The following is a 144,179-nucleotide window of genomic DNA, read 5'->3' as shown; positions in this document are numbered from 1 at the left end:
CAGAGCACAATAATTTATGCAATAGCTCACCTTTAATGCCAGCAGCTCACAACTTTCATACCAGGAGCTCACAAAGTAGAATTTTTGCTCACAAGACTCTGCAGCTTAGAGGGAACATTGGTTGTGAATGTTTGTTGGCGGGGGGGAGGAATCCCTTCAAACTCCTTCCCTTCTCCAAGGACCACAAGTGCATCAGAGAACATGGAAGTGGGGGGGGGGGCGAGGGAGAGTACAAAATAGCAATAGAAGTATGGACACCAGATGCACTGCCAAATGTTCTGTTACACCGAAACAGCTGAATCAAGAATTCAAAACATAGTGGGGTCGGGGTAGGAAAGAAACAGTGCTTGGAGGGTTAGGTGGATTGTTTGCTTCTGTAGCAAGAAGCGGCTGCCAGTGTTTGTTTCCGCATTCCTCCATAGGCACTCATTGACTAACTTGCCCCCTTAATGGCTCCTGCTGTTCTCGCTCTAGACTTTTGTCAAACTAAAGAACAATCGCGTAACTTTATGAGGAGGGCCGTCTTTTAACATGAGGCAAGTCTAGGCAGCAACCGACAGAGACATGTCACTACGGTGGTGGTTCCTGTTGGTTGCTACTGTTCTTTCTGCCCTGTATAACCAGGGAGGGGAGGGGAGGGTCTTCCAGAAGTTCTAAAAATAAGGTACTATACAATAATATTTGGGGGGGAACGACCCAGACAATTAAATGAATTTTGAACTTGCAAAAAATGTAGTTGTGAGTTGATAGGTTTAAGCCCTCTGTTGCTCTCCATAGCATTTGAACCTCTATTTTCTCTTGTTACATTGTGCAAAGTCATTGCATTTGTTGGTGGATAGCATGAGGACTTTGTATCTGACACACAAATGGGAGTTTTGTGCTCCCAAATGCAGACCAGCCTTTTCTTGCTCGTGACACTTGGGGGAGGGAAAGGAGGAGGAGAGATTGGATTTGTACCCACCCTTCACTACCTGAAGGAATCTCAGAGCAATTTACAGTCTCCTTTCCCTTCTCACAAGAGCCCCGTGGCGCAGAGTGTTAAAGCTGCAGTACTGCAGTCTTAAGCTCTGCTCACGATCTGAGTTCAATCCCCAGCAGAAGCTGGGTTTTCAGATAGCTGGCTCGAGGTTGACTCAGCCTTCCATCCTTCCGAGGTTGGTAAAATGAGTACCCAGCTTGCTGGGGGGGAAGTGTAGATGACTGGGGAAGGCAATGGCAAACCACCCCATAAAAAGTCTGCTGTGAAAACATTGTGAGAGCAACGCAGAGTTGGAGACGACTGATGCTTGCATAGGGAACCTTTCATTTTCCTTCCCTCCTCACATCAGACAGCCTGTGAGGTAGGTGGGGCTGAGAGAGCTCTGAGAGAAACTGGTCTTGAGAGGTATGACTGACCTAAGGTCACCCCAGCAGGTGCACGTGGAGGAGTGCGGAATCAAACCTGGTTCACCTAGATAAGAGCTTGTGCACTTAACCACTACACCAAACTGGCTCTCTCAAACTGGTTCAGCATCCCCCATTGATGTTTTTGCATCCTCAAGCCATTCACAGAACCACTGTTGACTCTATTGCCATGTTAAATTTAAGGACAGAAGCTTTTTTTAAAGAGGAACATGTTGAACAGTGCACTGTTATTTTCCAAATCAATGTCTTGCTAATTTTTTGCACTTCTGGATTTCCCCATTTCATCACATCAGTGGTGTGTAGTTCAGGTTGCCATTTCATCACATCAGTGGTGTGTAGTTAAGGTTGGAAGGTATCTAGACATTTTGGGGGTGGATCCTGGGGAGAGTGGGGTTCGGGAAGAGGAGGGCTTTCCCTCTCAGTATAGTGCCACAGAGTCCATCCTCTGAGGCAGCCATTTTCTTCAGCGGAACTGATCTTGGTCATCTGGAGATCAATTGTTATAGTGTGGGAGATATCCAGGTGATACCTGGATGATGGCAATCCTATGTATAGTCCTGTTCTTTCTACACACTGCTCTGCCTTTTTAATGTGTTAATAGCAGGGCTTTTTTGATCAGGAACACACAGGAATACAGTTCCAACTGGCTTGGCCAGGGTTCTGGCTCGAAAAAGGTCTCTGGCAGAGGAAGGACACTAGGCAGCCACTCGCTCTCAGACTGCACACTCCGTCCTCTCTGCTGTCTCCATCTTCCAACAGGCTTGTGAAGAGAGCGAGAGATGCAGAGCCATCCATGAGCATCCCCTCCCAGGAGAAGCTGGGCCTGCCACTGACTACTCCGCCACCCATGGCTCTCTCTGGCCATGTTGAGAGGAGCAAAACAAGATCTCTCACTGGGCTGCGTGAGAACACACATCCATGAAATTCAGCTGATGGCACTGTACTGTTCAGTGTCAATATGTGGAAAGTAACCTACTGAACGGGTGATGCGACTTCTGGTAACATCAGGAGTGTGTGGCTTAGTATGCAAATGAGTTCCTGCTGGGCTTTTTCTACACCCCCTCCCAGTTAATAGTGCTACCTTCTGGCTCTTGACCACATGCCATTAACACTAGTGCAGACAGTTAAGAGCACTGGTGTGCTTCTGGATGCCTCATCAATGGAGGCCCAGATCACTAACATTGCCAGGCTAGTGTTTTTCCAACTACGCCAGATCAGACAACAGGCTTCCTACCTGTCTTGCCCTGACCTAGCTACAGTAATCCACAATGGTCACCTCTAGGCTTGATTACTGTAATTCACTCTATGCAGGGCTACCCTTGAGACTGATCCAGAAGTTACAACTGGTCCAGGATGCAGTGGCCCAGATCTTTACAGGGACACTGTTAACAACACATGTTCAACCTGAGCTTCACCAACTGCACTGGCTCCAGATTGAATACCAGGTTAGGTTAAAGGTTCTGGTCTTGAACTTTAAGGCCCAAATGTACCATGTACAGCGACCCATGTACCTGTGGGATCATCTCTCCTGGTATGTTCCCTAGAGATCATTGTGCTCAGGAAGCAGGCCCCGGACTAGAGGTTCTGCCGCTCCAGGCAGACCCCTGTATCGCGCCCCCCCCCCTCCGCTCCCTTAAGACAGTTCATTTTCTGTGGCGCAGTGACATCATCATGCATGGCAGCAAGTGGGGAGAGAGAGCAAGAGGCGGCACTGCTTTCCCCCTGTGCTGCCAGGCCACTTTCAAACTGAAAGCAGCAGCCGCGCTCTTCAGTGTTTTAGCGGTGTCTGACCACTTTCGGCTTGAGGCTAAGGAAGCCTCCAAAGAGTGCAGTGGCCGAGCGGTGCCTTCCGGGAAAGGGGGCACCTACCCTATCTATTCCCACGCACTGGCCCTATCAGGAAGTCCCTGGCCCAAAGAGTGTCTAGCTATCCTCAACCAGAGTCAGGGCTTTCTCAGCCCTGGCTCTGACTTTGTGGATCGCTCTGCCAAATGACGTCAGGGCCCTATGGGACTTCTTACAATTCCATAGGGCCTTCAAGGCAGAGATGTTCCACTAAGTATATAGTTGAGCACAGCAATGGTTTAAACAGTACTCAGTTTATTAATTGCCTTCTCACTCTTCCTCCCCCTGCTAATGGGGGTCAGGAAATTTTTGTACTGTGGCACCATATTGGTTTTATGATTTTTTAATTATTGCAGTATATTACTAGACTGTTTTAATATGTTCCTTTGTTTCAAACTGTTGTACACTGCTCTAAGCCCACCTTGCAGGGAGGCTTAGAATAGAAAATGAATGAACGAAATTAAGAAATGAATGAAATTAATGAATAATGGCTATGACTGGGCATCTGCAGGAAAAAAGAGTGCCTCCTCATACATAACCAAGCCCATGCTCTTGTGTTTATAGCAAGTGGAATCTAAATCAATACAACCAAATTAAAAAACATTTCAGCATCATCTCTAAAAACCAAATTACACAGCAAGTCAGAGAACTTTGATCAGAATCTCCTGGGTTTGTTGGTTTTTAACCAATGGGGAACTACAGCTATGGGGAAAGGAGGGATGCTTTAGGGGAACCATCCTGGGATAAAGTGTTTTGAGGGGGAAAGCCCTTCTCCTACATCACAGCCCCAACGTTCATTGCTTTTCCCACAGTTGTTTTTGCAGCAAAAGAACAAAGGAAATCCAGGTTACAAATTTCTCACAAAAGAACATGGAGCCATTTTATCCAGTACAATGGTAACAGAGGCAGGCTAGGTCTGCTTTGTGTACCTGATAATGTCTGAAGGGTAGTTAAAAAAAAAAAACACTCAGTCCCATGCTGTGGAGAGACCAATAACTTGCTTGGACTCCAAGGCACCTATTTCATAGCAGAGCAAGCCCTACCATTAAGGAGGGTGAGGTAGCCTGCCCAAGCAGCCATTGACAGGCACCTCTTTAGTCTATTGTTACACTTTTACCGCAAGGGAGGTCACTATTTGGATTTGGAAGTCTGCCTCAGGCATGAAAATGTCAGGCTGCCTGAACTGCAGAGCGCTTATGAGGTAAACTAAAAGAAGAGTGAGGTGTGTGTGAGCAATATAGTTTAAGCAGTTACACAATACAGGCTTGTAACATGCCCTTGTTAAAATGCTAATGAGCGAAGGAGATCTATGATATCAGAAGATCTTTAACTGTTCTCTGGGAATCAAGAGGGAGGCTAAGCTCGAGGGCTCCTGCTTCCTACATTCTCCAAACATTACAGATACGCCAACGTTTGGTTTGAGAGAGATGTGCGATGCTCGACTTCTGCCATCTGCTTACAAAATACATCTTTCTCTTGGTTCTACAATCCATTTATCCTCAATATAAATGCCTGAATATAGAACCAGTTGGTGTAGTGGTTGAGTGCGCGGACTCTTATCTAGGAGAACCGGGTTTGATTCCCCACTCCTCCACTTGCACCTGCTGGAATGGCCTCGAGTCAGCCATAGCTCTGGCAGAGGTTGTCCTTAAAAGGGCCACTGCTGTGAAAATCCTCTCAGCCCCACCCACCTCACAGAGTATCTGTTGTGAGGGAGGAAGGTAAAGGACATTGTGAGCCGCTTTGAGATTCGGAGTGGAGGGCGGGATATAAATCCAATATCGTCATCATAATGAACATTTAACCAATGTATGCAACACTCAAGTTTCCAAAGTCAAAGAGTATGTATAATGCATAAAACATAGGTACAATTCTGAATATCTGTGCACGACCTTTTAGAAAGCAGGGTTGTTGGTTTACTCATAACACTAAACTTACTAAAAAGTACATTTACTCCAGGCTCTGTGACATTTGTCCTATGAGGAAGGATCAGCTATATGACAGGGGGAACAGGACGACAACTGCTCTCGAGTCACACGAAAGAGGATCAGTCCTGTGTTGACTCCCAAAACCGGGGGTCATTTTGTATAAAAAGAGGTGCCGAGCTCATTATCACAACTCATTTGCATATGCTTCACACCCCTGACATCAACTGGAAGCTCAGCTGAGTAGCTACCCTAAAATGCTTCTTGAATTATAATTATCATAATAAAACCTTCCTCCCATCATAGTTTTTACATCTCTTATGTGACCACAGTGGCATGATTTCCACCTGTCTGTTTTATAAGTTTTGGTTATTTTCCCATTTTCTGGGGGCAAAAATATTAGAAAGTTTGTCAGAGTTTAGCAAAATTCTCACTGGGGGTTTGAACAATGCAGTCCAGGAGCAAGTATTTGGGGTGGGGTGGGGTAAGAAAGAAAGAGCACAATAAAATTTAGATGTTCTGGACCCCTGCTCCTGTGAGCTCCTGCCCAAATGAGGCCTGTCCATAACCAACATTTAAAGCCCAATTTTTCTGAGCAGGAGTTGCTATGGCTGCAGCAGCTCTCCACACATACATTTACTTGAGAACAGCCCCTCCCCCCCAACTCATTGTGACTAACTTCTGACTACTGGGGAGGGACGGTGGCTCAGTGGTAGAGCATCTGCTTGGGAAGCAGAAGGTCCCAGGTTCAATCCCCGGCATCTCCAAAAAAGGGTCCAGGCAAATAGGTGTGAAAAACCTCAGCTTGAGACCCTGGAGAGCCGCTGCCAGTCTGAGAAGACAATACTGACTTTGATGGACCAAGTGTCTGATTCAGTATAAGGCAGCTTCATATGTTCATATGTACACAGGTATAGGACTGAACTTCACAGTTCAAAGCTTTAGTAACACTTGTCCAGTAACCAGGGTTAATGCGTGGTGGGATTCCCCTCCCCACTCCAGAGTAATTTGTGTGTTGTTAAATTTGGAACCTGGACCAGCAAGGCAGGATGTGTGTTTGTGTGACATGCTAGGGTTGCCAGCCTCCAGGTGGGGCCTGGACATCGCCCACTTTTACAACTGATCTCCAGCTGGCAGAGATCAGCTCCCCTGGAGAAAATGGCTGTTCTGAAGGAGGGAATCTATGGCATTGTACCATGCTGAGGCCCCTCCCCTCCCCAAACCCCACCCTCTCTCAGATCCACCCCCAAAGTCTCCACGTGTTTTCCAACACAGACTTGGCAACCCTAGACATGCCACATGTTGATGAAATATTCACTTATGGGTCACTGTGTTGATAGGGTTGCCAGCTCTTGGTTGGGAAATACCTGGAGATTTTGGGGATTGTGGGGTTGGGGAGAGGAGGAACCTCAACAGGGTATAATGCCATACAGTCCACCTTCCAAAGCAGCCATTTTCTCCAGGGAAACTGATCTCTGTAATCTTGTAATACCAGGAGATCTGCAGGTACCTCCTGAACCTTATGTATTGCTGAGCACACAAAATACCACAATGAATCATGTCTTGCCATCCACGGCTTGGTAATACCACAGAATTAAAATTATACATGATACGGGCTAAGAGAATTCAAACAGCCATCATGTATAGAAAGATAAGTACTGAGCCACTAAGTCTGTAATAGTAGCTGCCTGTTTATACAAAGCACAAGGACTTAGATTCATGCCTTTGTGGAGATTAGTATGTGGCTGATATCGCGCTCCTGACTTGTTTATTACAGCCTTTAATCATTTGACACAGAGAAAAGCTTAATTTTTATTGCCCCTTTCATCCGAGATATCAGAGCTTCACTTGTTGCCAGCGTTCAGCGCCATTCCCTCAGGACCACACTGCAGATGCTTAGACAGAGGTTGCTGTTCCGGAACCGACTTCAAATTACATATAAAAGCACCTGACAATTCTGCTTTTTTGGCAAAGGGATACATCCAGTTCTCAAGGGAGAATAGCAAGACTAATTAATTGGCTTAGCCTGTTACAATTCCAGTCCCCACCCCCTCCCCACAAACCCTTGTTCCTTCAAAGGTAGTTAAAACCTTTCTTTACTCAACCTCCTTTTGGTGATTAGGGTTTTAAATCTTTTTTACTACCCGTCCATAGATAAGGTTGGTATTCCTAGACAGTATGCATTGTTTGTTTTGTTTCGTTTCTGAACATCATCTTTACTACTTCTTTTACTGGGCAGGCTGCGCAAAAACATTCTAAATAGATAATACGTTGGGTGTATATTTTTAAACAAAGGGAGATAATTCTTTCTAAATATAATTAAGCTTCTGCATAAGTTCATTTTGGGGCCATTACACCAAAAATATAAATGACTTGGCAGCAAGCTCCGTTTGCATTCTAGTCCACAAATATCACCAATATGTCATGTCTGGCAATCTCTTATTTTTAGCTTTGTAAATTAATCCTGAGGGAAAATATAAACAAAATATAAATAATTTAATCATGAGGATATTGATGACGAAGAGTAGTTGTGACAATTTAAAGTGTTACACTGCAACCCTATGCAAAGTTACTCCGGTCTAAGCCCATTCATATCAATGGGTTTAGACTAGAGTACCTCTGCATAGGATTGCACTGCCAAGCATTTTTTTTTGTGTTCTGAGCTCTCATGATCTGATGCCAAAAATGTTCATTAATGTTTAACATGTCACAAAGCTCTTTTAAACATTTTGGCAGAATCAGATAAACACAGATACTTCTATGGAGCAGAAATATAACATTGCATTCCACTTTCCTGCAAAAGTGTGTATGTGTGTATGGTAGGATGTATTCTTCCTACTTTTTCATCACAACAGGTCGGGGGGGGGGCGCATTCTGAGTTTCAACTGGATGGGCTGGGAGGAAGGTAAGTAAGGCACACTCTACTGACAGAAGTACCACAGAATCCAAGCCATTGATGATCTGCCCAAGACTAACCCCAACCCAATCAGCTTCATGGCTGCAGAAGGATTTGAACATAGCCTGCTGCAAACCATGTCTAACACTGTGCTGGACCGTGGGCTTTGCCAGACTCCAGGTGGAGCTTGGGTATCTCCTAGGTGGAACCTGGGGATCCACCAGAATTACAGCTCTTCTCCAGACTACAGAGATCACTTCCTCTGGAGAAAATTGATGCTCTGGTGGGTGGATTCTATAGCATTGTACCTCACTGAGGTTCCTGTCTTCCCCAGGCTCCAACCCAAATCTCCAGGTGTTTCCTCAGCTGCGGCTGGCAATCCTGCCCTCCATCCTCCACTGGTAGCCAGGGGTGACCTGGCAACCCTAGATCTCCCAGAATTACAATTTATTCTAGACTACAGAGATTGGTTCCCTTGGAGAAATTGGCTGCTTTGAAGGTTGGACTCCATAGCATTATACTCTGCTGAGGTCTCTCCCCTTGCTAGTGTTGCCAGCCTCTAAGTGGGGCCTGAAGATCTCTCACTTTTACAACTGATCTCCAGCTGGCAGAGATCAGCTTTCCTGAAGAAAATGGCTGCTTTGGAGGGTGGACTCTGTGGCATAGTATCATGCTTTTTTAATAGCAGGAACTTATTTGCATATTAGGCCACACACACCTGATGTAGCCAATCAGAGCCCTGAAAGCTCCAGGAGGATTGGCTACATCAGGGGTGTGTGGCCTAATATGCAAAGGAGTTCCTGCTACAAAAAAAACCCTGCTGAGGCCCCTCTCTCAGATCCACCCCCAAAGTCTCTGGGTATTTACCAACACAGACATGGCAACCCTACCTTGCCAAACCCCAGCCTCCTCAGAATCTCCCCCAAAATATCCAGGAATTTCCCAACCCAGAGCTGGCAACCTTAACTTTAGATAAAATAAGCAGAAGTTTAGTGCAAATCCTAATTTGGTTTAGTGAGGGGATACGTACCACTCTTCCAGCCCTCCATGCCACACCAGTCTTTTAGTAGGTCACCTATTCACAGCAAATTCTAGTGATGTGTATTGTTATGGAACCCTTTAGGAAATACCTAAACAGAGCAGATATCAGCATTTGACCAGGTGTTCTTATGTAAAAAACAATTCCCTGAAGCAAAACTCTAAATATGCAAACTGCACAACAGAAAAACTGGCAGTTTGGCCATATTCCCATCAATAGTGCCTTTGTTTTTGTGACAAATACTTAATACTTTAATACCTCTGTTCTGTTCTCAAACATATTCTAAAGCAAGATGAAGGAAACAGACCCCCCTCTTTAAGAGAGACACATAAACCCTACTCCTGAAAAAAAAAAGGGAAATATTTTTTCATATCAATATTTCCATCTTGCTTGTGTCCGTATTAGAGGACATGAATAGTGTTTCTATAGGAAGCTGGTCAAAGACAAACTCTCAGATATCTTCAGAGAATATAATACTCCTTAGGGAGAAAGAAATTAGGAACATGCTGATAGTGTAGTGGTACATGCTGTGAACTGTATAAGCTCCATTTAAAATTAGGCCTCAGAAAGCTAATATTACCTTTTCTTCAGAAGTAACCCTCCCTCATACACCACACATGTGTAAAGCCTCCCTCATACACCACACATGAGAGCCAGTTTGGTGTAGCGGTTAAGTGTGTAGACTCTTATCTGGGAGAACCAGGTTAGATTCCCCACTCCTCCACTTACAGCTGCTGGGATGGCCTTGAGTTAGCCATAGCTATCACAGGAAGTTGTCCTTGAAAGGGCAGCTGCTGTGAGAGTCCTTTCAGCCCCACTCACCTCACAGGGTGTCTGTTGTGGGGGGAGAAGACGTAGGAGATTGTAAACCGCTCTGAGTCTCTGATTCAGAGAGAAGGGCAGGGTATAAATCTGCAGTCGTCTTCTTCTTAAGTGTCATCCAAGTCACAGCCTTCTTATGGTGACCTCAGTAAGGGGGGCTTTCAAGGCAAATTAAAAGCAGAGGTGGTTTGCCGTTCCCTTCCTTTGCAGAACCTTCCTTGGTGGTCTCCCTTCCAAGTACTGACCCTGCTTAGCTTTCAAAATCTGATGAGACTGGGTTATGCCATAATTCCTCCCTTCCCTCGTATGTAATACAGTGATAACAAAACCAGATTACCTTCTTCAGCAATTATTATTGTTGGGATCCTGAGTAGTTTAGTGGTTACAGGCGCTGGACTGAGCCCTGAGACTTCCAAATCCTTGCTTAGTTATGAAGCTTGCAGGGTGACGTAGGAACAGCTCTTTCAGTTTAACCTGCCTCACAGGGTTCTTGTGAGGAGAAAACTAGAAGGCCTCCCAAAACCTGGAATCAGCTCTGCCCCTCACTCTCACGTTCTTGCTAACAGCGGCACTGCACACCCAACCACTTTTCTTGGCACCCAGGGTCAGACCCATCACAGGAACAGAGCCATATTTCCCATCAGTAATGTAAAAACTGAGAGTCTCTCTCTCCCTCCCTCTCTTCCCTCCCTCCTGTGTGTGTGAGATTATGAGGTAAAACATTCATTTTAAAACCCCAGGCAGAAAAAAAAAACCATGCCATAACTATATTATGTATCTAATTAATATGTATAAGGATCTTTGCTCTCTTAATAATGGCCTTCACCAGTCCTTTGAGTCTTAAGTCTAGCTTTTCTAGAGATGCCCTTGGTATGGGTGTGTGCTTAATTATTGGATGCTGTCCACTCTGTGGTAAATTGGCTGTTCTAACACAGTTGATCTTGGCTTTGGTTTTGAAGTTTTATTGGCAGCTCTCTGGTTTGTTGTCATTTTGGGTGGTTCTGTTATTATTGACATTTTATAGCCCTTTTTGGCTGATTTTCTGTAAACTGCTTAGGAGCCCCTGTTGGGAGAAAGGCAGTGCATAAATATTTCAAATCCAACGGCTGTGTGTGTTCAGTTAACAACCTGGGGATAAAGTGTTTTATACCAGCAAATTCCTAGCAGTTGCAAAAGAGGAGGGGGTGTAGAACACTTGGCCTGGAGTGGACCAAAGGCTTAGTGAGTGAAATTCCTTGATCAGCATTTTTAGAAGGAGGAAAAGGAAGAGAAAGTTTTTCTATCATACTTTTCTCTACCCTAAAGAGTAGCTTACAATTGCCTTCCTTTCCTCTCCTCACAACTGTCACCTTGTGAGGTAGGTGGGAGTTCTGAGAGAGTTCTGAGAGAACTTTGACTGGCCCATGGTTACCCAACAGGCTTCATGTGGAAGAATGGGGAATCAAACCTGGTATGCCAGATCAAAGTCTGCTGCTCTAGTTTTAACCAGTCCTCCACAATGTCTCTCACTATTTGACTCTCTAACACCACAAAAGCTAAGAGAAGTTCTCTTTGAGGAGAAGCAGTCTTTCATTCCTTGTCTCAGGGCCCTGTAAATGCCCTTGGCTGTCTCAGTGACACATTCCCACACAGTCTCACACAAATAATTCGGAATTTGCACCTCTTCTTCCTGCAACCTTTTGTTACTTGGAAGATTAATCTCTGTGTCTCTCACAACTAACCTTTGGCATTGTCTATTATTTTTTGTTCATGTCCTGGCAGACATTTCTGTTGAGAAAAAAAAGAGCAGTGAGACCACAGTCTGATCATGACACATAGTTTCAAGAAAGTAAGATTATTATTCTGCCCAAACATTTGAAATAAATGTCAGGGTCCTGTCTCATAGACTAAAAGGTTGTATCTACATTGGGACATAAAAATGCAATCCTGCTATGGCAACAGCAGCAAGTGGGGTATGAACAGGTGCTTCACTTGCAGCCACCCCATTGTTCCCTCTTGGAACTGGATCAAAGAGGGTTTATTTTTGATCCCGTTTAAAGGAGGAAACCCACAAGGTCATGCTCAAAATGACCTCAAAATGACCTTATATGGGCATTCTCCTTGAACCTTCCTGCTCTCCATGTGGAGGAAAAATCTCCCTGTGGAAGCAGCTTTATTTAAAGTAGAATACTAGCCACTTCCACTATCTCCTGTTCCCTCATATTCATCAAGGCCACCATTATTAGCCACAGTTATTTTAAATTGGAAGCTCAGAAGTATTTCTGTTGCCCTTTGTAGATGGGTAAGAAAGATCTATTAAATTGAGTTGTGAGAGGACACCACCTGTACTCATTAACCAAAGAAACTGTCTACAAGGTTCAGGCAAAACTCACAACAGAGAAAAACAAGTCACTTGAACAGGGGCCTAGCAAACTCCTGAGTTTTGACTGGCTGACAAAAATAACAGTCTACCTGGGCTGGGATCACACACACTAGATAATGATGATGATGATGGTATTGGATTCTTATCCCACCCTCCACTCTGAATCTCAGTCTCAGAGCAGCTCACATTCGCCTTGATCTTCCTCCCCCACAACAGACACCCTGTAAGGTGGGTGGGGCTGAGAGGGCTCTCACAGCAGCTGCCCTTTCAAGGACAACCTCTGCCAGAGCTACGGCTGACCCAAGGCCATTCCAGCAGGTGCAAGTGGAGGAGTGGGGAATCAAACTCGGTTCTCGCAGATAAGAGTCCATGCACTTAACCACTACACCAAACTGGCTCTCACTTTCACTTTTAATGCACTTTCAATCCACTTTCCAACTGGATTTTACTAACTGACAAAATCCAATTGGAAAGTGGATTGAAAGTGCATTATTTAGTGCGTGTAATCCCATCCCTGCCCTGGTGTTGCAAACTACTGCAAAGGTGCCATAAAGGAATAGTTAAAAGATTAAAGTCAGATCAGGGAACCAATCATAGAGCCCTTGTTTCTCCCTGCATCCCCCAGTGAACATTATTCTGTAGGAGGAGATCTCAGGAGAGTCACTCATAGAAAAGCCTCTACTGAAAATGAAATTAAAAGTTGCCTGCAAGGCTTATCTTGGAAAAGCACAGAAAGACCCTTTTCCTTAAATGTCTCTGGATAGTTAAAAACTGATCTTATCCTGTTCCCTTCATGATGTGGAAAAAAACATCTGGCAATGGCAACTGGTTAGAACAGAAAGAATCAGGAAAAATTACTGCTTGGTAACTCTGGTGGAAATTAATTAAAAACCTCCTCGTTTAATCAGCTTGGATTTAACCCCCATTTTAGCATTCTTGTTTATGGGGAGTAAACAATCTCCGGTTTGCACAGGAACATTGTAAGTCGAAATGCCCTCAAAACGAGGTTGGGGAATTAGTTAGGTGGGCACCTGGCTCACTAGGAATCTTTTTACCTATTTATACCAGGCTCAACCATCCAGAGGGTAATTGCACAATAAAAGGACTCTAATTTAATAAAAACTAATTGTAATTTATTTAGAATAATAGTTCTTCCACACAAGATAAAAATACAAAACAATCACACATTCACACAGGTCTAAGAAACACAGATAGATTGATAGGGGAACATATAAGGGTAAACAGACAGGGTAATATTTACCTCTCACAGACTTCAAGGAAGGCTCCGGTGGCGACAGTTGAGGGAATGGGGGAGGACCCGAAACTGATCAGGAATCAGGGATGGATCTATGCAGCGGAAGGTGGGTTGCTGATAGAAGCACACCTGTGGGTAGCTAGTCCACAGGTTATAAGGCCTCACCTGAGCCCTTAGGGGATGGGAGGCAACGGGGAGGAGGAATATGAGGCTCTGTGATGACCATGAAGGCTGGACATTAGCAGAGCCAATGGCGAGTCCCTTGGTGACACCCAATTGGGTGTTTGCTTTGACCAATGAACTTCACCTTCGTCCTGGGCAACCTGGAAACTTCCAGGTTGCGACAGGGCCTGAGGTGGCTCCAAGGGTGTCAGTATGGAAATGGCTAGGTACTTGGGATTAAGTGGGCTTATCTGGGAAGGTGACAATAGGGAATCAAATATTGACCTAGGTATCCCCGGTGAAGACAAAAGACTTGGTTGTGACAGGAGATGTTCTTCCTCTTTTCTCATCTTCTGGGCAAGAGTTATTGTTTAGGGTATTGCTAGGTAATCAGGACTAACAGTTGAGCTATTAATCCATTCATGGGGCAAATGGGTTGCTTGCGGGCTAAGGGTGACTCAGGGTGTGTACGTGAGCTTCTCACTATGAAGGAATGAAGTCCAGCCTGGCAGGAAGATGGCTACAAGTGGTGTTAGCGAGACACAGTGGATTCCATGCTCAACGCTTCAACACCGGTCGCCTGGATAGCTCCGTGGCGGCGCAGCTTCTTCCCTACCATGGCGGACTCACGCAGTGATGGGGAAATGCCCATGCACGTTGGCAAGCACTCTATACCGGTTTAGAATGCCTGCACACTTAGGCTGTTTACAACATGAGTCCCTTTTAGTCCCTGGATGGTTTTGCTCACACCCTCTGGCCAAAGGTGTGTGGGCTCACTTCTCCAGGCGCCCTGGCAACCATGCTGGTGACTATGATATTGGGGAAAGAGGGGTCTTTTCCTCACAACATGTATTCAGATGGCATGCAAGCGGATCACTTGCTGAAGGCCTTTAAAAAAAAATTTGGTGAGGGCGCATGTCATGCAGTGAATAAGAGAGCACAATTGGTAATTTGCAGGCTAATTTGAAATATGAAATGATAAAATACTTTAAATAGCTTTCAACTGTTAGGTTTACATTTCCCTCAGCAATAGCTATAATGAACTGCCAGTGGTAGACAACATTATTTTAATTGATTAATGAATAAATAATTAGTAATGCCCTGGCTAGGACAGCTCAGGCAAGCCTGATCTTGTCAGACCTCAGAAGGCCTGGTTAGTTCTTGAATGGGGGGGGGGGGGGAAGGAAGTCCAGGGTTGTTTCTCAGAGGCAGACAATGGCAAACCACCTCTGTTCTTGCCTTGGCTTGGAAACCACAGGGGGTCACCATAAATCAGCTGTGAATGGACAGCAAAAAAAAAAATTAATAGATTAAAAACCAAATTAGTGCACTACAAATCAACTGACTGACAGACCAGATTGTGGGAGGGACTTGTGGTTCTGACTTAAAATAATTTAAAAAAACAACAACAACCCTAAAATCAACAGTAAAAGGGAAACAAACAAGAGAGTTCATTTACAACCAATTCAGGCCCAAGTAACACTAGGAGAGAAGCAACATAAATCAAGATGCAGTTACAAAGAAACAAAATCTCTCTCTCTCTCTCTCTCCCCCTCTCTCTCTCATGCATTGAGTGTAATTTATCTCATTAATGATTTATTATTTATTAACGTGCGTAGAATATTTCTATGCCACTTCTTCATAGTCCTGCTTAAGGCAGGTTATGATTATAACAATGTAACAACATAAAAACAAGCTATCAAAACCAAACAGCATTAAAAGTATTGATAAACACTATGCAGGCATCTAGTGATTTGGTTTGGGATATGGACATCTTGTCTCGGAACTTGAAATGAGAGAGGAGTCACAGATTTTGTTTTTGAACATGACAGGTTATTTATTTAAAATTGTCACATCCTGCCTTCTAATGAAAATGCTCCACAGCTGTGAAATCATGCAGTTCTATAATTTCCTGAGAAAATTAATCAGATTTAATTTTTGCATTCCCTTGCATTTGTACATAAATGGTTTGAGGGCAAATTGGTGGCATTGTAATACTCTCTCTGCCCTAAAAGTAAGTCTTAAAGTTTGAGGATCAGTTTTACTTAGGAGGGGACTGCTGTGGTATTTCAGCAGCCTCTTTACAGCAGTTTGCAATAGGAGTCAGTAGAGACAGACTGGTTTTAGTGGCAGTTCATGTTCTACAATCTTGAGAGTCTTGAGAGTCCCTTGGTCTGCAAGAAGATCAAATCAGTCAGTCCTAAGGGAAATCAACCCTGACTGTTCCCTGGAAGGTCAGATGCTGAAGCTGAAGCTCAAATACTTTGGCCACCAAATGAGAAGGGAGCACTCCTTGGAGAAGATCCTGATGCTAGGAAAGATAGAAGGCAAAAGAAGAAGGGGACGGCAAAAGATGAGATGGCTGGACAGCATTACTGATGGAACAAACATGAATTTGAGCAGACTTCGGAGAATGGTGGAAGACAGGAGGGCCTGGTGTGACTTTGTCCATGGGATTGCAAAGAGTTGGACTCTACTGTGCGATAGAACAACAACAAAATGTTCTACAATCCCTTGTACTACTCAGGAGTGTGCTAAATCCTTATCAAGCTGGTTGTAGACAGAGTGTAACATAGTCTTAAATTTTGCCTGGATCTTGCTGGGTTGGATTATAAACAGCACAAACAGAATGGAACTTACCTCTCTTCCGGTGCAGGTTGTTATGCTCCCCAAAATTCCTGTTCTGGGGAGGGGGGAGAGAAGTTACAGATTGTGCGGGGTGCAATATGAATGTTTTAAGTAAAAGGGAGTATTGGCGGAAATCCCTTCTTCAGCACAAATAGTAATGCAATTTTTGCAAGCAGAAAGGAATTGTGATCCAGTCCATGATATCTAAGAACAGAAGTGTCCGTATTCTGCTCATACAACACGTTAGGAACCATGGATGGTAGAACTGTGGTTTAAATTTACCAAAGCTTAAACATTCCTTTGGCATTCTATATAGGGTTGCCAGTTCCAAGTTAGGAAATATCTGTAGTTTGGGGAGGACAAGTTGAGGAGGGAGGGTTTGGGGAGGGCTGGGACTGCCATGGTGTATAATGGCATAGAGTCCACCATCCAAAGTAGCCATTTTTTCCCTAGGTGAAGATCTCTGTGACCTGGAGTTCAGTTGTAATCCCGAGACCCCAGCCACTACCTGAAAGTTGGTGACCTTAGTTCTATGCTAGGGCTTTACCTCCAAAGCATGTAAAGTACTACATTTAGTTGATATGCAACTTCTACCAGTTTCTTTTCCTCCCACTTCTCTCTTTCTTACTTACCTGGAAAAATACTGAAGACCAGACTCTGAATCTGCAGAATGTCAAGAATACAATTTAATTCAGGGCACTTCTTCATAACTTTGCATTATCCAGATAATGCATTTTTCTTAGAGCATACCTTTATCTTTTTCCAGTTAAGATAATTTAAAATTTTAATAAACTGCTGATAAAAAAATGTGTGCTCCCCATGCAACTGGTGCTGGGAAGAAGGATTTGAATTGAAGCCCTGGGCATCTCATATTTTTTAAAAGTAGGTATTACAATGCCTGGAGGCTTCAGGAGCAGAGGATAAAGTGCTACAAGCAAATACATATAATAACTATTCTAAAACAGAGAAGCATAATTGCTCCTGTTTGTTAAATGGCTTCCTTGCAACAAACACAGCAGAACATTTGGGGATAATCAGAGGGGTGGAAATGCCCAGTCCTGGAAGAGAGACACTAATCTTTCTCTCTCTCTCTCTAGTTTGGTGTAGTGAGATCCAGTTTGGTGTAGTGGTTAAGTATGCGGACTCTTATCTGGGAGAACCAGGTTTGATTCCCCACTCCTCCACTTGCACCTACTGGAATGGCCTTGGATCAGTCATAGCTATCCCAGAGTTGTCCTTGAAAGGGCAGCTTCTGGGAGAGCTCTCTCAGTCCCACCTACCTCACAAGGTGTTTGTTGGGGGTGGGGAAGGGAAAGGAGATTTTGACTGCTCTGAGACTCCAGTATCATCATCATGGCTTTTTTTGAGCAGGAATGCAGTTCTGACTGGCTGGGCATCATAGGGTGTGGTCTAAAATGCAAATAAGTTCCTGCTGTGTGGAATAATGGTGATGTCAGGAGGTGTAGCCTAATATGTAAATGAGTTGCTGCTGTGCTTTTTCTACAAAAAAGCCCTAATCATCATCATCATCATCATCATCATCATCATCATCATCATCATCATCTTATTCTTTTCTCGCAGACATGCACATGTACACACAAACACTAAATTGAAGGCTCTTCACTGCTCTAAACACCCTTCTTTCATCCCACAAGGCCAAGTTCAAGGCCAGCTTCATAGTCCCCCTTGCACCCTGATAGCAGTTTTTGGGCAGAACGAGGATGCAAACTTCAGTCACATAAGCTGATGAAAGAGCTAACATGCTGGGGAGGGAGAGAGAGACCCACCAAAAGAGAGCAAGCAATGTTAGCTACATGGCTGGAGGGAGGAGAGAGTTCTATAAGCTTCCAAGTGGAGCTGGATACAGCCTGAGAATAGCATTCTGGAGAGACAAGAAGAAAAAGACACTTAGCAGAGGGGGAAAAAGCAGAGACCAGTGTTCCTATCTGAGTCACTGTTTACATGCTGCCCTCTGCAGGAGCCTTTTCTCTTCTTTCTTGTACACTAGACAAGAAACAGCAACATTGGTCGGTGAGGAATCAACATGTACAAGACAGATCCCATTGCCTCCTCCCAACTTGCTGCCCTTTGCCAGTTTGGTCCCTGGGTGGTGAACCAACTCTGCTCTTTCTATATCATCAGTACATTGTAGTTGTAACTTGGCCCCATCAGTGGCTACTTAAATCCACACATTGGGGCCACATTGATGGAAGATTTTCCTCCAAACTCGGAGGACACCCCAGGTTTTCAGAAAAAGATGAAACCTTAAAAAGGGTGGGGGCCTGGGGAGTATTCCATGCACCCAAGCATACAACAAGTTGTTTGTACACTGCAGACAACTGTCTCCTGAGAACAGTCTCCTTCTCTTTCACCCACTGAGGGGGTCTCTCCAGAGGTGTACATGTGGCTGGGTGTGGCAGAATTATAGAAGAGACAGGGCAGTTCCAGGTGTCGTTTTATAAAAAAAAAAAAAAGGTGGCAGAGCTCATTAGCATAACTCATTAGTATATGCCACCTACCCCCCCAGCCAAAAGCAACCCGATGCAAGAAAGGAGAGCCCCGGGTGAGCAAACCCTGCTTGGGGGCTCCCTGAGTTTAAGGAAAACTACAAAAGGCCAGCAAGCCACCCACTGCCCAAAATCACATAAGAAGTGGAGAAAGGGTGGCGTGGGCTTCTCCAGGGGTTAATGAGGGCTGCTGGGGGTGTGGCAAAGCCCCTGCTGGCTGCCCGCTCTCCTAATCCAGGGATTGTTATGCAGCTGCACCTACTATTCAATGGACAAGGTAATTGAGGAGGAGAGGAAACCCTCAGAAAGGTTCAGGAGCTGAGCTCCTGCTAAATCTGAGGCCTGGGCAGTTCTATCCCGTTCTGAATTAGGTTATAGCTGTTTGGTTCTATTCCCCATAAGGCTCTTCATCTCTCTCAAGCCTAGCCTGTTCTGTCAGTACACTCTGCTCTAGAAGAATTGTTGACTTCTTTTCATTTCGCCCTTGAAGTCATATCTGTGTGTCTCCATGGTTCCCCCTTGACACTAAGAGCACCACTGATAATATACAGATTAGTATTATTTGAAGCGATGGAGCTTCTTGCCCTCATAGTATTGTTTTGATTAAGTCAAGGCTCATGCCTTATTGCAGGACAGGGGTTGGATTTTGTCAGTTATGTCAGATGCTCATCACAGACCTGACTGACATTAGATCCTATGAATGGATAAAGTTATGTGTGATTTTGTTTTTGTTTCTTGTTTTTTTCTGGGCAAACACCTCATGGGTCTTTGGCGGAAGCAACCAAGATGCCTTTTCATACATAGCACTTTAATAAGGGTATTTGCTTAATGTGATTAATTCTGTATGCTGCATACTAGAATATGATTAAAAGTTTCTGCAATATGGTTTTAATGTTAATAAATGGTTTTAACTTTGGAACAAGTTTCTCTCCCAAATTATGGGGTCATAGCCAGTCATCCCCCTGCTCACTGAACCTGATGGGGATGAGAGTTCTACTCCAAAAATTCCCTAACACTGGGCAAAGAAGAGAGGAAGCCTTCTTCTCCCATCCCACTGAAAATAGTGCTAAGGCAGCCACACTGGAGATGGGTGAGTATCTCTGATGCTCCAAAAACTGTCACTAAGAAGGCAGCATTGGAGGTGGATGAAAACCACCTCTGCCCCATTCACTGTCCCATCCACTGCTAAGGCAGTAATGCTGGAGGCGGATGGATAGGTCAGGAGAAAGGGGAGTCTCCACCGCTTCCTATTGTGTCTCCTCCATTGCTGGATTCAGGGAGGGTGTCGGGGAGGGGACAGCTGAACAAGATACCCCTACAAATCTCTTGGTGGGGGAGGGGAAGGGAGCAGTGAGCTGACTGGCAAGAGCCTGACAGGTTGGTGGTGGTTCCAGGTGGGTAGCAGTGTTGGTCTGAAGCAAGAGAACGAAGTTAGAGTCCAATGATCCCTTAAGACCAAAAAAGTTTTATTCAGGGTGTGAACTTTTGTGTGCATGCACACTTTCTCAGACAAACTGGAATGAAACTTGTCAGTCCACACATATAAGACAAAGGTTGAACAGCCAATTAGCAGATGCAAACAGGAATAACAAGCTAAGTTTATAAGGTCATAATTGTTTAGACTTAATTCAGGGGGAAATAGTTAATCAAATAAAGATGCCAGAATGGTGATAGGTGCGCTAATGTATCCGTCTCCATTTTTGTTTAATTAATTAATTAATTTTAAAATTAATTAATTAATTAATGTTTGTTTAACCCGTGTTTGAGAGAAGACCAGTGAAGCATGACAACACTCTAAATGTATTATTATTTACAATGGAAACCTAATGACACACTCTCACAAGCTAGGACACATCAGTCTCCAATTCTAACATATATATGTTCTTGGAATGCTGCCACCCCTCCTCGAGCCGAACCCTAACAGGTGATAGTGTGACGGAAGGGTCAGATGATTGTTTTTAGCACTCCATAATTAAGATGGATACATTTACACATCTATTGCCAATTATGACATCTTTACTTGATTCACTGTTTCCCCCTGGAATTAAATCTAAACAAGTATGACCTGATAAACTTAGCTTGTTATTCTGTGTGCATCTGTTAAAACATTTCATTATATATGCTTGTATGCTAATTTGTTGTTCAGCCTCTGCTATGTATGTACCTACCCATCCATCCTAGTAAGTTTCATTCCAGTTTGTCTGAGGAAGTGTGCATGCACACAAAAGTTCACACCTTGAACTTTATTGGTCTTAAAGGTGCCACTGGAGTCTAACGTTGGTGGTGGGATGATGGAATCCCTTATAACTTCGCCAGGCTTTCTGAAGGAGAATCTGTCACAGCAAGGTTACAAAAGAAAGCTGAAGACTGGGGGGCAGGGAGGTTTGGCTGGTGGGGAAAAGAGAGAAGGAAGCCTGAAAAGGGTAGAGACTATGGGATCTGTCAAGGGGGCAAATAATGGAGCGGGGGGGGACACAGGGGAAAATTAGATGCCTCCCACAAGTTATTGCTGGTCCCCTGCTTGTATATGTCTATATTCTGCAAGCATATAAGGGCTGCCCTTAGAAACTTCTCTTTTTCCAGTCCAAGAGACGTGTAAGAAAGGAAGTTCAAGCATTCCAGTAAGCCTGTGGATATTTTTTTCCATGGTAAACCGGTTGCTGACTGTGCATTTTAAGTGGGCAACACGTATGTTTAGAATTGCATGTGAAGTTCCCAGTCCAGCATTGGAAACCACAAGCCAGCATCGAATGTATTTATTTATTAAAACATTTATTCTCCACCTTTCCCTCATGGTTCAAGGCAGCTTACAATAGTTAAAAAAAATTAAAGTATTTCCAGAATAAAATAGCAAACCTTAAATTTTCCCCTCCCCTCCTAGGATGCAGTGGTCCAAAAAGCAGCATCCTTTTGCAGGTGGGGTTCTGAAGCCAGGAGATGATGCATTCAGACTCCTGTTAATGAATGATGCAGACTCCCTGAATGACGCATTTGTTGAAATCCACACGCCCGTTGCCATTTTTCAGTAGAACTTAAGCATAACATTTCCGTTGACTTCTTGATGAAAAGTCACTTTTAGAAACTGAAGGATCTGGATTTGAATACATTTTTGCATGGAGAAATCTGCTAAATGTTACACTTTACCATCTGAATGTGTTCCTCATATTGCATTGGGGGACAGATGAGGGCAAAGTGAGAATAAGGGAGATAAAATAGCATGATTTCCAAAACATCAAGTTTATTTTGTCATCCTAGTTTCTTGACATCCCGAAACTATCCCTATTTTTATGTCTGCAAGTCTTCAGGAAGGCAAGGTAGTCTTGTGGCCACATGAAAATCTGGAGGCTGCAGGCAATGACAACTCCTGAGTGATAAAAACTGCAAGCTATAAACTCTGCAATATACAATTAGTTTTTCACAGGCATCACGGGGATTCCTGGGCTAATTGGACTACACTGTTGGATACCAGGGTAAGATTCAGAAGAGACTATTCAACTGAAAATGTGCAGGGCAAGGAGATCAACCAGCATTTTAAAACCAGTGTTGATGGTGACACTGGGTACAACTAACCATCACTTTAATTATCCAATGACCAAAAGGTTACCACCAGCAGCAACCTGAAAAATCCACATTAATGTTGTATTTAGAATCTTGCTGTGACCACTGCTAGACCTGCTTACACGAGTGTGCTCTTGAGCTCACCAAATGCAATGCCTCAATCCATGCCATTTCAACAGGCAGGGTTACACCCTGTTTTACTGCTGTCTTGAGTCTTCACTTCCCCATTTGGAGCCATTCATTTTTACACACCAATTTTGTGACTAGAACATAGGATGCTTCAGGGACTATTATTTTATGAAGCAGCAACTTGCCTGTTATTTTGCTGCAGGGAAGAAGGCAGAGGGGTTTTTTTGGCTTTGTTTTAAATTCGGCCAAGGTAAACTGTCGTTTAATAATCTTTCAGACAAAAGAAGCCCCGTCTGGATCAGGGTCTGGCTGTTAAATAAATACTTTATTTGATGTTGTTCTCCTCCTAACCATTTCTCTCTCCCACTCTGAAGACAAATGTTTTAATCTCTTGAGTCTACAAAGGCTTGACTTCATGACAATTAAAGACAAAGAATGCACATGCACACAAGCCTTCATTTCTGAAGCCTAGCCACAAATATGAACAGCGATTTCAGCAATAGGGTGTATTTCATTCCTGAAAGAGCATATTAATTACTTGATGTGTTTCCCCCAGAATTTCATGTGTGTTAAAAAATATTCATCTCAAGGGTAGAAAATTCACTCACTCTGCATTTGGTCAGGGAGCGTCTAAAGCACACAGTGCAAACTCCACCCCCGCCCCCACTCCCGAGGGATTAGAAAAATAAATAGCTAGTACAGAAAGGCCCGGATTTCATCTCCTCTTTTCTGTAATTAGCTACACAAACAACTGCCATCGCTTAAATAATTTAAAAATGCTCCCACAAGAGTTCTTTTCACTTAATACACAGAGGCTCCTGCTATATTCAGATCTTACACTACAACAGAAGCCATGATGTTATGATAGGATCAGTTTCTAAAACAGGATGCTTTCATTTCAGTTTCTGAAATGTCACTTCAGTCCAAGTCTTGACAGCATTCATTCTTAACAGTGCAAGATGGGTAGCTGTCTTAGTCCGTCTGTAGCGGTAGACAAGAGCAAGAATTCAGTAGCACCTTCAGATACCTTTACCTGAAGAAGTGAAAAGTGACTCACAAAAGCTCATACCCTGCCACGAATTTTGTTAGTCATTAAGGTGCTATATAAGATAAGATAAGATAAATTTATTTTTATATCCCGCCCTCCCCCGCCAATGGCGGGCTCAGGGCGGCTCACAGACACGGAACACCGTGATATAAGTAAAATACAATATAAAACAAACAATTTAAAAATACAATTCAGTTACAAATTCAATCACATAGTTAATTAGATGGATAAAACGGTGCTATAAAGTGCAATAGATTGCGATCATGTACAGGATGGCGGGATGGCTACAGATCCGTTTAACCAGGTTCTGTCCCAAAGGCAAGCTGAAACAGAGAGGTTTTGCAAGCCCTGCGGAACTGGTTCAGGTTTCTATAAACCTGTATATATAAACCTTTATATCTATATAAAGGTTTCTATAAACCATTATTAAAAATAGAAATCAGCCCTGCAAACAGGATAGATCAAGATGATACTAGCAACTGTGAGGTCTGTATTCCACAATCTGACAGAAAGTCTGGTTAGAGGTTTGGAGAAACAGAGGAGAAACAAACCTAGCCAGTCCTTAATATAGCTGCCAGCCAGCAAGTGGGATCTTCCCCATTTACTCCATCAAAGATTATTGTAGAAATAAACATCTTTTAATAAATAGGTGGGGTTGCCAGGTCACCCCTGGCCATTGGAGGGGATGGGTGTCAAGTCGCCTTCCAGTTATCTCTGTTCCTGTGTTGTTTCTGGGCCTCTTTGATGTAGATTGAGGAATGTGTGAGTAGCAATGCTTAGTCTGTTGCAGAACCAAAACTTAACCCGCTTGGCCTCCTAGGAGATGGGAATTATCTTGGTACCAAGGTCTTTGCTCACTCCCCTGGATGTTTAGTTGAGAGCTTTGCAGTGAATGTGTGTGTGTGTGACCCGTAGCCACTAAATCTGAACTAAATTTAAGAGCTCTAAATTCAGGCGCGCTTTTAACGACCATTGCAAGAGTATATATTCTGAACCTGTGCCTTTGTGTAGTACTTTCGACAGCGCTTGGCAACAAGTCAGTGTCCGTGTATCCAGGTCCTTACAATAAATGCTTATCTAAGTAAATGGAGAGTCATCTTTATTGAAGGAATATTGGGAACTTGACATAGGGGGGAGTAGGATTGACAGATCCAGGTTGGGGAACTCCTGAGACTTAGGTAACCTTCCCAAGCTATAGCTAGAATCCAGGTTTCTGACGTAATGAGTAACCATTGACAAAAAACAGCCGCAAGCCTGTCACCAAACACATATGTTTGTCCAGTCTTGTTGTCTTAGCCCCACATTGGGGATACTTCTTAAAGAGAGCCTTCTGAGAGATCTTAAGGCCACTGGCACTAGAAATCTCTCTCAAAAAGGTGAAGAATGGCCCTTACTTTGATCTTGTGCCAGTGGAGTTCTTCTTCTGCCACACTTTATTCACCAGATTTTTTTCCTAATGCAAGATGGGATGGGAGAGATTTTATCTAATGCCCCCCACTTTGCTGCACCCCCCTCAGTATTTAGTCTGCCACAACAAACAAACAAACACTTGCAGTGCCAGAGAATCTATCAGAATATCTCATTATATATCCTAAACCCACTTTCATCAAGTATGGCGATATATCCACAGTATTCCAATGTATTTCTCTTTTAGGATAGTGTATCAGAATAATGCTTTTGTATTGGCATACTCAAACTAGGGATATTGGCTGTTTCTCTCATTACATATATTTATTTATTTATATTTCGATTTATATCCCGCCCTTCCCACCTATCTTCCACTATATTTTAATATTTTTTCCTAATGGCAAACTAGAATGATGTATATATTTATGTTACATGTTAAAAGGTAAATTAGTTGGACAGGAAAATCTTCTGGGAAAGAAATGCCTTCTTTTTGACCCAGGTTTATTAGCAATAGAATAATTAACAGGCATTCTCACATTCTGACATGTTACTGTTTTATGGTTTCCCACGCTAATTCAACCCAGATCAAAGGTTTTCTGAATTTGTTAATTTTACTATTCTGCTATTGGTTTTTAACTTTGTACCACTTTGCATTCCAAACCCCACCAGCTATATGTAGCTCTGCTTACTGTACCTCATTCCTCGTCTGAAGAGGTGTGCATGGAAACAAAAGCTTATGTTCTGAATAAAACTAAGTTGGTCTTAAAGGTGCAATCCACTCCTATTTTGTTCTATCAGAATGTCAGTAAGTACAGCTGCTCGTGAGGCGATTTTCACTATTAAAAATAATAAAACATGGACATTTTAAACAAAATAACAACAAAAAGGGGCCAATATCAAACACCTCTCACAGCAGAAATAAATACACGTATCAGAAGGACTTCTGATAAAACTGACAGAGGAAGTGTGTGTGTGTGTGGGGGGGGCGCATTTCTACACAAACCAGCAAAGCAAAAGTTCCTGAGGGAAAAGGAAGGTTTTTGCCTGGGGCTTGCAGACAAGCAAATGTCTGGGAATCCAGTTCCACAGGCCAAAAGCCATGAGAATGAGAGCCCTATTGATTATGGTCACCCGCCTAATGAAAGAGATAGACTGAGAAGCTGATCTCAACTGATCAGCACACTTGTGTGGGACATAACCCCTTCAAAAGACAGACAGAAGAATTGTGTTAGTGGATCACCACCTCAGATTGTGTGCCTTTCCACCCGCCCGCCCTCCCCACTATTTATTTATTTGTTTTATTCCATTTATATCCCGCCCTCCATGCCGAGGCGGGCTCAGGGCGGCTTATATAGACATGCATATGCATGAGTAGACATAATGGTGTGACTTTAACCATAAAAACATAGAATAGTATAAAAACATAAAATACATAGTTAACATTTCAGTGCTAAGATCTTAAATTTCAGATTTATAATTCTCTGTAAAGCAGATCTTAGGTTGTCCTCTCCGCTGCTGCTGTACAGTAGATTGCAAGAGGTGGTCCGTATGTTGCCTAAAGACTGTAGTGGCCAGCAGTCTAGTTTACAAATGCCTGGTGGAAGAGTGCCATCTTACAGGCTCCGCGGAATTGTATGAGCTCTTGCAGGGCCCTAACTTCTTCTGACAACTCATTCCACCAGCGTGGAGCCACTACAGAGAAGGCTCTAGTTGTCATGAGCCTGGCCTCCTTAGGGCCGGGGATTGTAAGTAGATTTTGTGATCCAGACCGAAGTGCTGTCTGGGGAACATGAGGGAAAGGCGATCCCTAAGGTATGCAGGCCCCTGGCCATATAGGGCTTTAAAGGTGAGAACCAGAACCTTGAATCGAACCCGGTATGCGATAGGCAACCAGTGCAGCGCTTTCAGCACAGGCTGAATGTGCTCCCGTAAAGGAAGATCCATTAACAACCTAGCTGCTGCATTCTGCACTAGTTGAAGCTTCCGGGTTTGAGAAAAGGGCAGCCCCATGTAGAGAGCATTGCAGTAACCCAATCTTGAGGTGACCGTGGCGTGGATCACTGTCTCCAAGTCGTCGCATTTGAGGCAGGGGACCAGCTGCCTTATCAGCCGTAGATGACAGAAAGCTGACCTGGCAGTGGCTGCCACCTGGGCCTCCATGTTTAAAGAGGGATCCAGGAGCACCCCTAAGCTTTTGACCTTGGGCGCCAGTGTAAGTAGTGCCCTGTCAAAGGTCGGTAATGAGACCTCGGTTCCTAGATCGCCATGACTTAGGTACAGGACCTCTGTCTTCAACGGATTCAACTTCAGTCAACTCAGCCTGAGCCACCCTGCCACAGCTTGGAGCGCCATGGGCAGATCTTCTAGAGAGGAGTTGGACTGGCCGCCCATCAATAGATAAAGCTATCGATAGGTAAATAAATAAATCTATTGTCTGTGCTTTGAAAAGTTCAGATGCAGTAAGAGAGACCTGATCAGCCAGTAGCAGCAAGGGAGGCATTACTTGGTTATTACTATTTATTGAGTATCAATGTATAATAATATTAATCCAGTAGTAATTTGGGTCGATAATGCAAAAGGAACAAAGAATAAGGCACGCATGCACATGCACACACTTTCTATCCAGTCTTATGAAGCTAGAGCATCTATGCCATTAATGAACAAAAGGAGCCAGATTTTCTTCCCCAGAAGCTGCCATTCCATAATGATTCACATTTTATTAATTTAAATTAGTTCCAGTACTTTGATTAGCCATTTGCTTACTGCAGATATAACTGCTGTTTGCTAATGGCTGGCCCGCTTTAAGCTGCCAATAGCAAATTCCAAACTAATTATTTCATACTATCTTGGCAGGACTCTTCTACAATCTAAACTTATATTAACACCTATTATTTCTTCAACCCCTCTCACGAGAGAAGTCCAACTAGGCCTGGCCTTGATCACAAAGCTACCAAACATTATGTAAAACTGGTATGATCAACCATACACTACCAGCATATACATCCATCATATATTTTGTATGGCTGGGATAAGAGCATTTTGCTTGCACCTCCCTTAATGAAATAAGGATTCTTAATCAGGGCAAATACCCTAACCTGTAAGTCATGTCAACAAGAGGAATTCCCATATCTCTTTCCCATAATGTTTTAAAGAGATCTTTTATCTAGGTTTTGATAACATTTGCAGGTTAAAAATCCCCAGGCTTCCTTGAGAGGCAAAACAGATTAAAAGGGTGGGAGGAGCCAGTTTTAAGAGAAAAGGAACGTAGCCAATTAAAATAGTGTGTGTTGGAGCACACAGTCCTTTTTTATTCATTCTTACACTCAGAAGGAACTCTGGTGTGTAGGCCTGTCAGGGCCAGTTAAGCCCACTCCTTCTTCCCTTGTTTGTCTGTTCCCGTGAATGTGGGGAGGGGATAATGCGTCCCAACATGCCTTGCTTTGTTGACAGCTCTGTGAAGAGAATTCATGTGGGAACATTTTAAAATTATTGTTGAGTTCAGTATCTTGCAAAACAGTGTGTGCTTTTACACTTGTTTCAGGTAATAAAAAAATGGTTGGCAAGTCTTGGACTCCCTGTGAACTGAAGTAAGTACAGACAAATATAAAATGTTTTGTGCTGGCTCACTGGGCAGAGGCATTCTCTGAAGATGATGTTCTTTCTGTCAGATGTGCAAAGGCTGTTTTGATCTGAAAGTACTGGGAATGAAACTGATCTAACCAAAAGTTTTTTTTTGCTTAAATCAATATAAGAACATTTGAAAGAAGGTGAATATTTCATAATTTAGGAGGAAAACATGTTTATAGAATATCATTTTTCTCTATGATTTATGTCTGGTGGACATGTTTTAGTGTTGTTGAGCTGAGCTTGGCAACCACCAGGATTGGGGTTGGGGGGGCGGGGGGGGCAGGGACACTGTTGATGTCATTATGGCACTTCTAGGTACAACCCAGAAGTAAAAACAGGTAGCTCTAGGAATTACTAGAAACTCTTAAAATTAATAGGGATGCCAGCCTCCAGACTGGACCTGGGCATTTCCAGGAATTATAGCTCATTTTAAGACTATATAGATAAGTTCCCCTGGGGAAAACAGCTGCTTTGGAGAGTAGACTCCATGGCATTGTACCTCATTGAGGTCCCTGACCTCCTAAGGCTCCATTCCCAAATCTCCAGGAATTCAACTTCAGTCTTTGAAGAGCCCTCCCCTCCCAGCAAGCCAAGGACCCCTTTCCCTCAGTTCTTTCACTGCCATGAAGTGAGGACACTTTCAACTTCTCCATGTTTCAATCAATGTTCCCTCACCCCAGCCCCAATATATGGTAGCTTTTTTTGGGCATTGTAGAAAACTGCAGTGAGAAGGGAAAAATGGGGAAAAGATCAACCACTGCATGTATCTTGACATTTGGGTAACCATAGGAACTGACCCAGTATAAATAAATACAAACCTACTAAGCTGCCAGTGCCTTATACAGGTCCGTCTACCCAAGAACTGCCCACTCTAATTGGCAGCAGATTTCTGAGGTTTGGAGACCTCTTCTATATTATTAACATATTGGGCATTTTAAAACTATGACTCTTTATAACCCATCTAACTCTATGAATAAAGGAGGACTAGTGAAAGTCCTACGGCCCCGACTGTGAGGAAAGCAGAGAAGCTAGGTTTTTTAAAAAAAAGTTCAGGGTGTAGGAAGCTATTTAACAAGCTACTGGTAATAACTAAACTAAATTCAATCATATGTGTAACAAACAATGGCCATTTTGGATTCTTTTGAGTTAAAGGCCCAAGAGGAGGCACAGTAGTGGTTGCCAAAGCACATTGCTGGCAAGCTTGAGTTCTCCTTCACAGCTGCAGCAGAATGTGGCTTTATATTTATTAAAGGGAATAACATGCACTCATGAGGACAATAATTATAGTATTTCCCATTCACCAAAATCTGCTGAAAACAGGGTCTTGTCAGCTGCGGTCCTCTTAAACTTGTGTTTATGCATTCATCCCTCTTGCAAGGAATAATTGTGTGAGCAGCGTAACCTCCCTTCTCCCCTTCACGAATGGAAATTCATCCTTTGGCTGTGCTGAGGTGTGTCGAAAGAAAAGCCTCAGTTGGACGAGAGCTGGGAAAGGACATATTTCCCTCCCAATATGCACTGAGGAATATATTTACAATGCCTTTGTCCGAATGGAGCTGGTACTCAAGGCAGGTTAATGGGGGAGAGGGGAATAGCATCATTAATACAACAATATAGTTCATCAACAGTGTCCCTTAGTTAGTGTGAGCTAGCTGATGGTTTTTTAGCCATCGGCCTACACATTTTTCTCTTAGCTCAGGAAGGATGGCCCCAGAGCCAATGAATTTTTGCAGCAGCCAAATTCCTAGCTCACTTTAATGCCAGCAGCTCACAAAGTAGAGTTTTTGCTCACAAGACACAACAGCTTAGAGGGAACGTTGTTCATCAATACAATCAAGAAAAATAAGCCAGGTTATTTCTGTACTGAACATAAAGGGAAAAGTCAGTAGATCTAAAGTCCAAGGATCAATTCTCAACCAGGCCCAAAAGGTCTCAAATAATTTGGTTTATCAGCCTCTGAGAATGGCCAGCAAGGTGAAAGCTTTTGGGAGGCTGCTCCAAAGGAGAGGAGTGGCAGTTGAAAATGTCTGTGTGCAAACAACAGTTGCTCACACACTCTAGCTGAGTTGAAAAGACGACTAATGGGGGAAAGGAGCTGCTGTATACAGGGGAAAATAGTCCTTTAAGTCCCAGGTGATGGTTTTAAAAGCACCTTTCACAGGTATGACAGCCAGTGAAGTAGTAGTTTTCAAGTTATCTTCAATGACTGAGCCTCAAGGTTATGCATGCATGCCAGGTCTGCAAGAAAGACGCTTCCCAAACCACATGCAGCCGAAAGAAAGCGCTTTACCAACCTGCACCTCCGACTGGAGAGCAGGTTCCAACAGAGCTCTTAAACCCTTTATGGAGTCTTTCAAGGAAAGCTGGGCTCTGTCAACAGTAGCCTTCCCAATCAGCAACGCCACTGTTCTGCCTAGATTCTTATTTCATTTTGTTCTTCAGCAGCCATTGCCACAGCAATAGTCTATGGCAGAGACAGCAGCATCGGCTTATTGTACGATATAATTGTCTGTCATCAGCATATTGACAGAACCCAACTACAAAACTATGATCTCATTAAGGGTCTTAGATGGATATCTGAGCCAGTTTGAGAAACTGGATATCCAGACTGGCTATGAGAGCCAATTTGGTGTAGTGGTTAAGTACACAGACGCTTACCTGGGAGAACTGGGTTTGATTCCCCACTCCTCCACTTGCAACTGCTGGAATGGCCCTGAGTTGGCCATAGCTCTCGTAGGAGTTGTCCTTGAAAAGGCAGCTGCTGTAAGAGCTCTCTCAGCCCCACCTACCTCACAGGGAGTCTGTTGTGTGTGTGTGGGGGGGGGGGAGGGGAAGGTAAAGGAGATTGTGACTGCTCTGAGATTCAGAGCATAGGGCGGAATATAAATCCAATATCTTCATCTTCTTCTTAAATAGGATGGGGGAGAACACCAAAGACTGAGAGACACTCCTCACTAAATTTTCTATGTTTCCGATGTTTTATCTCCCATGTTTACCTTCTGTGCTCGGTCAGTTAGAAAGCAAAACACCTTTTGTCCCTTCTCCAAGGACTACCCCTATTTTATAGTCTCATTTCCAAATCTTCATTCTAACAAATAAAGCAATAGCTGAGTTTATGTATCAGAAGAGAAGGGGAACTTAGAAAGTCCCCCCCCCCCCACAAGGGTGCAGCCAAGGCAACTTAGGCAACTAAAATTGACTGATGAGATATTTAGCTTTACAAAGATGATATGATGAAGAGACCTTACTAGAAAAGATATGATGCCTAAGACTATTTATGATGCATTTATTCCAGAAAGGGGAAGCAGCACTGCTGGAAATTTGAAAAAAAAAAGATTAAATTAATTCAGTGAAAACTTGTTTATCTAGTTTCTTGGGGACCTTTTTCGTGGCCATGAAGCTGTGCATGATATATTTGCAGATTTTTATATGCATCAGTTTAACAATTTCTCTTTTTTTGAATCATGACTAGAACTTATATGTTCTAAAAGCCATTTTTAGATATCACACTTGCTTTTTAAAGGGACAGGGCATGTCATATGCAAAAACTCATGTTTAATCCATAACAAAATGGTGCCTTGAAAGCCCCTAAGCATTTAGGACAGGAAAGATTAGTAAGAATGTGGGCCTGTATCTAATGTTTTAAAGGCAGGCTCTTCCTGGGGAGACTTGTCTTAGAAGTAATATGTGCGAAAAGGATCTAGGGGTCTTAGTGGACCATATGCTGAACATGAGTCAACAGTGTAATGGGGTGGCTAAAAAGGCAAATGCAATTTTGGGCTGTATCAACAGAAGTATAGTGTCCAGATCACGTGAAGTGATGGTTTCGCTTTGCTCTGCTCTGGCAAGACCTCACCTTAAGTATTGTGTTCAGTTTGGGGAACATTTTAAGAAGGATATAAACAAACTGGAACGGGTTCAGAAGAGGGCGATGAAGATGGTGAGGGGTCTGGAGACCAAGTCCTATGAAGAAAGGTTGAAGGAGATGGGCATGTTTAGCTTGGAGATGAGGCGGCTGAGAGGTGATATGATCACCATCTTAAAGTACTTGGAGGGCTGTCATATAGACGATGGTGCGGAATTGTTTTCTGTGGCCCCAGAAGGTAGGACCAGAACCAATGGGCTAAAATTAAATCAAGAGTTTCCGGTTCAACATTAGGAAGAACTTCCCGACAGAGCGATTCCTCAGTGGAACAGGCTTCCTCAGGAGATGGCTGGCTCTCCTTCCTTGGAGGTTTTTAAACAGAGGCTAGATGGCCATCTGACAGCAATGAGGATCCTGTGAATTTAGGGGGAGCTATTTGTGAGTTTCCTGCATTGTGCAGGGGGTTGGACTAGATGACCCTGGAGGTCCCTTCCAACTCCATAATTCTATGATTCCTGAAGCACAGCTTTTTCCAGAGCTGCTGAAGCAATGAAAGCTTGTTGGAAGGTAGATGGCTAGTTTCTCGATAGTCCATTTCTTTCAAGGCTGAGAACATTTACTCCTGTATTCTTCCCTCTCTTATTGGGCCACTGCCATTGTAGTGGATCACAATGTGCATTAAAAAAAACAAGCAGACAAAATTGACTTATGTGAAAAGTGCTACATAGAACCAGCTTTTTAGGTGCAGACATTTTTGTTCATCTGCCAGAGCGGCTTAGTGGCTGGACCTACCCAGAGATGACTACTGTCTCACTCTCTCTGCCATGTTCATACCTTAGATAGGAACAGGTGTAGAATTCTAGCAGGAGCTCCTTTGCATATTAGGCCACATACTCCTGATGTAGCCAATCCTCCAAGAGCTTACAAAAAAAGAGCCTTGTAAGTTCTTGGGAGGATTGGCTATATCAGGGGTGTGTGACCTAATATGCAAAGGAGCTCCTGCTAGAATTCCATCCCTGGATAAGAAACACAAAAACAGCATTCCTGTAAAATGAGGTGACTATGCAATCGATACGGTGCCCTCCTCCCTACTGTGGACAGCAATTCAGACTCCTGCCCCAGCTACCAAGATGAGGACTAGCTTTATTAACATCCTTGTTAATTAGTATTCTTCCCAGATCAACACACAGGGATCATCCGCAATGGTGTCTGGATGATACAGGCCCTCCCAAAGTGCACAGTACACACAACTGAAATAGCTCAGTAGGGTGAGAAAATCCAAGCCAAGTCCTTTAAAGATATGGACGCTCAAAACAAGTTGCCCTCTCTTCCCATTTGGTTTCAGTCTTCTTTGCACTGTGGATGGCTTTGTTCTCAAGTCAAATCTCTTAAAACAGACTGAGGAATTTTACATTGTTCTGTATTGTCATAGTAGCTTGCATAATCTTTGGTTGAGCCAGAAATATGTTCTTCTCCCTTATAGACTCATCCATTTTTTAACAATAAAACCCATTACTGGGGCAGGAAAATGGTTGCACACAGCACTACATAAACCCTCCAAGCAAAATACAGCCCCTTCTTCAGTGAGAATTTGACATCTATTTTGCTGGAACAGAATGGATTGAATTCTGTGGTGGTTTAACATGAAGCCAATTTCAATGTGTTATGGGGGAAAATGGCAGTGCAACAACTAGATATAAAAGTGGAAGAGCAATAAATAAAAGGCAATAAAAACAAGTCGTTCAGCATTATGCCGCTGTTTTCTAGCCATTCTGATTAAAATAAAAAGAGTTGCTTTAGCAAAGGAAGGTTATAAAAGTGCTGTAGAGGTTCTGAAATAGTATAAAACGGGAGGGGGGGCAGCATTGGGCATCTAATTTTCCATTGTGTTCACCCTCCTCCACTATTTCCTCTTTCCCTCCCCTGATTGTCCCTATAGTCTCTCCCCAACCAATCTACCTTTAGCTGGCCTTGGCAACTTTTTTTTAGCTGCCTCATCTTCAACTCTTCCTTTTTTCCGCACGGTGGCAGCCTCTTCCTAGGAAAAGTGTAAGGTGCAAAAAGATGATGAGTAGCTTCCGGGTCATAGCTCTCCTCCACGATGGGGCAAACAGAGGATCAGGACCTTTTCTAGAGCTGTTTTGGCCTCCTAGTACACTCCTGCCCCCCCGCCCCCGTTTTACTTTATAGAAACATCTTAGCAGTGTTCTTATGGTTTTCTAGCAATCCCCAACATAACCACTGATTGCTCAGTGGCCATTTCTTCCTTTAAACTATTTGGGGGAATTTTAATTCCCCAAGTGAGAGAGTAGATACACACACACTGTCTCACACACACACACTCTCACTCTCTTCATACAAAGAGACTTCAGACTTGTCTACAAGCCTGGGCCTTCCTTCAGGCTTGTACAGAAATGTCACATCTGTCTCTTATCCCATTTTGAGGATATAGTGATCATAAAATCTATGACCCAGTTCAGAATTAAACCTTATATGCATCAATATTGTTGAATTAGATGAACTGACTACTCTGGAGAGAACTTGTCTAGCTTCCTAACTGGTACCATTCCATACACTTGTCTTTTAAAATCACAGATTCTTACAAATTCTCAGGTCAGAGTAAGGTAGTGCTACCACAAGAAAAAACTATTTTAAGTAGGTGCACACACCAGTGTGTAATATGAACTAGCTAAGGCTTCCCACACAATGAAGGGAAAAAACCCTCCAGTCTCTCTCTCTCTCTCAACATGTTATACTTGGCTGCTTTTCCCTGGAGCCTGGATGCATAGGGGTGGGGGGGGAGGGAGGGAGAAGATGCATACATTGAACAGGAAAATAATGGTTTAAAATCTATACTTGAGGTTCACTAAGTGTTGCATCACTAGTTTTGCACAGCAAAGACAATTTAAAGAAAGGCAGGACAGTTCCACTAATTTACAGCAACACCATTCAATTGAGCACATTTAATGTTAATGCCATTTATTGTTCTTATTTAAAATAGCATGAGACAAAGGAAGACAGTGTCACATGATGCTGTTGAGCCAGAATGTATTTTTGATGAAGAACGCAGTGCTGGTTGTGATTAATACCCATGTCTGTTAGTTACGGCAAGAACTCTCAAATGTTGTCTTATCTCAATGGCGCCTTTTTGCCATTGTGGAAAACAAGATGTACACTCCTTGCTATTGGTTCTTTTTGTCAGAGCCCATGAGAAGGGCAAGAAACACACAAAAATGAAAAGAGGAAAAAGCACACAGGAACTGTATCCATGTTCCTCATCTCCCTTCAAAGTTAGCAAACTGAAGCAAGTTATGTTGTAGAAGGGAGTGCTGTTTGGTTAGGCGAACCCCTCAATTATCATCATCCTGAATGTCCTAATATTCTACTGATTCTTATGAAATGCTCTTTTGAATTTACAAGAGCTCAGTATGCAAATGAACAGTCTTCTCTTCTCCCTACTTCCCAATTTCCACTTACCCACCAATCTGCTTATTAAGTCAAGGCCTCAGTGAAATAGATTTGAGAGTGCAGGAGACCAATGTCAACCCTTCCTTTAGCAGGAAGAAAGCCACACTTCTGCTTAACTTGGTTTTTCACTGTGCCACTTTACAGGTGGCAACTGAAGTGGATCTTTCCTCCTTCTCCCATTTCTGATCATGCTGCTGTCCCCTCGCTGTATAGCCGGCAAGCCCTACATCAACAAAAGTATTGGGGCACACAAAAAAAAATCCTTCAGGATGATAGCTCTCATTCAAAGGCAATGCTAAGAGTTTATGGTATTATGATTTTCTGTTTCCCCTTTAAACTTGAAAAATAATTCGTTATGGAATTACATTTCCAGTACATGGGCTGTCTGGCTGCAGCCAACCACACTATGATGCAAGTTATTACCTGCTAGTACTCAGCTCAAAGTACTCACACTGTTACTTCCCATCTGAGGGGAAGAGAAAAGAGGACACTGAAATTAGTATGCAGAATTCAAAGGATAATAAAACTAGGATCACTTTTCTGAGGAAGGGCATCAAAAAAATCTGTTCAAGAACGTTTCTGAGAAACCACGATCACAGCAATTTTTACCATATTTTATATAACAAATAAGTTGACAATATTTCTGATGAGTCAGCTTATCAGGGACAACTGCCAGAGTGTAGATTTACAGTCCCATAAGAGATACCCAGTGTACTGTGGATCAGTCTAGCATCCCGTCTCACACAGCAGCCAGCCAGTTCACCTAAAAATAAACAAATAAAAAGAAACAGGGTACGGGGGACACAGGTCTTCCCTAATGCCACCTCTTGGAACTGGTACTCAGAATAAAACATGTAGCGCCACTCTCCCACCCTGGAGTTGGCATGGCTTACTCAGAGTTCACCTTGGGGTAAAGAGCTCAGTGGTTTATGTCATGCTTCTGGCTACACCCAGGCATTAATACCTGTAACAGTGGATATGAAAGATGCTCAGTCCAGATCCTACTCAGCTGTCAGTTCTCAAAACTTCCCTGCCCCTGCTGGATGGGACTCCTCTCCACCCGCAAGCCCCCCACTTATATCATTCTGAAGGCTGCAATCCCCCATCCATCTACCACACGAATCAAAATGAGACTTACCTCCCCTGTAAACATACACAGGATCTGGCATGCTTAAGACCGAACCGTTTACAAGCCCTTCCTCCAGCTGCAAATGCTTACAAATTTAAATCAAGCCACAAGATATTCCATTTATTTATTTGACAAGCAGCAGTATCATGTTCTTTTTACATTTTAATGTAGATACAATTATTATGTTATCTGGCATATTACAATATTTAGTCTGTTTTAACTTTGTCTTTTAAGATACATTAAAAAACATCAACTGCAAACGTGAGGGGGGGGGGAGGGAGATGGAGAGGGGGAAGCATGGTACCCAACCAAAATTTCCACCTTTCAGCAAGACTTCACTCACTCTCTTTTAGTAAAGTTTTAAGAAATGTCATAATGACATGAGCTTGGAATATCTATAGGCTTTTTTCTTGTTTTCTCATCTGACGCTCATGACGTGGCACTGGTGATGTTGTAAACAGCAGAAAAAACAGGGGCTGCCAAGTGACCAATTATGGAGGCACAACAGGCCTGCTTTTTTCCCCCACAGGACACACCAAGCAGTGACAGCAATGATCTCCGCACAACCATACCTGCAGGGTATTAACCTCATGCTACATAGCTGTATTCGTCTGCTGAGGCCTGGCTCCGTTCAATGTACTGTTTGTCTATCAGAACTTCAATACACTTCTTAATCATGCTGATACTTGGGTTAAACCTAGCTCTTGATTGGCTAATTACCTGTGCAAAAGGAAAGAAAAAGGACGCATTATATCAAACAACATCTGGTTAAAAGGAAAGTTTCAAAGCCTTCAGAAGCAAAGCCTGCGCCAGATAGTGGACATTCCTGTTTTCAGAAGATGTTTGCTTGTTTCCTCTGAAACAAGGGCCAGTTTGGATCATGTTTCCGCCCCTCTATATGTAAGCTGTCCCGTATGAATGGAAGCATGACCCAGATGGCAAAATGGTACAGCTGAAGCAATTTCTGTGGTGTGGGCTGCTGGGAAACGTACTGCTGTGGTATTTGTAGACACTGTTAGCTGCTTTTTCCACATGTCACCTGGTTCACACTTGTGTATCTCTGTGCAAGCTCCTTCTGCTAACAAGTCTAGACCTGCTTGCAAACCAAGTCCGCATGACTAAGCTACACTACGTTGTTATAGCATCTGCTTCTTTGGGAGAGCTGCCAAAAATCCAAGCAATTCCCCCCCCTCCCCCCGATGCTCTAGAGAATCCTTTTCATGTGATAAGGTGTTCATTTGCTGGGCTATGAAGGATGGAAACCCAGCACTTTGTATCAAACTGTACACCTAATAGCCGCGTTTCTGAAACTAGAAACCCATCTACTACAGTGTGTATTCAAGAGACACCAGCCAGGCCAAGTTATAGCTGAACAAACAAATAAATGCTTTAGAGAAATTGTGCACAGTTCTGTGTAAAGCACCAGAATGCTCACATGCTTACCTCCTGAATAAGAGCATTGTGCCGCAGCAGTTTCCGTGCTTTCATGATACGGACTATAGCAGCTTGAAGGTACATTTTCCTATCTTCATCTACGGCGCTTCTGGTTTGCTCCATTTCCTGAAGTGTATGAACAACAAGAAATTGACAAGTAGCCCAATAAAGTGTAATTCTTAAGTGAGTGAGTTGGGCTGCTTGCATTGGATTGTGCCTTCAAGCTCATTCATTCTGAAGGTGGATGGTGGGTCATGCTGGAGTAGCCGATCAATGTTTGGGAAGCCACTGCTGAGCAATCCTGAGTTTTCTACTGCATTTTAGCTTGCCCATCATTGCAGGAACTCAGGACAGGGTACCAGGTTCCCTTTTCCTCAGTTTCGTTCTCACAACCAGCCAAATCAGAGTGGTTGAGAATGAATAGTTCATAATCATTCAATGAGACTTGCGCCTGCTTGGTTTGGTAACAGTCATCACCCTGTGGCATGGCATGCCTGAGAAGGGCAGGAAGGCTCCCGCATTCCAGACCTTTTGCCAACTATTCAGAACAGAATTGTTCAGGGGAGGGGCATTTTATAAAGGGAACAGGGCTCAATTGTAAACACATCACACGTTTAGTGCTTTTGCTCTGTTTGGATGATAGCTCCATTCCAAACTGCCACAATCCAAATCCTATCACATTGCTTATTAGATGTACTTTCCTATTGAGCGCACTGATTTATATTATGCAATCCACCCTAAGTCTCGGTGAGAAAGGTGGACAATAAAAGAAAAATAAAAGGCTGACTGAGGATCAATGTTCCCTCTAAGCTGCAGAGTCTTGTGAGCAAAAATTCAACTTTGTGAGCTGCTGGCATTAAAGTTGTGAGCTACTGCATAAATTAGTGCGCTCTGGGGTCATCCTTCCTGAGCTAAGACAAAAAGGTGTGAGCTGGAGGGTAAAAATCTGTGAGCTAGCTCATCCTTACTCAGCTTAGTAGAACACTGCTGGGGATTTGAACCATGTATCCAAGCTTTAGGTTTTTTATTTTTTTTGGGGGGGGGGGGGAGAAAATATGGGTAAGGTCAAGACTAATATAGTAAACAGTTATACAAATTAAGAATAATATGAACAAAAATACATTTCTTTCTCTCATACGGAACAAGAAGGAGAATAAAAAGCACACTTGCAGGAGGCTCAGCATACAAGAGAATGCGATCCAAAAGAATGCAAGATCCAGTGGTGTCACTGTCAGAATGCTGACCAGGCCTTGGCATACCCAAGTGGATATCCCCATTTGCCATGGAGCTTACAGGGTGACCCCTGGGCCAGTCATTCTCTCTCAGCATAACACAGCTCACAGGTTTGTTATGAGGATAAAATGAGGGTGGGGTGGGGAGTGGCGGTGGAGAATCCATTTACGCCGCTCCTGAATTCCTTGGAGGAAGGGTGGGATTTAAGAGGCAATAAACAAACAGTTACTATAAGATATTAGGAAGACCTCTGCCTAAACTGGCTTAGGTAAGTTCTTGGCTCAGTCATCAAGTAATAGCCATGATAGCTTAATGGAACTCCAGATATTGCTGCAGAATATCAGTGAAAACAATCAAGATGAGAGAGGCCATCACCATCCTACCCTGCCTGTGAGTTTCTAGGGCATATGACTAGCTATCTGGAGAATATTTGCAAGCTAGGAATAAACTGTGCTTTGAAAGTGGGACACCCATTCTGGTCTATCGTAAGATCTGCTTCTATCTGACCTGTCCTTCATAAATGTCTTTGTGCTAGTAAAACTCTATTACTACAAAATGGCAGCTTTTATCATGGGGTTATTTTTCAAGCCATAAAATGCTTGAAATCTCCGTAACGTTTTTAAGAACTACTCTGAAATTGACTTTTCAACCATGACTTCTTTACCACTGTTTGAGAGATCACTGGAGTAACAACTGCAGTGTGATTAACTTTAATTATGAAATTACGACTCAAGAGAAATTAATTCTTAGCTTATCTGGTTATTCATTAGGATGCCTACGGTTGAAAGGAATGACATTCTGAGCTCAATACTCTAGTTCTAAAGTTGTAACAATTAACGTTGAAAGACATTATTGTTTGCTTTAATGGACACAGGAAGATTTAGGCCTGATGTGAGCAAGAAGCTGGAGAGACAAAAGAACTTTGAAGTGGAACTCTGCACTGGCAGTCATTGAAACTGGCCCACAACAACCCATGGGGGAACTGCGCTTGTGTGCTAAGTGCATGCAACTGCTTGGAACAGGTAGCAGAATCAATTTAAATGGGGTGTTGGGTGAATGCAGAGTCCCACAGGAAAGTGTCTTGGCCTCACCTGCAGCACACAGACATCAAGCCTGTAAAGAGGGAACTCAAACTCTCCTGCCCCCAAATCAACATATTACAAGAGGATAACAGTAGTGGTGTTACAAACAAAAAGTCAATTTGGGTTTACTTAATTATCACATTATAAACGGAGCAGTTTATCTTTAGCAGGAAGGGCTTAACTGAATACTCAGGCTTCTGTAATTAAGAGGTAGCGTCACATTGCATATTGGACAACATGGCTTCTTTTCTGAAATAACTAAATACTTAAAACTGAAGTTTAGAAAAGTTTAAAAAATGAAAAAGCTAAATAATTTGCTTCAAGAGGAGTGCAATAGTTTACGAAACAATATTTTTCTGCAAATGCAGTAAATATCTCCATGACGCCAGGACAAAGGAGAATGTTTTGAATCCATTCAAATCCTGAATGGTCTTACTCAGTGTGTATCTGAGACACAGCCTGGTTTTATGAATGATTTTAGTGAAATTGAGCATTTGCTATAGGAAATCTGATGTTTCTGAGTAAATAAATAGTGAACTTGGAAAAAGTCAAACAAGACACAGACCTGAGAAAATAGGATACATCAGAAAACATGGATGATACCCTGATCTGGATAGCCCAGACAAGTCCGATCTCGTCAGATCTCAGAAGTTTAGTAGGGCCAACCCTGGCAAGTACTGGGATGGGAAGTCTCCTTGGAATACCAGGACTGAGAGGCAGAGGCAGGCTGTATAAAGCCACTTCTCTGAATGTTCTCCATGCCCCAGTAGAGATTACCAGAAGTCACCAGGACTTCCAGCCATGCTCACACAAACACAAATACAAAAAATACCAAAAAAAGAAAAGAAAACATGGATGACAATATTGGAAGAGAGATGAAAACATTCTAATGTAGTTGCCATATATGAACCACTGAGTCACAGTCTTTTTTAGAGGTCTTAATGGTCAATCAGAAAACAGAACAGATTTTGAGACCCAACACTTAATTTAGTGCAGATAATGGCCTAGCTGTTAAAACAAAATACGCCCCCTCCCCCCCCTCGTGCTGAGAGCTGTTTGTCTCCATAGCCCCTGGTCTGCTGTCGAAGACTCTGGTACACATGTTGAAGAGGAGACAGATGGGAAGAACTAGATACTTGCATACCATTCTTTGCTTGAGTTTTATTATATTTTATTTATTTAGAACTCTTTTAACCTGATTTTCTTCATACAATACAGACCCCCAAGGTTATTCCCATTGGAGTGCAGCTACAGAATAGCATTCTTATCTACTGTTAAAAATCCTATCTTCATAGAGTGGAAAGAGCATATTTTAAAATGCCCCACTGCTCTCACAGACTCTTTCGCTCTGTACCTTTTGCTTTCCATAACTTTTTCTCCTATCAACCCTGATACATTTTGTCATTGATCTCTGATCACTGATCGTAGAAGAAAAAGATGATATTGGATTTATATCCCTCCCTCCACTCTGAAGAGTCTCAGAGCAGCTCACAATCTCCTTTACCTTCCTCCCCCACAACAAACACCCTGTGAGGTAGGTGGGGCTGGGGAGGGCTCTCACAGCAGCTGCCCTTTCAAGGACAACCTCTGCCAGAGCTATGGCAGACCTAAGGCCATTCCAGCAGGTGCAAGTGGAGGAGTGGGGAATCAAACCTGGTTCTCCCAGATAAGAGACTGCACACTTAACCACTACACCAAACTGATCTCACTTTTTAGCCATGCGCGGTATTTCAAAGTAGATCACATCAGAGATATTAACAATACTTGCCTGTGGCGTATCTTTTTGCATCGAAGTGGTGATTTTAAATTTTGTTCGTTTACTGCTAAAGCTCATATTTAGTGAAAAAGTTGATTCTGCCTCCACATCTTCCTGCAATAAGAAAAGCACATGTACTTCTCTCACACACACACACATGCACAAATGGTGCCAGATAAATTAGCAGCCAGCATGCTCCTCAAGAAGAGTGAACAGCTTGCTTGGAAAACTGCATATGGCTTTCATTTCCTCTGAGGAAAACTAAACATATCACCACTTGTTCTGTTTGGCAAGCCTGAATTACTTAGTCAAATTAGAACATTTACATATATGTTTAAAATGGCTCAAAGGTAACATTCATTTAATTACACTTAATAAGTTTGTATTGCAGTGGGCTGAACCAAAATTGTTAACAAAACTAAAATATCATAAATAAGAATTAACGGGAAACAAATAGGACATATATGAACATTAGGATTGTAAAGTAAAGCAATGAACATCTCCTGAGAAAATTTAAGCATCTTCTTTAGTCTTCTAAGGCAAAGCTAAAAAAAAAATAATTCACATCCTTATTGATTTATTTTCTGACCTGGATGTCACAGAAACTGCTTTGGTTGCCTTAACCAATGATCTATACTTTTCCAAGGTGGATTGGGGTGGTGATAGTACTAAATTGTGGTGGATCTGGTCTTTCTTGGAGGATAGGCCAGGGAAGGTCAGAAACTTTCATTCAGTGCTGTGACCACTGGCCTGTTGGGTCCTGCAGGACTTCACCCTGCCCCCCATGCTTTTGAGTTCCACATAAAGCCATCAAGAGGTCTGGATTTGCAGGTGACACCTAGCTCTAACTCTCACTTTCATCGGCTCCTGAGGGGTCTATGGATACACCAAATAGCTGAAGGCAGTGATTGGCTGATGAGGATGAACAAACTGAAGCTGTCCAAACAAGATGGCTGCATTGCTGGTTGGGGGCTCTACTGATCCAGGATGTGGGAGTTAACTGCACCCCCCCTGAAGGTTCAGGTGTGCCATTTAGGGATAGTTCTTGACCCAGCCTTGCTCACAAATGGTCAGGTGGCAGCAGGGGGCAGGAGTATCTTTATCAGCTTTGGCTGGAATGCCAGCTGCTATGCTTCCTGAAAAGACCTGGCCTGGCTTATTACATGTGCCCTTTTTACAGCCAAATAGGATTTCTGTAATACGTGCTATATGAGAATGCATTTGACAAGCCCTCAAAAACTTCAACTAGTCCAAAGTATTTTTGTCCAGATGTTACTTAGAACTCAGTACTGGAAACAGATATTGTATTTACTTGAAAGAAAAGTGATCCCAAACATAAGATGGTGATCCCAAATGTGAGACAACTCCCCTCAAAAAGTTATACACTAATTTTTTTTAAATTGGGCACAGCAGTAGCGTGTATGAGAATGTAAGACAATTTCCTTCTCTCTCTCCCCCCCCCCTTCTTTGACGGCATACATGCACTGGAGTAAATACTGTAATGCTGATTGTAGTGCACCTGTTTTGTCATCTTTTGTTGCTGGCTGCAATTCAAAAGTGCTGGATTTGCCTCAAGGTACTGAACATTTCAGGGCAGAGCTACTAAAAGGACCACCATCTCTGGTATGAACCTAAATGGATGTAGAGATATTCTAAGTGATGCTCTACATGGAGTGCCATGAGTTTGTCAGGTGGCAACAGATGGGAGGGCCTTTTCAGTGGTGGCACCAAGATGAGGGAATTTCTTGCCATGAGATGCTCAGTTAGCAATATCACAAACTACTTTTGAACTTCAGAAATATAAATTCAAATATATTTGAGGCACATGTATACTAATTTGGTTCTTTGTCTGTTATTTTCAGTAGAAACCCAAGTACTGTAACAAAAAATAAACTAGAAACCAAAAACAGATTCCAGCAGAGCATTCCTATGTCATTAGTTCTCAAGGAACAGGATTCCAATCCTATAAAAATAGGTTCAACAGCTGTGGCCCCTTCCCCCAACCTCTGTAAATGTAATGTAAGAAAGTAAGAAAAAGAGTACCAAAGACATTCTGTCAAGAAAATGTTCTATGCCCTTCTTGAGACTTGCCTTGTCTGAGTCATGGTTGATCATTTTGACATCAAGTAATGACTTGATAGTTTTCGTCAGTTCTTTCTCATTCATCTGCGTACTGTCTTGAAGTTCTTTGTAACTGACTGTTTCACTGTTGTTGAAGGCGAGCAGCACTGCCATTTGGTATGTTGTAACCATGGCTACATACGGCTTGCACAAGTAATTCATTTTTACCTCACCTGCAAATTAACGGCACATTTTAAACACTGCTTTACATAGGACTGTATGAAGCAGCCACAAATGGAGCAAGACTGTTGCATCCTTGAAGCTTAGCAGCTTCTATTCTGATAACCAACTGGCAGCTGTCAAGGGTCTTGGAAACAGAGAGAGGAATTTGCCTGTTACCATCTCCACGAGACCCTTTTCCTGGAGATACCAGGGACTTTCCACAGGCAAAGCAACACGCTCTACCGAGAAGCCAAGAGCGCGCCACTGATGTTGCCAGTTCAGCTAGTGCCATCAGTAAAAACTTATCTTAAAAACAATACAGAGCATCTTTTGTTTGTTTTGAGGGTAGACAGGAACCAGCCCGAAGTCCAGCCTAATGGAGAAGAAACAGCGACCTAATCCTCCTTTGCAAGAATGTTGGGAAGAGAAGTGGGGTATGAGTGGCAAAGCAGCCTGAAAACTGACAAGTGCTATAGAAGTACAGTTAGAGTATCTTTTCCAACCATCTCAATTAAAAAGCATTTTTGCATAAGTCTTGTTCCTTTTGGCTTCAGGGGCTCCCTTTATGCCTCTGACAGGACTGTAATAACTACACGCCACTACCCTCAATTGCGTTTTTCTGTACGTCTGCTTTTCTTAATGCATGCTTTCGTGTTGGCCATCTATCTAAGCTGAGTCTTTCTGAATTCCAACCATTATGCAAGACCAAACTAAGTCAACAGCTGTGTATGCTTGACCTTCATTTGCTTCCAAACAATATACCTTTTCTTTAAACTGTGTTATTAAAATGGGCATTTTCTTTGCAAAACAACCAGTGAATAATATGAAGATATTATCTGAAGAGCAATAAATCCTACAGGTAAGAATCAAAAGAGCTAAAATTAAGATACCTAATTGAAATAATCAGCAAAAAAACATTCAGCTATGTAAGAGAGGATTATTTTAATTCAATATTTTAACGTAGAAAACTTCAAAGGATGGAGTGGTTACAATCAGTGAAAAATGCACGTTGTGTAGACTTTTCATAAGGTAAAAAAACATGCACACACTTATTTTTTTTACCTGTGCAGAGGTAATGTAACCAGGTAAGTTTCCTCCCACTGAAATGCTGACTGTAAAATAATTCAAACTGTAAAACAAAATCATTCTTCAGTCAAATATCTCCAGAGATCAAGTCTTCAGCCAAATATCTCACAATAATTCTGATTAGTTCAGATTTTAGACACCCAATAGGCAAAAAAATTGCATAATATTTCTAAAAAGCAGGAAAAATGCAATGTATGCTTGGAAATTCCTTATTCAGATGAAATAGCATATGCTAAGGAAGTTCAACATTTATTAAGCATTCTAAACTCTCATTGCCCTAGTCCTGAGGACTCAAGAGTGGCAATGATTCTTAAAATAGTAAAAAAAAAAAAACCCACAAAGAAAGCCAGAAAGCTTTCATGGTATCAAGAGAGTCCATTTCTGGATACAGACATAATAGAGATAAAGCAAAGCTCACCTAAATATATACACATTAGCACAACATTATATATACTAAAATGCATTTCTATAGCACTTTTCAGTGTTCACAACACTTTGTGATCCCACTAAAATTTGTTCTCAAAACAGGTTTAATATGCTAGGCTGAGAGAGACTGCTCAAGGAAATTCTGGAGCTTCACATGAATTTCAACATTCAACCAGTCTTAAAAGCCCTTTGAATGGAGGGATAAGCAAAGCTAACATTGGTATGACTTTACACTAGAAACGCAATTAACTTGCAGAGTAATTTGGCAAAAATCATAATAATCAACTGAAGCATAGCTGCTTTCAAAATTACTCTGCGTACATCATTATACTTGAGCCCGCTTTGGTGGGGTAGGGCGGGATATAAATCAAATGAAATAAATAAAATAAAATAAATACTTAAAGATAGTTTTCATAAAACAAAACAGAGCCGCTACCCAGCCAGGCAGGTCACTTTTACCCCCATTTTACAAAAGAGATCTGAGGTTAAGCGGCAAAAAACAGAGGACTTGCCCCAATGTCACATGGTGAAGGTGGGAATTGTCTCCAGGTCACTCACAACCAAGGACAGAAGGGTTCCAGTTCTTATAAAGTTTAAAAAAACAAAACACAACACCAACCGGACCTAGTGATTGGAAATAATTCTAATTAAGCACGTGCCAGTAACTCTGAGTATCCCACTTGGTCTCCCCTGGAACAAAGCAAAAGGACACCAGAAGAGATAGCATGATTAGGTTTTGTTGTCCTGATTTTCAAATCTCTTGGAAGTCAGGATTAGTTTCAAAAGCTGCTACTGAGCTCTCAAACCAGAGGAAACCATGATGGACTGACCTACAAAAAGTCTCTGAATTTCATAATTAGGAAGCATAAAAATGCACATTCATTTCTTGTCTTCTCCAGTGCTCCACTGGAGTTATAGAAGAAAGGCTAGTATATGCTCAGAGGACAACTACCATCTTAAAACTTTCAAAGAAAGTTAAATCATATGAGAGAAAGAAATAGCGTGAGACTCTGTGCTTCCGTGGAAGTCTTTAATAATGCAACAGAACTGGGAACATTCTGGATTTTATCAACGCACAGGGAAACCACTGGTGGGAACAGGAATAAAACTTGGTAATTCTTCAGGCGAATCCCAGTAATACCTTTGAGTCGTAATTTACTAATTATATAAAAATGAATCACAGTATGAACGGTTTGCTAATTCCCCAAATATTTAAAAAGCAAACAAAAAACCTGATCCCAACAGGTCAAGCGCATACCATGTCTTAATTGGCCGTTTCAGTTACAGCACTAAAAATGTTTCATATCTTTCATATTAAGATGTGGTCATCATTCATAAGCTTACATTAATGGCTCATTAAAATTAAACTGATCGCTAAAAAGTAGAGATTATGAAAATGACATCAAAGAAATGGTGGTAATTGAATTTCCAGTCCTCGGGGATTAGAATTTATCGAGGCCATCGCCTGCTGCCACTGTAAGATTTCGAAGACGAGAAGTCTCAGGAGACTTGCTATTACAGAGCCGCCCCCCCCACCTTTGAAGCCAGTCTGAAACCAGCTTAGGAAAAAAGGCAAAATTCTAAGCACATTATTTTCCTCTGATCAAATAAATAAATAACAACAAAACAAAACAGGGTTTAGAAAGCAAATTGCCAATTAAAGTAACATCTTTAAAGCAGCACAGTCTTAAAGCTCTTATTAAGGCTGCTGCTAGAATTCCAATTCTACTTGTCTGCAAGGAAAAGCTGATGTCAACTAACAATCTGCCTATAATTCTCATTATTGCTTACTATGCGGCTTCATCAAAGTCCCAGGGAAGTATAAAAGGGAGCAAGAAGGATCCCTTTACAGCTGTCATGGGTCACCCCAGAATGCCCATTTGATATAGTGTGGAACTCATGTGGTCTCCCTTATTGCTTCATTAAAGGAGTTAACAGGATTGAGCAAAATATGAATTCCGATTCTGGCTGGGAAGCCGGTTGTGCCCTGACATCTTTAATGAGACAATCATTTGCATTTTTAGACATGTGAATGTACACAAGCCATTTAACAAAAGTTCCTCCTCAAAATCTGCACGAAATGGTTTAAGAGAATTTGACATGATAAGAGTTTCAGATAAGTTTACACAACTGATTTTAAATATTTCTGACCCCTGCTCTGTCAAAGAGTGCAACACTTTCTGGAACACACTTCTGCTTCTTAGCTTTGGTTAACAATCTCAAAATATGATCCGATCTAGCAGGAGCAATCCGATCCTGCCTCTATAAGCTGTGTTGCTTATATCCCCACCCCTAACATCTATTCTAGTTCATGTTAACTATTTCCTACCAAAACCTGTGAGAAAACATCATATGGTCAACATAGCAGCCATTAGACACAGATTGGACCAGAGAGCTTCAATTCTGCTGCAAATGTAAAAGCAATCTTTTGGGGGCTCAAAGGCCCCCAAATTGGGAGCTGTTGCCTACCCAAGGCAGTACAGTTTCCTGGACTAAGACAGGCATTTGTGATATACATACCACGATTACTAAAAACTTGTACTTGCATACTACACAGTTCTGTTAACACAAAGTTTAAATTGCGTTTTACTACACATGTGTGGACAGAATAATAGAGCAGCTTCACACGGTTTGTTTCATTTTGATACATCTGGCCACATCCTAAGCACTGCAAAACCCCTAACTTAAGATGCTATGCAAAGAATACCTATTGAAGCAAGCTCAAAACTGAGCACCAATGTTATAATTTTATTAATTAATGTTGCCAGAAGGGAGTTTTGCAAGAAGAATTGCAGATTTATACCCCGCCCTTCTCTCTGAATCAGAGACTCAGAGCGGCTGACAATCTCCTATATCTTCTCCCCCGCAACAGACACCCTGTGAGCTGCCCTTTCAAGGACAACCTCTGCCAGAGCTATGGCTAACCCAAGGCCATTCCAGCAGCTGTGAGTGGAGGAGTGGGGAATCAAACCCGGTTCTCCCAGGTAAGAGTCCGCACACTTAACCACTACATCAAACTGGCTCTCTCTGAATAAATTCTGTAAAGTCTGAATAAATTAATTGTGTTGGATAATATCCTGCTACCTCCTTTCCTGATGCCTATATAAAAAGGGCACACACGTTACAGCTTTGTTTATTATACCAGAATAATATCTTCTGTTTCCAAGATGTGTATTTGGTTACTGGTGTGTTGCAAACTTCTGGAGTTTATGCACTAATTTTCTGGAGTTTATGCACCAACTGATATTGGTTACAGTACTTTGAACTTTACATATGAACTGTTATGATTTTAAAAGTATGCAAACATTTATGGCACAACTCCACTGCAAGTTATCCTGGCCACACATGGATTCTGAAAGGGATCAAAATCACCTTGCTTCTCTGACCCTCAAGACGGCAGTGTGACAGGTCTCTGTATGCACCTGCACAGACCATCTGTAGGCAGAAATGGGAGGGTAGGTGTGCTCCACTCCCTTTCAGAGCAGTGCAAATTATCTGTGCTTTGAAGCACAAATAAGTCATCATGTAAAGAAGAATAGACTAAAACAAAGGAGATGTACACAAACCTCTTGCACCCTGATGCATAAAGATGTGGGATTCCCTATACTGTCAGAAATATTTGCAGCACTTCAAAATGTGGCAAGGCAACTCACCAGACCTTACAGAAATGTTTTATGAGTATGGCTTCCTCCCTGTCATGAGTCAGCGAGGGCTCAGAGACAGTGTGCATTCCTTAGGAGAAGAGGACTCTTTGGGAAAAGAGGAGCCCCATGTAAGGTAAGGTAAGTTTTATTCTTATATCCTGCCCTCCCCCGCCAAAGGCGGGCTCAGGGCGGCTCACAAACATGCCGTGCCATGATTTAGTTAAAATACAAAATAAACAATGATTTAAAATACAGTTCAATTACATAAATTAATTAAAATAGATAAAAAGGTGCTATAACTATCAATCACAATTAAACATACTGTCATACAATCATTACTGTCAGTTACAGTTATGAATAAGATGGTTAAGGCTACAAACAATTTAGTCAATTTGGTCTGGTCCTAACTTAAATGCGAGCTGAAAGAGAAAGGTTTTGCAAGCCCTGCGGAACTGATTCAAGTCCCGCAGGGCTCGCACCATCTCTGGAAGTTGGTTCCACCATCGAGGGGCCATTGCTGAAAAGGCTTGCTCCCTGGTTGTCTTCAGTCTAGCCTCTCTTGGCCCAGGGATTTGTAAGAGGTTTTGGGAGCTAGATCTCAGTGCTCTCTGGGGAACATATGGGGAGAGGCGGTCCCTAAGGTAGGCAGGTCCCTCAGCCATATAGGGCTTTAAAGGTAATAACCAGCACCTTATAGCGAGCACGGTAGACGACCGGCAGCCAATGCAGATCCCGCAGTCCAGGCTGTACGTGTTCCCATCTAGGTAGTCCCACCAACAGCCTGGCCGCCGCATTCTGCACTACCTGAAGTCTCCATGTTCGACACAAGGGCAGCCCCATGTAGAGGGCATTGCAGTAGTCTAGTCTTGAGGTGACCGTTGCGTGGATCACAGTTGCTAGGTCGTCGCGTTCCAAGAAGGGAGCCAACTGCCTCGCCCTCTTAAGATGGAAGAAGGCGGATCTAGCAGTGGCGGCTATCTGGGCCTCCATTGATAGCGAGGATTCCAGTAGCACTCCCAAGCTCTTGACCCTGCGCACTGGTATCAGTGGCGCACCGTCAAAAGCCGGCAGAATGATCTCTCCTCCTGGTCCATCCCGGCCCACGCAAAGGACCTCAGTCTTCATTGGATTCAACTTCAGCCCACTCAGCCTGAGCCAGCCAGCCACGGCTTGTAGTGCCTGGTCCAAATTTATAGGGACATCGCCAGTCCGGCGATGAGTTAGCAGAAGCTGACCAGCAGAAAAACGAGCTGCAGGTTTACCAGGATTCACAGTCAATAGCAGGTGCAGAACCAATACTCTCCAGCCCTGGTTCAGAAGGTGAACCTCAGTTGGCTGTTCCCACCCCACCAGTATCATTCTTGGAGTGCCACAGATGAAGGCTGAGAACAGAGCTGCAGACAAGATGACAAAGTGCTTGTCTCCTGGCCTGATGCCAGCTGCTTGTTGCAAACAAAGATGAGTAGTTGCAGGTTTGCTTCTGAGAAGCAAGCTGAAAGCCTGACTCCTAGGTGGGTGGTTATAAAATCAGCCAATAGAGGCTGCTAGGTGTGGACATGACATGTATCTTAGGAACTAAGCCACCAACTATCTTAGGAACTAAGCCACCTCTGCCAGTCTTCGACGGGGCGCCGTTGAAAGCGGCGCACCGGGTTAGGAGTCTGGGAGTTCTACTGGAGCCTTCATTATCAATGGAGGCCCAGATAGCAGCCACTGCCAAGTCAGCCTTTTTCCATTTGAGGCGGGCAAGGCAGTTGGCTCCCTTCCTAGAGCGCCAAGACCTGGCAACGGTACTTCATGCAACGGTCACCTCGAGACTGGATTACTGTAATGCCCTCTACATGGGGCTGCCTCTGTACCGAACCCGGAGGCTGCAGCTGGTGCAGAACGCAGTGGCCAGACTGTTGCTGGGGCTCCCTAAATGGGAGCACATACGGCCTGGGCTGCGCGAGCTGCACTGGCTGCCGGTTATATTCCGGGTTCGTTACAAAGTGCTGGTCATTACCTTTAAAGCCCTATATGGTCGAGGACCTGTCTACCTTAGGGACCGTCTTTCCCCATATGAACCCCAGAGAGCACTGAGGTCAGCTGGAAAAAACTTGTTGACCACCCCCGGACCAAGAGAGGTGAAGCTGCAATGCACCCGCAATTGGGCCTTCTCCTCTGTAGCCCCGAACCTATGGAACCAACTTCCAAAGGAAATGCGGGCCCTGCGGGACCTTGGTCAATTCCGCAGGGCCTGCAAAACTTTCCTCTTTCGACTGGCTTTCGCTGACGAAGAAAGTAGTTGCTAATGATTACCGCCATCATAAAAAAGAACAAGCAGCATTAGCACTTTTATTATTAATTAATTAATTAATTTTAAATTTATCAGAATTTTAATGTTAAATGTAACTTTGTTTTTTGTATAACTGAATGATGTTGTTAGCCGCCCTGAGCCTGCTCCGGCGGGGAGGGCGGGATATAAATAAAATTACCTACCTACCTACCTACCTAACTCTGCCTTGCCTGACTTCTGGAATCCTGACCTTGGGACTGAACAACTCTGCCTTGCTTGGCCTGATACTCAAGGCCTGCAAGCCAAGTCCTGGCCCCATTAGTGGACCTCTGATGGCACTTGGGTTTTTTGGCCACTGTGTGACAGTGTTGGACTGGATGGACCACTGGCCCGATCCACCATGGCTTCTTTTATGTTCTTACCAGTCTAAGAATCTGGTTCATTTAAGATATTTTCCTGTCAAGATGCTGGAAGGCCACAAGCATAGACAGCTTTAAAAGTGGATTAGACAGATTCATGGACAAAAGGGCTAGCAGTGGCTACTAACTATGGTCACTAAAGGGAACCTTCACATATAGAGGCAGTCAGCCTCTGAATCCCAGTGCCAGGAGACAACATAAGGGGAAGGTCCTGTCCTCTATTGGACCTCCATGAGGAACTGGTTAGCCACTGTATGAGACAGGATGCTGAACTAAATGGACCACTGGTCTGATCCAGCAGGACTCCTCTTATATTCTTAGAAGAAGATATTGGATTTATATCCCGCCCTCCACTCCGAAGAGTCTCAGAGCGGCTCACAATCTCCTTTCCCTTCCTCCCCCACAACAGACACCCTGTGAGGTGGGTGGGGCTGGAGAGGGCTCTCACAGCAGCTGCCCTTTCAAGGACAACCTCTGCCAGAGCTATGGCTGACCCAAGGCCATTCCAGCAGGTGCAAGTGGAGGAGTGGGGAATCAAACCCGGTTCTCCCAGATAAGAGTCCGCACACTTAACCACTACACCAAACTGGCTCTCCACACCAAACTTAGGGCATGCAATTCACCTTTCAGGATCATGAATACCCAATTTGCACTGCTGACCAAGTATTTTTTTTAAGCCTCCGGTATAGCACAGCACATTAAAATGGGCTAACATAAACGCCCTTCAAATATGGGGATCAATCAAACAAGAAAAATATTCTTAGGGCATGCAGTTCACCTTTCAGGATCATGAATACCCAATTTTCACTGCAGACCAAGTTCCAACAATGCAAATAAATCACTACTACACATTTGGATAGGGGGAGGCCCAAATGAACAACAGTAAAAACTGGCAGTAGCAGCCTGGCTCCTGGATTCTCCTTTCTGCTGCTTCTTTTCCTAATGTCTGAATAGAGGAAGTGCAGGGCAAGGCCAGATAACCAAGAGGCAGGAGTTCCATACAGGCTGCATTTGGAATCACTGTTCCATGTGAAGTGGGTGCTGCATGTTATCATCTACTGTCCATAACAAATTACAAGATGTGCCCCAATTAAAAGCTAATGTTTACTGAAACTACCTTGGCATTTTTGGTGCCTGTCAAGAAAATCTGTAACAAGATCTGCCTGTACTTTAATTTAAATTGGCTCTCTTCTAGAAATGCGCTGGACATCCTAGCTAGAATGCCCAACTTCTCATCACCCTGGACGGAGTAAAATTCTACTTATTTTTATATTTGATCACTACTATCCTACAGCACATCTGACAACTTGTGAAGAGATGTGTAACTCTGCAGCTGTGGATGTTTTTTATTCCCTAGTAAGACCCTAACACCTTCCCAACCCAGAAACACTTGACGAGTGATACAAATCAGAAGGAAAAGAAGATATTGAAGAGCCAGTTTGGTGTAGTGGTCAAGTGCATGGACTCTTATCTGGGAGAACCGGGTTTGATTCCCCACTCCTCCACTTGCACCTGCTGGAATGGCCTTGGGTTAGCCATAGCTCTGGCAGAGGTCCTTGAAAGGGCAGCTGCTGTGAAAGCCCTCTCAGCCCCACCCACCTCACAGGGCATCTGTTGAGGGGGGAGAAGATATAGGAGCTGCTCTGAGTCTCTGATTCAGAGAGAAGGGCGGGGTATAAATCTGAAATTCTTCTTCTTCTATATCTCACCCTATACTCTGAATCTCAGAGTCACAAAGTGGTCACAATCTCCTTTACCTCCCCCCCACACACACACACAACAGACACCCTGTGAGGTAGGTGGGGCTCAGAGAGCTCTTACAGCAGCTGCCCTTTCAAGGACAACTCCTACAAGAGCTATGGCTGATCCAATGCCATTCCAGCAGCTGCAAGTGGAGGAGTGGGGAATCAAACCTGGTTATCCCAGATAGGAGTCTGCACACTTAACCACTACACCAAACTGGCTCTCAGGATAAAGAATAAGCCTCCAGAGGCAGCCATAACAAGCAAAGAAGGTCAGGATCTTTCCACCTTTAGAGTTGCTTTCATGGGACAATTTGATTCCTCACCTGACAACTGGACTTCTTATAAATACAATATGCCAATCCTGACACTGCTGGGAAGTCCTGGGCATGGGTGTTGCAACTGAGGTAGCTATTTAGAACACTCTTGGAATCCAGGTCCCAGCCTATAAAGGCAGAGAGCATTTCATACTCCCAGCAGATTTTCCCCAAAAGTCTAAAGCATCCATATTTAACAGTGACTGCCTAGCAACAAACAACAGGAGCTTAAGACTGGTGGATGGCTCACCTCGCAGGCAAGGAACAGATGGTTCCCATCTACGCCTAATCCACCAATCCTGATACTGCATGGATCAGACAACAAACAGAGAAAAAAAACAATGAAGGGACACTGAAGTCTCTTCATTTAGAGGGAAAAGCTAAAAGCAAATTTGGGGGCAGCTGAGAACATACTAGGGGAAGAGACAGGAGAGACTTTATCCCATGAAAAAGAAAGGAAAGGTCCCCTGTGCAATCACCAGTAATTTCTGACTCTGGGGTGACGTTGCTTTCACAGTGTTTTCACGGCAGACTTTTTATGGGGCAGTTTGCCATCACCTTCCCCAGTCTTTTACACTTTCCCCCCAGCAAGCTAGATACTCATTTTACCGACCATGGAAGGATGGAAGGCTGAGTCAACCTTGGGCCAGCTACCTGAATCCAGCTTCTGCTGGAATCGAACTCAGGTCATGAGCAGAGAGTTCAGATCACAGTACTGCAGTACTGCTGCTTTATCACTCTGCGCCATGGGGCCGCTTTTATCCCATGAGCTGAGTGTAAATCCAACCACAGAAGTAACTTACAGGCAGATAGATGTATTTTCTCCAATGCCTGAAAGGAAACTAAATCAAGATTTATAGGACCCAACTAGAGTTTCCTAAGATCTGAATAAGCACAGAACGTAGAGGATTCTTTTAATTTAGCGCCACTTGAGAACAGAACAAGGTATTCAATGGCTTCTTTCTCTACTGTGACAAAGCTGGAGCAAAAGGTTCATATTTCAAGTGCACAGGAGGACTAATAAGTGGTCCTTGAGAGCATTAGGTATTATGTATATGAGGCTGCAGATATATGGCAGTGGACAAGCAAGCTCTTATTTTAGGGGAAAATAACATCCCCACCCCACCCCACCCCACCCCAGCAATAAGACAATATGGTCAGAGTAAGATTTCAACCAGTCATAGGCAACAATGTGTGTGTAGGGGGAGAACATGTCATTATTTCTACTAATAGGACTATAAGCTCATAATTATTAACAAGACTTGCTAGAGAAAAACAACTTGTGAAATCTAATGTCAACCATGTTAATAACATAATAGACATGACAGATCTCTTTGTTCTGTTGAGACAGAGGAAGACTAAATTGGGCCCTTCTTTAAAAACCTCCTTGTTCTGATGAGGCAGGAGAGGGCAAAAATGGGCCTTTCTTCAAAACCATCAGACGGTCATCAAGAACATGGATAACGTTTGTGTTTTGTTTTTTGGGTTTTTTTTGGGGGGGGGGGGAGATCCGTGTCACAAGAAAAATAACCCAGTGGTGGAACAATAAACTTGCATGCTGTCTCCCAAAACTGTTAAGCTCAAATACGATGTCATATGAATTTGGCCTTCCGAAGGACATTCACTCAGTGGAGTCAGCAGAATCAGGCAGGCTTCACCTAAACATCCTAAGTTATATAGAGAACAGGCTTTTCATGTTATACAGAAAAGCGTCAACTACATACCTTCTCAAGGAATATCTGTGCATCACTGAATGGATAAAATAAGTCTGATTTACAACCCATTACATTCAAACATGTGATCCCATGATTTTATGGGTACTGAGGAAAAAAACACCTTGTTTCTAAAATGTGGACCAATTCTAAAGTGTCAGGCTCCCTTTGGACATTAGAAGTAAACCTCCATCTATTCATCACAGATCAAGGCCAGATGCTGAAAAGATGAATGCACGCAGACATTGTTCTTTCAGGGAATGCTTTTCCTGGATTAGTGCAAAAAAAAATCTTAAGCATGTGGTTTGGCTAACTTGAAGGGGTACTGAAGAGAGCGGGGGTGGCTTTGAACACAATCAAAAACAGTCCAAAGCATCCAATATTAGGCTCAGGAGGGAAAGCAGAGATTGTACTTTTTTCTGCTGGCCAGGAAATAACGAAGGAACAATCTTTCCTAGGTGACTAGGTTATCTTGTTTCTGTGTTGTATGTAAAAGACTGAGAAAAGCAGTGAACCCAATAACAAAACTACTGAGATACGGTTAATTTATTGATACAACTTTCCAACAAGTCATTGTGGGAAAACCTGCAGGAAATAGTTTAAGCTGAAAGGATACATCATCATACACAGGGGATACCTAGATGCCTTCTGGTCAAAGCCAGTATAATTACAAATACAGAATGTTGTCAGATTCTTTCTCTCTCTCTTTTTTTTTTGGGGGGGGGGGTGATGCTTGGATTTAGAAGAAAGAATCATGAATCATTAAATCTGAATGACTCAGCATGGGAACTTAGAAACAATGAAGGTTCGTTTAATGGCAATTTGTAACTAAGGGGCCGCATTCCCACTTCACAGCAAGAGGTTAATGTTACAGAGTATTTGGAGATTACCCGAGCCCTTCCTTTTACTTCTTCAAGAATCCAAGGCCACTGGACAGCATTCTGGACAGCTAATCTGGGTTTTGATTACCATAATGTAATATGCAATGCAAACAATTTCTATATAGCAACATGGCCAGGTGAAGCACGTTCAAACCCATCTTTAGACGGTTATCAAATCTGCAAGAAAGTTCCTACTAACCTACCATCTGTACACTTTTTTCCAGTTCCTGAGGAATTGCAAATGTAGATGAAGGAGCCTGAGTTAAGGGCCATGCACCAGCCTGGGAAAAAAACACAGCAATACATTACAATATAATAAAATTGTTCTTAAAAGGAGGTGTCTGAAAACCTGTTCTTAAAAGGAGGTGTCTGCAAATTCCTAAATATTCCAAAGCCATGATAGCCACGTTAGACCTGAACTCTTCACAGCAGCTCCATTACAAATTATGAAGCATAGTTAGACACCTTCCAAAGGAACTTTTAAAGGTATATTTGCAAAGGGCTGAGAGGAAAGGGAAACTAGCTCTTTCTCCTCTGCACCATTTCCCCAGCTTCAGTTGTCTTCCTGGAACTGCTATTTGTAATCAAAAGACAGAAATCAATCAATGGAACCACCAGCAAATAAAACAGGGGAAATTACGTAAGGAAAAAATGTTAATGCACTGCACTATTATGGTGCCTTGCAATTGAGCTTTAAAAAAAAACACAACAGGACGGCCATTAGTAGATTTCTAGACATGAGATTTGGCCTTAACTTTTAAAGGAATCAGTCTGAATGCTTTTGAAGGCTTACAATTATTTCCAGTTACTCAACTGCTCCAAGGGAGAAAAATTTGGGGTGAGGAGGCTTTATTCTGCAGAAGTTTCCAGATATCTATATCCCTCTGAGGTTAGCGCAGTATTTCGCCCCACTAAAGCTAACTCTTTGGCTCAGGCTGAGTGCTCCTTACTCAAAGTAGAACTGCTGAGAAGTGCCTTGAAGCTTCGTCTCACAAAAGAGCTCAGGCAGATGACAAAGAGAGTGGGGTGGGGGTAACGCTAAAGCTGGTGAAAGTCAACACGGTGAAGGTTCACAGTCTTGCTATTTTCTTCTCTTCTCTGTTCTTTTTAGGCCACCCAACTGGTTATAATTATTTGCCACTTTACTTCCTAGCGAGCAGCTGAACTAACATACAACATCATTCTTCCTTTCTCCATTTTATCCTTACAACCACCACCCTGTGGTGTAAGCGAGGCTAAGAAACAGTGTCAAACACAAGGTCACCCATCAGTAGCAGAGCGGCTGCTTCTGCCCAGTCCAGCAATCGAAGAGCTATACTATGCTGGCTCTGGGTAGATGCTAACACATTGCCCCTGACAACCACTGGACAAGCACGGAAGGTGCCTATTTGCTGCCACATGTTTGTAACACATTTGTTCAGAACATTCCTGCTCTGTTTTGCAAAAGGCATTTGTTTTGTCTGCCCCAGAACAGGTAAAGTTGTTGTCCTAAACATATTTGCTTTGAAATAAGTACCAGTGAAATCGACGGGTCTTATTTCCATGTATGAGTGTTGGTTCAGGGTGCCCTGTTTAAGCACTGCACACAACTGCAAGCAAAATCATTTCGTTACTATATGTGATATAATAACTATGCAAAACGACACAGAGAAAGAGAGACAGAGATGGAGGTGGGAAGAAAGCGAGAGAGACATGCTTTAATACCTGAAGAACATATATCTGGAAACTAATTCCCAAATCTACGACTGTGTCTTGATTTTTTATGAAGTTGTTGAATTTGTTGTTCAGATCAGCACTAACACTCATATCTGTATACATTCGATGAAGCTTGCTGGTGAACTCGTAACCACAGGCTTGCTGGGAAAAACAAGCAAAATGTGAAGTTAAGGTAAGGCATGTTGTTCGTAAATATTAAAAGACTAACTTTAAAAAAACCACCACAATGTAGTGGATTAACACTCTCTTTAGTTAGTTATTTCTTTTTTTTTTTTTAAAGAAACATTTTAAAAGTTTTCCCAGTATGCGGTGAGGGCAGGCACTTAACAATCATTGTTTCACTGCCTGCTTTTATTTCCTTTTTAAAGGAAGTAATAGCAGACATATGCCTTTTTCCTTACTGTCGGGTTGCAGTCAATTTATGGCGACCCAGTATTGTAATGCTCCTCTATAGAAATATGATGTGGCCTCACTTGGAATACTGTGTACAATTCTGGCCATCATATCTCCAAAAGAATATCACAGAACTGGGAAAAGTACAGAAAAGGGCAACCCAAATGATTAGGTGGTAGCAACACCTTTCTTATGAGAATAAGCTGAAGAGTCTGGGACTTTTCAGTTTAAAAAAAGAGACGACTAAGAGAGGGACCTGACAAAGGTTTATAAAATTATGCATGGGGGGAAAGAGTCGACAAAGAGAACTGAGAGTGATTAAAATGTGAAATTTCACAGAGAGTGATTAAAATGTGCAATTCGCTGCCAGAGGATGTAGCAAAGACCCCAGGAATAAACAGCTTTAAAAAGGCATTAGATAGATTCATGAAGGATAAGTCTATCAATAGCTACTAGCCATGGCGGCTGAGGGAAACCTCCACATTAAGAGATACTTACACCTCTGAATCCCAGAGGCAACATCAGGGAAAGGCCTCGACCTCTATGCCCTGTTGTGGGCTGTCCAGAGGAATTGGTTGGCCACTGTGTGAGACAGAATGATGGACTAGATGGACTACTGGTCTGATCCAGCAGGGCTCCTATGTTCTTCTGTAAGGTTTTCAAGGCAAGAGATGTTCAGAGGTCGTTTGCCATTGCCTGCCTCTCTTTACAACCCTAGTATTCATTGACGGTCTCCCATCCAAGTACTAACCAGGGCTTCTGAGACCTGACAAGATTGCTCTAGTTTGGGCTATCCAGGTCAGGACACATCTTTTATAGTAGTAAAAAATTTTTTTTTAAACTTTGAAACTGCTCTGGGTATGGAGGTAAGAAACTGTGTTTCACCAAAGAGAAACAGTAGTTGGTGAAACAGCCACACATGCATCTATTGCATGTGTGGCTGCAAACTTTGGCTCCTTTCAGAACCAGAGCATTAGAGAGTCTTGCAAAACCATGACAGAAGTTCTACAGGGCTGCATTAGTATGTCTAATAATGTGGGCTACATTTACATCCACATCACTGCCCGTGCTTGAACAAGGAAGGGGAGGTTCAATTTCCGTGGAGTCCCTATTCCAGATCCAGTTCCATTCATTACATTTCACACCACCAACGGGGTCTAAAGCAAAATTCAGAAAGAAATGCCATGCTATGCCTTATGCCAGGGGTGGCCAAACTTGCTTAACATGAGCCACAAAGAATAAAGGTCAAACGCCTGAGAGCCGCAAGACATGAACGTCAGATGTTTAAAAGCTACAAGACATGAAGGAAAGCGAATAGATGGGGGAGTGGGAGAGAGAGGTAGAAAGAAAGCAACTTTAAACGCATTCTCCAAACTGTTGGCTGGCAAGGAGAACTAATTTAAAGAGATAAATGCCTTCTCAAAGCTGGTCAACAGGGCAGTAGGGGCTTTGAGAGCCAAACAATATGTGTGAAAGAGCCACATGAGGCTCCTGAGCCACAGTTTGGCCACCCCTGCCTTTTGCCAATCAAAGTAATACAAAAAGGACATACAACTACAAATGTCACATCACCAGAGTTCCTGTTGAGTAGAAAATGAACCACAGGCTAAGCTATGCTATGCCAATCTGTACACAGCTTTGGACTGAAAGCAGATATAGTCCCAAACACCTGAAGCTGCCAGCTCAAAGCACCTTGGCACCATCTGCTGGCTATGTTCTAACATAACAGGCTTCTGTCAGCTAAAGACAAACAACAGGGGACAACCCACCAATGGACTGATATTAGTACAATTCAATGTAGGTTACCAAGTTTAGAGATTCCAAGCACTTATGAAAGCTCGGTTCAGTTTTGTAGCTGTATGAAGCATGAACAAGCTTACAACATGAACCACAGCTACTGTTGTATGGCTGACTTGAGAGTTCTAGTAAGCTTGTAATTACCTTTAATTTGTTAATCATAGCTTCTTCAGAGTCCATGGACATGGACAAGCCATGGATAAGCCGTTTTGCCAACATTCTGGCATAGAACTAGACCAAGGAAAAGGAAGAGTTCAGAATTTGTCATTTTAAAAAACTACTCTCAAAAGTAAAAGTAAAACAAACATCTCAGTTCAGTTCCTTTTATTGGCATAAGAAAACAAACATCTTTTTAGAAAAGGGTCACTTACCTTTTGGAAAACATCTTTATCATCAATGTACTTGAAAACAGTGATGAAGCTGGTAAGTTTGTCTTCTACTTCATTTTCCGTCATGCCTTTTGCTGATTTTTTAAGCAAGTTGTCACAATACTTGGCCAGCTCAAGTAAAAAAGAAGGAATATTTGTCAAGGAGCTCATTCATGACGATGATCAGGCCACATCAATAGAATAAGTGCCTCCTTTCTGAAGCAAAGATGTCTTGTGACTAATACTTCTAATACATTTAGCACATTTCAAGGCTTCAAAGCTCTTGACACACGCTTTCAGTAATCCTTACAAAGACTTTGTATGTCTAAAAATATGGGCTACATTCACACACACACAAGCCTACCCATGATGCTTGAACAAGGAAGGGGGAAGTTCAATTTCCATGGAGACCCTATTCCAAATCTAGTTCCATTTCAACACTACCAATAAGGTTCCCTTTGGCCCTTAGTGATGCAGGCGAATGCAGCTGAGAATCCAGCGAAACTGACAGAACAAAATTATGTTTGTGGATCTCTGTATCCTCATGCTGCCTTAATATTGGACTTTTAATTAGATGCAGTGGCCTTGAAAGGCCTTAGAGAAACTATACTGGACAATAAAGTTTATGCTTTAATTGTAAAACTTAAAAGATGCATATTACTTACCAGCTCAGGTGCTTTGCAGATGGACTTTGGTTCCCTATAATTCACTACTGATGTCAAAGCCTAGTTAGGAAGGGAGGGAAAAGAAACATCTGTAAGGGTTTGGATAGTATACACTGCAAGCAAAATTGGGTTTATGGAATGAAACTCCAAGTGTGTGGCTCAACTCAAAGCCTAATGTGAAACCATGGTTTGGTTTATGGGCTGGCTTTTGGCTTAATCCAGGCATCTTTGTAGCCAGGGAATAGGCAAGCAGGATTAAAATGAGATGTCTGTAAATATATATTTTTTTAAATGGGATTCCTGTGCTTGTCTACTATGTGAAGCAATAGTTAAGACAAACTGCGGTTGATAAGCCACTTTTAAGCCATAACTTGGCAGACCCAAACCACAGTTAGCAAGTAGTCTGCATTGTCACACTAATCAGTTAGTTTATGGTAACAGAGCCCACATGAGAGAGTGCACAAGAGACTGCACGAGAGAAAGGATTGCACATTTTCCCTTCTATCAAATGCTTTTCTGGAGCACTACTCAACTTCTGAAGGCAAGATTTTTTTTTAAAGTAGCCCAAAAAGCACCTCTCCACAACATTTTAGATCCTGGCCCATATGTCCTTTACGGATCCTTGTGTTTCAATTAATTAAATTAATACAGCATCGTAACAGGATTGTGCTATTTATAAGATCACTTGCATTATCAATGGATTTCAATGCTACATTTTTATTTACGATAGGCATTTGCTTCTAATTTGCCTTCAAAATATTAAATCGAAACATATTTAGTTTTGTCAAGTGAATAATAAAATAATCACACCAATTGAATTTGTGGAAAACAAGGAGTTAAGTTCACTACTATTGTTCCAAATCTCTGTTCAATGAACCTGGCAGGATTATTCACAGAACAACTTTCTGTCCTCACCATTCACTGATAATATAGCTTTCTCACTAGGGTTACCTTATCAAGGGCACTCATAAAGCGCTGATCCCCATTCAAAACGGTGTTGATGAGTTGAACAAATTTACTGTGTACTTCCAACACTGACTCCACAAATTGAGTGGGCATCTGAGGACAGAATCACAGATTTGATGAACACAGCACAGGCCAAGTAAACTGGCAAGACAGAAAGTTTCAAGAGTGAACTTTAACAAACTAGCCCAGCTGCAGGACACAGCTGCCACCTTCACTTTATATGGCACAAGAAAGTAATCCCTCATGAGAAATTAATCAATTATCTCTTTTTTCTAACAATAAGAAGCAGGGTTTGCATAGATGCACAAAACAGTGTACTGATCTTTAGCAATACGATCATCATTTAAAGCAATACCTCATTTTACAACATTATAGCTAGGAGACTTCCATGCTATGGTGTCCCCTGGTATGAATGGGCATTTTAGAATATGATACCACCTTGACCTTGGGTAGCCCAAGCAAGCCTGATCCTGTCAGATCTCGGAAGCTCTGGCAAGTACTTGGATGGGAGACCACCTTGAAACACCAGAGGCGAGAGGGAGGGGCAGGTTTTATTCAGCCACCTCTCTGAATATTCCCCAGGCCCCCAGTAGGGATCAGTCACCAGAGGTCACCATGACTTACAGGTGCAGACACATTCACATGTACCCACAAGCACATATATTTAAACGCACCCCCCAAAAAATAAATAAATAAATAAATAGAATAGGCTGCCAATTGCCTGAATCTATGCTTAGCTGGAAGGAGGTTAAGGGGGGGCACCACTAGTGGTGGAAAGTGACTTATGGTGATTCTGTGAGGTTTTCAAGGCAAGAGATCTTCAGGGGTGTTTTGCCATTGCCTGCCTCTGTGTCGTGACCTTGGACTTTCCTGGGTGGTCTCCCAACCAAATACTAACCACAGCTGAGCCTGCTTAGTTTCCAGTGATGAGACTGTGTTAGCCTTGGCCATCCAGGTCAGAGTAGGAGCACCACTATATCTCTGCTTTTAGGAGAGGTGATGGATACTGTGTACACATGGTGATTTTTCACTATATGTGGCTGCTGAACTGGGAAAACACAACTTTCCAACTACATGTTCTTTACATTTTTAACTCTCAGCTGGTTCTGTCCTCCCCAAATGAAAACATACTCACGTTTTCCTGAGAAAGGTTGCTGGTTGCTCTAAGGCCCTCATCATGGATATGGTTTTGTAGTTCCTGAATCATATGAGGTAAGCCACTTGGCACAGCATGAAGCAACGTATACATGTTTGCCATGTCTGCAAGAAAGACAAGACACAGGTTTACACAATACACTTTAACAGCATTTTCAAGTCTTTGGCCTTCAAAACAGAAAAATGATTTAGAAGTTACTCTCTTTTCTAGACTAGTAGGCAGTGAAGAGAAAATACACTAGCCTGTTCGGTACAGTGTGGCTAAACCATCAGATAAGGACTGGAAGACCTGGGTTCAAATTCTTGCTTCATCATGAAGCTCACTGGGCCACCAAGAGACAATCATTCTCTTTCAGCCTAACCTATCTCACAGGGTTGTTCTCAGGATAAAATGGAGGAGGGAGGAAAAAGAAGAAGAGATGGGGATGTGGTGGGATGGAGGTGTGGGGGGGGAGAAGCTTGCAATACCCAGTCATTTAATGTATTCTCAGATTCATAACATTTTATATTTTTCGTTTCTGCTGTGATCCTTGTGCTTTTTCTTCATGTTTTATTTTATTCCCCCACTTTTCCATTCTAAACAAATTATCACAAGAGTTTTAAGCATATTTGTATTTTAATTTTTTTAAAAAAAATCTTTAATTATATTTATCTGTATTCTTTATAAAATTTATATCTTTGCTGGCATTACATTTTATGACATTCATGGCTCGGCCCCACAAAGTCCCATTAATGTCAAATCTGGCCCTCATGAGTTCGATGCCCTTGCTACACCAAGAACATTTAGGAATTGATAATAACAACAAAGCTGAATTTAACTACAACAGTTGTGCAAGTTTTGCTGTAACTACTTTACAATAATTTCTCCCTGGATGTTGCATATTTTGGACAGCAGAAAAAGGCATGTGATAATGAATCGACCACTGACAGTCACACAAGCACTGTTCTGGAGGTGTCCTAAGGAAGTGACCCTTCCGCTAAGCTGCGCGGAGTGCATTAGAGAGTGCACTATCATATATGACCACCTCAGTTTATAAACCATCAGCCTGCAGAGGTACTGCAGGGCTTCAAATACAGCTGGATATTTCATTCCTGCATAAAGTGGGGAACGTTTCCTTCCAATGTCTTTAAAAGGTCCCCATCCTGTTTGAGAAGTTTCTCTGAACGTTACACTGGTATAATGTTGCAAGATCTCCAAGTGAGTTGCTGAGAATATTACAACTCATGAACTATCTGGGAAAATAATGCTGTCAGAATGTCTGCAGCTGTAGAGAAAATTGTAGATGTTCCTTTCATCAGCTGGGGGTGGAATCATCCATTACCTGGCTCAGGAAATCCGCCTCTCTATGAAAATACAAGTGGTTGGATCCAGACTAAAATGGCAATTTCCACTGGTTCCATCTTTCTGCTGCAGACCCTCTTCCCCTGTGCCATTCCTCAGGGCCCCCCAGAAGCAGCATTTTCTGAAGATCAGTGGGAGGCAGGAAAGTTCCATTCTGCCATTGGAAAATTTAGTCTGGATCAAGCCCAGTGTCTTCCAAGTTCTGCTCAAACCTGCCCCTGTCCTTGTCTGAGAGAAGACAGATGGAATGCTTTCCATTCTACTTGGAAGACTGAATCCGCTTGCAGAGTGGGCGGCATATAAATTTAAGGAAAATAAATAAATGACCAGGCACAGCATCCAGCCCCACCGACAGTGGCTTCTTGCACTCCCAAAAGCTTCTCTAAGGGCCATTTTGAACCAGCCTTGCCCTATGGCTTGTGGGAAGCCAGGTACTTTTCAGGCTGGACATCACTCCCCAGCAGGATTTCCTGGTGTCAGTGCCCACCTCCCAGATGCCTTGCAACTGAGTTTTTAAGCACGCTTTGAGAATCTGCATGTATTGCCCTATCCTGGTCTCTGCACTTTCCAGTTTAGAAGAAGGAGAGGTAGACCTGGCTTTCCTGTGCACGCATTCACCTACTCCCAAAGTCACTGTGCAAGCTGTGTGCTCAAACAATTCCAGAAGGACCAAATTAACACTGTGATACTCCTCATATGGATTTCCCTGTCTGGATTGGGGCACTTAAATTAGTACAAGACATCTGAAAGAAACATTATAGAAGTAAAAGTCTATACATATCAAGTGTTTGGAAGGCAAAGTACTTTTATTCTTAATTCACATAGATTCAATATGTTTATGTTTATTGGATTTAAATCCCACCCTCCCTGCCAGAGCAATAACATTTTACCGTTTCTCTTCTCTTGTCGGATGATGTTATGGCATTCTGCATGAAGGAACTGTAAGTGATCTGCTACCATTCGTTGTTGGCATTCGTTAATTACTTTGCCATAGGAGCTGGGGTTTAGATACTTTCGACATCTCATTTCTTCATCTTTTAATCTACATAAAACCTAAAAAAAACATTTTTGAAGACAAAGAAAATGATGAAATACTGCAGACCTGTCTTGGAGCAGAAAGTAAATTTCAGCTTGAAATAACAATCAAGGGTTAAATTTCTCAAACCACTTACTCAGAAATTTAATTCTCTTAACTTTGATATAAATGGGGAGGAGGCAGCAATAAATGAAGTGTAGGTAACAAATCATAGCTCATCTGGGAACTACAGGGAAATTTTCTGTGGACCAACTATCATCTATTAGCGGACAGCTAGATTGTGGACTTGTTCTGATGGAAGACTTTTCAAGCAACTGTACATACTCAAACCACTCAACATATTTATACCTTAATTACTGAAGAGATTCTAAGTATGAAGTATACTGCTTTTTAAACCATGTGGTTTGCAAGACTAAATTCAACATATTATGGATATCAAGACAGCATTCTATGCCACTTCAGAAAGAAGAGTAAGGGTCATACCCCTACTTTACCTTCACTCTAAGACTAAGTAAATTCTAATGGAGCCAAATGCTGCCTTGTACTGAATCAGATCATTGGTCCATAAAGTCAGTATTGTCTACTCAGACTGGCAGCAACTCTCTAGGGTCTCAGGCAGAGGTCTTCCACATCACCTACTGCCAGATCTTTTAACGAAAGAGACGGATAATTGAACCTGGGACCTTCTGCATGCCAAGCAGATGTTCTATGACTGAGCCACGGACCCTATGTTAAAAGGGTTTAGAATCACAATCAAGCCACTTGTCTAAGGACGCTGTCTTTTCCATTTATATAATTATACAAATTATAAATGCAAGGATTTGAAATGAAAAAAAAATTAAAATAGTTATGTATGTACACTGGTTATGCATCTCATCCACAGCATTTTCACTGCATGGAAAATGCAAGCAGAAAGGAGCAGAAAAACATACCATGTGAGTGTGGAAGGATGCACAGAAAAGTTAACTTAAAAGACAAAAAAAAAGTGTTGTCTGCAATGAAGCTATTTAGAGACAGACCACTGCTGTTTTTCCAGGCAGGTAATATTTCAGATGCAGCAGATTCTGAATATTAATAGAAAAGATGTTCAGAAAGCCCATCTCCATTTATAGATCACTTGCTATTTCAACGGCTATCATGAGCTGAATCCTCCCTCTCCCCTTCAGCAAGCTGGGCCTTCTTTTTTTGCCAAGCCATCCTACAGTGAAGACAGATACCTTCTGTTGGAGAATGACTTGGCAGAAGCGAGTTGAGAGATTCAACTCTATCCACTGAAAGGCTACAATTAAAAGAGCTAAGGTTACAGTAATTGCACTAATGAGGATCACTGCTTCGTTTAATACATCGGCTGTGATCCCAAGAGTCACTCAGGCAAGGAATTCATATTAAGGCCAGGGGAACTCTTGGCCTTTTCCCTTTGAACAGCTTGACCTCTACTGCCCACATTACAACTCTAGTCAGCCTCAAAAATAGCTTGTCATGAGACGTGGGAAAATGCTTTATAAGAAAAATTGCCCTCCTGGGCCCTCATTTCCTGGTTCTCTGGATTGTTGCTGTAAAGCCCTGATCTGTAAAGCAGTCGGTCTTGCGGAAGGAGCATGTGGACAGAGAAAAACAAAACTGCAAGGCAGAACCTGCTTCCATGAAGACCATTTGCCACAGAGGCTATTAACCCATCCTGTTATTTTGCCCTCGGGGAAACTGAGGGGCCAGCCAGAATGGTGTAGTGGTTAAGAGTGGCAGACTAATCTGGAATACTGGGTTTGATTCCCCACTCCTCCTCCACATGAAGCCTACTGGGTGACCTTGGGCCAGTCACAGTTCTCTCAGAACTCTCTCAACCCTACATGCCTCACAAGATACCTGTTGGGGGAAGAAGGGAAGGCAACTGTAACCCACTCTTATGGTACAGAAAAGTAAGGTATAAAAACCTACTTTTTTACAAAGTTCTACCTACTGCAAAGTTTACTTAATATCAACAATTTCCTTTTAAAAATCCTGCTAACATATCCTGTATTTCCTTTTAAGATGCACTTAGCTTTCATCCATTCCGTGCATAAATTGGGTCTTCTTACCTTTTCCATATACTGTGAGCAGTTTGACTCTTGCAATAAATTTGATGCTTCTTGTTTATAATACTCCCCTGTTTCATTCAGAAAAGGACACTCAAAAATTTCCTGATAAAACTAAATTGAGAAAGACTGATCAAGTACAAATAAGGCAAGGTTTTCAACAGTATATTTGCTTAACTAGAGCCATTCAAGGAGAAATTATTTATTTTTTTTACCTTTAGAGGGAATTTTTTCTTATACTGTTCAACATGAACAAAGGAGTTAATAACCCCATGGATTACTTTCTGATTTGGATCTTCTCCACAGCGATCACTGAAAGGTGGAAAAATGAAGCTTTCAGAATGTATTCAATTTATATAGGACCATCTAGGCTTCAAAGTGAGCTAATTAACTTGGACAAATGGTTAAAATCATTGCCCTCTTCCATAGCTTTAACTTTAAACTCTGCAAGGTAGTATTTTTAATGAGACTTGCACTAGAACAAAACCTTGAAGTGGATTCCTAACTGATAACTCTACAGAGAAACAGATGCGGGTGGTATCGGTCATATCTTGTACACGCTAAAGAAGCAGCCGATGGAAACGTGCTCTAAACAATGTCAAATGGTCTAGCATAAGGATTTGTGCCGGAGTACCAGAACAGTGAACCACCAAAAGTTGTATAAAACCTTAATTCCAACAGAACCGGCTCTTGGCTCTGGCAACGTTATTCATTTAAGTCCTAATTTCCCTGCACGTTCTCATCTCCCACCAATCTTCAAAGATAAACGAACCCACATTTATAGTGGATTGAGGCAATAAATGTGTAAACGCTACGAAATGGATGGCCTTTCACTTCACTATCCCCAAGGGTAAAACATTCCTATCTTGAGATCTTGCACGCACCACAACATGCGGCACTGTGCTTGAGTGGGCAGTGAATTATATCTGATCTTTTCAGTTTCTTAGCTATGATACTGGTATACAGACAGCACCAAGCCACAAGTGCCAGTCGCACAGCAATGAGAAGATCCACTACAATCTTACATGGCTTACCCTCCCCACAATGCTACATGGGACGCTTTCTGTCAACATGTTGTGCTTATGACTAGAATATGTTGTGCTTAAGACTTATTTTTAGGGCTAAAACACAACTCAGATCAGGAGGAAATTTCCATTAAAGATGTCCTTCGATTGGTTTAGCAAGGAATAGGCAATTACCATAATTATTCTCTCCCTTCAATACTGAAGCAAGTGGTTGAGTGCCTATCAGCAGGACAGCAGAACTATATACAAAACAAAACAACTACAACACAATACTTTGTAGAGAAAAAATGAATATAAAGCTGAGGAGAAACTATGTATGCTCAATGCTCATTACCATCGAGGAGGTTTGAAGGGACAAAGTTAAAGGAAGGGACAAAACCTAAGGATAAATGAATGGAGAATGTGATCTGAGCCCTCAAAAGTGTACAGTATCATGGAAGAAGAGATTTCAATTGGGAATACCTTTCTCAAAGGATAATCCTCCTATTCCCTCGCATTCTTTCAGTCCCTGATCTGCTGCACTTTAAAATGGACCTCATTCTTTATGAAATCAGCCCGGTATTATTTGGCTAATAGGATTTTGCGTACTGAAAGATCAGGTGGCTTCACTAGGATGTGTGTTTTCCCAAGGTGATAAATTACTTTACGTAGCTCTAACCAACAAGGGAGCATTTTTCTTATTTAGCTAAAAGAGTTACTCTTTATATTCAACACATTACATTTTTAGCATACTTAGTAACCCTGTCTATTGAAAAAGGAAGCAAGCCTGTGAGTAACCACAGAGTAATCCTGATATGTCACCACCATTTCTTTCCCTATTTTTATCATTAAGATTAAATATATGGCATCTTAAGACATAAAGGGTAAATGTAGTCCCCTGTGCAAGCACCAGTCGTTTCCGACTCTGGGGTGACTTCACATCACTTGCCGTTTTCACGGCAGACTTTTTACGGGGTGGTTTGCCATTGTCCTCCCCAGTCATCTAAACTTTCCCCTCAGCAAGCTGGGTACTCATTTTACTGACCTTGGAAGGATGGAAGGCTGAGTCAACCTTGAGCTGGCTACCTGAACCCAGCTTCCACCGGGATTGAACTAAGGTTGTGAGCAGAGAGCTTCGACTGCAGTACTGCAGCTTTAGCACTCTGCGCCACGGGGCTGCTATCTTAAGTCATATTCTGGTGTGTATTTTATACTGTGAGATGCTTTAATTAGTACATAAAATATGTAAATATTTCTCCCCTGCTTTGAGACTAAGTGCGCAATCCTATGCACACTTACCCGGCAGTAAGTGCCTTTGGGCATAATGGAACTTACTTCTGAGCAGACATGCATAGGATTCTACTGTAATTTCTTACTTCACTATTTGGTGGGGTCAGGGATTGGAGGAAGCATCCTGAATTCAGAAAGACTGGGGGTAGATTCAAATTTTACAGTGTTCAGTGTGAGGCTATTATTTTTATGAGCAAAGGAAGTTCGTTCAGTCACTAACGTTTAAGAGTATCTGCAATAAAATCTTCATGAACTATATTTAAATAGTGCTAAAGGAAGATAGCTCTGTCACTGTTTATCTGATAAATTAGACTTGACATAACCAAGAGGCATTGGTAAGCAGACGTAAACTCCGGTAAATTAACAGGACTTCGTAACGCTTCATTGTGTGCTGTATGGTAGCCGCTCCATGGAGGTCTAACAGGAATGGCACAAAGCAAGAAAACAATGTCACCTGCCAGCAGCTTCCAGGTGCGGTCCCTGAGAAACACCACTGTATTGCCAAACATATCAGGTTGCCTGGATCTGTCTAGTTCTCTGTGTATTTGCTCAGCTACAGAATATGCAAGGTTTTGAACTGCTGGCAATCAGAGCCTTACCCTGGAACAAAGCTGACTGACTGAAGTGGCTGAAGCTTGCACTGCTGATCAGTTCTGTAATACATTCAGAATTTCAGAAAGAATTCTAGCTCTAATGTCAGTCCTTTTAAAAAACATTTACACAGTACTCTATAACGCCCAAGCCAGATGCCTTTGAAAACACGAGCAACATCCGGCAACAGAAGGATTCAAATATTCAGGCAGCTGCCTGAAAGCCCCTAAGAGATCAAGCTTGAAGTTCTGCGGTTAAGTGGCAGAAACGAACACTGAGTTGAGAACTCTAATGCCGTCTGCTTCGCTTAGCATATATTTCCTGCTTTTACAGACAATTTTCATGTCTCTGAAGAGTCTGTTTTTCTTGGCCACGAGGCCAGCTTTTTAAAAACCAGTTACAATTAGTTCAACTACAATGAACAAACAAGCTAACTGTACAGTTTCTGCTTAATTAAGAGTCAAAAACACAGCTCTCGAGCTGGTACAATAAATACGTGCACAGACACAACAATGCAACCCTACCCTGCCCCAAGTTGAAGAAAGCACTTACTTTTTGATTTCACGGAGGAGCATTCGAATGAGGACAGCCTGTAAGGGCTCAATCATTAATCTCCTCCACATATCAAGTGCTAGCTGTGGTGACAAATGCACAATAAAAACAGGTCAGCCACAACATTATTTGTTCATTTAGATTTTTTTTAACTTGCCCCAGGCCAAGGGCTCCAGCAGAGTGACAGGATCATAAAATATGCATTAAAACAAAACAACCACACTAATTAGACACAATATGAGCAAAACTGAATGCTACCGCTCCATCAGATTAGCTCAAATGCCACAATCCTAAACAGAGCTATGCCCTTCTAAAGCCTAAAGTCAATGGGGTTGGAAGGCCATAAAACTCTGCTTAGGGATGTACTGTTAGCTCCCCAAGCCTAGCCCAAATTTCGGTAGTTTGCAAGTCAAACCCAGGATGTGTCCTCAAAACATATGGCTTCATCAAAGGAACAGAGCATTCTAAAGGATGCTTTCTAAGCAGGTATGGGGTAAGTTTTTGAAAAACATGGAACAACTGAGAATCGTGTTAGTATTGCGTTCCTACTAAGGTCCACTTCACAATGGCAGAGGAGTCTCTTATGTGTTCATGAGTCAAGAAACTACAGCAAATCCTGGCTGACTGTCAAGTATTTTTGTACGTATGCATGCATTATATTTTTATGAGTGTGTATGAAAATGAACAGCCCTAGTATTTCCTCAACTGATCCAACCAACTATTCTAACTGAAATGAGATCTAGGACATGGAGAACAGGTTCAGAAATCTGCTGGTATAAATGAACGTGGTACAGAGATCAGATCTTGTTTTTTACCCATCGGGAGTGGAGGATTTCCACCAGCTCCTGATTCCTGTTGCAGACCTTTGACACCCAATTCACTCTATTCCTAGGGGTTCTCTAGAAATCCTCCTGGTGCAGGTGGGGGGGGGGGAGTACAGCAAGATCCAAGCCAACGTGTTCTGTCAGTACCCTAGTCTCATCTGCTTCAGATCACAGAGGTTCGTTTCAACCCTTTTATGCTGTGCATTCCAAGCATTTCATTAAAAATTAGCATTTCTTTATAATCACATCCCAGCAAGCCATGATTGCTGTTTCTGCACCCACCAATCCTAGATACTCAAGGTCAAGGTAGTCCCCTGGTGCAAGCACCAGTCGTTTCCGACTCTGGAGTGACACTGCTTTCACAATGTTTTCACGGCAGACTTTTTACGGGGTGGTTTGTCATTCCCCAGTCATCTACACTTTCCCCCCAGCAAGCTGGGTACTCATTTTACCGACCTCGGAAGGATGGAAGGCTGAGTCAACCTCAAGCTGGCTACCTGAACCCAGCTTCGGCCGGGATCAATCTCAGGTCATGAGCAGAGGTTAGGACTGCAGTACTGCAGCTTTATCACTCTGCACCACGGGGCTCAATTAACACAGCCTCAATTAACTGGGACAAACCATCAACAAGTAGCCGTTCTGGGCTGTGTCTACTGAAGCAAGTTATAAGCCAATATAGCACTACACGTCTTAATATGAACCCTTCTGAAGACACAAAGCAAGGGATATTCAATATATTGGACTACGCTCTTGAAATTAAAATGTACTACCCTGGTCTAAAAGGCAGAGATTGCTGCAATGACATAACACGGAATCCTTTCTGGCACACACATTTACTTATTGAAACTACTCTTTCAAAATACCTACCTCTCCAATCTCCATCAATGGCTCACTCATGTCCACTCCTCCATAGCCATACTGAAGATCAGCTTCAGTTAATTTGTTCTTTTTAATAAACTGCGTATTGAGGTATCTGAAAACATAATGCATTTGGGTTCAGATGGCAGAGAGAGTGAAATAGGTCATCATTGTTTTAAAACACACCTTTAGTTTTGGGGAGACAGAAAGTCATTACACACCCACCCACTATTATCATCATAATCTTATAGCTGTAGGAATGGGTCGGGCATAATAGCACATCAGCTATATTATTGTCCCATACAATGCAAATTAAAACAGGGCAAGGATCCATGTCTCTGCTTTGCTAGCTTAGGTTTTTAAAAAGAATACCAAGAAACTGGAAAGCAGCAAAGTTGATTTATAGTTTGAAACAAATAATATGAAAGGAGCCAAAATCTTCTTTCAACTTTTATTTTGCAATTCTGAATTGTTAAATTCTTCTGAACAAGGATCACTCAAAGCCAGGTTCAGTGATATAAGAATATGTCTCCACCAGCTGTTTTCCCATCCGGTGCATCCAGAGCCCATCACAAGCAGCTGGTATTGTTGGACCACATCATAGATTAAGGCTCTGCCTTCTTGGTTTTGTCTAGGTGAATGTTACTTCATCAGAATGGTTCTGCTTTTCCCCTACAATCTTCCCATATGATGGAAAGACATAGCAAGACGTGCTGTCTCTTTTCTTACAACTGACATTTATACTTGAGAAACCGTTCACTTTTCAGGATGTGTAGAGACCTCCTGAAAAACCATTACTGTATGCTACTTTTGTCCCCTTAAATGGTTTGAATACAGGCAAATCAATCTGTAGATATATTTAGCCTTGCTTAACAACAGGAACCTGACTGTACTCTATGCACGTGTCTAGAAAAAAACGGTCCAGAGGACAAATGGAAACTATGTCAGCCAATAAGGATTTTTGAGCTTGTGTCCCTAATATAATTCCAAACCACTTTCCAGTTAACCAGACACCTCAGAATATCTGTCAGGTCTGGAGCCTCAAAGTTAAAAGGAGTTTTAAGTAATCCAACCTTCCTTCACTGGGAGATGCTGTAAACTTCAATGCATTAAGTCTTCTCTTAAAAATTCAACTGCTTCCTTGAAACTCTTTACATTCTTCAACGATTCTTAGATAGCAGGGAAGGGTTTTTTGACAATCAAACCAGAAATGCAATGGAACATGTTTGCATGGAAGAAAATGCCACTGATTTAATTGAAATGAAGCTCTCGACCATACATTCAGGAGGGGAAGCAATGCAGTAACATGATGGATGACCAGCCATCCAGACAGCTTCCTGTGAGACCCCAACTCTCTGCATGAACATCCAACTGCACAGAGGTCTGGCTCGTGTCACCTTCCTCCACTTTATAAGGGGGAGGGGAGAATCAGACTTGGGGACGCTCTATTTTCTTATTTAGATATTTATACCCTGCTTTTCTTCCCAATAGGACCTGAACCATCTAATATCCTTCCCTCCTCCATTTTATCCTCACAATACTCCTGTGAGGTAAGTGGGTGATGCTGAGAATGCATGACTGGCCCAAGGTCACCCAAGAAACTTCCATGGCAGAGTGTGGGTTCAAATCTGGGTCTCTTGTCTGACCTAAGTGTTACGCCATGTTAGCTCTCAGGCACTCATGTGGAAGGCCTGGTTCACAGTAGAAGTAATCAATGCAGTACAGGGGATCACATCTTTCTCACTACATTACTGCATTGCGGCCCCCATTAACTTTATGAATTGTGGCTCCCTCTTGAGTAACAGTGCTCTAAACACAATCTGCTCCCCAGCCCCAACAGGATGGTTACATGATCTTTTATGTACATATTTCACTTTCTCTCTCAAATAGAGCTGCCATTGGTAAGCATGTGATATACTCTATTATCTTATTTCAAGCATCTCTCTTGAAAACATTTTTTTCCTTTTCCCGACAGTTTCAGCCTTTCCATAAGAGATAGTTTTTCCTTCTATTATTATAATTTAAAACCCTTTCACCAAAATTTACCTGTATAAACAGTCCATATAGTCTGCCCCTTTACTGTATTCATCCCAATATCTATGATACATTACCAGTACTTGTTCTTCAGAGTCTAGAACTCTCTAGGAAGGAAAACAAACAAGCAAAATCAATTATATCATCCACTCCACAGTAATTTTATTATTGAAATGTTAACATAGTTAATTCTTTTTAATATGCTTTGTAATATTTTCAAATACCGATTTAGAAAGGTTGTTGGAGTTCACTTAGTATTCTTGCACATCACAAGCCTTTTTTTTAAAAAAATAAAAGCATGATGTCATTTAATTAACTATGAAACCATATATATCATGGATTGGATCCAGTCAGCCGTGCAATCTCACCCACAACACAACCCCAATCACCTTGGGCTTTTGTACACACAGCCCCCATAGCTTTCTTTTTCCACCAGCAGAAAAGCTTATTAGGAAATTTTGCTTTCTCACTCCACCATGGAATCTGCCTACAGACTTCATCTATGAAATACAGTGATTAGGACTTATATTTTTGTACATTTTAGTTACCTTGTGCAAATGGCGTACATGATTTTCCAAAAAAATTTTAGTTTCCATATAAAGTCTCTCTCCAAGAGGTTCGGGATAGGCCACACATAAAGCATAAATGTCCCTGGGCCTGAAGTCAAGGCTGAAACACACTTTTGAAGTTTTCTTAAAATCTAATGAATTTTTAAAAACCTTCACAATACTTTGCTGGATTTCAGGGGCCCTGTGCATCTGTTGATAGCACTCCTCCAAGTAGAAGAGGATGCTCTTTCCAGCTATAACCCACTGTGCTGTACTGAGTCACCAATCCTAAGAACATTTCCTGGGAGTAAGCCTCACTGAATAACATGGTCCTTTACTTCTCAGTAGACCTGCTCAGGACTGTGCCTTGATTGCTTGAAATTTCACAACCTTCTGATGCATTTGGGGGAGTGGGAAGGGGAGGAAGGACTGCACTGAGAATATGACTTTTAAAGCATGTGTGCATGGAAGACATGCTACATATATTAAGCTTTATTTAAAGTGAACTGGATGAGGTCAGGAAATCCAGGACTGGATCTAGACTAAAATTTCCAAGTTAACAGAAGGCAAGTCCATTAACCCAGCTGACCTTTTCCCTGCCTCTTGCTGCTTGCCTCAAAATGCTGCTCCTGAGGGACAAGGGACCATTTTGAGGGCTCAGTGGACTCTAGTGGAAGGTAAAATAATAGTACTGGGTCCATTCCATTGTCCAAAGTGCCTCCCATGAACGGAAAATGAATAAGCCAAACCCCATATAATCAGGAATACGGATGCAGGTACATGTGTATAGAGAAGGAGCGGCTAAACTTGCTTAACATAAAAGTCACACAGAATAAGCATCAGATGTTTAAGAGCCTCAAGACATGAACGTCAGATGTTGGAGGAAGGGAAGGAGGGAGGGAGGGAGGAAAATAGTTGGGGGAGGGAGGAGGAAGGTAGAGGTGGAAAGAAAGCAACTTTAACTTTAAATGCATTCTCCAAGCTGCCGGCTGGCTTGGCTTGGCAAAGTGATTTAAAGAGACAAATGGCTTCTCCAAGCCAGCCAACAGGGCAGTGAAGGCTTCAAGAGCCACACAATGTGTATGAAAGAGCCACATGTGGCTCCTGAGCTTCAGTATGGCCACCCCTGGTATAGCGTAACAAGCAGTTCCAGACTTTGCATCACTAAACACCAACACAATTCTGTTCTAAAATTGGAGGATTCATCTTAAGACTCAGCCATAAAATCCCTGACTTCCTTCCACTAAATCTTTGGAAAGGAAGCACAATTATTCCTAGCGAGCACATATAACACACTGGGGGAAAAAAATCCAAAAGGCCTTTTACGCAGATATCACATCCAAGACAATGCAGTTGCAATATCTTACCAAACATATTAGATTAATGTAAACTTTGCATTTCCAAGGAGGACATTCCTCACTATGCCAGCTTCCCTTGAATACTTATCACTAAAAACATGTTGGCCAGCATTGTGCATATCATGCAATCCTCTCCAGGAATTAAAAAAACCACACAGCAACCTCCCCTGCAATCTAAACAATCTATAGTAGCTGGATTCAGAGTGTCTAGAAAAGAGTCTATTCCCTGGAAGTCTTCCTGGAAAACACAAGGAATAAGGCAATCTCTTTGTTATAAAATGCCAAACAGCATCCATGTCATCACTACTGATACAAAAAAAAAATACCGTTGAGTCATTGACGGGATAAACCAACTCAAACAGAAAGCTTTGAAACGAGCGAGGATTTTCCAGAAGCTTAACATGAGAAAAGAGTACTATTATTTGAAAATACAGTCTTCCTTTGAACTTTGCTGAAGTGATTATGTAATCAGGAAACAAAACAGCAAACAAACAAACAAAAAAGGCACCCAATAAACATTAGTGTTTGCAAGAATTCAGCTTTTTAAAAAGACAGCAACCATAAAAACCATTCTAAACACTGCAAAGCTTTCTCTGCACTACCAGAAAACTTAGAAGACCCTGAGACTTCATTTACACTCTGCGTTGCTTTCATAAATATTCAATGAGCACATCAACAAATGCCAGTGGTTACAGAGGTCAGACTAAGATCTGGGAAACTCAGGTTCCAACCCAACTCTGCCATGGCAGCTTGCTGGGTGACCTGGAAACAGTCACTCAAACTCAACCTAACTTATCTCATAGGGTTGCTGTGAGGATAAGGAGGAGAGGAGATCGATGTAAGCTGTTTTGGGGGTTCCCATTAGGGTGAAAGACAAAAGTGAATAAATAAATGCTTCTGAACAGTGGAAGCAAGGTATTCCAATACACTATTTTATTTTATTTTAAACTGAACTTGGCAAGAAACAGATACTTTCATCAACTTTTTATATCAAAACTTCCATCAACTTTGTATATGTGGAATCCCTCCACATAAAAGCTTTAGCTTGCTTCCTAAACCTAACACTGAAAATTACTAACAAGTATGTGTGCATGGAAGAGTTACTCATGTTCAGTGTTCCCTCTAAGCTGAGTTAGCATGAGCTAGCTCACAGATTTTTAGCCTCCAGCTCACACTTTGTTGTCTTAGCTCAGGAAGGATGACCCCAGAGCACACTAATTTATGCAGTAGCTCACAACTTTAATACCAGTAGCTCACAAAGTAGAATTTTTGCTCTTAAGACTCTGCAGTTTAGGGGGAACATTGCTCATGTCTCTCTGACCCTGACTCCTCCAATATCAAGAATCACTTGCTCTCATGACCCAGGAAATGGGTGAACTTGGGATAAGTTATCTGAACTCTGTGCTCATCTTAAGGGATCCCACTGAAGAAGGCAGAGAATATAATAAGAGATCATTTCATGGTACCATAAAAATGTGTATCTCTAGGCTTTTACATTCCCTCCAATTTCACTTGAAGGGTAAGTCTCCTACAGTCACCTGGATGCCAGCTTAGTTGAATTTTTGCACCCTACTGAAACATCTCTGTCTTTCCTGGAAACTCTGCCAAGTCCTTCTGATTCTGTTACCCAAATACTGCTTCCTGTTCAATGTCACTCCCCTCCTAGTTTTACTCAGCATCTAGTATGTTCACAGTCTAGCTAGACTATACTCTTTTTTAAAAAAATAGAGACCTGTTTAGTACAGTTCTATCCTGCCCTTCCTCCAAGGCTCAGGGTGGCATATACAGTTCTCCCTCTCCTGTTATATCCTAGCAATTCTGTGAATTAAGCTGAGAGTGACTCTCCCAACAATTTCAGTGACAGAACAGGGACTTGAACCCGAATTTCCCTGATCTTAGCCCACGCTTGCTCTCTTCCAGAGTTTAAGCCACGCTCTGCTGCGTTTAGTTCAAAATCTACATTTGTTCTTCAAGCAACAATTCTGCAGTTCACAGATTAATGAAGTCTTTCCTAAAAGCCACAAGGAGAGCTAGGATTTCCAGCAGAGTAACGGTAAACAGATGGTTAAGAATACAGTGAGAGATCTCATGAAAAACTGTTCACCAGATCCTAGAAAAAATCCATGATAAACCCTCAGAAATGAATGCAGGGGCTGGGGAAAAAAGCTATTTTCAGGGAGAAAATGAAAGATTTTTAAAACACCTTGAGGTTACGTTAGGAAGCTCTCATGCCAGAAGTCCTTTCTGGCCATAACCTACATTGATTTGGAGGCCTTGAACAACATCTTCACCGGTACATGAAAAAAACCAACGGAATGAGAAAGTAAAACTAGTTTTCTACAAAGAAGTCATCAATGCTTCCTTGTTTCCAGCAACAGGGTTAATATGTGTCATACGTGACACATCTGCTCAGAGGATAGCATGCACTGAAGCAGTGCCAGAAATATCTCATTTCTGCAGGGGTTCAGACAGAGGACATCTGAAGGTCAAGAGGTAACTAAACAGTGAGTCAAGGCTTTAAATAAAGTATCATGTAATCTTCCGTTGCTCTTTTCAAAAGGACTGCACTATGCACGGTGCCCAAGGCATATTTATCATGCTTCCAGTCTCAAGGAAGTGGCATGCTAATTAAACTCTGAATTAAAATCTGCTCTAAAGATCAATGTATTCAGGCTTCAGCTGAGCAACAGAATGACAATGGTGCAGCCGAGACAACTTGTTTGTATCTATGCATAAATTACAAGGGATTTTTCCTCCCTGTCCCGAGTAGTCCACGGCATACCAAACCCACCAACATTAACACAGCATAAAAGAAAAGGATGGTGCATTTTTGCTGCAGTGCACAATCTCGAAAGAGTCCCAGTGCCCCTACTCCAGTCAATTTCTAAGTATGATTACTTTTGACATACATGAACACATGAAGCTGCCTTATACTGAATCAGACCACTGGTGCATCAAGGTCAGTATTGACGAAGACTGGCAATGGCTCTCCAGGGTCTCAGACCTACTCCCTAATCCCTTTAACTTGAGATTCTGGGAACTGAGCCTGGGACATTTTGCATGCCAAACAGATGCTCTACCACTGAGCCACGGCCCCTCCCACGCATCCGGTAACAGTGATCCACTCTCATATTCTGATGAAAGCATCATGCATAAAGTCAAGAGTTTCTGAAAGATGCAAGTAGCCAATCTCCATCACCATCAACCAAGTGCACAGTTCTGCCTTTCCTCCTGCAGGGGTTCTCTATATTGTGCAGAATCCAACTTACAAGAGCACTGACACTACCCTAGGAAATGCAATCCTGCAATGCTTAAGTTGGTTCAAGAAAACACTGACAACAGCGTTCAAGAAACTAAAAGAGACAGAGCACTTCTACACTTCTTATCCGAGTGACCCAATCCACAAGCTCTCCACAGTCTTATTAAGTGAAAAGTTAGTTTAAGCAAAAGGCAACTCTCGGAATGGAATCTTGTCTGGGGTTCAGTGATGGAACTGAGTCGAAGAGATGCTAGTCTCTGGAGCAAAACCCTCAGCAGAAGAGGAAGTTACCAAGTGTGGCCCAGATATCAGGAGCTTCTAAGTTACAAGGCTTTGCAGACAGGCCGAACAGGAATTCAATCAAAGGTGTACATGCCAATAGTATGTTTGCTCAGGATTGATAAGAAGCCACATATCACATGTGTAACAAACAATGCAAAATTATGTACACAAGCTGATGCAACTAAGATGGTCCTCATAATTCAGTCTAACTCAACTTCAGTTGTGACAGATGACCAACTATTTCCTGCATTCTAGTGCATATATCATTTCTGGCAACAGAACTTGTACAAAGCGCAGCAGTTCCTCCCTTTCACAAAACCAGTTTAAAAAGCAAGGTTACTTAAAGGCACATCTTATCCTAGCTGGCAATATGTCAGGCCCAATACATTGAAGATTATGCCAAATCCAAAATGCACAATCACATGTGAAAACAAGAATCCATGTTCTGCTTAAAGGATACGAGAAGCGGTCATTCCATGTTGCTCTTTCAACATAATCCAACATAACAACAGCTTTAATTGTTGTAAGAAGCTTGTTCCATGTTTCATCAAAATCAACCACTCGTGGTTTCAAGGACATTGTGGGGCGTTAAGAGTTGATCTGCAAAAAAAGATATTAAAACTATTAGTTCTCCAAATTAGCCAATCATAAGATTTATTTGTTACTCAGTTTTTTCTTTTAATCACATATGATCACTTAATCCACCACATCTGAAAATGCTAGATGATATCCCCCAGGCCAACTACAGAAACTGATATTTTTAGCTAGTACTCTCACTAGCATTTTGTTATTGAAAACTACTCGGTATTTCCTTAGCAATAACAGTAATGTTTTGCCTATTGATACATCCTTAAATCATGTGATCCGCATCTATACAACAAACGTATACAACAAATGGCATGTAGGCAAGAGAGGACATGTGCAACAGAAATCACTGTACAATAAATGTAATTCGTATGAAAAAAGTACATGGAAAGAATCTGGAAAGGCCACATCAAATTTCAAACAAGGCAGTGTTCAACTTAAGCATGCAAAAGCCTAGGCCAACTAAGGGCCAAGAAAAAGTAGCTAAATTGCTTCAGTTGTTATTACACAATTATTTCCAGGGAAGCTGAACAGTTTGCAGCATTCAATGGTTTAAAGCAGGGGTGGCCAACGGTAGCTCTCCAGATGTTTTTTGCCTACAACTTCCATCAGCCCCAGCCAGCATAGCCAATGGCTGGGGCTGATGGGAGTTGTACGCAAAACACATCTTGAGAGCTACCACTGGCCACCCCTGGTTTAATGGAACCCAACAGAAGAGCTTGTAAAGCTGCATTTAAATAGCAAACCAATAAGAATATAATCTGCACTTCGTCTGGTCTTCAACTATATAAAAAACAACCAACCCCCCCCCTCCATTCTTAAGGAAGCCAACCAGTACCTGAGCCAAGTTCCAAAAGGGGGTATACAGGTGTGACATAGACTTCCCTTAACTGAGCTGAAGAGACAAGAATGAGCTGCAGCACCATTCCCTCACTCTCTTGCCCTCCTGGAAAGGAATAGCTAGTTTCAAATCCTAGCCAAATGAGAACTCAGGTCAGCTGTAATGGCAGTAATGTCTACAGTGCATAAAATAATTGATTTTAAAATCAGTTTTTAAAATCAAAGATTTCAGGTTTTCACGGCTGGTAACATCATTAGGGTTTGTAGAATCTTTCGGGATCAAGTGCCGTGTTCTACTGGAGAAAGTTTTCCTTCCAGACGTTTCGTTCTCGGCTGCAGAGAACATCCTCAGTGGCGTTGCAGCCGGAGCAGGCGCTCAGACCTTCTTGGCTGCTGTGCAGTGGCTGCAACGCCACTGAGGATGTTCTCCGCAGCTGAGAACGAAATGTCTGGAAGGAAAACTTTCTCCAGTAGAACACGGCACTTGATCCCGAAAGATTCTACAAACCCTAATGAAGTTTTAAAAATGCAATCATTTCTGTAAATTACAACAGACTTTTTGTCTTCTTAAGAACAACAGGTGTAAGATGAAGTCTTAAGGTTAATGCAAGCCATGCTGTAGTCTGTGTGCACAGTATTTCAGAACGGAAATGTGTACATTTCATAGACTTCACCAGCTTGGTTCAGATGCGGCAGGCAATGCATGAGTTGGCCAATGTGAAGAAGAGAAGAGAGAAGAAGAGATTGAATTTACACCCCACCCTTCACTACCCGAAGGAGTCGCAGAGTGGGTTACAATCCCCTTTCCCTCCCCCACCCCAACAACAGACACCCTGTGAGGTAAGTGGGGCTAAGAGAGCTCTCCCGGAACTCCTCTTAAGCAGAACAGCTTTGAGAGAACTTGTGGATGACCCAACGTCAAATCAGCAGGTGTAACCGGAGGAGTGGAGAATCAAACCTGGTTGTCCCAGATAAGTGTCCATGCACTTAACCACTACACCGAACTGGCTATGCCAAGCCACTACACCAAGCTGTGTTGTGTGCTACTGCACTTTCTCCTGTTGCTAGCCTACACCTTTTGTACAGCTCAAGATCAAGACATCCAAATGGGGCAAATGATGGTTTATTGCTACCCAGTTTGCCTTCCAAGTAGAAAGTCACTATTTTGATCCAAATCAACCTCTCCCATCAATGCTGGTGCCAGCATAATCTTTTATCTGTGGCTAAGGCAGGATGGGTAAATTCTCGCTAACAAGGGAATGTGAGTTCACACAAACTGATTCTTATTCTCTTCAGCAGTTAAAAGGAAGCCTTTGTTACAATCATTCTGACCTTGGACTCAAATAGTGCTAAATTATAAGCACAGCATAGGGTTACCACCCTAGCAACTCCTGGGAGCACTGGTGGTACTGCTGAGGACCTCTGAAATCACAGAGGTTTAGGAAATTTCTAGAGCATGATGCTATGATGCCGTTTCTAGGTATGCAACTGGGAACAGCATTGCCCAACATTGACCCCCCCCCCCCCCGTTTTGCTCCTGCTGTTCCAGTGACTGGCAGAAAGACCAACAACCTGGAATATTCATATTACATATTACAGGCAATACAACCCCCCCCCCCCCAAACACTGTGATATACTGGCTAACAGTGTTTAGTAAAACTTTTTCCCAGTGACTGGCATTATTTTGCTATAAATACTAAAAAGTTACACTATTTCCCAGGGGTTGTTTGTAGAAAAATAGGTGGTGGAGCTCATCCAGGAATTGTTATGCAGCTGCACATACTATTCAATGGAAAAGGAAGTGGAACTCTCAGAAAGATTCAGGAGCTGCTCTCCTGTGAGCTCCCACTGAATCTGAGGCCTGCTATTTTCACAGAATGCAGGAACTAGAATATGTATATAAATTTGTCACAAGGCAGGTATAGTATCAAAAATCACAATTACATAAAGGTTTATGTCTAAATGTCAGATGGCAGCCATGGTATCAAAAACCACAATTACATAAAGGTTTATGTCTAAATGTTGTTGACTGGTACAAGAAAATTTTATTCAAAATACACATAAGTAAAAACCAAAAACCAAAACCCAGAGTATGGCAAAATGCACTGTAAGGTCACAGTACTTATTCCTCAATGATCTAAAGCTAAATGGCAGAAATACTTTTTTAAAACCACTGAATCAATAAATTTATCCTATAATAACTTAAAGTGTCACATGTACGCAGAAATGTGATCTGCAAAACAAAACTTATTTAGTCTTTGCTAAGCTCTTGGGTATGGTGTGTTCAATATCTGGCAATATCCATGCAAATGTTAGCTCAAGTTACTTGAGCATACCTGTGAAACAAGATTAAACTGATAAGTCTGACTTTTCTAGAAATCAAATTATTTCTGCTACCTCAAATGAATGAGAGAAGCTTTAACAAACACAATGTCATGCATGGTGCTTTATTGTCAGCAAATGTGTTTCCAAAAAATTATTTCCAAAACCATGAGACATATATATATGAACAGAGTAAGGCCATGTAAAGCTATCATAGCGGCAAAATGGATTACTGTTGTTTAAATGGAACAGTAACTATTTAAAATACATTCGAAGAACAGAACTTAACACTGTAGTCTGATACATGTAGACAAACCTGGCTTCATAATTTTAAATTGGTAAGAGTTGGCTACAAATCATCAAGATTTCCAAGTGTATCTTTTTTTAAAATGAAGCAACTACAATATTCAACCTTCATACAACTGTGAAGTATTATTGTGGCACGGGTCTTTCCTGCTACATTATCACCTTGTGGTCACACACCTATCTAAGGGTCACTTCACACAAAATACTAAAGTGAGCTAGAACTGGGAGTGATTAAGTCACTCTTGGATTGTGTGAAGAGAGAATGCCAGGGCAAAAAGAAGGTCTCATAGAATGAACAGCAGAGACATAACAAGAAGAAGATTATGATGATATTGGATTTATATCCCACCCTCCACTCCGAAGAGTCTCAGAGTGGCTCACAATCTCCTTTACCTTCCTCCCCCACAATAGAAACCCTGTGAGGTGGGTGGGGCTGGAGAGGGCTCTCACAGCAGCTGCCCTTTCAAGGACAACCTCTGCAGAGCTATGGCTGCCCCAAGGCCATTCCAGCAGCTGCAAGTGGAAGAGTGGAGAATCAGTTCTCCCAGATAAGAGTCCGCACACTTAACCACTACACCAAACTGGCTACACCAACAGCTGTACTAGACCAGACCAAAGATAGTTTATCTTGTCTCCAACAGTGACCAACCAAAGGATTCTGGGAAGCTCACAAACAGTGCACAATAATAATAAACCTCTCCTGCCATTTTCCTAGGTGGGGAGGGTCCTTTTAGGAATCATGGCAGCTGGTATGCCTATCCATCATGAATTTATGCTTTTTGTTATTAATAAAGTGCTGTTCAATTCCTGTTTTTTTCTGCTGTTACTAACATCTGAAAATACGTCATAGGCTTGCCCTACATTCTACTTTAAGTGACTGATTCTATGATTATATTTACAATGATTCAATCCAAACATTACAACAGACTGTTTTAATGTAGTTCTTATAGTAATCTGCATAGTTTTGAAAGGTGGGGAAAGGAATGATGATGGCTTTTAATTGGTTACTAGCAGCCAGTTCTCCTTAATCACAAGTAGACAGACAAGGGTATCTTCCTTTCCCCTTTATGGCAGTTTTCTGGATTAGACAAAATGACCAATGCATATTATACAGCCTATCAGATGGAAAAGATATTCCTCTAGTGAGAAAAATAACATTTAAGTTTATGGATTTCTAAGAGACAATTATTACACCAGATACATTTACTTCCACAGAACAAACTTCTTATTTCTTTGTTGTGTCTAGGAAAGTAAGAATTCCATTTAAGTAAACTGCTACTATCGTGTACTCAGTGCCAAGGAGAATATCAAAACTGGGCTGCCTAAATTCTTGGTGGACTTAATGTACACATATTTAATCACCAAGTGGAAAAACCAACTTTCTTATAATTACCACCGTTACTCCTAGTACTTAGTTCCAAACCCAGCTGTACTTCTGATGACAATGCCAAAATTTTTAAGTAAATGTGCTTAAAGCCTCTGTTTCATTCTGTTAGGGTTCACAGCTTGCCTGAATCTCCGGCCATTTATTTGCTTTTAAAGGTAAAGATGCAAGCACCAGTCGTTTCTGATTCTGGGGTGACATTGCTTTGACGTTTTCATGGCAGACTTTTTTACGGGGTGGTTTGCCATTGCTTTCCCCGGTCATTTATACTTTACCCCGAAAAAGCTGGGTACTCATTTTATCGACCTCGGAAGGATGGAAGGCTGAGTCAACCATAAGCTGGCTACCTGAACCCAGCTTCCGGCGGGATCAAACTCAGGTCATGAGCAGAGCTTGGACTGCAGTACTGCAGCTTTGCCACTCTGTGCCACAGGGCTTGTTTAGTTGCTTTTAGACATACACATTTCTGTGTATGCAAGGTGCTGTCAAGTTGCAGACAACTCATGGTAACCCTGCAGGGTTTTCAAAGCAAGAGACATTCAGAAGTGCTTTGCCATTGCCTGTCTTTGCATAGCAACTCCAGTGTTCCTTGGTGGCCTCCCATCCAAGTGCTAACCAGGGCTGACCCTGCTCAGTTTCTAAGAGATCTGACAAGATCAGCCAGCTTTGGGCTTCCAAGTCAAAGATACATATTTATATATGTACATATATCATATAGGCACACATACTCATCACACATATACAAACATAAGAAAACATAATAGAAGCCATGTTGGATCAGGCCAATGGGCCATCCAGTCCAACACTCCGCGACACAGTGGCAAAAAAAAAAAACCACAGGTCCCATCAGGAGGTCTATCAGTGGGGCCAGGACACCAGAAGCCCTCACCCTGTTGCCCCTCCCAAGCACATGTACTTTTCTACTACGGACTCAATTCTACTAGGATCCAGAGCCTGCTGGAATAAGGCACCACTTGAATGCAATCCTGTCCAGATACTCCAACGTAAGGCCACTGAAAGCAACAACCTTGGACTGGTGTAATTCTTCGCTACATTGTACTGTTTGCTAGCTTCATACATTACACACCTATACATGTGGTTGCACATGCATGCAGACACATACAGTATCCTTTTTTTTGCCATTGATTGTATTCGGTTAGGATCCAGAGCTTGCTTGAGCGTGATGCCACTCAGCTCCTTTTTTATTTCCTTTCTGAAAGCTACAAGCACAGCCAGCTTCAAGAGGGGATTGGATAAGCATATGCAGCAGAGGGGTCCAACAGTGGCTATTAGCCACTGCATATTGTTGGAACTCTCTTTCTGGGGCAGTGATGCTCTGTATTTTTGGTGCTTTGCGGGGGGGGGGGCACAGTGAGAGGGCTTCTAGTGTCCTGGCCCCACTGATGGACCTCCTGAAGGCACTTGGGCTTTTTGGCCACTGTGTGACACAGAGTGTTGGACTGGATGGGCCAGTGGCCTGATCCAACATGGCTTCTCTTATGTTCTTATGTTCATTCACACGGAACAGCGATCGAGCATTAACGCAGACAAGGACTTGCACGCGCCGGCCCAGAAAGGAAGGAGGATGATCGGCGAGAGCGTCCACCAGAGGCGCTAACTGGGGGAGGGCTGCACCAGGCTCCCCGAGAGGTCCCCTACAGAGAGGAGAGACTACGGGGCAGGTGACCGGGGCGGGGGAGGGTCCGTGAGGAAGGAAGCCATCTCGCCGGTGGGGGCAGGGAGCAGAGGGCGCGTGGGCTCCCGGCGCCCCACCTGACCTGAGCGCCCGCCGTTACCTGGCAACAGGAGAGGCCTGGGTCCGCGTCGCCTCCCCGCCCCCCCAGCCCACACGGCGCGTCTCCCGCAGGCTGCAGTTCCTGCCCCACCGCTCGCCCGGATCCTCCTCACAGGGCTGCCATTACCCAGCCGCCACGGCTGCCCGTTGAGCCCCGCCCACTGCCTTCCCAGGAGCTCAGCGCGGGCGGAAAGGAGAGGGCGCGCCCATTCGGCCCCCTCGAACCCGCGCTCCCCACATTCAAGGTGACCTCCTGTCCGTTTCCCCAGAGCTTCAGGCTCTCCGTCCGGCTAATCGGCCGCGGCGCAGAAGTCACGGCTGCTCCGAAACTTGCCCATAACGTCATTTTCTAGCTCCCCTCCCCTCAAAGGACAAATAGGGATTGGTTTCGCCCGAACGACGGCAAGCGCCGAGGGCCTAAATGAACTCATCGCTTCCTTTTGCTTTGAAATAAATAAATAATAAGAGATGCCTTCCGATAGCGCAGGAACTGCGCGTGCGCGGCTTTGTGCCTTACGCATCCGTAGCGGGGGCGCGTTGCGTTTGTCCTGGTGTAGGACGCCTGTCTTTTTGTGTGTGTGCCTGGCTGACTGCTCGGTTGCAGCCGACAGTCAAAGAATTCAAATTCTGGTTTAGTAAACACGCTTATCTGTCTTCTGAGGGCAACAGCAGGAGACAGATGTGTGAGGCGAAATAGCATTTGCAAAAAGAAGAAGCGTGGGGGAGGAGGTTCCATGAAGTCCTTAATGTCCAAAGTCGTGATGTTCCAGGGGAAGGGGACATTGCAGGTGCTCACAGGGGCATTTGTCCTTGGTATCCTAGGGTCAAACTCTTCTCGTTGCAGAGGTGCTCTTTTCTCATTTTTAGTTGCTTAACTTCTATCATGGGCTCCGGAGTAGATGGACAGCCAGCACGGTGTCATAAAGGCACGGGAAAAGTCAGGTTCACACATGCAGGAGAATGAGGGAACAAAATGTATAGGTGCGGTAGTGGACTGTACTACTTGAACACTCCCTTTTACTGAATCAGACTTCGGTCGTATCAAGGTCAATACTGCCTTTGCCTCGCCTGACTGGCAACGAGGTCTTTCGCATCCCCTAAGCCTTTAAAAGGGCAATATCAGGGATTGAACCTGGGACTATCTGCATGGAAATGCAGCCACATTATTCCGTACTTCAGACTGTAGAAGGAGGCTACTGTTTTTGATGAGCCCCTATGCTTTCTGCAAAGATAAAATCGGTAAATGGGTCAGACCTTTCTCCCCGCTGTGGTATTTTTTAATATGCAAGTGTTTCATTTGCGAGGAGCATTCAAAATTGGAACCTACTGCTTGCAGTCTGAAGAAGCATAGTTCATTCTACCACTTCCGCATTCTACCATATTCTCCTGCATGTGTCAACTAGAAGAAGAAATTGGATGTATACCCCGCCCTTCACTCTGAGTCTCTGAGCAGTTTTACAATTCCCTTCCCTTCCCTGCAGCAGACTCCCTGTGAGGTAGGTGGGGCTAGAACTCAGAGAACTGCTCTTGAGAAAACAGCTCTGAGAGAACTTGTGACTGACTCAAAGTCAACCAGCAGCTGTATGTGGAGAAGTGGGGAATCAAACCTAGTTCTCCCAGATTAGTGTCCACGCACTTCACCACTACACCAAACTGGCTCTCTAGGACTAGACAGAAGAGGAGTTTAAGTCTCCTCTTTGGGCCAGTCTTTTCCAGTTTAACCTATCTCGTTTGTGTGCTGTGAAGTTAAAATTAAGGAAGTGAGAACTGCTCTGAGCATACTGGATGAAGGATTGGGTAAAATTTAACAGATGGAATCTATTAATCTCCATAGCTGCCTTTATAATCTCTTTCAGAAGCTCAGTTGTGGACTTTTCTTCCACTAGAGATCTGAATCTGTGTGATTTCTGGAAGTGGTTTGAGATATTTGTTCAAGTATGCTTTTGGTAATGAGATAAGGTTGAAATGATGTGCAATCAGTGTAATGGGGATTTTATTACACCAAGGCCTTTAGATGGGGTTAACTAAATGCACCTAGGCAAGGTGTATTCCTTGACAGATCTCTTCAGTGGACAAGAAGTTTTACAATGGATTTTAAGATACAAAAATGTACACGCTACTGGGCTGTGTTCCTGAGGGTCACAATGCTGGCAGATCAAAAAGAGAAAAATGGAACAGGCCCCTGGAGGGCACCAAACACTGTGCAGTTTAAAGCTGGCAAGCTTCCGGATAAGAACCGTTTTGTCTTTAACTTTCTAATCAAATGAGGCATCATTACAGATTGGATTGATGGAACAAGGCCTCATTTTGGGCAGGAGCTCACAGGAGCGGAGCTCCGGAACCTCTAAATGTTATTGTGTTCTTTCTTTCTCCCCCCCACCCCCACCAATACTTGCTTCAGGGTTCCATTGTCCAATACCATGAGAATGTTGCTGAACTTTCTAATATCTTCTAATATACAAACTTTCAAATATTTTTTCCCAACCAAAAAATGGGAAAATAACCAAAACATATAAAGCAGACAGATGGAAATCCTCATCATACCACTGTGGCCACATAGGAGAAAGTAATTTAAAAAGTATGATTGGAGTAAGGTTTTATTATGACAATTATAATTCAAGAAGCAATTTAAGGTAGAAGCTGAGTTAATATAATTTAGCTCTCCTTCCGGTGTGTGGCATATGCAAATGAGTTGTGCTAATGAGCTCTGGCTTTTTCTAATGAGCTCTGGTTTTTCTACAAAACGACCGCTGTACTCTGCTTATAAATTGTTTTGTTGATGTCTTAAAAACTAACCATTCCAAAGCTGTATGAGTGTTTTCCAGCAGAACCAAAGGAAACTTGGGGCACCTTAAAGACTAACAGTTTTATTTGGGCACAAGCTTTTGTGAGCTGAACTCCTTTTGTCAGAAGCATGGAGTGAACATTCACTTGATGAAAAAATTATAATAAGAATTACAAAAATATTGGGGAAGGAATTGTGTGTCTGTGAATTGTGGTAGGCTATTAAAGTGTGACTCTTTCCCTGTCTCTCTCTCTCTCTCTCGGCTTGGCTTCGCGAACGAAGATTTAAGAAGGGTGCAATAGTCCACGTCTGCTGCAGGCTCGCTGGTGGCTGACAAGACCAATGCGGGACAGGCAGGTCCGGCCACAGTGGCTGCAGGGAAAAGTCTGATTTAGGGTTGTGCTGTAGCAGTGCGATTCTTAAGGCTGCTTGGTCGTTCAGGGTACTGCCGAAAAATGCTTTAGTCTCCGGGTTAGCATCAGGCGACCAATACCCTGAACCGCCTACATGCAGGATCGGGACTGCGGCTTCCAGTGGCACCTTCCACCTGCCGTTTCGCCCCTTGCCCATCGCTGCAGGACTTGATGCGTTGTGGGTTGTGTATGTGGATATGCCCTTCAGGCCTGCGCAGAGGAATTTTTTAGGTGAAGCGCAGTGTGCGCGGTACCGGCTCCACCCTTTCACCTGGGGGTCATCTGCCATGGCCCAGTAAGCCGGGACGCCGGCAGCGAGTCCTCCAGGTGGTAGGTGTTACATTAACGAGCTCTATCTGCCCGGGTTTGATGTTAGAGTTTTCCTTCTCTTAGGCTGGCGAGGTTGGTGGGCCCAGCCTGCCCATCCGGTTATACCGCCGGACAATTCGGTTGCACCATGATGTAGCAAACTCTGTGAAAAACGGGGGGGGGGGGGGACCAGCGAGAAGGTGTTGCTACGGATGCAGTAATACAGGAGAGGCCATTGCAGTGACCATCTGCCAGGCATAGCCAGTGACCACGCGGCATTCACTACACCGGGAGAGGAGAGGCTATGTATTGCGCATACACTTTCCCTGGGGGGGTAGGATACCCAGAGGGAGCCCACCCCCCCCCACCCCCCCTTCCCTGTCTGAAGGACTGAAAAATGTAACTGTTTCCAATCACAAAACAAACTAATTTACTGCAAAAGTTTTCATGCCCATTTTATCAGATGCAAGGCTAATTATGTGTTGGAAGTAGAATGGCTGTAGTAAGGAGAGTTACACCCTTTTAAATGCATCAAGATCCCTGGGTTTAGAAATGTGTGGCTGTGTTTAAGATTACACTGGAAGTTATAAATATTAGCACTTTAGTTTCAGAAAGTAGCTGTGTTGGTCAGCAACAGAACAGTAGAAAAGAGTCCAGTAGCTCCATAAAGTCTAACAAAATTAGTGTCAGGGTATGAATTTTCGTGAGTCACTGCTCACTTCTTCAGATATGCTAGAACGAGAGTCCATCTATCATATCTTGGAGAGGAGTGATTTCAGATGCCAAATGACAATAGCAGACCTGATTGAATTAGGTGTGTTATGCAGAGAGGTAGTAGGTGTGGAAAAATCAGCATTGCTAATGAGACAGGAAATTTAGGTCAATTCAGTGCAGGAGGGCGCACTGTCTTGAGCTTCATTATCAGTTGCAGTTCAGCAGCCTTTCTTTGTAATCTCCCTTTGAATTCCTTTGTAAGACAACTGCTACTCTGAGGTCAGCGACTGAATGTTCTGGAAGATTAAAATGGTTTTTGAATGTTGTGGTTTCTAATGTCAGACCTATGTCCATTTATTCTTTGTCTAGAGACTGGCCTTTTTGTCCAATTGATCTAGACCAGGGGTGGCCAAACTCGCTCAACATAAGAGCCACATAGAATAAACATCAGATGTTTGAGAGCCACAAGACATGAGCATCAGACATCTGAGAGCCGCAAGACAGGAAGGAAGGAAGTGTGGGAAGAAAGCAAATAGACAGAGGAGGGAGGGAAAGGTGGAAAGAAAGCAACTTTAAATACATTCTCCAAGCCATCAGATGATTTGGGTTTAGGATTGCCAAATCCAACTCAATATCTGGGGACTTTGGGGGCAGAGCCAGGAGCAATGGTATGGCAAGCACAATTGAACTCCAAAGGAAGTTCTGGCCATCACATTTAAAGGAATCATGCTCCTTTTAAATGCCTTCCCTCCGTTTAGAATAAGTAAGGATTTTGGGGCTCATATAATTGGACCCCCCCAGTCCAATTATTTTGAAACCTGGGGGGGTATTTTGAGGAATCGCCAGATGATACGCTGAAAACTTGGTGCCTCTATCTCAAAAAAGAACCCCCCTAGATCCCCACGGATCAAGTTTCCGTTATACCCTATGGGAATTGGTCTCTATAGGGAAAAATGAAGTGCCAAGCAGGCATCCCCCTCACCCCCTCTTTCTGGTGATCCTGGGTGGGGAGAGGGCCTCCAAACCGGGGGATCCCCTGCCCCTACCTGGGGATTGGCAGCCCTACTTGGGTTGGATAAGTGATTTAAAGAGACAAATGGCTTCTCCAAGCCAGCCAACAGAATGGTGGCGGCTTTAAAAGCCACATGATATGTATGAAAGAGCCACATGTGGCTCCTGAGCCAGTTTGGCCGCCCCTGATCTAGACTAAACGGCTACCTATCTTGATCAGTAAGTTTGGAGTTCACTAGAACCTTAGGTGACCAATGGGATTTTCAGTAGAAACTTTTGCGAGTAAAGGACATGCTTGAGGAAATATCCCTAGGACTAGAGTTATATGGTGAGCTTTACCAATTTACTTTAGAGTGGTGACTGTGGCAGATAGGGTTGCCAAGTCCAATTTAAGAAATATCTGGGGACTTTGGGGGTGGAGCCAGGAGACATTGGGGGCGGAGCTGAGAGCAAGGGTGTGACAAGCATAATTGAACTTCAAGGGAGTTCTGGCCATCATATTTAAAGGGACTGCACAAATTTTTAAATGCCTTCCTTCCATAGGAAATAATGAAGGATAGGGGCACCTTCTTTTGGGGCTCATAGAATTGGACCCCCTGGTCCAACCTTTTTGAAACTTGGGAGGTATTTTGAGGAGAGGCACTAGATGCTATACTGAAAATATGGTGCCTCTATCTCAAAAAACAGCCCCCCCCCAGAGCCCCAGATACCCGTGGATCAATTCCCCATCATTCCCTATGGGAATCGTTCATAGAGGTGCATGATGGCTCTGGGGGCTGGGCTTCCCCCCCCCCCCGCCAGCTGGCTGGGGGAGGGGGAAGACTGTAAAACCGGGGGATCCCACCTCTGGGACCTGGGGATTGGGAAGCCTAGTGGAAGAACGTCTCATTAGGGGGGGAAAAAAAACCCCGGCCGCTCTAGTTTGAATTCATTTGAGGCCCGCGGATTTCAACTCTCTTTCCTACTCGGGTGTAGGACCCCGACGTTACAAGGCTCGAAACCGGCTCACCCTCGCTTCGCCCAGCGAGTCCGCAAAGTAAACAGAACCCACACGCACAGCCCCCGCCCCCTCCCGGCCTGACCAATCAGGGTGGCGCGGCGGTTGGCGCGAGCTCCTGCCGTTGGGCCTAGCTGGGCGGGTCCCGAGGGAGCTAGGGAAGCCAGAAGCCGGCCGTGGCTCCGCCCCCTCTTCCCCCATTCGCCCTTCCCTCCTCCGCTCAGGTGAGCCGGGAAGGTGCGGCTGCGGCGCCGGGCGCCATTTCCTCGGCGCCTCCCGCGGTGACGGCGCAGCGGCATCACCGCTGACGTGGGGGCGACGCGCGGCTCTCGCCCGGCCCAATCCCTCCTCCCCCACCTACTTCCCCTGTGACGGGGGCGCCACGTACTTCGGTGAGTCGCTAGAGGGGGCGGGGACAAGGCGGGAGCGCGCAAGTCGGCGGGGCAGTTGGAGGCTGCGGCTTTGGGGGGCTGAGAGGGGAAGCCCGGGCCGGCTCGAGCGCGCTGGGGCGTGGTCCTGGGACCGAGACCATCCTGGGGCCCGAATCCGAGCCTGCCGGCGCTCCGCCCTATGTGCGACTCGAGGACCGCGAAAGAGCTCCTGAGCATGGACAGAGTGGCCTTTTCTTTCACTGCCTTGCCCCCTCCCCTTCAGGTTGCTCATCGGGAGAGACGCTGGGCTGCTTCATATATGCATTTATTCGGCTGCTTCTGTTTAAAGAGTACACGGGCTGCCGTCTTGATATGCCCGGTAGCACCTCTCTTTGTCAGAGGTTTGGCGTTTGCTGTGCCGCCGATTTCTCGATTGAGGCTGGGTCTCTGATGCTGTGTGTGTAAGGGGGTGGGGGGAAAGCCCTGCTTTAGGTTTGGTGATAAGGTTGCCAATTCCCAGGTGGGAGCAGGGGATCCCCCGGTTTGGAGGCCCTCCCCCCCCCGCTTCAGGGTCATCAGAAAGGGGGGGGGAGGGAGGGAAATGTCTGCTGGGGACTCAGTTATTCCCTATGGAGACTGATTCCCATAGGGTATAATGGAGACTTGATCTGCAGGTATCTGGGGCTGGGAGGGGGCCTGTTGTTGTTTTTAGGTAGAGGTGCCAAATTTTTAGCATAGCATCCAATGCCTCTCCCCAAAATACCCTCCAAGTTTCAAAAGGATTGTACCAGGGGATCTAATTGTATGAGCCCCTATCCTTCATTATTTCCAGTGGAGGGAAGGCATTTAAAGGGCATGGTCCCTTTAACTGTGGTCAGAACTCCCTTTGGAGTTCGATTATGCTTGTCACAACCTTGATCCTGGCTCCACCCCCCCAAAGTCCCCAGATATTTCTTGAATTGGACTTGGCAAACCTATTTGGTGAGAATACAGAACCACACGTACAGAGGGGCAGTCACAAGGAATACAGCAAGGGAGCATGGAAGAGGGACTCTTGTGTGTGGGTTTCAGAAGGTAGCTTAGTCTGCAGTTAAAATTCTAGCACCTTAGAGACTAACAGCAATTTCAGGGTATAACATAGGATTGCCAGGTCCCCCTTGGTCAACGGCAAGGGATGCGAGGGAGTAGGGTTGCCACATCCAGGTTGGAAAACTCCTGGAGATTTGTGGATGAAGCCTGGGGAGGACATGGGACTCAGTTGGGTAAATTGCCTCCGAAGCATCTATTTTCTTCAGGGGTACTGATCTCTGAAGCCTGGAGATGAGCTGTAATTCCAAGGGATCCCCAGGTCCCACCTGAGGGCTGGCATCCCCAGAAAAAGGGAGCTTTGGTCTCTAATATCCCACTGGACGAGGATCGGTCTCTGTGTGTGTTTCTCTCTCTCGGCTTAACCTGTCCTAAAATGTGGACTCCCTCACAGGCTTTTGCCAATCATAAGAAACGAGACAGATGAGGTGCTCAGAAAAGGGTCTCCTGGTGAGGTCTAGCATGATGGAAGGGCTTGACTGAATCTTGTTATTGTGGCCTCAACAGTATAGCTGCGAGGAGATGTAAGCTAATAAACCTAAACAAGCCCTGGGTATAGATGCACTTGTGAATACAGCAAACTGCACCACAACTGTGGTTCAGCAGCTGGTGTTATCTGGGTTTGCAGGTAGATCCAGGTGGGTACCCATGTTGCTCTGAAGGAATAGAACAAAGTTGGAGTCCTGTGGCATCTTTTAAGACCAACAAGGTTTTATTCAGGGTGTGAGCTTTCGTGTACAGGCACACTTAGTTCTGTCTGAGGAAGTGTGCATGCGCACAAAAGCTCACACCCTGAATAAAACTTTGTTGGTCTTAAAGGTGCCACTTTGTTCTGGGAATGCAGGGTTTAAATGTATGGACTTGGGCAAGTTACATTATCAGAGCATCCACTTATGACAGACTGGAGTGGGAAACAGGACATGTGCTGATAACTGAGGTATAAGATTTGTGTGCAGAGTATTTATAAAACACAAACTTGTGGGTAAGCCCTCTAAAAGCTGTCCAGACATGGGAAGAATAGAGGACTCAATAGCCTTGCTTGCTTGCAGAAGCCATTTATGCAGTTCTTGGCATGTCTACTCAGAAGTTAGCGGTGTTCACAGGCCTTGATCCCACTGCACCCTTAATCTCAATTGTTTTTTTTTTCTGGCAATTTAATAAAAAAGTAACTGTCAATAAACTTGGTCTCATGTTCGCTTTAGTGTTGTTGCTTTCATTCAGGCAGTTCCATACACGGGGCAAAGGGTGCTACCTTCCTCGCCCACTTGTAATAATGATGCTTGGCTCCTTCTCTTACTCATCATTAAAGGCTCCTATGGTTGCAAAAAATAAAAATAAAAATCCTAGAAGTGAGCTTTGAAGTTACACAGAACTCTTTTTTGGTGTAGATTTTATTACTTACCATGTCTAGAGAATTTATACTAACTAGTTAACTATGTACTGCTCTCAGAATCAAAGTCTAGACCACGTAGTGGTCTTGCTTAACGTAAGAGCCACATAGAATAAATGGCAGACGTTTGAGAGCTGCAAGACATTAATGGCAGACGTTTGAGAGCTGCAAGACATTAATGGCAGATGTTTGAGGGAGGAAAGGAAAGCAAATAGACGGGGAGGGAGAGGTTGACAGAAAGCAACTTTAAATGCATTCTCCAGGCTGCTGGCTTGACTTGGAAAAGTGATTTAAAGAGACAAATATCTTCTCCAAGCTAGCTGATGGGGTGGTGGGGGCTTCAAGAGCCAAACAATATGTGTGAAAGAGCCACATGTGGCCCCTAAGCCACAGTTTGGCCACCACTGGTCTAGACACAAAGGTAGCAACAATATTGCAGTAATGAGTTCATAACAAGCACCAAAATTCATTTAGAGGTGGACAGATACTCCTTTGCTAGGGTTCTTCCAGGCCTGGAACCATAGAGCAGTCCTTGGTTCTCTTTTGGGTGACAGGAGCCAAATTGTCTTTCCATTCTTTTTTTGTGATAAAGGACAGCCAAAGTGTTTGAGAGTTGAGAATGTGTAAGGAACTCTGGCACTTCGTGCTTATGGTGGGATGGAATACTGGAAGCCGCTCTGAGCCCATTAGGGGAGGGCGTGATATAAATTTTGATAAAATAAAATTAAAGACTTGCAATTTTTTCCAGATATTTTTTCTAGTAAGGGCACGGGGGGGGGGGGGGGTCTACACTGCTGGCTATGTTTCTCCGTAGAGCATGGGTGTCGAACTCATGAGGGCTGGATCTGAAATAAATGAGACCTTGTTGGGTTGGGCCATGTTGGGAAGGATCATTTGTGTACTTATTTGAGGTTAGGTAGCAGAGATATAAACTTTATAAAGGACACAGACAAACACAATAGATTTAAAAAAAAACGTAAAAAATTAGCACTCATTAGTCTTAAAGGTACTTTCTTTGTATTTCTCCCTTGGGATCCAGGGAACTGGGCAAAGGAAGCTCTGGCTCTTTCCTTCCTTCCCCAGGGGACTGTGGTGGGGGGAGGAGCTTCAGCCAATAGGAGGAAGAGAGACTTGGCTCAGTAGCTCTGCTGTGCAATTGAGAGAGCTTGGAAAAATAAGCTCTGCCTCCCTCCACCTTCCTCCTCAAGGGTGGTGCCTCAGCCAATGGAGAAAACAGGTTTTGCTCTGTAGCTCCTGTGCAATTGAGCAAGCCTTGCAAAGCAAGCTTATGCAGAAGGAAGCAGATGACAGCCAGTTGCTGATAGGAGCCCTCTGGACTCTGATTTGCCCCCCAGACTGCGTGTTTGACACCCCTGCCCTAGAGTCTTCATCATGGATTTTTTTCCCCTCTTGGTTTGGTATTTATTAACAAATTAAAATAGCCACTGTTTGGTCCATTTTGCTATATTTAACAGCACATAACAAAACTGGTGCTAAATGAATAATTACGGCACCCTGAGACAAAGTTATAGAAGGACCGTTTGTTTTCTGCAGATTGTATGCCATTTTTCAGCCAAACTCACCTTAGATGGTCAGAGCAGGAAGTTTGATATTTTCCTCTCTACATCACCTGCATCAGAGCAGCACAGAGTACTGTTATAAGTTGATGTGTATGAAAGTGTTTATAAAATGCAGTAGCTCTGAATCTTGATTTCAAAGTATTTGTAGGTTTGGACTGTCATAATGAGGAAGAACAGGTTTTCTTTACTTGGTACAGATGTCTGAAGATGAAACCATGGTTCAGGATTTGTTGGTGTTTTCAATGAACTATAAACACAAGTGAAATGTAATTTGTAGAATCTGGTACTTCTGGAATAAAGCCATCTTTTAAGAGCACTCTTATTCATTAAGTGACCAGCATGCTGCTATGTGTTCTCAGTGTTTAGTTAAGCAGCTGGTTTTTTATTAAATATTTGCATCAAATTCTGGTTTCTGCTGTCTAAAACAAGGTTCTCTATGTATTCTGAAAGCATATTTGTGAAGTATAAAGCTGTGTATAGACTTAGATTGGGAAACCTTATCAAAATAAAGTTTCATTTTCCAAGTTGGAGGCTTTTTTTCCTGTGTCATAATCTTTCTAAATCTGTGCTGTTGTTACTATTCAGTGGTCATATACACAATTTACTATTTTATACACTACACTTTTTTCATGGAGGCTGCTTTTTGTCTCCCCCTCCTCGTCTCCACTTTCCTGCATGTATCAAGTCTACAGGGTGGACTATTTATCCCCAAGTAACTTGCCAGGTGAGATAGCTTCCTTAGAATAAGTAAAAGCAACCTTGATGTGATAGTTGTATCTTGTGCTATAGACCCAATATTTGGGTCTCAATTTGGATTTATAAGAAATCAAATAACCATGAAAGAGAAATTGTGATTCTAATTCTGATTTCTCTATTTCTGGTAAGAGCACGAGATCTCATTCTACAAGGACTTTTAACTATTTGCTTTGGGTAGATACAGATCTGAATTGATGTTCCAGTGGTATCCCACTTTAAATATGCTGCCCTTTGCTTGGTCGGGGTCAGCGTGATAATATGTTAGCCAAAATTGTAGTCGCCAGTATTGTCCTGTACAAAGAGGGCTTTGGAAACGGAGATTGATGATATGAAGGTAAGTAGATGTCAGTCAGTTTTTAATGCCTGATATGGTACATGATCCTTACAAAGGTTTGTTGGTCCTTTTCTTTTTGGGAAAGTCCACCCAGTGGTTTACTGCTGAGCCACAAAGTTTGTAGTGGTTTTATGACGGTGTATTCAGTTGGCTTTTCCACTGATGAAAAAGGGATAAGGAGGCCCTCTGATCCCCAGGAAGTCTGTTTTGGGGATCATGGGACAGGCATGGACAAAGGGATGGGGGTGGGCTACAGAGAAGAGTGGGACTGAATGAAAAAGTTGGTTGTATCCATCCCATGATCCCATCTTCAACAGGTATTCCAGGCTGAGACAGACAGGTATTCCAGGAGAGCCAGTTTGGTGTAGTGGTTAAGTGTGTGGACTCTTATCTGGGAGAACCGAGTTTGATTCCCCACTCCTCCACTTGCACCTGCTAGCATGGCCTTGAGTCAGCCATAGCTCTGGCAGAGGTTGTCCTTGAAAGGGCAGCTGCTGTGAGAACCCTCTCCAGCCCCACCTACCTCACAGGGTGTCTGTTGTGGGGGAGGAAGGTAAAGGAGATTGTGAGCCGCTCTGAGACTCTTCGGAGTGGAGGGCGGGATATATATCCAATAATATCTTTTTCTTCTGAACTGATCTATCTAAATGAGATTGCACTAGGAAACACCTGCTCTTGGCTTCTGATACCTACACAGTGTTGTTTTTAAGCATTCATTTATTAACGGAACCAAGAATAATTAAATCAATGTATTTAATTTTGATTTGGTATTAAAATATCAGCAAAAAGTGAGGATCCGGTCTTCTGAAAGCTGATGACAAGTGCTGCTAGTCTTCTGTATATTAGTTGTAGGGAAAGGCTGAGTTTGTTCCAGGAGATGCTCTCGTCATCTGACAAAGTAGGCCTAGAAAATACGCCACAACTGTTATCTGTCTGCCCTGGAATCTGCTGCCCTTCACAGCGTTTACATGGAATGCAGCTGTGTATTATGAGGGGTGGTCTTCAGCAAATATTTGATAATGGCTCCTGGAAGGTAGAAAATTTTGAAAACTTCAGCTGTGAAATACAGAAACTCCAAAATTGGACTATGCCATGCGTGGCATTAGCACTGCATAGATCACACAACCTGTTTTGCAGTACATTTACGTCATTAAAGATCTTGCCATGTAATACCTTTCATTCAGAATTATGACTGAAACGGCTTTTTTCTTTGCTGTTTTGAAGCGCTAATGCTCCCTTCACATTTCCCGAATCCTTTGTGTATGTGTGAGAATGAAGCCTCCCCACCCCACCCCCCGCAGGTAAACTCTTCTCCATTCTTTAGTGAACCTTCTGTACTGTATAACATTGTGGGTGTTGGTTGCCATGGTGGTAATTATGACATCACAAGCTGAACATAACTTCACTGAAAGGTTCACTCAGAGGGAGCGTGGTCTGAAGAAGGAGGAAGTCCTTTTATAAACACATCAGACATAATGAGCAAGTGTGGCAAAAAACAGCATGCAAGAATTAACATAAGGTAGTGATTGTACACTTAACCGATAATCAAATCATGGTTCTGCATTACTTCAGCATATATTTCAGGAATTTTGGTTCAGGTACTCATTCTCCTATGGAACGTAACTGAGGACATAAAAGTTTAGATTCTAAATCATGGTTACTGTGAGTTAAAACAAAGTTGTTGCTCTGTGAACTTGGGCCAATTCAACATCTTGAATTTGACCTTTGTTGTGTTTGTAATTAGGCAGCAACTTTTGGTTGTTACTGGGAGATGGGGTACCTGGACAGCTCTCTCTCTCTCTTTTAATCATACTTTGTAAGAGCAAGTCATCATGGGCATGCTCCTGGCAGGCTGATCCCTTGTGTAGTGGCCACCTGCTTATGTGTCTTCAGCCTTTTTGTTAAGGTCATGACAGTTCTGTGGCTTGTTCATTTTTAAAAAGGTGTAAACAGTAGGAGCCCTTCAGAGATTTAAAGAAACAAATGGCTAATTTACCAATGTGAATATGGACAGCCATGTTACTGTAGCTTTGCGCTGTGTTACAGAGAGGGACGGTGGCTCAGTGGTAGAGCATCTGCTTGGTAAGCAGAAGGTCCCAGGTTCAATCCCCGGCATCTCCAACTAAAAGGGTCCAGGCAAATAGGTGTGAAAAACCTCAGCTTGAGACCCTGGAGAGCCGCTGCCAGTCTGAGTAGACAATACTGACTTTGATGGACCGAGGGTCTGATTCAGTATAAGGCAGCTTCATATGTTCAATATGGATAAAGGTTGGCCTAAAAGAATGAGCTTACGCAGTTGGATTCAGCTTTTCTGCTGGTGAAAAGGAAGGATTTTGTTTGTTTCTTTATTATTTTGCCCTCAAGAGTGTTTATGCTGAGAATCACACGGCCTGTACTGCACAAGGTCTATAGTATGGAAGGGACTGGAGCATCACTGAGTGAAAATGCTGGCTGAAGCCAACACATGTTCTTCAGGAACTCTTCAAGGGCCTGACAGTTGATTGGGATAATTAAAAATGGGATGGACAGCTGGATAGAAACAATGAGGCGATAAAGGATACTTTCTATTCCCATTGCTACGTGTAACAGCGTTTAACTTCTGAATAACTGGGAACCAAAGAAGCTAATACAAACCTGTGCAAGGAGGTACCTTAGTAAAAACAATGGATGCTCTTTTTTTCAGTGCCACCCCTTTGTCTCTGCATGTGTGGGTATCTGTCATTTTGGGCAGCATGTAGTTCTGATGGATCAAGTCTGGCAGCTGGGATCACACATCTTTTTCTGAATAGGACATATCTGCATGGCTTTGGTTTTGATGTGCTTTTTCAGCGGGTACGGTCCAAAACTTGTGCCTTAGTGTCCTCTAGGATGTGGATTGTGGGGCACACTCCTCGGATTGCACACTGCTTCACTGCTATTTCTAAAAGCAATGTCACTCCAAAGGACTGGTTGCTTGTATAGTGGGGCTGGGCCTTGCAGCTTACAGGCTGGCTTCCAACACTGAGCATGGTTTTGTGCCCAAGGACAAGGTATACTGTCTCTTTCCCAGGACATTTAGTGCCAGTCTGGTTCGGTGTGAGAGGCTGTCATTTACTTTGACACGACATGGCGTACCCTTAAATATACTTGACCTACTTGTGTGACTGTGTAGTTCTGATCCTTGACGCCACCCAGACCAGTCCTCCTATTTATTTTTTAAAGATCTCTAACTATTTATAACTCAAGTAGCATAGAAGCTAAAGACAATAGAATAAAATACAGTTTGCGGAAAAATATGCCATAATTTAATGAGAGAAAACAGGCTTTTAAAAAATGTGCTCCCCGAAGTTATTAAAACAAGGAGAGAAAGAAAAGAGCCCTGTTTGTGTCCTTAAGGAGAATGTTCCACAATTAGGTCACCTTCTTTGGAAGTACCCTTCCTGAGAGCCAGAAGATCTTGCTCCTGAAAAAGGCTCCTAAAGCAAAGTCTTGCCTGTAGAGCGTGAAGCATGAGAACGGTGTTCTTGCAGCTGTAGGGTGATAATTCTTTCACATACTGGGGCTTTTGTACTTTATGTAGCAAAACTGCCGATACAAGACGAAACGTTAAGGTTGTCTTGAAAGATGTGAATGGGTTCATGTGCTATCTGTACATTTTTCTCCATTGTCTTGATTTCAGGCAAATGACCATGGAAGCAGGGGAATCGCAACAAGACGGCAGTGCAGCAGATTCTGTGGCAGAAAGTGATTCTGCTAATATACAGTCTCTGTCTGGCCAAAGTCAGATTTCTGCTATAGCTCAGGTAACTTTAAATACAATGTTTATTTTTTAAACTAAGAGCTAGGTGCTGTGGGTAAATTAAAGCAATATAATCGGTCTCTACCTTTTAAAAATCTTGCCCTTCCTCCAGAGATGCTCAGGCCTGTAAATGTGGTCCTTTTTTCTCCATTGTATCCTCACAACAGCCTTCTGAGGCAAGGCAGACTGAAAGAGAGTGTGGTTCATGGAAGAGTGGCGGTAGGGTTGCAGGCTTCCAGGGGGGCCTGGAGATCTCCCACTTTTACAGCTGATCTCCCGCAGAGAAAACAGCTGTTTTGAATGTGGACTGTATGGTACTGTACCATGCTGAGGCCTCTCCCCCCCTCCCCAAACCCCATCCTCTCCCAGGTCCACCCCCAAAGTCTCCAGGTATTTCACAACACAGACCTGGCAACCCTAAGTGGAAGTTTGGATTGTGGTGTCCCAGTCCTCCAATGTAACATAATGGTTAAAATATTGGATTAGGAGCTGGAGGACCGAAGCTGAAATCCACGGTGTGCCAAGGCATGCTGTGTTATCTTACGCCTGCTTTTTTTCCTCTCTCTCTCTGACTAACTTACCTCACAGGTTTGTTGTGAAGATAAAATGGAAAAGGGGAGAATGCTGTAAGCCCCTTTGGGCTCCCATTGGGGAGAAAAATGCAGTATAAATGAAAAATATGTCAATGTTGTAACTACTACATTACTTGAGTTTAGTGCTGGTCTGCAGACTTAAATACAGGAAGCCAGTAATGTGTAATGGATAAAGTATGGGACTTGTATCACACAAACCTGGGTTCAGGTTTTCATTTAGCTGTGGGTTTGAGCCAATCATGTCATGTAGCGTAATTTTTACATCACAGTTGTTTGGAGAACAAAATGAGATAATCTCATGTACGTAGACCTGAGATCCTCAGAGAGTGTGGGAGGCAAATCTGAATAATTCAGGGGAATGAACATTGTCTTGTTCAGATCTCTTGTGATACAGCATGGAATTGACATAGAAAATGACAAGGCTATAATATCATACTGTCTCTGTTAGATTCTTGGTAAAACATTGGCTGAACTGCCTTGCAAAAAAGAGAGAGAGTTTATAAAGTGCAAAATTTACTTTTGCTCTGCTTTTGAGTTGCTTAGAAACTAGCTAATTCTGCACTGTTAAATAACCCGTGCAAATTATTTGTAATCCCTTCTGGTGGCCATAATTCTCCCTGACAGTTATATATAATGTGATGGTTTACTGAGCTTTCTGTTTAACTGACTGGTTGAAAATCAGGACCCATGGCATCTGCAATTCAGTCATTATCTAGTCAGGTGAGAGTCTGCAGGCCTGGCTATTTCCCATTCTTAACTAGCATTAGGAAAGATTTATTCCACATGAGACTTCATTGCTAGGTTCTGGTCATTTTCTTTCTTTCTTTTCTAAGAAACAGGAAAATTGAGTTTAGTGGTTCATCATTTGGCTTTCATTTGTACGCAGTTATGTATCAGCATCCTGATATCCCAGTGCCTTAGTACCCAGTAAAGTAAAACGGTAGTGTGACGGCTGTGGAATGAGGAGAAAGGGAGGAGGACTCTGAGGGTGATAATCCAAAGGGAAAAATGGGGAAATCAGCTCTCACTGTAGCCTAAAAGAAGGTAGAGAGGCAGAGTCAGCTAATGCAGTAGCAGGGAAACTAAGAAAAACATGCAGTTTGTGATGGATTCTGGTCCCAGTTATAGGACAAAAAGCTTGATTAAAAAAACCAGAAGATTGTTTTCTTTCCAGAGTTGGCAGGAGGGGCAGGGTGGGGATAAGGCGGCCACTCAAGTATGCTGCGTAATTGTCCAAAGAAGGTCAAGGGGATGACTCCAGATCTTGAGTATATTTCCAGGCAGGAGAGGTATGTCTGGAGGCAGAATTGGTTACTTTATTGCTGTGACAGTTCAAACAGTCCACATTACATTATAGGGATAATTGGACTTATTTGTGTGGAATGCAGGTGGGGATACAGTTCTTTCTTTGAAAGAATGCTAATGCAGCAGGATCCTTTCAGGCTGTGGTCATCTAGTTGTGGGCAAGGCTCAGCTACTAGCTGGTGCAACTGTTTTATTCAGTTAAGCATGTTGAAATTAGGTACAGTCTGTAAGCTGCACTTTATGGTGTTAGTGGGGCAGAAGCTCTGTTTCTTGGCTACAGATGACTTTCAGAAAGAGGCTTGAACCTCATAAAAGGGAAGAGGGAAGACAAAGGGTGATTTTATACTGGGCAAAAGATCCAGTAATGCTGTGCTTTCAGATTTGACCATCTACATTACAAACTGACCTTACTTCTGTCTTGCGTTGGTGTTTTGGCTATTATTTACACTTAAAATCCTGGATTGGCAGTGAAGCCGTTTCCAGCACGGTGTTTCTCCTGACTGTCGAGACCACTTCTTAAGTGGAGTTTTCCTGTTTGCTCCCCATCTAAGGCATGAGTGTAGATGTCTTTACTCTTTTTGTTGCATTTCTTCAGTACCACCAGCAGGTGGTGTTTTCAGCAGCAATTGCTATTGGTGGCTCCTATGTGACGTGTTTCTTGTCATTCCTTCTGCTGTGAGCTTTGAAAGTGCCTCTCATTCTACAGCCAGCTACTCACCAATTCTGTTCTCCAGTTCGCCAACTTTTAAGATGGGAAGGTAGTTTCCCAGCCTCTAGGGCTGAGTTGTCAGGGGGGAAAGATAGTCTGCCAGCCTCTGGCACTGGATTTAAAGGGGAAACGGTGGTTTGTCAGCCTCTGGCACTGCCAGTGGAAAGTGTGTGTATTCCCTTTCTCTTTATCAATTAATGGTGTGTTTTATATTTCTTTATATTTATATTTCCTGCTAAATTAAAGGGGGAAACTGGAGATCTCACGGTGCCACATTTAATATTCAAATATAAAGGATCATTTCCAATGCTGAAAATAACGGTTGAGGAGGACAACCGTCCTGGAAATTCCAAATCACCCATTATCAACCCCCCCCCCCCCACCAAAAACATTTTGGAATATTTACATCCTCTGAGGCGGTAACCCAGCTTTCTTACATGGTTTTTGCTTGGTGTAGATAAGTGGTGGCCAAACTTGCTCAATGTAAGAGCCACATAGAATAAACATCAGTTTTCTGAGAGCAGCAAAACGTGCATATCAGAGTTTTTCAAAGCCTCAACAAAGCGATGGAGGGAGGGGGAAAGGGAGGGTGCGAAGCATTAAAAAAAGAAGAAAGGAAGGCAAATAGACATGGAATGAGGGGATAAAGCAACATTTGAATGCAAAATCTTCTCCGAGCTGCCACCTATCTGTTTGTAAGAGATAAATGATAGTTTCTCAAGACTGTTCTAAAGAACTCTTTTCAAGCAGAGCAGTATTCTCTGGAAAACCTGCCCCCCTCCCCACCTCCATGGTTTCAAGCAGCTTGTAAATCTGACATGCATATGTTGCAGAAGGACACATAAGCAGACACTATAAACTCTGCACCATTGGATCCCAAACTTGCTTAACCTACGCAGAACATATAATAAACAGCATATGTTTAACAATATTGCTGGACAAACGTTTCAAAACTGTTGGTGTGACCACATGAGTGAATAGAACAAGGCTGTAAAATGGGCCATGGGTCCATTTTGGATGGGTCATACCCAGATGGTAAAAAATCTGAGCTGGCACGGATTAAACCACCCTTCAAATTATTGTCCTAATTCTCTGTGTCTTGTAAATTTTACTTGCATGTGTTGCAGAAGGACACATAAGCGGACACATAAGCAGATTATAAACTCTGCATCATTGGATCCCAAACTTGCTTAACCTACGCGGAACATATAATAAGCAGCATATGTTTTAGAGGCTAAAGACATGAAATTCAAACATTTCAGAGCAAATAAACATGAACAACAGATGTTTGAGAGATAGTGGTGAGGGGGGAGGAAGAAAGGAAGGGGGCTCTCAGGACAGGAGGAGGGATGGTGGCTCAGTGGTAGAGCATCTGCTTGGGAAGCAGAAGGTCCCAGGTTCAATCCCTGGCATCTCCAAAAAAGGGTCCAGGCAAATAAGTGTGAAAAACCTCAGCTTGAGACCCTGGAGAGCCGCTGCCAGTCTGAGAAGACAATACTTACTTTGATGGACCAAGGGTCTGATTCAGTATAAGGCAGTTTCATATGTTCATATGACAGTAACCTTAGGTTGATGATGGGTGAACAATTAACTTTTTGTTTTGCATTTCTTTAAAGCTTTAATTTCATGCTGCCTTGAAGGGTGCATGTGGAGATTCCGCTTTGCTACACTTAATATTCAAATGAAACTTTTTAAAATGCTTAAAAAACATTTTAGGAGATTGCAATGCACAGACATGGCAAATTAGCTCTTGTCAACACACCTGAAAAGCAATCTTGAATACTTGTGTTCCCTGAGGCGGTAACCCACCAGCTTACTTTTATGACTGCTGTGTGCTGTGAATTGCTTCAGGATATCACTGGGGGGGGGGGTTTGGGGGGGAGAGGGGAATGTAATACACCTTTATTATTTCATTTTTACACACACTACTCATCGAGTGGGGTGTGGGTTGCGCACTTCGTATGCATATGTTCAGACACTCTAGGCTGCACAGTGGGGGCTTGTGACTGGTCTAGGGCTGCAGAGATTTGGATCCTGCAGCCCTTTGTTCCCAGGTCTCCAAGCTCTCTGGGTTTCCGCGCAAGCATGTCAATGGGCGTCAAACAATGTGGACTGGCACAAAAAACACTGGGATGCATCACAGATACTTGAGAACGACATTCTAGAACAGAAAAAGAGGAACTCACACGTCCTTATTACCACTTTCCAGGCCAAAAGGCCTCCAGAACACCGCGGAACAGGCCGGAATGGACATCAGACAACGTGAGCTGGCACAAAAAACAGTGGGATGCATCACAGATACTGAGGAACAAGATTCCAGAAAAGAAAAACTGGAACTCAGACATCTTTATGAGCCCATTCCAGGCCGAAATGCCTCCAGAACATCCCGGAACAGGCATCAAACAACCTGGGCTGCCACAAAAAACACTGGGATGCATCACAGACACTCCAGAACAATATTCTAGAACTGATAAATTGGAACTCACACATCTTTATTAGCACATTTATTAATGTGTTCTGAGCCATAATGCCTTGAGAACACAACGGGATGGGCATTCAAGAAATAATAGCATCACTGAAAAAGGTTGGATGCATTACAGGCACTACAGAACAGAATTTTGGAAAACAAAACACAGAAAGAGTACACTTTTATTAACCCTTCCTGTCTTCAGCTAACAGTGTTTCATTTAACTTTCCAACCATTTAAAGCAGGGGTGGGGAACCTTTTTTCTGCCAAGGGCCATATGGATATTTATAACATCATTCACGGGCCATAAAAAATGATCAACTTAAAAAACAGTGTTCCGCTGAGGAAGAATGATTCAGGCCAGCAAAGTTAATGGAAATAATTGTTTTTCTATTTGAAGTTATGTGGGGAGAGCCTAATCTGGCACACATACAATCATACATACACACACACCCCGGCCCACCGCCCTAGGCAAATGCATACGTCCAGGGCTTTTTTGTAGAAAAAGCCCAGGAGGAACTCAGTAGCATATTAGGTCACACATTCATTAGCATATTAGGCTGCACCAGCTGGGATAATCAAGTGCAAACTGAACTGTTACAGTAACTTTTCCAGGCCCTGCAGCAATTCTGGCCAGCCAGCCAGGCCCCAGGGAAGCTGCTGCACAGTATATCTGGGCCCTGTGATCCCTGCCTGGGAAGGCTGCTGCACAGTGCAGCTGGGCCCCATGATCCTCGCTGACCAGCCAGACCCCAGGGAGGCTGCCACATGGCTTGGTTCGGTCCAGCAATCTCCGAGGGCCGCACCAAGTGACCTTGAGGGCCGTATACAGCCCTCGGGACAGAGGTTCCCCACCCCTGATTTAAAGCCAGTCTTTACAATACTGGTTTTGTTCACATTAATTAATCCACAGTGCACTAGGGACATCCCCCTCATTGCTTTACTATTTTGATCCACTGCGTGGATTAAGGTGATCCTGCAGAAATGGTATAGTACAGTGGTTGAAAATACCACAGAAGGTTCACTTTTTGTCATGTTCAGTTAAAGAAGAATCTCTGCAAGCCAGCCTAGAAAACTTGTTATGTAAGAAAACCTGCGACAACCACCACTTGTCTGAATAGATGCACCACTTGTCTGAATAGATGTGACTGGCTATGTGGAGCGGTGCATAAACCGTTCCAGTTATTCCTTTTAATATGACATCTCTGTTCTATTGTTAGTTGGCTAAGTACTACACCAGGTCTTGTGGAATGCAAACAAACTGACTGATGTGTGAGTGGGGGACCTGCAAAAACCCTTGGGGAGCCCTTCCACTGCCAGCCTCTTTCTTAGCCCGTTCTAGGCTGTTTAGCCTGCAGCTACTTGACCCACATTAGTTTAAGGCCATGATTTAAGCCCCAAACCACACCGGACAGGACAGTTCAGGGGCCTTGGAGTCAAAAGTATGCCGGGTGCATTTTTAGCCCTGACCCTTTGCCTGCCACTCCCACCTAGTCCTCTGTTGTTCTCACCTGTCCTTTCCACAGCACTCTCTTAGGTCATCTCTACCTTTTCATGGGAATCTCCAGGTGCTAGGCAACACAACTTTTCAAACAATTTTGTGTGATGCCTGAGCAAGTGAAAACATTGATGGCTAGCTTGGATGGGATAGAAAGTGGCATGGTGGCAAAACATCTCTGCTTCTCAATTGTTTGAAATCCCCTTGCTGGCATCTATATGTTGGCTGTGCTGTGGCACATGACTCCCATTTTTAATTCTACTTTTCAGCGTTTTCCACAAACCAGGACATCCCTCATATCTGTAGCAATGTGTCTCCTATCTATCTGTGGCTGCTAGCTCTACCTAGGGAACTTGCAGGAATTATTGTTTGTTTAATGACTTTTCTGGCTTGTTCAGAGACATTTTGGCCTGGAAAGGGGAAATGAATACACAATATTTCTAGAAGCATTTTAACTTGCCACAGGTTAATAAGTGCACAGTATTTCTGCATTTGGATTTCTAAAATGTTGTTCTGGAGTGCCTCCGATGAATCCCACATATTTTGGTGGTATGCTTTCTTATTAAATGCCCATTCCAGCCAGTTTGGAGGTGTTCTGGAGTAATCTTGACCTGGAACAGGAAAATAACAGAATGACATTTTTGCATTTGTATTTCTGAAACGTTCTTCCATTGATTGTTTAAAGCCTGTTCTGGGGTGTTCCGGAAACATATTAACAACAGATCTCCAAAGATGTTGGAAGGTAGACTGTATGACATTATACCCTGCTGAGGTGTCTCAGGTATAAAACTATCCTCCTTGCCTTTTCCTGAACCCCACGCTCCCCAAGCTTCACCCCAAATCTCCAGGAGTTTCCCACCCCAGAGTTGGGAACCCTATTTGGAACTCTAATTATGATATTCCCTGAACGTGGGGGTGTATGGCATATGGCGGTCCATATTGCTTTTTGGGGTGTAGACGGCAATCAATCAAAATAGTTCCTTATTCAACTCTCCTTTTGAAATTCAGGCTTCTTGGTGACACTCCAAATGGAAGCTTGTGGTGCCAGAAGCAGTGTTTGGACCGGGCAGCACTGCATATCTTCTTGCAGGGGACAGTATCCCGAGCGTGGGCATGTGTCACTTGGGGTGGTCCAAGCGTTGTTTTGGGGTACAGCCTGGCCCCAGTGTCTGCCGCTTTGAGTTTCCTGGGGGCATCAAATTGTTGTATAATGTCTTTTAAAAAAGCATCCTTTGCACCATTTGGTGCATACAGTCCCAATAACGGGGTTTTTTTGCATTTAATATTATTTTTACTGCTACAAATCTTCCATCTTTATCTTTAAGCACTAATTTCAGCTCCAATTCTTGTTTAATATAGAAAATCACTCCCCTTTTCTTCTGTTCAGCCAATGAATAAAATTCTAGTCCCAGTTGTTTATTCCATAAAAATTTGTAATCCTTTTGTTTGATATGCACTTCTTATAAACAAACTATATTACAATTTTGCTTTTTAATCCAATGAAACGTTGCCTTTCTTTTTTGTGGTGAATTTAATCCATTTACATTCCAAGATAATAATTTGTAATCCATCGTGGTGCAAATTCTTTATGTTCTTCATAAAACCTACGCAGTTCCTGTGTGCTTGTAATTGTAATCCTTTTTCCTTGCAGCTCAAAGCTCAGACCTTCAGGTATTATCTATCTATACCTCATTTCATTGTTACGTAGTTTTTCTGTCAATTTTTTATATGCTTTTCTGTCATTTATCACTTGTCTTGGCAATTCTTTCATGATTCTTACTCTGCTACTTCCCACTATCAATGTCTTTTCAAAATTTTTATTCAAGATTTTTCCCACCATTTTTTTTGTCATATATCTTATAACCACATCTCTTGGTAGATTATTTTTCTTGGCATATAGTGAGTTCACTCTATATATATAGTCATACATACTGCCAGTTCCTTCAGGAGCTTCCTCCAAAAATTCTACAATTATTCTTATTATATATCCTTTCAAATCAATCTCTTCATCCTCAGGTACTCCTTTCAGACGTATCTGGGTTTCCATCAATTTGCAGTCATGAATTGCCACCTTTTCTTGCATTTTTAACCAGGTGGAATCATGTACTTTCACTTTCTCTTCCACCTCTTGCACTTTCTTTGATGTTACCACAGTCTCATTTCTGAGATCTTCCATATCTTTCCTTAGCTCTTCAATGTCTTTTCTAATTTCTCTTTTTAGAAGCAGTTATCATGTCTCTCACCCCTTTCATCATCCTGGCTTCCATTGCTTCTAATTGCTCTTGCATTTTCTCCATTGAGGCAGGCCTTGCATGGGTTAACTTATGCTCTGACATTTAAAAAAACACTGGAAATTTTGACCTCTCCAAAATAAATTTAAACTATCAGGTTTGATAGAGTAAGGCTTGCCCTTTTCAATAAGCCTAATTTCGCCATCCTCAGAGCCTCCTGGGCTCAGATATTAATTTTTGAAGTTTTTATTTCTTCCAAAATGGTGGTCATGACTTTCTGCTTCCCTTTAAAAAAAAATTTCCTTCAAAAGGCTTCTAAAATAATTATCAGCGATAATGTCCAATAGTATTTACCTTAAAATTGTCACCTCTGTCAGCTTCACCAATTTTTAATGTCCCAAACACTTTAAAAACTTTGTTTAAATTTTGACCTCCTAGCAATGGCCGCCGATGTTTTTCTATGATATTATAGTCCTTGAGTAGGCTAGCTGCTTCAATGATTTCCCTTTTCCATCCGACACTTCCTGCTTTTCTTGCCACCAAATCCCGTTTTCACTGATAAAAAGATCTCACAATGTTTGACATATTTCCTGAGTTGACTGTGAGAGCTGCAAATCTGTGACGATGGGGCTTTTTCACCAAAACCGTAAGTAGACAAAACAATAAATTCCTTTCCACTTTTTAGCACTGTCCTTTAAATTTACAAAGTTCAAATTTCACCCCTTCTCCCCTTCTTCTTCCAAGCTTTCTGAATCTCTATTTCCCACCTTCTGATTTTATTTTGTTTAACTTTAAATAGTCCTGGAATGAAGATAGTCATCAGTACCTTTTTCTGCAGTTATCCAGATCCAACACCGGTCTTGTATAGCTTTAAATGTTTAGCAGTCTCAAAGAAGGTTAGGATGCTGTCGAGCTTATGTCAAATAAATGACTCTGGAAACTTCTGCAGATGATGCAACTCATCTCCGGAGATCCCTCAAAGCCTCAAAGGAGCCCCCCCCAGGACTCCCTTTTAGCCAAGGTAAATCTCCTCAGAGTTTCCTGTGCATATCTTGGACTGATCTCTGACTGAGAAAAGTAGGCAGTAGACATTATACAACAATTTGATGAACTGACTTATGACCAAGTTTTGATAATGGGGGACTTCAATGGAGCAATTAAGAACACACTGGATAGGTCTGGGAGGGGGGAAATAATAAGGAAGGAAAAATTGCCAAAGTCTTTTTTTGAATTGGTCAAACAAGAAAATTTGGAGGATATATGGAGGAAATTTAATCCTGAAGTGCGGGACTATACCTTTTTTTCAGCAAGACATAAAACTTTTTCCAGAATTGACATGTTGTGGGGCACTAAAGACTTAGGCCTTATAACAAAGAAAATAGAGGTTTTACCTAAAATTGGGGCTGACCATAACCCAATAATGTGGATTACAAAATTGTCTAAGAAGTTGAGAAGATGGAGATTGAATGAAGATTTACTACAGAATAAAGAAATAGTGACATCTCTAGAAAATGAAACTAAAGCTTTCTTCCAGATAAACGATAAAGAGGATATAGAATTTCAGACGGTCTGGGATGCTTATAAAGCAGTAATGAGAGGAATATTGATTGCATTGAATAACAAAGATAAGAGGGCAAAAGAAAAACAGATGTTGGACATTCAAAATGAAATAAAGAAAAAGAAGGAGAACTGAGAAAAAGGCCAGGGAAAAAGAAAATTATAAGGGAGATTACAATATTACAAGCGCAAATGAGACATTCGTTAAATAAAGAACTGGAAAAGATTGCAGCAGAAATCTTTCGAGGGAGCAAACAAACCCGGAAAATATTTGGCCCAGCAACTGAAGAAAAAGAGAGAAAGTAAAATTATTAATAAAATTGTGGTGGATGGAAGAGAGGTGGTAGATCAAGAAGGAATAAAAAGAGAATTCTTTAAGTATTATGCCAAGTTATTTAAAGGTGTTAAAATAAGGAAAGAAAAGATGGATGAGTACTTACAAAAGATAAAAATAGCACCCTTTGCAGAAAATATGCAAAACGTTTTGAACGATCCAATTGAAAAAATAGAAATTGAAGCAGCAATTAATGCAATGAAAAATGGAAAAGCACCTGGGCCAGATGGATATACAGCTAAATTTTTTAAAACCCTCAAAGAGGAGTTAACTTCAGAAATTGATGAATATGATAAGAACAAAAGGGACAATATCAAATACGTGGAAGGAAGCTGTTATTTCATTAATTTCAAAGGAAGATAGAGATGTTACAAACGTAAAAAATTATAGACCAATTTCATTATTAAATAATGACTATAAAATATATGCAAGAATCTTGGCAGAATGGTTTAAACAATATTTGATAAATTTTATAAAGGAAGATCAAGCGGGGTTTCTTCCCAAAAGGCAAATAAGAGAGAATATCAGAACTGTTGTAAATATTGTAGAATATTATGAAAGACATCCAGAAAAGGAAAAGGAAGTAGCATTATTCTTTGCTGACGTAGAGAAAGCATTTGACAATTTAAATGGGGATTTTATGTTTGCAGTAATGGAGAAAATGGAGCTGGGAGAGAGCTTTATAAGAACAATAAAAGCAATATATACTGAACAACGTGCAAGGTTATGTATAAATGCTGATCTTACAGAAGACATGATAATTAGTAAAGGTACAAGACAAGGTTGTCCACTTTCTCCACTGTTGTTTATAATGACTCTTGAAATATTACTGATGCAAATTCAAGAAGATAAAGAAATAGAAGGATTAAAAGTAAAAGGATTTACTTACAAATACAGAGCATTTGCAGATGATATAATGTTTATAACTGAAAACCCCATACAAGTCACACCTTTGTTGTTAGCCAAAATACAAGAATATGGGGAGTTGGCGGGACTTTGTATTAATAAAGAAAAATCAAAACTTCTATGTAAAAATATTAAAATAAATAAGCAACAAGAATTGCAGAGACTAACTGGCTGTGAAGTTAAATATTTGGGTGTGGAAAGAACAATGAAGAATATTGATTTGTTCAAAAATAATTATGAGAAGCTATGGCATAAAATGGATGAAGATATGTTAAAGTGGAATAAAGTTAATTTGTCACTGTTGGGTAGAATAGCCGCAATTAAAATTAATATTCTACCAAGAATAATGTATTTGTTTCAAACTATTCTGATTGTGAAAGACAGTAAACAATTTAATAGATGGCAAAGAAAAATTTCAGAGTTTGTGTGGGCGGGGAAGAAACCAAGAATTAAAATGAAAATTTTAACAGATGTAAAAGTTTGTAAAAGTTATGACATGGAGTGAAATGGACAAATTAACAAGAATTTTAAGAGACTATGATTTAGAAGTTTTTAAGATGGAGTGGAAAAAGTTCAGAAGATATGTAGAAAAAGAGTGGAAAATAAAAGGACATTGGACAATTTTTTATAATGATTAAGTCTTAGAAAAAAAGAAGAATATTAATTTTTGTTTTTATTAGTTAAGGGTACCTTTAAACATTAGTACTTTAAGTAAATAACACCGATGGGGGTCAAGTAACGGGGGGAGGGGTGGGTAGAAAGTAACATATGGGATAGATAAAAGAAGTTATTAATGATGCAAGAAATATAATTTGTTATCATATGTTACCAAATAAAATTGTTTTAACCCAAAGTTTCCTGGGGGCACTTTGCTCTGCAGCAGCTGGCATAAAAACCGCTCATTGGACCATGAGGCAGCACATATCTTCTTGAAGGGTAGAGTCCCCTGAACAAGGGGGTGTATGGTATATGGGGGTCCAGACCTTATTTTGGGTTTCAGAGCTTTCAAACTCTCTTCAGTGTTTTTGGTTGAATTCACGAATAAGTAACAAATAAGGAATGAAAAAGGAACTGCGAATAAGGAACCAACTTCAGCCTCCTGAGGTCAGTGGGAAGTGGGGATTGAACACGCAACCCTATGATTACCACGTGAGCTATAGAGGCTCGTAGTGATTACTCTGAGAGCAATAGTACCACCTTGTGGATGAAACATGTCAAAACAACTGTCATGGACAAATGAGAGAAACAGTGTAAATGCTTTAAAAATAATCTGGATTTCTATAAGGCGGTTTCAGTTCTCGGAAAATCAGGCTCAAACATGAAGGTAGAATCACCCAAAGTAAAAGGGAAACTTGGTGACAGCATTTTTCTTCTTCAGTTCTGTCCAGAATGGTTTGTCTCCAATGGGCATTCATTCTTTGGTATTCACTAAAACTCAGGAGGTATAAAACACTTGGGAGAAATCTTGGGAGCTAGTAAAACTGGATAAGAGGGTGAGCCTGTTTTCAGATTTCACTTCTGTCATGAACAGAGTTGGCAGCCCTAGGCAAACCACTCTCAGACACTATCCCCAATTTGTTAGAAGGACAGAAAAAGCTGTCCTTTCATTAACAATCTACAATCTGCACTGGAAAATGATACTTCGCTCTCAGAGGTATTCGGGGGGCGGGGGGACCTTTGCCCACAGACAGCTTCCTAACCTTCAACAACTGCTCGCCCACAACAATGCATTTCCAAACATGGACATAGAGTCTGAGACCAGAGCCTGCAACCAACGAAAGTTGCGAACTCTGTCCCCATATTCACTCTGACAACACAATCACTGGGCCTAAGCCATCAGCTATACCATCTCAGGTTCATTTACTTGGTCAGCATCCAACAGTCTGTATGCCATCAGATGTCTGCAATGCATCAGACAAACAGGCCAGTCCCTACGCAAAAGAATAAATGGGCATAAATTTGACATTAAAAACCACAACCCTCAAAAACCAGTAGAAGCACATTTTAATTTTCCAGGTCATTCTGTTGCTGACCTAAGACTAGGAGTTTTCAAGCAGAGAAGCTTCAAGGTGAGATAACAATGTGAGACTGCTGAGCTTTAGTTTATTCACAAGTTCAGACCTATACACCTCTCAGGACTGAATGTGAGGACTGGATTCTTATATCACTATAGATGCTAATTTTCTGCCCCCAAGCATTTCTCCTCTGCTCTAATTAAACTGATAACAATGTGCATTGTCCATCTACATCTGGAGTTCCTTCTTTGCCATAACCCACCCGTCTTCTTACTGTGATATAAAAATTCAGGGATCTCCATTCTGATTCATATCTGATCAAGGGAGTTTTGTGTCTTGAAAGCTTATATCCTGAATATCCTGTTGGTGTGGAAGGTGCTACTGTCCAGCTGTTTTACTGCAAACCAACATGGTAACCCTCTGAAACTGTCTTCATTACTTTCTTTGTATGCTCAAAAGTGTTTTATAAATATCGCTGACACTGTTATTCTTTGAGAGTATGCCATGCAACCTTTAGGTTTTGTCTACTTCCGGGTCCTTAGGAGCCGGGTCTGACGTGCTTCAAAATGCATTCTTTGTCTGTTGAATGAAACAGCTTTGAATGTTAAGTACCAGCCAGTCTGGAATCCTGAACATATCCTTCTGGAGAGACAGAATACCCTTTTATCTGAAACAAACTGGCCCTGACCCAAGCTGCCTCTGTGCGTCTGACCATTTCTGGCATTACTCTCTGCAGAGCTGTAAAACTTGGCTTCCCAGGTTGCTGAATTGTTCTGCAGATTGTCTGCTTCTAGTAACTGAGAGTCTGTACAAGCATTCAAATGCCAGCCTCGTAGCTGATTCCCCTCCTTACTGACGTCAGCCTTGCCAGAACTGCTGCAATCAGTCCATGAGTAATCTAGCAAACATCTACGAATGTGAGAGCGCTCTGGTAATTTAGGGACCAAGAAATAGCACTGTGTTGCAATACAGCAATTAAAAAAGGTGAGAAAACAAACCCATCCCTCTGATTCTTTGTTTGCATTTAGTTTAAACAATGTAAAGATAAACAATATTCTTTCCTAAAAGAGCATCAGATAGTGCCAAGAAAACCAGGGCCTATCGGAGATTCCTTCCAGGTACTAAAATATTACAGGTTTTTAGTCTTACGTAGCTGTAAGTATGGATTTAAACAGGGCTTTTTTTGTAGAAAAAGCCCAGCAGGAACTCGTTTGCATATTAGGCCACACGCCTGGCATCACCATTGTTTCACACAGGGCTTTTTTGTAGAAATATATAGCCTTTTATTGGCCGCATTGGTGTGACCTTGTTTCACTGTGCTCCATTTAATATAAACGACACAACACATTGCATTAATCATTCCTATGATTGTTTCAACTGAGCCTGTCACTAGGGTTGCCAACCGTCAGGTGGTGCTTGGAGTTCTACCGGAATTACAATTGATCAGCATGGGGCTTTGTTCCCCTGGATAAAATAGCAGCTTTGGAGGGCAGACTCTGGAATTGCAAACCTGTTGAGTTCTGTGCCTTTCCTAGGCTCCTCTCCCAACTTTCCAGCTCAGAGTTGGCAACCCTATATAACCACTGTCAAGGTGACTAAAGGGTAGTGAGTATTCCCCCCACCCTCTCAGTATTACCCACCACGGTTGCGAACTTCTAGGTGGTGGCTGGAGATCTCCTGGGATTACAACTGATTTCCAGGCAACAGAGACCAGTTCACTGGGAAAAGTGGTCACTTTGCAAGGTGGACTCTATGGCACTAACCTGCCTTCCTCACGCTCCACTCGCAAAATCTCCAGGTGTTTTCCAACCTGGAGCTGCCGATCCTACCGTTACCACTTTTGGTACACTAGCCAGTGTTCGCAGTATGTTAAGTTCCTGTGCTGTGGATCAGCATTTCAGAAAAGCTTGCTGGAGGCTAAATAAGATTACCGTATTTTTCGGACCATAAGACGCACTCCCCCCCCCCCCCAAAAAAAAAGAGGAGGGAAAAGTGTGTGCGTCTTATGGAGCGAAGGTACCTTCGAGGGGGGGGGTGATCTGCTGCCTCCGCCCCTGATCCCGGCGCTTCCCCCGCGCCTGCCTGGCTCCAGCTTCTTCCTGCAAGCGCTGGGATCGCTCCACGCTGTTCCCACCGCAAACGCAGCGCTTCGCGTGCGCCGGCTGCGGAGGGGGCAGCGTGCTTCCTCCGTGCCTGTCTGCCTGGCTCCAGCTCTGACGCTTACAGCAAGCGCCAGGATCGCTCCCTCCGCCCTCCGATCCCGGCGCTTGCTTTAAGCATCAGAGCTGGAGCCAGGCAGACAGGCACGGAGGAAGCACGCTGCCCCCTCTTCAGCTGGCGCTCGCGAAGCGCTGGGTTTGCGATGGGGGCAGCGTGGAACGATCCCAGCGCTTGCTGGAAGACGCTGGAGCCAGGCAGGCAGGCGCGGGGGAAGCGCTGGGATCGGAGGCGGAGGCAGCGGATCGCCCCCCAGGAGGAAGGTGCGTCCTATGGTCCGGAGCGCCTTATGGACCGAAAAATACGGTAATTCACTCATTCCCAGCCTCCATGCCAGAAGCCTCTGCAGCTGGAGTGAGGGCGGACAAGCCTTGTAGCTGCCTCTGCTGGACCCAGAACAAGGCTGGGTGGAGTCCATCCTCTTGCAAGAGGTGCAGTGCAGAAGTCTCCCTCTCCCAGCATTGTCCCTCTGGAGGTTTGAGCTGGTACTGACTTCCCCCGTTATCTGAAGAGGAAACTAGCCTGTCAGGCCCAGGTTGGGTTATTAGGCCTAATCCAGTAACAGGAGACCAGCTCTGTGTCTTTAAATAAAAAGGTAAATGTATATATTTACAGTGTTAAGGAATACATTAACAATTTCAAGGGGTTTTAGGAGAACAAATATGTTGGAGAACAAATACGTCAGAGAAGAGCAAGTACCCAGAAATTTAACCAGACCTGCCCTCCATCAAAAATGGGCCTTATTTGAAAAAGACCAGTGAGGATGTTGTTGCCTCCAAACCTGGTTGGCCTATACATGATTATTATATTGTAGAAAAATCAGGGCTTTTCCCTGATTTGGGGGTCCTTGGGAACATGGTGGAATGGAGTTTCAGAACCTCTTTGTGGAAACAAAATTCTCAAAAAGTGTTTCAGAGTTCCTGAGGGGCACCTGTATGTTTCTCTTTCATTTCCCTTTTGAGAGTTCCAGCACCTCTTTTTCCAGGAAAAAAAGCCTTGAGGAAAAACTAGAAGTATTTGATTGGTAACTCAGTATTTGGTAATGGCCATTGTCAGATGAAGAAATGAATAAGTTATGAATAATGTGGTTTGCCCTCATTTCTATGAAGTCCATTAGAAAAATCCTTGCTCACCTCGTAGTGGTGTCTCCCATCCTGTTCTCTCCCCTCCCCCCAGCTGTTTTTTCTAGTGTTGCCCTGCCACTGGCCTTTACTGTACCAAGACAGGAAAGATTCAGGTTTGCCCTGTAATTGAACTCTGGAGTCTCTGCCTGGCCTTAAGCAGGTTTCTGAAGCTTCTCTCCCTCTGTCTGTTAAATGAGAAGTGTAAGGGAGAAATTCAAGAGGTACTCAGAACTAAGTCCCATTTTCTCCATTGGAGCTTGTGCCCAGGAAATGGTTGTTAGGATTCTAGTCTAAGATACCACTATTTTGGGAATGGAGCAAAGGAGAAGGAGTGAAAGATTATTTTTGTTCAGTAGCACAGTTGAGTCCGACTCTTTGCGACTCCATGGACAAAGTCCATGGCCCTCCTGTCTTCCACCATCCTCTGAAGTCTGTTCAAATTCGTGTTTGTTACATCAGTAATACTGTCCAGCCATCTCATCTTTTGCCGTCCCCTTCTTCTTTTGCCTTCTGTCTTTCCTAGCATCAGGATCTTCTCCAGGGAGTGCTGCCTTTTCATTTGGTGGCCAAAGTATTTGAGCTTCAGTTTCAGCATCTGACCTTCCAGTGAACAGTCTGGGTTGATTTCCCTTAGGACTGACTGATTTGATCTTCTTGCAGTCCAAGGGACTCTCAAGAGTCTTCTCCAGCACCACATCTCAAAAGCATCTATTCTTCTGTGCTCGGTCTTCCTTATGGTCCAGCTCTCACATTCATTATAAGATCATAATGGACAATTAATATGTATGAATGAGTGTGATTCTATACCACAATCTTGTTGAAGTAGGCAAGCCATCTCTGGGTTTTTTTTTTTTAAACTGAGTATCTCTAGGGTCAAAGTTAGGGGCTCCTTCCCATTACGCTATGTGTGACTGAATTTTTGTTTGTGTTAAATGTGATGATGTGGGAATGTGTTTCTGTAAATCACATGTTTCTATGATCTCAGGTGTGAGCTAATAAGTAGTCACCATTGTATTCCTGTAATGTGAGAATTGTTGTTCAGTTGATTTCAAAACCATACTTGATAAGCAAGATAAGAATTCTCAAGGCCTCAGTAATCTCACAGGGCAAGCATCTTATATGGAATTGAGAGCTAGAACAAACCCTTATGATTTGTTGCTTTTATTTATTTGTGAAGCATGTTCCTGACCAACATATTGAAGGGTTTCAAACAGAGACTGGATGTCCATCTGACAGCAAGACTGATCCTGTGAATTTAGGCAGATCATGAGAGGGAGGGCAGGAAGGGCTGTGTCAGTGCTTAGTTCTCATGGCTCTTTCTTACACGCCCAGGGAAATGCTGATCACCACTTTGGGGTCAGGAAGCGATTTTCTCCAGACCAGTTTGGCCAGGGATCTTGGAGGGTTCTGGGCATAGATCAGGGGTCACTGGGGGTGTTGAGGGGAAGATATTTGGAATTCCCTCCAATGCATAGGGGGCTGGTCTAGATGACTTGTTCCCATCCAACTCTATGATTCTGTATTTTTAGAAAATAATCTTAAAATTTTAAACTTGGGCAGACATAGAAATCTGTGTGAGAGACTGAGCCCTTTTGGGGCATTCTTGACCAAAAAAAAGAAGCGTTTTCAGTTTTGATTGAAAAGTGTTGTGAAATGCATGTGTCAATGACTGATGTTCTGTTATTAAGAGGGAAACACAGGTGTACATTATACTTCCATCAGCTGTCTACAGTTGAATGCCCAAATCAATTTTCAGTGTAAGCTATGATCTATTCTATTAGAAAACAGCAGATCTCTTGGTCCAGTCATTCATATTGGCTTCCAAATGCTCGTGTTAATTTACATCTTTGTGATCCCTCCACTACTAGGTGTCGGTAGCCGGATCAACAACTGGAAGAGGATCTCCTACAGTAACTGTAGTGCAGCTGCCTTCTGGTCAAACAGTCCACGTGCAGGGAGTGATTCAGGCCACCCAGCCTTCAGTCATTCAGTCACCACAGTTGCAATCTGTTCAGGTTAGTCATCTCTTCCGTATTTTGCTCCAGGCTTTGCTTAATCTTCATGGCATCTTGGGCTTCTCATCCTTGTCCCAGCAGTGGACAAAAGAATCTCTTGTACTTAAATGTCAAGGGTTGGTTGTTGCCAGACTAACGTTTTGCTTGTTGGCAGCAGCAAGAGTATATTAATATCTTGTGTTTACTTATTTGATTGTGTCAAAGCACATTGTGTAGGAGTTAAATAATATAAATATAGAGGGTTTTTTTGGAAGGGTGGTCCTTTTCCCATGAGTTCCACTCCCCCCCCCCCTTTCTAGGTGATCTCATAGCACGATAATTCATATATTAGGCAGGCCTGGAAGTGCTTGTGGCCAGTTTGCTATGCTGTAAAAACTACCTGGCATAGGCATATAAAACATATACTGAATTCTCATTTCTTTTTAAAATGAAGTTCATATTCCTCCAGAAATGTAATTAAGGATATCTGACACAGTGTGCATTTTATTAGAGAATTTTGGCTGTCACACACATAATTTCCCAGCATCCTTTATAGCAGTTGTTAAGTTTTTTTTAATTGAAATAACAAATTAATCCCCAGTATTTCTGCATCTGTGGGCACCTTTAGAATTCTGGTAGGGTGGAGAGAGAAAGTGGTTGCCGCAAAATGGCTGCTGCAACTTACCTCTAGCCACACAGTAAAGACCCTTGTGCTGTTGTGGCACCTATGGTGGCAGCTGCTGACTGGGCAGTGTTTTTAAAAATCTGCACAGCCAATTAAATCTCCAGTGGCCAGTCAGGAGCCTTGCAGGGCAAAAGACCCCACCTGGCCCTGCCCATTTTCTCTCTTGGCAGGAGACTAAAGTGGCAATGGTGGCAAGGAGCAATCTTCGTCAGTTTCACCTAGTAAGCCAGCTGCAGCCATTCCTGGGCAGAAAAGATCTTGCCAATGTGGTACATGTCCTGGTAGCATCTGTATTAGAGTACTGCCATACCCTGTGCGTGGAGCTTCCCTAGAAGAATGCTTGAGAGTTACAACTGGTAGAGAATGTTGCAGCTGAAATGCTAACTGGAGTGGGTCATAGGCATCATATCACTCTAATCTTGTTCTATCTACATTGTTTCTGAGCCCAATTCAAGGTGCTGGTATTGATTTTTTAAACCCTATATGTCTTGGAACCAGCATACCTAAGGGCTACTTACTCCCATATGAACCTGCCTGATCTCTGCTGTAATCTTCAAGGGCCCTGTTTGGGTGCTCCAGTCATCTGAGGTGAGATGGATGTCAGCCTCCCACAAAGGGCCTTCTCTGTTGTGGCACCAAAACTATGAAATTCTTTTCCTAGGGGAATAGGGTTTTTTTCCTCCTGTATCATTGTCTTTTCACAGTAGCAGAATATAAATGTTTGTATGTATTTTAAAGCTGATTTCAATGTTTTTGATTGTTCACTGACCTGGAGTCCAAGTTGGGTAGAAAGACAACAAAATTTTTAAAAGTAAATTGTCTTTACTGTATCCATGTCCTTTATCCATTCTGATCATGTGAAACTGACTTATACTGAGTCAGATCACTGGTCTGTCTAGTTCACCTGCTACCTGAGATCCTTTAACTAGAGATTCTAGACAGCGCACCTGGGACATCCTGCATCCTCTGTAGTGCAGCATCTAGCAAACAGCAGTAAATTCATTATTTTGTGAAGGAAACCAGATACCTTAGGTCCATGCAGAGTTGAAACAATGGGGAAGTTGCTGTGCATGTTGACTTGTAGCCATAATCTGATGTTAGAGTGAAAACTAGGATTATCAACATTCTGACTATATAATTAGATGTTATTGCCATACTTTTATCATTTACATAGCCTTGCACTTTTAAAATCGCAGACTAGTTTCTGACAGTGCTGCAAGGTAGGTCACTAATATTAGATGCCAGAATTCCATACGTGGTCTTGAATGGCAATTGTGCAAAGTTCTCATAGAAGAACCCCTAGAGCTGCACCCCATTTTTGTACTGTAGGCATAATGTGCAAGAACTTCCTTGGCTCTGTTCTTATAGAGCTGCACCCCATTTTTGTACTATAGGCATAATGTGCAAGAACTTCCTTGGCTCTGTTCTTATTATAGGTAGCATCTGCTACAAATGCAGATGAATCGACAGAATCGGAGGCTGTAATAGATTCTCAGAAGCGTGGGGAAATACTCTCAAGGAGGCCTTCATACCGGTAAGCTCTTCTTGTTCTTGCCGGGTCAATCTTTGCTGTCTGATTAAAAATCAATCGCTCTTTAGGATTCTTGAACCTGTGCCTCTCCGTCTTTGCATTAGGAAAATTTTGAATGATCTTTCTTCTGATGCCCCTGGTGTCACAAAGATTGAAGAAGGAAAGCCAGAGGAAGAAGGAGCACCCTCTGGCATTCCCACCATGGCAGTACCAACCAGCCTTTACCAGACTAGCACTGGGCAGTACAGTATGTATTCCATCTGATCAGATAGATTGTTCTTTTTTTTGTTCTTCAAGAAGTCCTTTAATGTGATTTTGAAACCTGGAACTGTTTGGGGAGAAGGCAAAAAAAGAAGATGGAAAGTTCTGTATTAAAACTTGCATTCACTTCACTGGGACTGAATTTGGCAGATAAGCAGACACACAGTGACTCACTCCTGTCTATCCTGCCCTGTCTTAAAACACAAACAGTTTTCATGCTGCCCAGGCTACAAGTAAACTTTACTACACCTGATAGCAGAAAAGAAGCTCCTTTGCCTTCCTGATTAAAAAACAAGAGGAAACTTTTAAGTTGTGGACATTTTTTAAAAAGCTCAGTACAAACCTCAGGATGCTTGCTTATTGGAAAGTTCCTAGGTTAACTACTGTAACAGTGGGCTGCAATTCCAGCTGTTCTCTCATAAGTCTGGATAACACTGCTCTAGTGACTCCTGCCACGTTTTCAGGGAAATATTTATTGCCTTAGAGCAGAGCTGTGTTAAGCTAAGCTGTGCCCTAACTGCAGAAGTGTAGCCCATTTCCTGGAAAAGTGGTGGTAGGCATTGAGCAGTGTGTCCCAGTCTTCTGTCATTTGAGGCACCCTGTTTTTCTGAGTTAGCATTGGAGCCAGGCATTACTTTTACCTCCTGGAAGGAGACATACGCAGGGCAGAGATTGATAGACACGCAACAGGTGACCTTCTTCTTAGGGCAGGTAATTTGAGTATATCTCCATGTCAGGTGTAACTGGACCTTTAAGCCCCCTCTAAGCCAGAGAGACGGCAGAATTATTTACTCTTGTAGAGGACAGTAGATCGGGAGCAGCGTCTCAGCATCTCCAAGGAGCCGAATTAATAATTTATGGTGGCACCTTGGTAGCAGTCTCAAGGCACACAACTGTGCTCCGGAACAAAATTCAAGTCCAGTAGCACCTTCAGAGACCAACCAAAATTTTCCACTCTGACAAAGTGAGCTTTTGCTCCCAAAAGCTGATACCCCAGAAAAAATAATGTCGATCTCTGTGGCATTACTGGACTCGAGTTTTGTTCTGCTGCTACAGACTAATGTGGCTGCTTACCTGAATGTATGCCCTGGCTAATTACCTTGGAGCCTGTTTCTGACTCTTGTGGCTGTGGTCTGACATTCCTTTTGCTTTTGTTTAGTTGCTATAGCCCAGGGTGGAGCAATCCAGATCTCTAATCCAGCATCCGATGGTGTTCAGGGGTTGCAAACATTAACCATGACAAACTCAGGAGCTCCTCAGCCTGGTGCTACCATTGTACAATATGCAGCTCAAACACCCGATGGCACACAGCAGTTCTTTGTACCTGGGAGTCAAGTTGTTGTCCAAGGTAACTCTTTTTCTCCCTTCAAGCATGTTTTCCTTGTGATGTTGGTAATTCACAGAGCGATCCTAAAGTTAGTTGCACCCTTTTAAGTTCATTGATTTCAGTAGATTTAACAATGCAACTCTGCTTAGCGGCCCATTGCCAGTTGGCAAAGAAGGGTTTCTAATTTGGTGCTATATTACTCTATCAATAAGATGAATGTGATTTTCTATTGTTTCTGACATAGCCACCATAAAAAACATAACATGGCAAAGGGTTAAATAAAAGGTTTTTTTAAAAAAAAATATGCCTGCCTTTAACAATGATTGATATGATCTATGTAAATATATGTAAGAATGTTTTAAAGGAATATAACAGTTAGTAGTATTCAATGGAACAATAATTATTGAAAACACTAATATACGGAAGACCTCGTGTTAACATTTCTTGCTTCTGTAAATTACTTGAAATGACTTTAACATTTAATTTGTGTAGTATTCCATAGCTTTCTTAGTAAGTAGGATGGTAGAAAGTATGGATATATGTTGGAGGCACATGCAAGAAAGTTGGAAACAATATTTGTGAAATGTGCTAAGTAATGCTGAAGAGCCACTTCAGGTAGATTTCCTGGAGAAGTGGGCATAGCAGTGTTCTAAATAAATGTAAACAAGAAAAAAAAATCTTGCATGTATTGCATGAACCTAAATTAACAGGCTCTCAAATGAAAAGCTGGAAGAAACATTTAATTCAGAAGCTGCCAAAACTGTGTACCTAACCAGTGAATCCTATCTCAGTTAAAACTGCAGACAGCCATTCTGCCTATGCATATAGGAGCTGACATGCAGCTGATAACTGGACACATGGAGTTCATCTTGTGCATGTCTGATATTCCATGATCCTCCCCTGCAAAACTGAATCCTCAGGCAGATGGGGCTCAGTTCAGTTCAGACCTTTATTGGCATAAAAGCAATAATGATTCACTATCAAAAGTAGGTGCAAAGGCCTGAAGTATAGTAAGAACAATACATAAAACAATCAATTAAAATAGCAGCCAATAATACTAAAGAGTAGACAACCAGCAATTAAAATACAGTAGTATGTCTAGATTTAATTTTATAGGCTTCTACTAAGAAATTTGCAACACATGTAGTAATGTGGGGATTAACATATTTTTAAAAGTAGATTAGAGTTTTCCTTTCAGTAAATACATTGTGTTGGAGATATTCAGCTAAAAATTGTCTACATTGTGAGGCCAGGAAAGGACATTCTAAAATAATATGGGATATGGAATCAAGGACTCCTAATTCGCATGGACATAATCTATTTTGGAGAGGTATCTGTCTAAATCTACCAAAGAGAACTGTTGATGGGAAGGCATTTAAACGTGCCAGAGTAAAAGTCTGATGATGGAATGGGGAATTTAAAGTAAAAAAATAATGGGGTATCTTCCCATGTCGTTAGAGTATACCTAGATTGGCTGCAGAGCAAACAGGGGGAGCAGATGGGGCAAGGATTAGGAGTCTAGGCTTTGATTTTAGTCATGTAGTACTTATGTTGATTCAAGTTCATGGGCGTGGGATTGGTCCCTGTCCCACCGCTCCATTGTATATTGGTTGGACAATGTTTTGGTGTTATGTGAACAGGGCTTAAGAAGACTAGTTTATGAGACATTGACCAACTGGTCAACGTTTCTGTTCTGGAAGAAGCGGTGATGCTAATTGTCTGGGGAATACTGTAGAAACTGATTTCTATTATTTTAGGTAGTTTTTTTCAGTCGTGGCAGTTGCAAATGTCTTAGTGATTTCGCTCTAGGCACTGATAATCGAGTCGGAAATCTTAGGATCTCATTTTGTTGGAATGCTAACAAACATTAAAATGATTGAGAGAGCTAACAGTTTGTTTTGTGTGAGGAATTTGAGCAAACAGGTATGTTCTGTAAAACTAGCCTCTAAAAATGGCAATAGAGAGAATTTCCACATTAATTTGAACAGTAAAGTCGTTTGCATTTGTAATCTTCTTACTGCCTCTTTAATGAAGAGTGTTTTGTTGCGTGGTCCCCAGCTGAGGGGCAAACCTGATGCGGCAGTAGACATGTGTCTGCCACTGAAAATGGCAAGCCCATTCTCCTTCAACTGTAACATCTAGTATTGCTTGCCTTGTATATTACAACGTTCTGTGTCCCCCACCCACAACAGCTACACATTGTTGGTTGATGAGAGTGGGAAGGCACAGTGTCTTATGACTTCAGAACACAGTTTGTTCTGCTAAGGAGGCAATATGTTTTACTAAGCATTGCAGACGAGAGAAGAAGCTAGATGCATGGTGGCCATTTGTGGTGCGCTTCTCATGACGTTGGGTTTAGTACTAAGAAGAAAAACAAGGGTTACCCCATGTTCCCTTCCACTGAGTAAAGAGCAACGGTTTTGCTGCTTTGGAACGTGCCCTTGACTTGCCTCCAGACCAAGGCAAATGGAGTGGAATTTTCTACTTGTCAGCAAAAAGTCTTTTCCTGAGAGCTTGCTCTGTGAGACCTCACTGGCAAAGGAGAGTGGATTGAGCACGGGATTGGAGAGCCTCACTTCACTTTTGAGCCCCCTGCTTCTCCTGAAAAGCTGCTTTTAAAGATTGAGGTGCCCCTGGAATTGATTTTGGGGAGGGCTGCAGTGGGCAGAGGGAAATCAGTGGCAATTTTTACATTTGCCATATGCATGAGCAAAGCAAGAGTTCATACATGGGGAGTACAGTTTCCACTGATTGACTTCCTTGATTCTGTGCCATGTCCCAGGCCTCGAGGGTCCCCTGATCTTCCCACAGCAGCTCTTTGAGTGAGAGTTACAGTGGGAAGGAGGGATCAGCAAAGAACTCTCTCCTAGCTGCTGTATCTAGTAGTTGTCCCCGGGGGAGGGGGAGAGGAACAGAAAGTTGCACTTGACTTGAAAGCTATTTGTACTGTTTGGTTCAAAAAGGTCAGGAGAAACAGCGTTAAAATACTAGCTTTATCCTCCTGCATCATTTAGCACTCAGTTACTGTTGATTGACCATCTGATTATTTAGGAATACCTCCTCTAGTAGCTTTGGTAGAAAGTGTGTAGTTCAATGCCTGGTATGGTGGTGGAGAAAGGAGGGATTATCAGAATTGGTCTTTGAATGGCTAGTGGGTTCAGTGGCTTTATATGCCCCCTTCTGTTCTTCATTGGTCTCTCCTATGACAGTTGTTGGGAGGAAAGGGCAAATCACTTCCATAAAGGTACTGAATTAATTGCTTGCTTTTAATAACAGTGCACACTTCCCACAATTGTACAGCTATTTATTCCTGCAAATGTACTCTCAGCAGTGTGACTGGGGATGGTGATGAGGGAATTGTGATGTATCAATGGGGTTGTAGGTAGGGTTGCCAGCTGCAAGTTGGGAAATACCTGGAGATTTTGGGGGTGGAGCCTAAGGAGGGTGGGGTTTGGGGAGGGACTTTAATGGGGGCATAGAATCCATTTTCCAAAGCAGCTATTTTCTCCAGGCAAACTGCTGTCTGTTACCTGGAGATCAGTTATAGTAGTGGGAGATCTCCAGCTACCATCTGGAGGTTGGCAGCCCTCGTTGTAGCATGAGATAATATAAGAAACAATCCTCCCTGTCCATGTAGAAAATAAATGGAGGAAAAATGATGAGAAGTTATGGTGAATGACTCTAATACTGCCTAGAGGCATGCAGTTTTTACCGCTTGGTATCTTGTTCCTTTATATCAAGAGGGGACATGGATGGCAAAATTGTTCTTTTGGGAAAAGTAGAGCACGCTTAAGTAACTTGAGTGTATAACATGCTAAAATATTTTGGAACAGGACATCTAACTTAGTACAAAACAATTCTGTCATGTTTCCAAGGGCAGTTTTGAAAACATGGCTTTGAAAAGCATCAGTACTGAACAAGCTTCAGCCCTTGCTTACAACAGCCCTGTCTGATTTGCAGCTGGTTCCCTGGGTTTTTTGTGTGCTTTTGTGCTGTTTGAGACGGCGAGGCAAGAGTGTATATAAAAAAGAAGCAATTGTTTGTTGGTCGTGGTTTTCCCTGGGCTGCCGTTTCAATGAGCTGTTCCAGTGAGAAAACACATTAATGACGGGGTAGGCTAGTGAGGTCATTATGATGTCAGTGCAGGAGCTTGTAATCCTGCACATGCCTGCTTGTTTGGAACATTTCATGTTCAGCTGGTGGCAGAGAAGTCTCTGAGCAAAAGCTGCCCATGGCTGTCACAAGGGATGAAACCGGTAGGTGATTTTGTAAGCTGCCTTTAAAAGAGGGAAATCAGGCTGCACTCTTGTAGTGGCAGTTAGTTTGCTTGAATCTCATTAACTTAAGTGAGGTTTAACCTGTCAAACTATGTGCAGGATTACACTTTGTATTTTGCTAAAACATTGAGTGTTGTTGATAATATGCATCATTTACTTTCCAGATATACTTGCATTTTTTAAAGTGTACTGTGTTTTCTTATTTTTCTAGCTGTTGCAGCATTTTAAGGGGAACTGACTAGTTTCATTTGCCTGCTTTTCCTTTCCTCAGTTAAACACTGACGCAACCTTTTTCTTTAGAAATGAAACAACCAACCTGTCGTCTTGGTGGTGGTGGGGCTTTCTCTTTTCTTAGACTGGAAATACCTGAGACATTTCTTCTTTGGCTTTGAGCAGTTGGAGCAAGTTGTGAGACAGGCTGTATAGAGTTGTGTAATCAATCCCATAGCAATAGCATTTGTTGCCCACAGATCCAAAGGGCAGAAATAAAATGAAGCAGTGCACAGTGCAATGAGCATTTTAACTCTGCTGTGGTTTTTTTATTCCTTTACTTCCTCCAGTACTTGAAAATGGTTTGCTCCGCTGCTAATTGAGTTCAAAAGGGCTGACGTCATTTAGATTTCCTGGAATCGTGTTTCAGTTAACGGTGGCGCTGGAAAAGTTAAACTCCACAAACAAAATACACATTGACGTCAGCCACGAGTCATGCTGTGATTTAGTCAGTTCCTTTCTGCTCTAGCTAGTGCTGCTGGTGCCGTGTATAGTGTTCTTCAGTAGCCTGTGCTGTCTTTCTAGAGAAGTAGCTCTGGTTTGCGTAATTGGTTTGTTTTGATCCAAATGTCAGTCTCTTCTCTGAAGCCGTACCTAAAGATCACTGCCTCATGAGAGCTAGGAGCTGTCTAACAGACTCAAGTAAAGTTTATAATCTTTCTGATAGTGCACATGTATGTATATGGGTGTGGAGAGGATGCATGGTGAAGCTGCTCTTCATATTTTGTAGTGTCATGTCTGACTCTTCGTTTTGATAGAATTTTATGATTTCTAAGCACCTCATGTCAAGATTGATCATTCCTTATGGAAGTTTCACTTTTTGTAGGGTGGGATAGTTATTTGGGTTGTTTTTACCTGTTATTATTTATCCATTGTGGTTTAGATACTTTATAAAATTTATATCCATCTAATTGCCTTCCCCTGCTCTGTTGCTGTGGCAGAATCTGCTCAATCTAAAAGCAAACTTAACTAAGGTTGTGCAATGCAAGGGGTTTCTGGAATTCCATTTATTCACTTTAGTCCACCTTCTGCCTGCTTGGCTTGCTTCTCAAGCCCTTTTATTAAGAGGATCTGTAATAATTTGTTTGAGACGTCATTTGGTAAATATTGTATTTATAATGCTGAACTGTGCAGAAACTTTGTAATATGTTGGGCTGGAGTTGCAGGCAGAAAAATATGGTGCAAAACCTCAGACCCACCAATTTGCAATTGGTTTTAACCCCATTCAAAGACTAGAAACCAATCAGATTTTTATGCCTTCCTCTATATAGACCAACATTTCCCCCTTCTTTGTATTTGATGCTCTCCAAGCATGGTTTAGATCAATGGTAGGGTTGCCAACTCCAGGCTGTGAAACACCTGGAGATTTTGGGGGTGGAGCCTGGGGAGGGACCTCAGCAGGATATATTGCCTTAGAGTCTGCCTTCCAAAGTAGCCATTTTTTCCCAGAGGAACTGATCTTTGTTGTCTGGAAATGAGTGGTAAATCTGGGAGATCTCCAGGACCAACCTGGAAGCTGGCAACTTTAGTTGACATCATGTCACGCTTTATGATAGATTCCCAGCAACGAGGAGCATCATAGAGTAGAATTAAAAGTAAAAGAAATTAGATGTTTAAAACTTTAAAAACAGCCTTACCATATCATACCAAAGACCCCCTTTTGGCCAGCATCCTGTTTCCCACAGTGACCAGCCAGACACTCCCAGGTAGCTCCCAAGCCTGGCACAAAGGCAGCAGCCCCCTCCCTATTGTTGGCCTTCTTGCCCAAGGCTTAGCTAGAAGTGAATAACAAGCAGCATACTACCTTGACTTGAACTGCTGTGTTTGTTTGTTTGTTGTTAGCATTGGCAAGGCATCTGACCTTTAACACATAGTATCTGGCAGTGGTTTTGGGAAGCGTCTCAGCATGATTTACTTGGGCATGGGTTCCCAAAGAGAACATCCAGTGATTTTTTCCATCTTAATAGACAAAACATTCTAGCCCTTTGTGGCACTCTAACCCTAGGGCTCGCCATGGGAAAAGTGAATAGTTTAGATTTTATCTTTAACAATTGCACGGGATTAACTTTTAGTGCCTTTGCAGAACAGGCCTGGACAACTTGTGACCTACTGATCTAAACACACCTCACCTGATATATACGGTGGCCTACTGGGACTGATAAAAAACTAATATTGCTCTGGGACTGGGACTAGAAAAACAGACTAGGCAAGCATTGAGCAGGCCTCTGGGACTGGTGGACTGCCTTTTGTGTGGTGGGTCACAGGCTGTGAAGATCTGTCCCACAATGTTGTCATACAGTCTCACAAGTAACGTGGGCAGACTTTTGAATGTTTTCTGTTACTGTTTATCTTAAACAGCACCAACCTTCTGTTAAGTACTGTATATCTGCTAAAGTCTCAGCACTTCCTTACTGTTGTGGAGGCACACTACTTCTGCTAAACTGAATTCCCATGAACTAATGACTGCTAAAGAGTCTGTTAAGAAAAGATGTCCCAGGCATCACCAAGCTGCTATGTAATGGGTTTGAAGAAATATAGTTTATAACCCCATATTGGGGGACTAGATGAAGATCTGCTCCAGCACTAGAAAATTTTCTTTGTAATCTTTTCAGTTGACACAACAGGTCACAGGGTGGTTTCCCACTCTCTTGTAATGACTTACAGGGAAAGTGTGCCTGGAGTTATAGTACATTCTCAAAGTGCAGGTTTCTTAGGGTTTCTGACTTGCAGTCCCAGCTTTCCATCCTTATGAAAGGGCAGTCACAGAGCAGTCCTGTGCAGAATCACACCCTTATTTTAAGCCTTCTGCCTTCAGTGAACTTAGAAGGATGGAACTCTGTTTAGGATTAAACTGTCAAGCAGCCAGGGATAGAGACAGAGGCTCTTGGTAGTTCATTTAAAGCATGGTCAGCATTAATCCAAGTAATTTATTGCAGAGAAAAACAGTTAATGATTTTTTTGTGTCTCTCTGGAACTTATTTGTGTTCTGGTTTAAAGTCTGCAAGTCACCTTTTCAGTTATAAATTTGTGAGCTCACTGGAAACAATAACAGCACCAGCTCAAGACGTTTTGCTGTCCGACACAGCCGTTGCCTCACCTGCCTGCCTCTGCTTTCCACGTGCTGCCCCTGCTGGGGAGATGGAACAGCTAATCCTTGCTCCTTGGTCCCTCCAGCCCTCTTTAAAAACAGAATGCAAGCCACTTATGCCTGACAGGCCTTTCCTGTTGAAATCCTTCCTTTTGTGAGAGTTCAGCCATATTGATGTTACCTGTGCAACTTCAGTAACTGGCAGAGTTTTCAGAGCAATCAAAATGTTGGTGAAGCCCTTAGAAGAAAGAGGAATCGCTTTGAGATTTTAGGAAGTCAGGTTGGCTGTACGTGGCTTGTAGTGCTGCTTTTAAGGGAGGGCTGGCTCAAGGGAAACAAGGAGACTCCCAGGTAGGATGTGGGCAGGGTCAGCAGAGGCCGTGGGAGGCGGCCCATCCCACCCCAAATCTGCCACCTGGGGCAACTGTGACATCCAGATAATATGCTCCAGTTGGCCTTATGAAGTGATGAACTAAGTGCTCAGCAAATCCTTTTGATTAAGTTTCCAGTCATTGTGAGCAAGAAATATACAAAGCCATCGTTGATCCAGTAGTCTTTTAAAAACAGTTAAACTGAGACGCAGTTTTCCCAAGAGTCTCATTTAATTTTCTCAGTAAGAATTTCTAAATTCAGAGACTTTCTTGCTGGGACAGCCATGTTCCTGGAAGCCCCAGGAACTAAATGGGAATTCAGCAAACTGACTCCACCTTTGTTTTAATTCTGGTTAAATAAATTTTGTGTACTGACGTGGGGGCAAACAACAGGGGGAGGGCTATCACCTTCATGCTGCTTATGCCACTCCTGGAAGCATCTGGGTGGGCCTTGGTTGGAAACAGGGTGCTTAGCTGGATGGACCCTCAACCTGATCCAGAGACTTGAGTCCTCTGACTAGTTTTCAGCTTTCTGAAAACCCTTTCAGCAAGAAACATTAGAAAATTTTTTCCTTTACATCACTCTTGGCAAGGCAGTAGGCAATATTAACTGTGGTTTGAGTATGTGATGAGAAAATAGAAAACCCAGGTGAACGGTATCTTCAGGGGCAGAATGTTGGTGCTATTCAGTTTTGTCTGATAATGAGTGGCCGGGTGTGTCAGGAAGTGTCTCATCCTTTCCAGACTAGGGGGAGACAATGTAATATGAAGAACTTAGCATCCACCAGAGATGCCCACATCATTCCAAGCGAGTAGTTGGTTATCTAGAGTTAGATAATTATCTAGAGTTAAACGTCAGGCCTTTCTGTGGAGTCAGGCCAAACTGGAGCAAATGTACCCTGAGTGGCCATTAGTACCCTTGCTTTACTACATATTCATACAGAGCTTTGTTGACTTATGGAAAGAGAATTTTAGGGGGATGGGGTTTAGTGATAGATGTGGTCTGTTATCTCTGAAGCTTAAAAAGATTGACGGTTGATAAATGGGATTGGTACCTCTGCCAAATCTTGTTGATGCTAAAGAGAATGGAGTTTACAGAAGCACAGGGGAAGGGTTTTAGACCTTTACATCTCTACACTAGTTGGAAAATGCTGACAAAAGGATTGTTTCCCTTTAATTTTTAGCAGGGCTGCCTTTTTAGATACCTGTTTTCTATTATTAGATTAACCAATGAAAAACCTCAGTTGGTTAAAATACCTCCCAATTCATTGAGCAGTGATTTTAAAAATTCATGTTTATATATGTACTTTAAAAAGTGAGTAATAGGTTCCACCAGAACTATTGTGTTATTCATATGCAAATGTATGGAGTTCAATTGCTTAATTGTGCAAAATCATGGCTAATCAACTATGATTTTCATCTAAGATGATAGTCCTAGGTTTTCATACCCTCTTCCTCATTGCCTCCTGCCTTAGCGCAGAGTAAATCTTGTGTACTGAAAAGAGAATTTCCAGGGGCCAGGGACTCCATGCAGGACTTGAGAAATCTACTTGCCCCACCTAGAACATGTGTCACAGAATGAGAGTATGCCTTTTCTGGCATTGGTAATAGTATGAGAGAATGGGACATTACTGCAGTTAGGCTGCCTGCCTGCCACTATCTCTGCAGCACAGCTCATGGGAGACCACGCCTCATTGGGTGATGTCCTCTAACGAGGCTCAGGCCTCCATGTGGGTCCAGAGGGCCATGGCCTAAAGCTGTATCTGGGGCCTATGCAGGGTTCCACAGCAACCAGTGGGCAGGCTAAGGCAAGGCCAAACATTACTGAGTCAGTTGCTGTAGATATGCCATTCTCACAAGGCCCAGGACTTTCATAAGACCGGGGGTGGGGGGAGAGAATGTCAAGGCTGCTGGGAGTTCAGACTCTTGTAGGCAAAAGCTGAGGAGGATGACCATGGCTCACTGCCCTCCCATGTTTCTCTGCCCAAGAGTGAGAGGGAACAGCAAGAGCAATCCGAAAGGGGAGGAAGACTCGGATGAGAGAAAACTTCCCTATCTGCGGCCTCCAAAGGGGGAACTGCGGGTGGCACAGTTATCCCCTCCACCAAACACAGCGGCAGCTAAAGCAAGCTTTGCTCCAGATTTCTCACAGTGGACCAGTCTTTTTGGCTGTGAATTGTGTCCCTTCTTGTACTCACTCTGCCTACTTTTTCCAACTACAGCTGCCACTGGTGACATGCCAACTTACCAGATCCGAACTCCGACCACTGCCTTACCCCAGGGGGTTGTCATGGCAGCATCCCCAGGAACGTTGCACAGCCCACAGCAGCTAGCAGAAGAAGCAACACGCAAAAGGGAGCTACGGCTTATGAAAAATAGGTACTGTTGTTTTCACAAAAAGGAAGGCTTGGTGTTTACTTTTGGGATCAGATGGCAGGAAAAGATTGGAAGAAACCACTGCTGTTTCTGAAAACTTTTGCAGAGGGAAACGAGGAAATTGAGTTCCTGACTTATAAGCCCCTCATGCCTTTTCTTGTAGCTGCCAAGGGGAGGGACCACTGATGGTTGGTGGCTAATTATCACTTCAACCATGATAATTAAAAGCAGGGCTTTTTTGGTAGCAGGAACTCCTTTGCATATTAGGCCACATACCCCTGATGTAGCCAATCCTCCTGGAGCTTACAGTCGGCCCTGCACTGTAAGCTCTTGGAGGATTGGCTACATCAGGGGTGTGTGGCCTAATATGCAAAGGAGTTCCTGCTACCAAAAAAGCCCTGATTAAAAGCATTGTTAATTAATGTTATGTTGCATTCCTTTATCTCTCTGGTCTTTAGAGCAACTGTGGCCCAGAAGCTCATCCCAGAGCACTTAGAATGGCAGCTGATTTGAAAACAGGCATGACTACTGCCGGTGGGTCAAAATGCTGCCAACTTGTCCCAGCTGTTGCCTCTTCCATTCAGGTTTTCCCTTTTCTGCCCTATCTTTGGCTAGTCCTTGGTGATAAAGGTACAGAAGGCAAGGCTGCAACCCTGGTGACTTTAAAGAAAGCTTAAGTCTCCCAGATGCCACGGAGCCATATTCAGTTCCGCAGATCATGAAGGGTCATCCAAGCGAACTATAGTATTGTCAGTGTTATTTTCTGTTTCCTGTAGAGAGTTATCAAAGTGGCAGTTGGCAGTAGGAATTCTTGTGCATTAGGTGGGGCTTTCCCCCCTAGAAATTGTTTGACAGCAGTATAAAGTGATATTTCTTTCTTAAACACCTGTACCTTTATGGATTGCCGTGCTCAACATTAAAGGTACCTGTATAATAGAGCCATACAACATGCACATGAAATTATACATTATTCTGTTATTGCTGATGCTTCAGATGGAAATTTTATTCATGTTTGATGCCTTAAATGAAGCTTCTGTTTCTATAAAGGGAGGCAAAAGCCTTTTGTTTCAGTTTCACTCATGTCAGCTTTGTTAATTTTCCAACAGCAGGCCTCATGAAATAAATTAATACATTTTGCTGTTGACTGTGCTCTTTATGAATGGGCTTTTGTGTGATTTTTGCTTTGTCTTCTGCATTGTGGTTGGTGCTGGCTGGTGTGCAACATATACTAACCTTCCTTTTGTTACTTCCTGTGTGCTCTCTGTGGTCCCTTTATGCCCGCTGTTTATGTTAATAGACGTCGCTAGCATATGCTTTGGAAGGAAAAGTTCTGTCACTTGCAACTAACCTTGGTGTTGCTCATTTTCTTTCATGGTGTTGCTTTTTCTCATGTCTTGTGTTAAATCACTTCTCAGAGGTGTCTGTGTCTTTTAATCCAATCCGTATTATCTTCTCTCTTCAGATTAAATTCTCATGTCCACTGAGAGCCAGTTTGGTGTAGTGGTTAAGTGCGTGGCCTCTTAGTTGGGAGAACCGGGTCTGATTCCCCACTCCTCCATTTGCACCTGCTGGAATGGCCTTGGGTCAGCCACAGCTCTTCCAGAGGTTGTCCTTGAAAGGGCAGCTGCTGTGAGAGTCCTCTCAGCCCCATCCACCTCACAGGGTGTCTGTTGTGGGGGAGGAAGGTAAAGGAGATCGTGAGCTGCTCTGAGTCTCTGAGTGGAGGGCGGGATATAAATCCAATAGCATCTTCTTCTTCTTCACTGTCAGTCATACGTAACACAGCATGCACCAGTTTTTCCTCCACACTTCTCCCAATATAAATAAATAATGGAGAACATCTAAACTACTTCATGTGAGTGCCCCACTTTCCAATAGCAGTCCTGTGTTCCTTATAATGCCCCCTGCCAAGTTTAGGCATGGGGCGGAACCATGGCGCAGTGGTGGAGCATGTGCCTTTGCACGTTGAAGGTCCTATGTCCCATTCAGTCCCTGGCATCTCCAGTTAAAAGTATCAGGTAGCAGGTAATATGAAAGATCTCAGCCAGAGACCCCAAAGAGCTGCTCCGTGACTGCATAGATAATACTGACCTGGATGGACCGATGGTCTGATTGAGAATAAGGCAGTTTCACCTCAGAGTACCAGTCCATGAGGACCCATAGATTTTGCATAGTCACTTGTGTATGAGCAGAAATGCTTGCTGCTCATGCATGACCTAGGCTTTGGGGGCTTTGATCCCACCACACGCAAACACACATGTTATTAGAAGATCTGTCCAACTTTTGCACAGTCTGTGTAAATGATGGCACCAAGTTGATTGGCACATGCTTATAATTGAGCAAGTGGCAAAAGTAATATGCAACCGCTATCTATAATAGATTGTTTGTGGGGGCACGTTTCTCATCTTCAGGTAGACAAATTATAGGTGCAGATGACATATCACTAAGGCTCTGTAGGAAATTGCCCTGTTTTTGTAAGTAGCATTGCATGTGTGTTCCATTAAGGCTTCCTGTAGCTTGGCAAGTTTGCTGTGCTAGCTGTGCCAGTCTGACTGTAGTCACCCCAGTTACAGTCTCACCTCCACTGTGAAATAAGTAGACAGTCAGGAAGCCCCTGCATCTCAGCCTCATCTCTGTAGTGCAGATGGAGGAGAGGGCACTACTGCTCCTGACTACATATGGGGTTGTTGTGTGATTGCTATGATCACTTATTTTAATCGTCTTGAACACTTGAAGCTTTGAATAAAGCAATATTTTTTTAAAAAAATTAAAAATTCAAGGGCCAGTGTATATACACAATAACAGTACATACCCCTTTAAAGAATGTATTTAAAAATACTTTGCTTTCAGAGCTTTTTTTGTGCTCAGAAGTTCAAAACAACTTCTAGACTTCAGTCTGAAGAGAGAGTATAGTGCTTATCTTTGCCAATATTTAATTTTATAGCATTTTTCTGGCCTGGGCTAAGAGGCTTCAACACTGATTTAAGCAAGGTGGGTTGCCATGCTATTCCGTCTGTAGCAGTAAAAAGGAACAAGAGTCCAGCAGCACCTTAAAGACTAATGAATTTGTGGCAGAGTATGAGCTTTCATGAGTCACTGTTCACTTCTTCAGATACCTCAGACCCTGGCAAAAAAATTGTTAAACTTTAAGGTGCTACTGGACTCTTGCTCTTTTCTACTGCTACTGATTTGAGCAGTACATACAGGAGTGGAATTCTAGCAGGAGCTCCTTTGCATATTAGGCCACACCTTTCTGATGTAGCCAATCCTCCAAGAGCTTACAAGGCTCTTTTTTGTCAGCTCTTGGAGGATTGGCTACATCAGAGGTGTGTGGCCTAATATGCAAAGCAGCTCCTGCTAGAATTGCACTCCTGCGTACATAAGAAGTAGATAGTGGTGGGAGTTAGTCATACTACGCAGTTATTTTCATGCAGGTATTTTCTGTGAGTGGCTGTTCATGCACATCTGATAGGAGGGAATGCTATCGATCTTTGTTGTAATAATATATCACGCTGCATCTGCTTTATTCTTCGTCAAGTGTGTGCATTGTCTGTGGACCAGAGTGGCCTGAATCTTGTCTTGTGATCTGTTGTGTGTGTTTTTAGGACTCGTTCAGTTTATTGTGGCATTGTGATCGTCACAGGTTCTCTTATATATCCAGGCTGTTGTGGCATTGTGGCCGTCCCTGTAGTCATTTGCTTTGTGTTGGTTCCAGGGAAGCTGCTCGCGAGTGTCGCAGGAAGAAGAAGGAGTATGTCAAATGTCTTGAAAACCGGGTGGCTGTGCTTGAAAACCAAAACAAGACTCTCATTGAGGAACTGAAGGCCCTCAAAGACCTTTATTGCAATAAAGCAGAGTAATGGGCACTTGGCGGTTGGACCTTTGTGCTGTGAACGCTAATCAAGGCATGAAATGAAGCAATTCTACAGATTGTCATGTGACCCTTGAGGGGAGGGGCAGGATGTAGCCCCCTTGCGATACCCGCTTTCTTAGACGTTTTCTAAATGGTCGGGAGTTGCTCCAAAAACCAGAAACCATCACGTTCTCTGCTCTTTCATCATTGCGCATACTCTGTTCCACCCCCATGTGTCCCCCCCCCCCGGTAGCATGCCAAAAAAACCATGTGTTTTGTTTGCCCTTTGACTTCTGCTTTTTTCAGGGAAGCTGCAAAAGAATGTCGACGGCGAAAGAAGGAATACGTGAAATGTCTGGAGAGTCGTGTCGCGATGTTAGAAGTTCAGAACAAGAAACTTATAGAAGAGTTAGAAACCTTAAAAGACATTTGCTCTTCCAAGACAGACTAGTGTCAATATTGAAACTGTGAACTGGCTCTAAAGCATGTACAGATGCTTCTTCAGGCAGTGTCTAGTCAACAAGAATTATGACTTTTTCCTCTGTGTCATTTGTGTTCTCCCTCCAGTCTCTTACATTCCTGAAACACTTTTGCTGCAATTTTTATAGATTCTTGGTTGACACTTCAGGTCTTTTTCTCATCCTGAAAAGAGTCCAACGCTTCAGGCAGTGTGTGTTTTGAGTTTTCAAAATGAAACATCTGCAAGAACTGCTCTTCTGCCCAATATTTGCATTAATTTTTTTTTGTGTGTAATTTTGGTAATACCTGACATGCACCAGTATTTTATAGTGATCAAAGATAATGCATCCAACACAATAAAATGAAAACCACCCAAAGTATCTCAGGAAAGAGTTACATATATATATCTATATATATATCTATACATATATATCTATAGATATATATATTAAAAGTATGTTATGACATACATGTATTAGAATACTAGTTTACAAATGACTTTATGGCATATTTTTATATTCATCGCTTTGTGAAGAGAGTATTGTATTGCTGTCACTGAGTGCCATGGTTGAAACTAGTTTTTTAAATAGAACCATGTTGGTTAATCTCCGTAGTGTTTGCTGTTTATTTGGTGCTAAGAAGTTTTAAAAATGGAGACTACATGTTTCGCAACGTTTCTGCAGACGTGCTTCGCGTGTGTCATAAACACACACACAGTTCCATGCCTCCAGAACTGTTAAAGATCTTTTTAAAAGAGCTCTTATGAGTTCTCACTGTCTGCTACTGAAAATTAATATTCTTTTTAAAACAAAAAACTTCTGCATTGTGCTGCTGATTCCCTTTTCTTGCAGGATTAGGCCCTTCATGTCAAATGATGTGTGAAATACCCTTAAACAATGAGAGTCACTGTATGACTGTATAAAATGCTGGAAATGCCCTTGGGCAAACATGTGTGCCTTGGGTGGGAAGTGCTGTTACTGAAATGTGTTGGAGACATATATGAGCCTTGCGAAGCTTGTTTTTCTCCCTCTTTCACCAGCTGACACAAGTGGAAATCAGCTGAATATTTTTCCTTCATCTTTGTCACTGTGGTTTACAGTTGTGTGCTTCCCCCCTACTCGGCTCAGTTCAGCGTCAGGCTTCATTACTTTATTCAGTAAGTAAGAAATTCAGTGGTGTTTTGTGTTGACCTGCAGCTCTGAGAAAGAGACAGTGACACAGGGTGCATTGTGGCCTTGCAGTAACAAGAGACTGGGGTTGGGGAGGATTTCCGGTTGGGTAACAGCAATACTACTTCCTTTCTCTGTGGCAACCTCTGCAAGCATTACACAACACTTACAGTTCAACAGACTGCAGTATGATCACAGTCCGGATGACTCTGCAACCTAGTAATTTGGACTGTTTCTTTCATTGTACTGCTGGATAAGGAATAGTACAGCAGGTACACCATGTCTATTCCAAGAACAGTCCCGCAAAACGATGAACTGTGGATACGTGCAGTGATAGATCAAAGTTTATTCTTCCATTTTGAAAGGAAAAAATGCAGTAAACAATGGGTATTCTACAGGTTTGTGTAACAAGTCTTGGATCTGCTTCTAAAAGTGCTTCTAGAGATTTACAGTGCAGGTGGTTGATTGAATAACTGCAGGAGGCATCTGGCAAGAAGCAAGATTTTTGTATGCTTGTGAAGTTTTTATGCATTACTACATGTCTTATATAAGGCAGGTCGCTATTGTATCCTGTACACAGGTTGTAAATTGAAGTTGAAGCATAGCAGATTTCATGAGCCTACTCAGCACTTGTGGGCTGGATCCAGTGACTTCTTTCCAGCAGCTGGATCCAGTGATTCCCTTCTCGCAAGACTTTTTGCAACACAGAATGAGTGAAGAGTGGGCTTTGGAACGATCTAATGGGAATCTACAGGAAGGAATTGGAACCCCATGTCAATCTTAGGCATGTTATTCAATTAACTGTATTGCCTGTGTCTTCAAGTCAGAAAGATTCAAGAAATGTTCTTCCACATGTTGAAATTAATAGAGTTGGTTTAAAGTATCTTTAAAAATAAATTCTGCTGCCAAGTTCACACCTCTAGTCAGAAAAACTAACAGAGGCAGACATGGTGTGTTGGTTAGGATAAATCAAGTTGTTGTAGGGAAAAACTTGCTTAGAGGCAAGGATTTTAGGGGGAAACGTTGCTTTTCATACCTGCTGGAATTATTTTTTTAAAAAAAGATGTTTATATTTATTGCTTGCATTTTTGCAGTTTTTCCCCCGAGACCAGTCTTGGAGTTCAGCAGTTCACACATCAGTGCTTTATGTTTCACTGAAAATAGGAGCAAAGATCTTGATTGCTAAGACATTTGATATTTTATAGAAATTTAATGATTTTAATATTCAAGTACTGCAGTGTTCATCATTCCATGTAGGTTTTAACTGACCTCATGAGGTAAGTAGTTTTCATTTCAGAGAAGGTTCCCAAGCTGAAGATGGTAACAG

The 144,179-nt window shown here is 42.7% G+C and overlaps 2 protein-coding genes across 10 annotated transcripts; one reads left to right on the top strand and one right to left on the bottom strand.

The window, feature by feature from the left end:
• Positions 1-37,185: 37,185 nt before the first annotated feature.
• CUL2 (cullin 2) lies at positions 37,186-88,897 on the bottom strand. 2 transcript variants are annotated; one of them, XM_060248136.1, is made up of 22 exons: positions 88,713-88,897; positions 81,940-82,079; positions 76,581-76,683; positions 76,045-76,139; positions 74,008-74,113; positions 72,317-72,399; positions 71,773-71,826; positions 69,095-69,191; positions 68,883-68,993; positions 66,662-66,824; positions 64,410-64,534; positions 63,260-63,367; positions 62,309-62,368; positions 61,647-61,775; positions 61,420-61,506; positions 59,074-59,226; positions 57,573-57,650; positions 45,927-45,993; positions 44,669-44,875; positions 42,594-42,691; positions 38,520-38,636; positions 37,186-37,796 (listed from the first exon to the last, which is right to left on the bottom strand). In XM_060248136.1, exons 2-22 carry the CDS (start codon positions 82,056-82,058, stop codon positions 37,665-37,667), a joined length of 2,292 nt encoding a protein of 763 aa, XP_060104119.1. In that variant the 5' UTR covers positions 82,059-82,079; positions 88,713-88,897; the 3' UTR covers positions 37,186-37,664. The 2 variants fall into 2 exon arrangements, with proteins under 2 accessions (XP_060104119.1, XP_060104120.1); XM_060248137.1 differs by lacking the exon at positions 71,773-71,826.
• Positions 88,898-95,169: 6,272 nt separating this feature from the next.
• CREM (cAMP responsive element modulator) lies at positions 95,170-142,288 on the top strand. 8 transcript variants are annotated; one of them, XM_060248127.1, is made up of 8 exons: positions 95,170-95,332; positions 104,116-104,239; positions 123,060-123,206; positions 125,307-125,404; positions 125,506-125,648; positions 126,822-127,010; positions 137,218-137,374; positions 141,087-142,288. In XM_060248127.1, the coding sequence occupies exons 2-8, from the start codon at positions 104,120-104,122 to the stop codon at positions 141,229-141,231; spliced, it is 999 nt and encodes a 332-aa protein (XP_060104110.1). In that variant the 5' UTR covers positions 95,170-95,332; positions 104,116-104,119; the 3' UTR covers positions 141,232-142,288. The 8 variants fall into 8 exon arrangements, with proteins under 8 accessions (XP_060104110.1, XP_060104111.1, XP_060104108.1 ...); XM_060248125.1 differs by lacking the exon at positions 95,170-95,332 and adding an exon at positions 101,871-101,976 and having other exon boundaries at positions 141,531-142,288; XM_060248126.1 differs by lacking the exon at positions 95,170-95,332 and adding an exon at positions 101,872-101,976 and having other exon boundaries at positions 123,060-123,210; positions 125,311-125,404.
• Positions 142,289-144,179: the final 1,891 nt, after the last annotated feature.

The sequence above is a fragment of the Heteronotia binoei genome, chromosome 10 (assembly GCF_032191835.1).
Source record: "Heteronotia binoei isolate CCM8104 ecotype False Entrance Well chromosome 10, APGP_CSIRO_Hbin_v1, whole genome shotgun sequence".
Taxonomy (NCBI): Eukaryota; Metazoa; Chordata; class Lepidosauria; order Squamata; family Gekkonidae; genus Heteronotia; species Heteronotia binoei.
Note: the sequence above shows the minus strand (reverse complement) of the source record. Positions and strands in the feature narration are given on the sequence as shown.

Coding starts and splice junctions, on each gene's coding strand:
- CUL2 (XM_060248136.1), bottom strand. CDS start 82,058: ATGTCCTTGAAACCACGAGTGGTTGATTTTGATGAAACATGGAACAAG. Junction 74,114..76,044: donor TATATGGACTGTTTATACAG/GTAAATTTTGGT, acceptor TTATGTTTTCAG/ATACCTCAATACGCAGTTTA. Junction 57,651..59,073: donor TCCAGATATATGTTCTTCAG/GTATTAAAGCAT, acceptor TTTTTTTCCCAG/GCTGGTGCATGGCCCTTAAC.
- CREM (XM_060248125.1), top strand. CDS start 101,933: ATGAGCAAGTGTGGCAAAAAACAGCATGCAAGAATTAACATAAG. Junction 123,207..125,306: donor CACAGTTGCAATCTGTTCAG/GTTAGTCATCTC, acceptor TTCTTATTATAG/GTAGCATCTGCTACAAATGC. Junction 125,649..126,821: donor GACTAGCACTGGGCAGTACA/GTATGTATTCCA, acceptor GCTTTTGTTTAG/TTGCTATAGCCCAGGGTGGA.